This window comes from Haliotis rufescens, unplaced genomic scaffold (genome assembly GCF_023055435.1).
Source record: "Haliotis rufescens isolate VD_foot unplaced genomic scaffold, xgHalRufe1.0.p SCAF_15, whole genome shotgun sequence".
NCBI lineage: Eukaryota > Metazoa > Mollusca > Gastropoda > Lepetellida > Haliotidae > Haliotis > Haliotis rufescens.
Genome location: NW_025963835.1, coordinates 8790986 through 8924726, shown reverse-complemented (window position 1 = coordinate 8924726; position 133741 = coordinate 8790986). Strand labels below are relative to the sequence as shown.

General features: G+C 42.4%; 3 protein-coding genes across 5 annotated transcripts; 1 reads left to right on the top strand and 2 right to left on the bottom strand.

The window, feature by feature from the left end:
- Nucleotides 1-22086: 22086 nt before the first annotated feature.
- Nucleotides 22087-67623, bottom strand: LOC124147152 (NAD(+) hydrolase SARM1-like). Of its 2 annotated transcripts, XR_006862761.1 has the most exons (10): nt 67317-67623; nt 62917-64469; nt 60506-60682; nt 58192-58316; nt 55263-55498; nt 46027-46171; nt 44609-44798; nt 43807-43928; nt 42747-42836; nt 31452-31561 (listed from the first exon to the last, which is right to left on the bottom strand). XR_006862761.1 is itself a non-coding variant. In XM_046517761.2 (9 exons), exons 1-9 carry the CDS (start codon nt 67384-67386, stop codon nt 31306-31308), a joined length of 2874 nt encoding a protein of 957 aa, XP_046373717.1. In that variant the 5' UTR covers nt 67387-67623; the 3' UTR covers nt 22087-31305. The 2 variants fall into 2 exon arrangements, 1 of the variants encoding a protein (XP_046373717.1); XM_046517761.2 differs by lacking the exon at nt 42747-42836 and having other exon boundaries at nt 22087-31561.
- A 197-nt stretch (nt 67624-67820) lies between these two features.
- Nucleotides 67821-79445, top strand: LOC124121192 (leydig cell tumor 10 kDa protein homolog). 2 transcript variants are annotated; one of them, XM_046484175.2, is made up of 4 exons: nt 67821-67986; nt 78515-78573; nt 78903-78958; nt 79299-79445. In XM_046484175.2, exons 1-4 carry the CDS (start codon nt 67896-67898, stop codon nt 79411-79413), a joined length of 321 nt encoding a protein of 106 aa, XP_046340131.1. In that variant the 5' UTR covers nt 67821-67895; the 3' UTR covers nt 79414-79445. The 2 variants fall into 2 exon arrangements, with proteins under 2 accessions (XP_046340131.1, XP_046340132.1); XM_046484176.2 differs by lacking the exon at nt 78903-78958 and having other exon boundaries at nt 67830-67986.
- An 11255-nt stretch (nt 79446-90700) lies between these two features.
- On the bottom strand, nt 90701-94685 carry LOC124121191 (nicotinate-nucleotide pyrophosphorylase [carboxylating]-like). Its single transcript, XM_046484174.2, has 3 exons — nt 94021-94685; nt 93374-93505; nt 90701-91485 (listed from the first exon to the last, which is right to left on the bottom strand). Exons 1-3 carry the CDS (start codon nt 94594-94596, stop codon nt 91231-91233), a joined length of 963 nt encoding a protein of 320 aa, XP_046340130.1. The 5' UTR covers nt 94597-94685; the 3' UTR covers nt 90701-91230.
- Between the last annotated feature and the right edge of the window lie 39056 nt (nt 94686-133741).

The following is a 133741-nucleotide window of genomic DNA, read 5'->3' as shown; positions in this document are numbered from 1 at the left end:
CGTTTAAGGTGGACCTGGCGACATCAACGTTGGTGACGTGAACCAAGGCGGCCATACTGACTACTGAAGAGTCTGTAATTTTTCACTATAGAAGGTATCCCTTTTTATCCCCGGCATATAATGCGGGGGGATATAGCGATCAGCCAGTCGTCTGTCCGTCCGTCCGTCCGTCCGTCCGTCCGTAATCATTTCCTTTTCCGGGGCAGAACTCGAAAACAATTCAGAGTATTTGATCGAAACTTGGCATATCTATCAGTCACATACTGAAGTTGTGCCTTTTGCTACTTAGGAATTTTAGAAATGTTTATTTTTTACGTTTCCATGGTAACAAGTTGGACTTAGGTTCTATAAGGGTGGTGTTCGTTTCCGGAGCGTAACTCAAAAACCGTTAAATACTTTCTTACAAAACTTTGCATGTCTACCAGGCACATACTTAACTGGTGCCTTTTGCTATTTAGAATTATTATTTTTTTATGTTTCCATGGCAACCAATTGGACTTAGCTTCTTTAGGGTAGAGTTCGTTTCCGGAGCATAACTCAAAACCCATTCAAAACTTTCTAACAAAACTTTTCATGTCTATCAGACTCATAGTGAACTGGTTCCTTTTGCTATTTAGGAATTTTAGACATTTTTATTTTTTACGTTTACATGGCAACAAGTTGGACTTAGGTTCTATAAGGGTGGTGTTCGTTTCCGGAGCCTAACTCAAAAACGGTTAAATACTTTCTTACAAAACTTTGCATGTCTACCAGGCACATACTGAACGGGTGCCTTTTGCTATTTAGGAATTTTATAAAATTTTATTTTTTACGTTTCCATGGCAACTAGTTGGATTTAAGTTTTCATATAGGGTGGGTTCACTTATGGAGTATAACAAATAATCTATTAAATATTTCCTTGCCAAACATTGCATGTATATATATAAAGTACATACTGAACTGGTGCCATATTAAGGAGTTTTAGAAATGTTAATTTTAAAATTTCTATTGCAGCTATTTTGACATGGGCTAAGAGAAATGATGGGTCAGTTACCTGGTTTTGGACCATAACGTGTTAAAATGGGCGGGGGATATAAATGACTTCGTTGACTATACGCTTGTTTAGTTATTGTTTCTTGTAATTTGTCATTTGTTTGCATAAAAAAACCCACAGAAACACACGTTTTACTTTCCATTTCATATGGATGCGACCATGGTGGATCTTTTGTTGGTAAACAATGTATGCTTCTTAAAGAACATTCAACACATGACTCATTATACCCCCGTTTACGAAGTAAATCGGGGGTATATAGCGTTCCGTTCGTCCGTCCGCCCTTCCGTCCGAGCTTTTGTATGGCCCATAACATTTTAACCATGCACCCTAGCTTCACCAAACTTGCTACACACATTTACCACAATGAGTACTTGTGCCTTTTGCTAGTTTGAAGATTCTGAACTTTTAATTTTTGCCGTTTCCATGGAAACATTAAGAAACTTAAACTTTTAGGGTAGGTGTTTTGTACGGCCTATATCTTTTTAACAATGCACCCTAGCTTCACCAAACTTTCTACCCACATTAACCACAATGAGTACTTGCGCCTTTTGCTAGTTTGAAGATTCTGAATTTTTTAATTTTTGCCGTTTCCATGGAAACATTAGAAACTTAAACTTTTAGGGTGGGTGTTTTGTACGGCCTATATCTTTTTAACTATGCACCCTAGCTTCACCAAACTTTCTACACACATTAACCACAATGAGTACTTGTGCCTTTTGCTAGTTTGAAGATTCTGAATTTTTAGTTTTTGCCGTTTCCATGGAAACATTAGAAACTTAAACTTTTAGGGTGGGTGTTTTGTACGGCCTATATCTTTTTAACCATGCACCCTAGCTTCGCCAACCTTTCTACACACATTAACCACAATGAGTACTTGTGCCTTTTGCTAGTTTGAAGATTCTGAATTTTTTAATTTTTGCCGTTTCCATGGAAACATTAGGAACTTATACTTTTAGGGTGGGTGTTTTGTACGGCCTATATCTTTTTAACTATACACCCTAGGGGCAATTGTCACTGGAACTCAATCTTAGTTTTTAAAACATTGAAGTTAAAATCAGTTAGAAATATGTAATATTTCATTAATTAACAAACTATTTACTATTTGTTGTTGACCAGCGGGGATAACGGGGGAATGTGAGCTTCTCACTTCTTTCTTGTTACATACAGAATTGCACATTCACTTTGGTTACTTTACAGACAGCTGCCGGGGGGGTATGTCATCTTTCTGATGGCTCTTGTTGACGTACTGTGTTCCTTCGTAAACTTCTGTAACGCCAGTGTCACAACAACCTTCAGCTCTTAACCTGACTTGTTCCAAAAATTGAAAAAAATGTCAAACTAGAGTTTCTTTTTCCGTTCAGTATATGTTCAATACCCGGTGTTGATAAACTATACACCCAGCCACGTACATTCCTATTGACTGCATGGGTAGTCTGTAAGGGCGTCCTTGCTCAGTTTTGTGTTTCTTATCTCCAAGGGTTTCCCAGAGAGGAGAGGGCGGTCGCGGAAAGAAGAAATACAGAAGGGAAAAAAAGGTTCCTTAATGCAGAATACCTATTTAAGAGGGTCAAAACTTACAATGTGAGATGAAAAGGCTAATTACAATCTTAAGGCTTTGACTATCTAAACAAAAGTATTTGACAATTTAAACATGTCAGGTCGAACATTAACAGTGATGGAGTGAGTTGGGTTTAACGCCGCTTTTAACAGTATTCCAGTTATATCACTGCGTGTCAGCTTAATGTAGGAGGAAAGCCCGAAGTAATGCAGGTCTCAGGCGTGTACCACTTCGGTGAATCCCACGAGCACGGGTATGGTGCTGACAAACCTAGAAACATAATTCGAACCCACAATCATAGGTTTCTGGCGTGTCCAAGGGACGCAACTCTGCACATCTGCGGCGCCTTAGACGACTGGGCCACCCGTGCCCCCGAACATTAAGAGCAAGTTGAACCGGTTTCAAAATAATATACATTTTTGGGACAAATATATACTAAACCGCAAAAGAAACGTCACCCCAAGTAACATTGCATGAAAAGTTGTCATTTAAATATCTGGATAATTTTTGTCAAAGTTTCTAAAATTTAACATTACGTTGTGAAAATGAAATTTGATGATAAAAAAAACAAAGCAGATAACAATAAAATGGATCGCCTAAAAGCATCACGGCAACGGCCATGGAAACCCGATGCACGTGAGTTCCGTGCAAATTGAAATGCACATGCGTTCCCCCATTTTTTGCCCTATAAAAATCCACCAAGATCGGATAACATTCATTCGTTATTGAATTGCTACCACATGCCAAGATTGACAAGAAATCAGCGACACCAAGCCCTTGGACGATTGCAAGCTGGACAAACCGCCCGGCAAGTAGCCAATGCATTTCAAGTCCACGTAAGGGCTATATACAGGCTCCAGCAACGGTACCAGACTACCAACACTACAGATGACCGACCACGTAGTGGAAGACCAAGGGTCGCCACCCGACGTCAGGATCGTCAGATTGTGCGACATCATCTTCAAGATTGCTTTGTTACTGCTGTGGAAACTGCTCGACAGACCATGCGACACCAGCGATACATGAGTCCGGACACCTCCACTGTCACAGGCCACACCGAGGACTCATTCTGACACCACGTCATCGCCGGGACACAGCACCAGCAGTGGAGAAGAGTCCTCTTCTCAGACGAGAGCCGTTACTGTATCTCAACAGCAGATTGCAGAGGGTCTGTCGACGCCGTGGGGAACGTTATTCGGATGCCTGTGTTGTTGAGAGACTCGTGGGGTGGTCCGAGCATCATGGTGTCGGGTGGAATTGGTCTTGCACAGAGAGTCGGCCCTGTGGTCTTCCAGACCATCGTTCCAGGGAGAGGCAATGGTGTCAAAGCAGATCGGTACATTGATCAAGTCTTGAGACCACACGAGAGCAACCACGAGTTTCAGCATGATGACGCCCGTGCCCAAACTGCGAGAGCAACAAGAGACTTCCTTCAGCAGAATGGCATCAGAACCAGTCCCGATTTAAATCCCACTGAGCGAGATTCAAAGACGGCTGAATGACGTTAGACCAAGGCTGACAACTGCAGCTGAACTGTGTCAGGCATTCCTCAGCGTGTGGGCCCAAGTGCCTATGGCCTTCATCAACCGCCTTATCCATTCCATGTATCGACGTTGCACGGCAGTCATCAATGCACATGGCGGACACACGAGATACTGACGTGTGATGCCATTTTTTCAGAGAAAGTGTTGTGTTTCACTTTAAGAAATTTGACACTTTAATTTCAACCTTGATGATCAGTTTTGCCCAGTTTCATCTTTTTAATATGTCTCAAAGTATGTTTGCAGTGTTTGGACAAATAAGGTTTCTCATACATCTATCCAGTAAGGATGCCCTAACTTGGACACCTGACAAAAACGAAGAAGGCAGTGTGTAAAAGATGTTATTTTAAAACAAACTATCATAAACTACGTAGTGGTCGTTGTACTGATATCAGTACAAAATACATAACGTCACAGAATCGTTATTAAAAATAACATGTTGATAATCATAAAAAGGACAGGTTATTCCAAAATGTACCTCATCTTCATCAGAAAGGGGACATAAAGAGCGTATTCTTAGCAGGATTTGGGGGGATTTGTAACGGCCAGTACCTATTTTACCCCGGGTTAGTGAACCACGCTAGAACTGTGTGAGCATAGCATAGGGGTATAATTCTTACACTTCCTATTTGGATTTGTTTCTATTTTCTGTCGTGTGGTCGTCCCAGAATTGAAAAACCAGTTTTCATCATCATCACATCCTTCATAGTTGTATTTTGTGGTACAGACTGAATGGTAGGTAGAAGGTGTATAAGTTTTTTTCCACTCTTCTGCTCTAAGACTTCGCATGTCTCTTTGACCACACCTGAGTACAACGTATGTGATTCGCTCTTGGTTGAAGTGGCAGCCATCCCTTTTTCTTTGATTTGATTTGATGTGTGTTTCTACACTCCAAGAAAGAAGCGCCATGCCTTGTTTTGCGCCACATTCATCTCCTTCTGTTCCGAGCTTTTCCAGATGGCACACGTACATCATTATTGGTTGTGTAAAAGTTTTTTCAAATAATTTGGTTAACACGTCACAGGTCCAGAACTCTACTTGCTGATTTTGCAAGTTCCACATGTTCATAAAACCAGGAAACAAAGACATTATACGATTCAACATAGACCACGCTGATATTACCAAAGTTAAAACTGAATTCCGAGCATGGGAGGTTTTTGTCTCTGAATTTATTTTTTTCCATTCCTGACAACAGCTGTGTACACCAACAAGTAGGCTGCAAATATTCGGCGGTAGACGCGAGTAACACAATCTGCATAATAGAAGAATAGAAATGAAAGTATTATCCAGCGTAATTCCGCATTCTACTCTTTTTAGGACTTGAGTAAGATGAATTATGTATACATCCAGTTGTTGCAACTTACATTGAGTAGTCCAAAGACGCATATAGATGAGTGTACGTCTTTGAGTAGTCTTTACGAAAGTCGTCCTAACTATGTAATATCAACAGGGCATTATCCTATTTTATATACCATAATTTGTTAACCAATGGAATAATTTATTGAACACTACAAGATTGGCAACCAAACCTTCCACATTCAAAAACTACTCCAAACTCGCATAGGAGAAGACTACATTCGGGTTTGACATAAATTGTGAAGAAAAGAATTGTCAGTTTGTTCAGGTACGCCTTGGTGGCAGACAATCAGTAAAACCATACATCTTACCTAGCAGTGTCTGTGTGATTATCAAACAAAACATTCAGTATACTATTTCTTCACTTGTTCTTATATCCATAGTTAGGATCAACTACAAGTTTTTTGTGCAAAATTTTACGATTTGAACGTTGATATCATGGCAGTTTAGATTCCGGGGTAGAATAGGTCTTCAGCAACCCATGCTTGCCGTAAAAGGTGATTATGCTTGTCGTAAAAGGCGACTAACGGGATCGGGTGGTCAGGCTCGCTGACTTGGTTGATGCATGTCATCGATCCCAATTGCGTGGATCGATGCTCATGATGTTAATCACTGCATTGTCTGGTCCAGACTCGATTATTTACAGACCGCCGTCATATAGCTGGAATATTGCTGAGTGCGGCGTTAAACAACAAACCAACCAACTAACCAACCAAATCATGGCAGTTTAAGTAAAAGCCCTGAAAATACTAATATTGTATGCTATCCACTCTTTCATCACATCTTCTAAGAAGTTAAAATTGTCTCCTACGTTTCGAAATTCAGTAACACTTTTCAGAAAAGCACTTCTTCCCTATGATACAATACAGCTGTCACTTTTGTTATAATTTTGTTTAGTTCCTTGTTTTCCAGAGCGGGGTTATATGGGTATTAAGTATATTTACAAACACAGGTGACACAGGTCACTTGTACAATCGAGAAACGTGTTGAGTCACTTAAAGTCCACCACTGACATGACACAGGGGGCAATTTCTTCTGCTATAATTTCCATCTGCAATATATGTTGTCCTGTCTGTCACCCTTTACGACTTTAATTTCTCACCTTAGCCATTATCAGCGAGGAATAGAGACTGGCTTTCCTCCCCGCCAACATCTGTGAATCCAGAAGGAGTTTCTCACTTTCCTTGACCATGTGTCAGCATTTTATAACTTGTCTGCATGTCAACTAACAATCTTATTGTCATCACATGATTTTCGTCTTAATCCCAAACATAAAATATAGCTGCAAAAGCCTGTCTTCTTCTCCAACACATTCTCAAATATTCATTCTCTCCCCCCATGTTGGTTTGGTAGGGTAGCGTTACTAGAGTTTACTTGGCAACAACCCAGACGGCGGGAAAGTTTGATAGATTATTGTCTGTGCGTGTGACAACATTAAGATGGCACCCTGTGAAACCTCTATGTAGATTTAAAGTTTAAAACATGAACAACGTTAATGAGTAGTATCACTTAACGTAACACATCTCAATGGCTGTAATAGAACATTCATGGAAAGAATATACACTGATGGAATAAAATAAAGGATCGCATAGATGGCGCAGACATAAGAGTTTAATACAACACTTGATCAAATGAAAGCTACATACTCAGTTCTTCAGTATGACCTGTGACCACCACGAGCTCTCACAACAGCCTGACAACGTCTTGGCATACTCCGAATTAATGCCCGGATTGTAGCCCTTGGAACATTATGCAACTCTTGTCAAACAGTCAAACATCTCGTCCAGATTACGAGGTTGATTAAAGCGATCTCGCACCCGAGGACCAAGAACGTCCCATAAATGTTCTATCGGGTTAACGTCTGGACTTTTAGCCGGCCATGGAAGCACAGCGACCTGGTTCTGCCTAAAAAAATCGGCTGAAACACGAGCAGTATGTGGCCTTGCATTGTCCTGCTGAAACTCGAACAACCGCCCAACTCTGTTAGCGAACGGAAGCACCACTGGGCGTAACACTTCGTCACGGTAACGAACACCAGTTAGACGACCATCCACACGAATAAAATCTGTTCGGTTGTCGTAGGTGATTCCACTCCAGACCATCACTGATCCACCTCCGTATCTGTCATGCTGTTTGACAGTGCATGCTTGGTATCGTTCATTACGTCGTCTCCAAACACGTATCCGACCATCTGCATTGTCCATATTGAAACGAGACTCATCGCTGAACATGGTATATCGCCAACGACGCAGCTGTCTGGCTCCATGCTGCCTTGCCCACTGTAACCTTCGCCGTTTGTGTTCTTGAGTCATCCTGATTCCTACCACGGGACGGCGACTTTGTAGACCCGCTGAACGCAGCCTGTTACGTACTGTGCGATCACTTAACCGTAGATGTGTGACAGCTCTGAACTCGGTATTTACTTTTGGGGCAGGTTTAAAGTGATCCCTGAAACAAATCAGCCGAATCTGACGAGCTGTAGTTTTCTTTGGTGGCCCACGCCTACGTCTCATGACAACATCGCCGGTCTGCCTGCAGAGGTTCCACAGCCGTGGGAGGACACTGATGGACTTATGAAAGTGTCTTGCAACTTCTCGCAGTGACTGGCCTGACCTCACCATCCCGATTGCCTGCCATTTCTCCTTCAAACACATGTACTGTCTTGGCATGTTTCATGCAGTTGATGTCAATGAGATCGGTCTTACAGTAGAAGACTTTATACCCCATTGTGCCATGAAAAACTACTGAAACACGTGCACTGCATGTCTTTCTATAGGTGATACCCTGCGTTTTGGAGATGTTGACCATGTACTTCCGAAAAACGGCCACAAAAAAATAACAACATTCGGACTCATTGACCAAACACACTATGCGATCCCTTATTTATTTCCATCAGTATATCTTTACAAGTAAGATCCAAGGTGGCTCAGTATGATTCCTTGAAAACTCTACCCTCACTGAGAATTTGTTTATATCAACATACGTGCATGTATCTATCTCACGTAAGGCAGTTAGAGCTATTAATGTGTACTGATATTCATTGGGTTTGCCGGGTCAGTGGCAAGAAACACAATGTAGACGCTTCAGAGTATGGGATTATTCTTAGAGACAGGATATTCTTCCGGTCACTGCCTCAAAACACATATTGCCTTTCTGTGATTGGAGTAGCAAATTTTACAATTTACAGTTTACAATATTTTCACAAAATGTTATCCCTGCCCTATAAAATTCCTCCCCGAAAAAGCAACAACAGTACCGTGACAATTGCCTGATCCGTATTGGTAAAAACTCTGATTGGAGTGGAAGGATAAACGTCAGGCCAGGAGGGTAAGAGGTATGGGGAAATACATGCAATTCAAAGCCACAAGCGCATTCGCCTGAAACAGTGCAGAGCATACCTGAACAGAGCTTTTCTCAAAGTTTGCCTTCACTGATGTAGTTCTATGGCTTGGTATTGTCCACCGATACTCCGAACTTGTTAAAACAATTAATCCGGATTCTGCTGATATCCGGTCAAAAGGTCCCTGAATATGTGCAGTCGTGTCAGCTTTTGACCTGGTGTCAACATTCTGGGTGCCCATATTTCTCATGTAGGGTGTGTCGGTTAAGATAAAACTTTGTCAAGATTTTGCAAACACGAACTGCTCCTTGTAGTCGCAAATACAAGGGGTAGTGAACTGTTCTGTGTGATAGGTAGGGGGAATTTACTTTTAAAGTTTTTACATTTGTAATGGAATATATTTTTTCCCGCCAGACAACTACACAAAAAGTCTTCATTGTCTTCAGTGTTCGATTGACCTGGTGTACAGCTCGACGTCGCTGGAATCTGAGGATTTGGCGACGGATCCACTTGTCTGATGAAAGCAGATTCTTGCGGCACATCACAGATGGGCGAATGCTGGTTTTGAGACACAGACCCCTCGGAACATTGTACCAATCGTCCTGTATGGTGGAGGCTCCGTGGTGGCTCCGTTTGGGGAGCAATATCACATGACTTAAACTGGACATGGTGACAGTACCAGGACACCCTCAATCCTGTTTATTGTAGACAACGCTAGACCCCATCGTTCTCGTGCTGTGACTGCATTTCTGCAAGGACCACTTACGTTGGCCTGCTATGTGTCCAGATTTGAATCCATTGGAACATGCTTGGGACATTCTTGGACGTCGCAGGCAATGAATCCACCGGTACAAAATGCGGCAGCTTTAGAGGCTTCATTGCATTGGGAGCGGTAACAGTTACTTCTTCATCGTATCACATTGATTGATTGATTGAGTGAGTGTGGTTTTACGCCGCTTTTAGCAATATTCCAGCAATATCACGGCGGGGGACACCAGAAATGGGCTTCACACATTGTACCCATGTCAGGAATCGAACCCGTGCCTTCGGCGGGACGAGCGATCGCTTTTACCACTAGGCTACCCGACCGCTCCTGATCGTATCAGAAGACTCGCTGGAGGAATGAGGAGAAGGGTAAAATCTGTCATCCAGTCACAAGGTGGTTACACTCACTGGTGATTTTCAGGATTGTGATTATCTTTGTAAAAAACAATGAACGTTTTTGGACAGTAATGGTCGTTCATACCTGATCATTAAACTTCCAAGATCCATAGTTTTCCAGGTTATCATTTCCCCTCAATTACAGTACAATCGCAACTGTGTTATAAATGCAATTAAAATATTTAACATTTTCATTATTCTCTGTGTTTTTATTAGTCAAGAGTCTCATCTAACACAAGACATTTAATTCTTCACCACAGCTCAGGCGCAAATGGTACCTTGTGGGACAGATATGGTCGCAAAACCAGGGGGTGCTTAATTAATTTTGATGTGTATATAATAATCTATTTTACAGTTTTATTTACAATTTGACAAACTATACTCACACGCAAAAGAAACGCAAGTCGAGTATACAGTATACATGTTATTTATTTTCAACAGTAAAGACAAGAAATACTAATAGGGCAAGATTGACAAAAAATTGACTAAAGACAGTTTAATGGATTAAAAGGCAGATGACATAATTGGTTTTTTTCAAGTGTTAAGGGCTTACACAGTTTCGGGTCAATACCCAAAATGTCAGTCAATACCTGATGTGACCACAATTAGCATTGAGGCCATGGTAGCTCTGGCAACATGGAGACGAGCGTTGTCCTGCTGGAAAATGTGTTGTTGATGTTGTGCAAAAAATGGGGTCTGATCACTTGGTCGATATACCGCTGAGCAGTGACGCCGTGTCCCCGACCTTGATCAACATTCAAAAAGCACATGGGTCGAAGTCTCGCATTAAGTCCAATCCCTGGCCATATCATGACGATAGGTCCACCCCATGGATCCCTTTCCACAACGTTTCTGTCAGCGAAACGATCACCTCGACGCCCCTAAATTCTGACTCTTCCGTCTGCATGTGAGACACAAAAGCGACTTTCATCAGAGAAGATGACACGCCTCCACTCACGATGACGCCAATTGCGATGACCCTGTGCCCACTGAAGTCGTGCTTGTCGATGCCGTGGTTGGAGAACAGGACGACGTGCTGGTCGGCGACATCTGGGGTTGTTGGAACGGACACGTCGGATCACAGTGTCCCGGCTAATGTGTCGATTATGTGTTCCTATGGTCTGTCGAGCACTTTCACTTGCAGTTAGGAACTGATGTCGCTGGTGTTGACGGGTAATCTGCCGATCTTGTCGAGGTGTGGTGACCCTAGGACGACCGCTCCGAGGAAGGTCATCGGTGGTCTGTGTGGCATTGTATCGATGCAGGACACGGTAAATTGTGGTTATGTTAACGTTGAAATGACGGGCAACATCTTGGACAGACTCTCCAGCTTCCAAACGTCCGATAGCCTGGTTTCTCTGTATTTGACTTAGGCGTGGCATTATTGACAAAGGAGTGGTAGGTCCAAGATTCGGCCACAGTTTTATACCCACTACGGTTCGTGACAGTTCGTGCATTTTCGATTTCACGATTTCACGGGTGCATGATACCCACATATTCATTGAAATGGTGCGTTTTGGCGATTCGTTTTTTATGTTGCGTTTTTACTCGGGGCTTCCAAAATGCAACCAAAAATATTGATAACACCACCAGGCTTCACTACATGCTAAAACTCGTATCAATTTATGGTTCCGTGTTTGTTACCTATTTGCTTAAAACCACTTGCGTTTCTATTGTATTTGTCATAGAATCTATGAGATGGTTGAGAAAAAGAAAGGATTAAAAATCATAATAACAGCTTCTGTTGATTTTTTATTTTATCCCCCCCCCCCCCGCCACGAAGTAGGGCAGGGATTATATAACGGAGTTCGTCCGTCCGTCCGTCCGTCCTTCCTTCCGTCCGCCGTCCTTCCGCTTCTCAAAGGGGACAAATGTTCTCAAAAACTATAAGTTAGAGAAATGAAATTTTACACACTGATATTACTGGTCATCATCTTAAATGAGTTCGAAAATTGGTATCCTAAATTCATTTTTTACTGCGTTATGGCTCTTGCCCTGTGCTTTTCAGCTAACTGCATATGTCTGCAATGGGGACAGCTTTTCTCAGAAACTATTGACGTTACAAGAATGAAATTGTGCATGCTTATCTGTGGGAGCTAGCTTCGCCAGTCTGTCTGCTTTTCATTTCCATGAATATTTATGTGAGACGGGAGCCAACATAGCTCCGCCTGTTGCCCTTGGTCCGATAATTTTGTATGGTCGTATAGAATAGTTTTGACTGTGTTTGGTCTAGAGTTTGCGTCTATTAGGATGACATGCCTTAACTTCCGGTAGCTTCGGTATGAACTCATGATGAATTGCCTCCCAATTCAACAGTGAATACTGACTCACCATCAGGCAGGCGAACCGAATGTGCTTGGAGTTTGGAGCTGTGGATATGGATCCCGTAACCAGCACTGTTGTTGACAGGATTTTTGGATCCATCAGTGTATGTATGTGCCTAGCGGTCCCAGGTAGTCTGAATTTTAGTGATAGCTACTGATCATAGTCAGGTAGGGTTCTCTTTTTTGTGACTTAGGTCGAACATTAACTGTGAGTGAGTGAGCTGGGTTTAACTGTATTCCAGTTATATCACGGCGTGTCAGCTTAATGTTGGAGGAAAACCCGAAGTGATGCAGGTCTAAAATGTTTACATAATCGGGGCAAACCGGGATTCGAACTCACAATCATAGGTTTCTGGCATGCCCAAGGGACTCAACTCTGCACAGCGAATCGCGGCGCCTTATACGACTGGGCCACCCGTGCCCAAAGTTGCACCAAAGGGTTTCGTCCCCAGAACGATAATATTGCCTGCTCACTTCTTAGTTTCAGTGGGAGTTCTCCCGTTTCTACTTGTACATGTACTTCCATTTGCCCCTCAAAGCGATGATATTGCAATTGTGGTCATTATTTTGTTTACGAAAAGTAGAAGTTAGAAGAAAAGGAATGAATGTAACAAATAGAGATATGTTATTTTGCGATATTGAAAAGTAAGAAAATGTAATTGGAAGATTTACGTGAAAAAAGATACAAGGGTCTATTATTTGGTCCACAGTTAAATGCATTACTAGTTGAGAAATGTTCACGATACTATTGTAACTTAGAAAATAGAAGTGTCCTATATTGAAACTGAGGATGGCTCACTAGTGTACAAGACATCAGAGATTGCCTTTGAAGCAAAATATTTTTATCATATTTTTTTTTATCAAGAATAGAGCTATAGCAGCAAAAGCTTGTAAAGTATATGTACAACAGTGTTTGGAAGGATTGTATCACTTCTCTTCTTGCGTTTTCTCTTAAAATTGTGTATTCTACAATAGCAATATTTCTGTTGGAGGTGTTTTACTACATCTGGTTCGATAAGGGAATTAGTGGGAATATTGATTTTATGAATCAAGATGGAGATTATTTATCACTTGCATAATTCGAGGAAAGATTTAATATAAAAGAACATTTTGATAAATACTGTGGTATCATACAGGCTATTAAAATATTTCAAAACACTTTGGCACTGAGAAATCCAATACATTCTCACACTCTGATGATGACCCTGTTACTCTCCATTAAGAGAGTCAAATATTATTATCACATTTTAACGAACTTTGATGATGTTATTAAATCTGAACGTAAATGGGAAGATGTCATGTATAGTACTGGAAAATTATTGATGTCAAATCTTTTCAAACTACCCCAGATACCAAACTAAGGTTGTTTCAATTTAGAATACTCCATTATTTTATTGCAACTAATTCATACCTTATCAAAATTAAGGTTGCCGCCAAAAATGAATGTACTTTCTGCAGTAGTAAAGTTGAAACAATTCATCTATTTTGGGACTGTACTCATGTCCAAACTTTCGGGAAGTTATTTTAAGACATATTAAAAGAGAACTACACCCTTGTATGCAATTTAAACCTTAGCCGTGAGCTTGATAGTTTTGGTATGAAAGAGAAATGTGTTCCAGATGATCAGATGAAACATTTAACTTGATATTGTTAATGGCAAAGTTTGACATTTACAAAGGCAAAGTTTCCAACGCCACTCTGAGGTTGATACATTTTAAACGAGTTCTTCGGGATATATATTATATTGAGAAAAGGTATTGTGCAAATAGTCAACAAGTGAAGTTTTATCAGAAATGGGTGCTCTACCATTCTCTTTGTGAGTGACATACTTGGAAGGTATTATTTGCTTAAATTGAAATTGCTCTTCTTTGTCCATTGCTTGTATGATGTATCAACGGATCTGTTTCATCCACATATGCAGAGAGTGAATGTGTTGCCATTGTCCCTTTTTCTTGGAAAAAAAGAGAAAACAAGTCCTTTCTTACACCATTTATTTTTACATGGAGCTCCTGCTACCCTGGGTAGGAGCCTCTATTTGTCACAGGGATTTCTGAAATAAAAAGATAATTATATAAGAAATATTATTGAACAATACATTATATCATCAAATAATACATCACAGAACTTTTTGTATTTTCAGATTGATATTTGTCAAATGCCCGTTTTATGGCCCTCCAGTCCCAAATCTTTCATGTGTTTGGTCTTGCAACTGGTAGTGTCATATCTCCTCTGCTGACTGACTGAGTGACGCCCAATTACTCTCACCAGTGCTTTACACATCTTCCCGAGGCAAGGGAGTTAACTGACTTTGAAAGTCTTGTTTCCACTGGAATTTCTGGCCTCGATTGTAACGCCACCAGTGGGTATTACCAGTTACTGAGCAATCCCATTCCTCCTCTCATATCTCTTGCACTTGCTTTCAAACTACGTGACAGGGCCCAGTCAATACTGGTCATGGATAATAAAGATCTTTATTGTAATACAACATATTTTACCTCGTGAAGAGCATCAAATCACTTGAGTATTGGAAATATCTGTCGACGCCCAGTCTGCAACTCCTACAATCGAATGAATTCGGTACGGCGGACGCCATGTTGAATAACAACGGGATGTCGATTTCGTTACGGGATTTTGATTGTACTGTGCACAGACTCGTTAGTCCAGCCAAAATATAACTCAATTATTCCAGCCTAGTTCGACCAGGGTGGACACTGGACTCCAGTCAGTTAACTCCCTGGCCTCCGGAAGATGTGCTTTAATCATTGCCAGCCATTATGTTCAGACTACCTCAGATGAAAAGATTAACAAACAATGATGTTTTGTGGGATATAATGGGCAGAGTGTGGATGATGCAGTCTGGGGCGATAAGCAAGGTCCTACCGCGGACTAGAAATCGCATACAGACCCTATCGCGGGTCAAGTTGTCCCTCCACCGTGCTTGGCAGACAGGACCCACAGCAAAGATACTGTCACTCCCCCCGCGGAAACAGCGGGCAGAAGAATTTGGGCTCCCGCTGTAATTAGCAGGCAGCCAGAGTATCATACACCCACCAGCATGGTGTTAAACCAAATCCCCCGACTGCACCATGCCAAACAGCGGGGTGCAAAATGTATAAATACACTATGCACACCGCTGACATCCACACATTATATTAAATTTGGATTAAATTATGATGTGGAAGGGAGATGGGGAGTGGATAAGGGACTGGGAAGGAAAAGAAAATGATGCGCCTCCCCCCAAAGTGAAGTTATACATACTTACCCGAACGGTACCTTTACTCATCACTAAACAATGTCCTGCGTACATTTGATTTAAAATGGGCCATGCCCGACCGGTTTAAATGAACTCCCCGAGGAGTATAAAATGGAGCATCATGTTTGATCTGAGGGTGGGTACACCTTAGACCCCCCTCTTCCCTGATCACTCCCGCAATCCGCCTATTAAGCGATTTTCTTTTCAGTTCAATCCTTTTAACATGGCTGGCCCCTCGCCAGGTTTGTCGAGGCAACATGTCAGACCATACCAATTTGGTATTCGGGAGTTTAAGCTGAGCGTATGTTATGTCCAGATACATGTTGTCGTAAAGTTCCTTTGTCCCCTTTGTACACAGATCGTTTGATCCAAGGTGGATAACCAGAAACTTCGGCTGGGGATGGCGGGCAACAAGTGTATCCACTGCCTTGCGGAATTCCCCCCCCACTTCATTCCGCCCTTTGCATGCCAGCGGGTACCCGTCAGTAGGGAGTCCGATGTAGTGGCCAGATGGTCGTGGAATCGGACCATATAACTGGACCCGATACACCATACATCTGAAACTTAAAACACACTAGCAGCATCTTTGTTATAATAACATCTGCTTTAAACTTACCTATTAATTTATTGATGGTATTTATTTTATTCATTCATTCATTCATTCATTCATTCATTCATTTATTCATTTATTTATTTATATTATTAGAGTTAGTGAAAAAGTACGTATTATCCCGTTACCCCCGTGGAAACGCAACAGGCAGGAACGGGTGGTGAGTCTGTGTTTGTTTCTGCTAGGTATACTGTTAAGTGGTGAGTTGAGTAATGCGGATATATTTGCTGTAACAGTTTGATTTCCAACGCCCATATTCCTGAATCTGCTTGGAACTAACCCCATTAATTGCTGCTGTGGTAGCCGCTCCAATGCGAAAAGAGTGTGACGAAAACAAATGAAGATTGAGGTGTGGTAAGGAAAATGACAGGGCCTTTCTTATCATTGACTGAAATTGGAATCTAGTTAAAGGACGTCCATCAAAATGGACGAACATATGACCGTGCACTGGTGGTCTGATGAATAGAAACTGTTGCATTGCTCTGACAGGACACAGTCTAGAGTGAGGGATAGCTGTTATTTTTATTTGCACACCTCTGCCGCCCTGATCCGTTTTGGATGAGCGTAAACATATCGTTATCTGACTTATATCTGTTGCCACATGAATATCAGACAAAAGACACGCCCTATGCGAGAAATCCTTGGCTGACCCTGCCACCAGCTCACTGATTCTAAAAAATCCAAAAAATGCAAGCAGGTATGCAGCTGTGAAAAGAGACGTTTCGTAAGTTGAAGCACAAACTACCGGTAATGCTGTCACAATAACAGACAATAAGTCAACTGTAATTGGGAGTCGAGTGTCAGCCTTCTGTTTCTGTCTGACAAATCCAATCAAGGCTTTCTGAATAAGAAAAATGGGATGTTAGGTCATGCATACCATGTAACTTTTGCCATGTTGTTAATGCTGATATATACGACTTTGCCGTGCGAGGAGATTTTCCTGTTAAGGAGAGATGAGCGATAAAATGCATAAGGTGATCAACCGGGGCGGGCCAAATGTGTGGCAGGCTGAAAGAGATGCGGAAAACATTAAATGCCTTTTGTGCAGACTCATACAGGTTCCACGTGTTGAATGCTAGAGAAGACTGCACTAGACGTTGCACCTCTGTCGTCAGATCTGCCATATGTCCTGTGGTATGTGTGCTGGTATCTCGTCTGCCCGCGGTGCTGCTTCTTTGAACCTGGACCACTGAAATCTCGAAAGTGCATCAGCTATAACGTTTGCATGCGTAGGAATATACGATGCTTTGAACAAGATATTATGTTGTAAACAGAGGAGTATCAGGCGCCTAAGCAACGACATAACTCGTGGTGGTTTTGCTGTTTGTTTATTGATAATTGCTACCACTGCTTGGTTGTCACAAACAAACAACACTCGCTTGTTTCGTAGATGTCTACCCCACAGTCTTACTGCCAATTCAATTGGAAAAAGCTCTAGCATAGTGATGTCCTTAGTCCATCCATTCTGCACCCACTCGTTAGGCCATCTGCCATTGGCCCATCTACCCATGAAAAAGGCTCCGAAACCATGGTTACCTAACGCGTCGGTAAACAAATGTGTATCCGATGAATTGATCCACTCTGAATCTATAAATGCAGTAGTGCCATTGTGGTTTTGAAGAAATTGCCGCCATAAATTGAGGTCCTCGCGTATGCCTTGTGTTATCCTTATTCTGTGGTGAGGTTTTGACCCTCCGCGCTGTGCGTCAATGAGGCGTCTTAAAAAGGCGCGACCAATCGGAATTGCCCTACATACAAAGTTAAGTTTCCCCACCAAGGACTGCAAGTAGTGTAATGTTGATTTCTTCTTAAAAGGTGATAAAAGAGTATCTATTTCCTGAGTAAGCGGCACTACCTTATCCATCGGTATGCTAATTTGCGCTTTGACTGTGTCTATTGTGATACCCAGGAACGTCATGTTTGTTGTAGGTATAACCGTTTTGTCCTTTGCGACGGGAACGCCCATGTTTTGTAATAACTCCAGGGAGGACTCGAGAGTTTGTTGACACTTATTAGAGGCTAGTGCTGCCAATGCAAAATCATCCAAATAATGTTGTATGTTATCATTTTTGGTGTATTTCCTGAGTACCCACTGCAAAAATGTGCTAAATTTTTCAAATGTTGCACATGATATGGAACAGCCAAATGGAAGACATTTGTCAAAGTAGAAATTATGTTTGAATTGTATTCCCAGAAATTTAAAGTCATCTGGTCGTATAGGTATGAGGAGAAATGCAGACTTAATATCAAATTTTGCCATGTATGCACCCTTGCCTAATCCTTGTATCGCGGATAGCACCTGGTCAAAGCTAGTGTACTTGACTGTTGACACCTCGTGAGATATGTAGTCGTTTACAGACTCCCCCTCAGGGTATGACAGATGGTGAATAAGTCTGAACGTTTGCTGAACTTGTTGATTATTGTGATTTGACTTCTTCGGAACGAGACCGATTGGAGAAACTATCATATCTTGAAATGGTGGTGCTGTAAATGGACCTGCAATTCTACCTAGATCAACTTCTTTTTGTAGCATTGTTGCCACCATGTTTGGATGTTGTTGGGCGGATTTTAAATTGTAAGCCATTCTAGGACCCGGTGGACCCGTGTACTGTAGTGGAAAACCTTGAGAAAAACCTTCCGATAAAAACATAGCATCTGATGCGTAGAAGGGGGTGTAAATACTGAGCCAATGTGACAATACACGCATACTAATGGGTGTTGGTGCTAGGCCTTGAGTTGGTATTGTTTGCGTTGGGTTTTGTTTGAGTACGGGGGGTTGTAACGCCCCCTTTTTGACGAAAGCGTGTGTGTGCGCCGTGTGCAGTGCTGTCACATGTGATGCATTTGTGTGCATATCGGCAGAAAGACCTTGTACATCCGAATTTGTTAAAATCCAAGCAAAACTTTGGGATGCTACCGGTATTTTCGCTACCCGCGTTGAGATTGCTGCGGTTGGTGGTAGTGGTGTTGTTTGTGACGCGCGCGTGTGCCGCTTGTTGATTTGGAAGCATATGTTGTAACCATAAATGGCCATCCATTGCCCACCAGGAGCGAGACGGGTCGCGTTGCATCCTTTGTCTGAAACTACGGTCATATTGCAACCATGAATCTCCGCCGAACCTAATAGCAGCTCCCCTGATTGTTTCGATGTAGGTAAGCAGATCCTGTATCTTATCCGGGTGTTTTTCTATGTATACGCTCATGTAGACGTTAAACGCCGATGTCCATGCGCCAATGCCTAATGGACGCGTTTGTTGTTGTTTGGGTTTAAAAATAATCTGACCTGTGGCGTCGAGCGCCAATGTAAATGCCGACATCTCTTGGGGTGTCTGATTTTGGGCCGCTATTAGTTGTTTTAGCTCAATGAAGAGGTGAAATGCAAACCGCCGGACGCGTTGTGTTGTGTTGTTAGAATGACTTGACAGTTGGGGAGTAAAAGTAGTGACGTCACGAGACCACGTGTAGTGACGTCATGGGAGAAATGACGTATGTTGCCATGGGGAGTATTTTTGCGGGTCTTGTGAGAGGAGAATGTTTGTAAACAAATGGTGGAAAATGATAAATGGGAATAGTTACTAGTATTGGTTATGCGGAGCTGACCATAAACCGATTTAGCTAAATAATGCTAAATCATATTATAAATATAACCCAACTATGTCGAACTCCAACCCTTCTTGGAATGTTTAAATGTATTCCAATAACACTGATCACAGTTCCTGGGTAGAAAACGATTCAAACATTTTGATGAAGCCAGGAAAGGGAAACTATTAATCTGTTAAGCTCTTTGAACACCAAACCAAGTGGTATACTTGTCTATTTGCATATTTTACCAAAGGAACTGGTCTCAATGCAAGCTACCCAAAGTATTCTTGCACATTCATCCTCTTGCTTGTGATGTTCACCTTCCCTGCAGAGGGCACTGGACTCACCTACAGGGTTGAACCACAGTGTTCAGACTCTATCTGAAAGGACCCGAGATATTTTGGCTTCCAGTGTTAAGTGGGATAATTGCTGCACTTTGTCTATCAGAATGAGTATGTCAAGTGAAGAGAATATTTGCAGGACTGACTAGCCTCAGTGCGACGCTTGTGAAAGATCATGTCTTTGAGTAAATGTTGGTTCATTTTTCATAATTCATCTGACTATATATCAAACATTAGAGAGGAATATCGCTGAGCAGGTCATTGATTAATTAACGATAGGTTCTGTTGGTTAGGCCCAAAATATAATAAACAGTTATTATTTATGGATTAAAGTAAGTGAAAGAGATAAACTATTCGAGTAAATGTCAGCTCATTAATTACAAACATAATTGCTTTTTTGTTATGAATCCAATTATTGATCAAATGTTTATAAGAATTAGTCAGTGATAAACCTTAATCAATTGCAATATATTTTATTTGCATTGTAAATTTTAAATCCTAATTAATTGAGTTAGGGTTGTATCTCGTTACATATTTAAGGGTTATATCATTCACCTACTAAATACTTTACATTGCCATGGCTAATGCGCAAGTACATTTGGTTTTCATTGAGTCTGGACGTGGCAGTGGCAGCTTGGCCACAAGTACCGTGTTAGAAAGTAGAAGGCAGAGAAGGGAGAGATGACTTACTGGAGATGTTCCGGCCAATTTAGTCGCCATGGACAGAGACCTCTATTTTACAGGACAGGGTCATAACCATTTAGCCCTTCATGATGGAGGTTGACGTCGTCAAGTCCAAGTTTGTGCACCGTGCCAAGATTGAGATGACAACTGTACCCCAGATCTACAACGATGAACTGTCCAAATTGAGGAAGAATCACAAAGTTGTCCCCGACTCTTCTGGCTAAACTTCCTAATTTCCGACCTTCCGACCTTTGCTGCGGTCATCGCCACAAGACTGAGGTAAAGATGCAGTAATTAAAAGACCGCTCATGAGCTCCATCCTGCAGGAGAAGGTACAGCACACATTGACTCCAGTCTTCGTCATCCAGCTCCTCACCGATATCCACTGGGCTGATTCTACACTTGAACTTATGTGGTCTTGGAATATTGAGTGTCATATTTGTTAGGAAAATAAAAACCCATTTCTACATAAATATGACTAATGTCTTTGTTATGTAATGTTATGGTTGTAATTAACAAGTACCGATACGGAGAAAACTCGAACGCTTACGCAGAAGGCACTTACACAAAAGACTTTCACAGTAGCTTGGGAAAGATTTTCGCTGGATCGGTCATGAACCATTTGGGTAATATGACATGCGTGATGATGATTCATTATAAAGTTAATAATGCTATCCCAGTACAGCCTTGAAATTACTGTTTTGTCTGAAATCTGACTTTCATTGTGTACAATCTGTTAAAACGCATCCCTATCGAACTGTTTATAATTGGTATTATTTTCACTTACACTTGGTCAAATATCTCCATATTAGGTATCAGATTTTCTTATACTGGTTAAGTGTGTTATGTTTTGCCTTATGTTAGCTACATAAAGCATTAATTTGATAACTCCATTTCATTATACCTTTTTCATTTACAAAACCATATACTGTCTGTGAAAATTATGTTACATTAGTGTAACTTCCATTTAGAATTGTTCTTTGCTAAATCTTCTATGGAAAAATTCAGACATCTCTTAATAGTCTTTTTTCAAAATTCCTGTCCTGTAGATGCATCCAAATAATTGTAGCTAACTATCACCATTTGTCTCAGCACATGTCTTTGCTAAAGAGGAGGCATGAAAATCTCCCCCAAATGTTTAGCTTTCATTACTTTGTGGAGGGGTTTCTGCATAATCTTCACTAATGCTATAGTCTTTTCTAGTAGAGATTGATGGTTTCTTTCAAGTTGAGGGTTTTCCTGGCTTGAGAATAAAAATCTCTTCACAGTCTCAGCTAGAGGAGAAACACGAGCAATATCACTGTTATAGTTGATGTTTTTAATGGCTTTTGTTCAGGTCTCTGCAAATGCCTCAGTACAGTCTTTCCTAGTGGAGATGCACTAAAAACATCTCATCTTAAGTTGATATTCTTTTATGGGTTTGTGGAGAAGTCTTGGCAGAGTCGTAGAAAGTATCTTTAAAATGTCTTTGCAAGAGGAGATGCATCTACAAGGAGTTGCCATGGGATTTAATTACTTTACTACTGCTTTGTGACCAAGTCTTCACTATTCTCCAGAAATAATATTTAATCTTTCAAAATGTTATAAATAAGGGATAAAAGAAGGGACTTTAAACAAGCTTTCATTTGACACTCATCAAAATAATTTCTTCAAGAAGGAGCACTTTCCATGTTGACCCATTGACCTTGAACTTCATAGGTCATTGACCTCTGTCACCATTATTCAACGTCACTTGCGATGCAACGTTTCAGGAACTTTAAGGATCAGGCAATCCAAAAATACCAACCAAATACTAGGTCAATTCCAGCATTTAAATGGGAACAATCTCTTGGACTAGAAGTAAAAGAATAAACAGACAAAGAAATATATTGCACAGAATGAATTGCACTTGAACAATGTGGAGTCTTACTGAGCACACAAGACTTGCCAATACAAAAAATGATAGCTTGATGATGTTTCAATACAGGGGTCCAAACGAAAGTCACACCTCAAGTTTCTTTTCCCTTTGAGACAGCTGTGCATCTGTAACAGGGCACAACATGCGTCACACATTTCACCTTCACATGGAATAAAAACACAGACTATAAGGCAGAATGTTCAGCAGAATTTCATGTGTAGAAAACGTGCAATGGGACTAGCTCACCTAATGACTTCAAATTTCAAAAAATCATTTTCATAAATTTTCATAAATGAAGATATCAACATGGTGAACAATTCTTAAATTCTAAAATACCATGAAAAGCAGTTCTTATGTGTTGAGTCCAACTGTTAACCACACTGATACTACATTGTGATACACTTACAATAAAAATGGCTGAGTAATGTATACAATAGGATCCGAACCTCATATTCAGTTTTCACTATTAGTGGAAACAAGCATGTGAAATAATAGCTTCACTGGTTTTGGGGAGATGTATGGAAAAGGAATGCAACAGGAAAGAATTTAAGTCAAAGTGGAAAGCAGGGTCAAAATTATAAATATCACAAAGAAATGTCCCCTAATTCCCACGACTAACTGTGAGAACAAGCATGCAGAATTTCTGTTTCAATGGTCTAGTGGATTCTGAAGAGATGATTACACATGATGCCAAACACCAGACAAGCAGGCCAAGACGCCATAAGCTCACTTGACTCATCTGAGTTAAAATACAAAATCTTGCGGGTCGTCCCAATTAAGCACAGTACATGTATATAAAACCTGTAAAACAAAACAGATGACGTTTTTATATGTATGTGCTTCTAAAAATTTCAAAATGAAAAATAGGTACAGGATCACAATTTCTTTCGCCTTTTTGTAAAATTCTTAAAATGAACATGTTTCTTTAATGACACAATGACTTTAGCCTCCATAAACTCTTGATCGAGGTTCACATTGTTTAACACTATGAACAAAAAATGTAATACCATGATATTACTGCAGCAGTCATAACAAATGTAAAAAGAAATGGTTTTCATAATAAAACAACAAGCATCCTAAATTAAGGACTTATGTGACTATAAAGCATCAATACCAAAGTTTCATATTTGAAAACTCAACAATGTAATACAATATCCTATGTTGTATCAAAACTGGAATGCTCCAAAAATAACAAGAAAGTTCTAAAATACCAGTAGTAATAGTACAGAAACTTAACTATTAGATACTTAACTAACATCAGTAAAGTATATGTGCAGAAAGAAAGAACGCCTGACTAGTGCACTTAGGGATTACAAAAACAGTAGGATGATATAGTCCCTAATCAAGTCTTTTGAATACCCAAAAGCTTCTGGACACACCAGTTTCCAGACAATACAAAATATCAAATAATTATAACAAATATAACAGAGAGTTTTTTTTAGCTTAAGACAATCAGCCCCTATCATATACATTTGTCTATTTCTCACCTGCACAAATAATTCATGAGTAATGGACATGCAATTCATTGCAGTTATCAAGTGTAAGATATTTTCATCTTTTGATCAAGCAATAAATATATGCAGTAGTTTTCTGGCGTCAGGCAATTTAGCACTGACACAGGTTCTGGAAATTGTCTTTTAACCTTTGTTCTTTCAAATGTGCGTGTGTGTGAATGGGGGTGATTAAATGCCTCACAGTATGGCAGCGGCTTGTAAATAATGAGTCTGGACCAGACAAGGCAGTGATTGATATTAATAGCAACTTCCCATGCCGTCAGAGGAGGATGACATGCAATCAACAACTACAGACAATCAGAGTCCTTACAACCAGCAGAGGTTACAGGGGGTCCAACTGTTATCTCCAGGGTGGTTTACTTTGAAAACAATAGATGCAATGCATCTTACTGCAAAAGACATCTCATTCCAATGGAATAGTAGAGTATAATATTCTGTAGTTGCCTTCAAGTAGGCTGGAACAGCTGTATTGAGATAAGTGTTGGAATAATGTGCATGGGGAAACATTACCTTTATCATATTACAGCTGTTGTCAGTTAACCTAAGTCTTGAATACCTTGAAACAATCCACATTTCTAACATCTTGTGATATCCATGCATTACCTAGTAAAGAAAATGCACATTTTAAACAACAGCAAGCCATTATATTGTGACATCTTCTTCCTTGCCTTGCAAAAACAAATAACATGACATCTATTCTGACTTAATGTGGCACCAGGAGCATAACACAGACACATATTACACCTACTGAAAATAACAAGCAGATGGACAGGTGTAACAAAATACTCCTCCACAAAGAAGATGTACTCAAATCAGTGCTGGTATCATCAAATGATATACCATTGCAGAAGACTGGGTGGCCTGCCCTAATACCACTACAGTTGACTCAGAGGCCTGACTGTATACCACTACAGTTGACTCAGAGGCCTGACTGTATACCACTGCAGTTGACTCAGAGGCCTGACTGTATACCACTGCAGTTGACTCAGAGGCCTGCCCTAATACCACTACAGTTGACTCAGAGGCCTGACTGTATACCACTACAGTTGATTCAGAGGTCTGACTGTATACCACTACAGTTGACTCAGAGGCCTGACTGTATACCACTGCAGAAGACAGATTGGCCTGACTGTATACCACTTCAGTAGACAGAGTTGCCTGACTGTGTACCACTGCAGTAGACAGAGTGGCCTGACTGTGTACCACTGCAGTAGACAGAGTGGCCTGACTGTATACCACTTCAGTAGACAGAGTGGCCTGACTGTGTACCACTGCAGTAGACAGAGTGGCCTGACTGTATACCACTTCAGTAGACAGAGTGGCCTGACTGTATACCACTGCAGTAGACAGGTACCTGACTGTATACCATTGCAGTAGACAGGTACCTGACTGTATACCACTGCAGTAGACAGAGTGGCCTGACTGTATACCACTACAGTTGACTCAGAGGCCTGACTTGTATACCACTACAGTTGACTCAGAGGCCTGACGGTATACCACTGCAGTAGACAGGTACCTGACTGTATACCACTACAGTAGACAGGTACCTGACTGTATACCACTGCAGTAGACAGAGTGGCCTGACTGTATACCACTGCAGTAGACAGAGTGGCCTGACTGTATACCACTTCAGTAGACAGAGTTGCCTGACTGTGTACCACTGCAGTAGACAGAGTGGCCTGACTGTGTACCACTGCAGTAGACAGAGTGGCCTGACTGTATACCACTTCAGTAGACAGAGTGGCCTGACTGTGTACCACTGCAGTAGACAGAGTGGCCTGACTGTATACCACTTCAGTAGACAGAGTGGCCTGACTGTATACCACTGCAGTAGACAGGTACCTGACTGTATACCATTGCAGTAGACAGGTACCTGACTGTATACCACTGCAGTAGACAGAGTGGCCTGACTGTATACCGCTACAGTTGACTCAGAGGCCTGACTTGTATACCACTACAGTTGACTCAGAGGCCTGACGGTATACCACTGCAGTAGACAGGTACCTGACTGTATACCACTACAGTAGACAGGTACCTGACTGTATACCACTGCAGTAGACAGAGTGGCCTGACTGTATACCACTGCAGTAGACAGAGTGGCCTGACTGTATACCACTTCAGTAGACAGAGTGACCTGACTGTATACCACTGCAGTAGACAGAGTGGCCTGACTGTATACCACTGCAGTAGACAGAGTGGCCTGACTGTATACCACTGCAGTAGACAGGTACCTGACTGTATACCACGGCAGTAGAGTGCATGGCCTGACTGTATACCACTGCAGTAGACAGAGTAGCCTGACTGTATACCACTGCAGTAGACAGGTACCTGACTATATACCACTGCAGTAGACAGGTACCTGACTGTATACCACAGCAGTAGACAGAGTGGCCTGACTGTATACCACTGCAGTAGACAACGTGACCTGACTGTATACCACTGCAGTAGACGAAGTGGCCTGACTGTATACCACTGCTGTAGACAGCGTGACCTGACTGTATACCACTGCAGTAGACTGCATGGCCTGACTGTTTACCACTGCAGTAGACAGAGTGGCCTGACTGTATACCACTTCAGTAGACAGAGTGGCCTGACTGTATACCACTGCAGTAGACAGGTACCTGACTGTATACCACTGCAGTAGACATAGTGGCCTGACTGTATAACACTTCAGTAGACAGAGTGACCTGACTGTATACCACTGCAGTAGACAGAGTGGCCTGACTGTATACCACTGCAGTAGACAGAGTGGCCTGACTGTATACCACTGCAGTAGACAGGTACCTGACTGTATACCACGGCAGTAGAGTGCATGGCCTGACTGTATACCACTGCAGTAGACAGAGTAGCCTGACTGTATACCACTGCAGTAGACAGGTACCTGACTATATACCACTGCAGTAGACAGGTACCTGACTGTATACCACAGCAGTAGACAGAGTGGCCTGACTGTATACCACTGCAGTAGACAGCGTGACCTGACTGTATACCACTGCAGTAGACTAAGTGGCCTGACTGTATACCACTGCTGTAGACAGCGTGACCTGACTGTATACCACTGCAGTAGACTGCATGGCCTGACTGTTTACCACTGCAGTAGACAGAGTGGCCTGACTGTATACCACTTCAGTAGACAGAGTGGCCTGACTGTATACCACTGCAGTAGACAGCGTGACCTGACTGTATACCACTGCAGTAGACTAAGTGGCCTGACTGTATACCACTGCTGTAGACAGCGTGACCTGACTGTATACCACTGCAGTAGACTGCATGGCCTGACTGTTTACCACTGCAGTAGACAGAGTGGCCTGACTGTATACCACTTCAGTAGACAGAGTGGCCTGACTGTATACCACTGCAGTAGACAGGTACCTGACTGTATACCACTGCAGTAGACATAGTGGCCTGACTGTATAACACTTCAGTAGACAGAGTGACCTGACTGTATACCACAGCAGTAGACAGAGTGGCCTGACTGTATACCACTACAGTTGACTCAGAGGCCTGACTTGTATACCACTACAGTTGACTCAGAGGCCTGACTGTATACCACTGCAGTAGACAGCGTGACCTGACTGTATACCACTGCAGTAGACTAAGTGGCCTGACTGTATACCACTGCTGTAGACAGCGTGACCTGACTGTATACCACTGCAGTAGACTGCATGGCCTGACTGTTTACCACTGCAGTAGACAGAGTGGCCTGACTGTATACCACTTCAGTAGACAGAGTGGCCTGACTGTATACCACTGCAGTAGACAGGTACCTGACTGTATACCACTGCAGTAGACATAGTGGCCTGACTGTATAACACTTCAGTAGACAGAGTGACCTGACTGTATACCACTGCAGTAGACAGAGTGGCCTGACTGTATACCACTGCAGTAGACAGAGTGGCCTGACTGTATACCACTGCAGTAGACAGGTACCTGACTGTACACCACTGCAGTAGACAGAGTGGCCTGACTGTATACCACTGCAGTAAACAGAGTGGCCTGACTGTATACCACTGCAGTAGACAGAGTGGCCTGACTGTATACCACTGCAGTAGACGGAGTGGCCTGACTGTATACCACTGATACCACTACAGTAGGTTGACTATTCAACTGCAAGAGATTTTGACATGTACCATATATCGCTGTCTATAAAGCAACCCCACGTATAAGGCGACCCCCCTGTACAAGCCTTCAAAATCGATGCTAATCCATACATGTATACCCCGTCTATAAAGCGAATCGGAATGAAGCACTGCACCAGTGCCTACACAATCCCTAGATCTGCAATAAAAATGTGTTTCCCTTCAGCGACTTCAGAGAAACGAACGGATCATTACAATTAAACTTGGTCAATACAAATTTGAAATGTAAGATAAAACATCACTAGATATGATGATGTACCGATTAATTTGTATTTCCTGTTCTGATACGCAGAGATTAAGATTACCGTGTGTAGCAACAATCAGCTATGCAGTTAAAAATTACCCAATGACATAACTTAAAAGAATTTTGATACAATGATCGTATAAATTGTATGGGAAACTATTATTTTATCAGGAATAATTTTTCAATATCATGTTATTTTAGTTGCTGCTTCACTATATACATTTGAAATAAATTAATGAAATGAATTGTATCGGAAACAATTATTTTATCAGGAATAATTTATTCCAATATCATGTTATTTTAGTTGCAGCTTCACTATATACATTTGAAATAAATTAATAACCATAAGCATAGCACTCTGGTTCAGCTGATCACTATTGCCGAATATATTTTCATATGGAACAATTTGATCAGTCACCATCGCTGCTCCCGTGCTCCGAAAACTTTATGTTGACATATACTAGTCATACTACAACACTATGACTTTCAGCGAGTCAATGTATGGCATTTATGATATATATATACATCCATTCTCTATCCACTAAAGTTTGTTTCAAGGTGTCTGACCATGGTTGCTGTAAATAACGGTAAGTTGTGCAATCTCCCGATCACTTAACATACAATTTCGCGGATATTAATGTAAACAATATTGAATGAAATTTTGAATAAAATTAATTAAATAGATAACAAATCTAAGTCCAGATACAAAATGAACACTTTTTATAACTATACAGTGTAATTACGTGATTAGTTTGCCGACTTCAGTATGGATTTGTTGACTTGTTACATGCTCATGGTAATGTCTTTGTGTTGGTGGGAAAAAACCATCAAAACTCTTCAACCCTGTGCATAACACTTCCTCACTGCAAGTCATGTCTTGTGTTACCTTGTCTTTCTAACTTCATTGAGTCACGACACAAGCAGACCTATCCATCCACGGTAGAACGTTAGCTTTTCAGTTGAACATCAGTGTAAAATATTGAGAGTTGTGACAGTCATACCACCAAGATCCCTGGAGACACCTTGGAAAGATACTTGTGTCTATTGTGGGACTGGTAACTTAACAAATACAAAGCACATAACCAGATGTACTGAATCTAACAAACAAGAAAATAAAAGAGATTTGAACAGACCAATACATCAACACAGGTGACAAAAGAAACACAATAAAGAGGACAACTTAACTTCTAAAGGAACAGACCCCACATTGACAAGGTTGGCAGAGCATCCTCCCAGGCATCGGTGTGTTGCAGGCTCAGCTCTGCAGCTCACCTGAATAGTTCTTGATGTGCTGAAACCTTGCTCACTCACAAGTCCTTTGGATCATCAAATATAGAGTTCTCCTTAGTTTACAAGAGAGGGGTTGACATGAGATTACTGTTTCAGCTCTATCCCCATGCACTCGGCCTGCAGCACACTGATGCCTGGGAGGTTGCTCTGCACATCCTTGTGGAGGGTCTGTTCCCTTAGGAGTAGATTAATTATATTATCATTATCATCATCATTAAATGACTCAAACGTTGTTTGTGCATGCAAACAAAATAAAACTAGATGTGTGTGCAAGTACTTGCACAAACAGAAGCAGTCTCAGTGAGGTTTAATTTCTTTGTATTTTGATGTTAGCAACCTAGTAAAATCCTAGACATTTTTAATATTTGTATACTTATCCTGCATAACATTACATTAAATACATCACCTTTCTCAGTTATCAAGTAATCCAACAAGTCAGGTAAATTTAAAAGAAAGGTGTATGACATTTCATTATGGCTGTCCTGGTGGCTAAGCAGATTTGGACCAGATTCCTGTGAACATTTTCTAAACATACCATGGATATCATACAAATAATTACAGTTCCAAATGAAACTTTGAAAACAAATTTTTATCATTCACATTTGGGTGGACAATGTCGCATGACATAAGGTCACATTAACATTTGCTATACGTGAGCTTAGGTGAGCTAAACATAGCCATATGCATGTTCATAAAAAACATGGCAAAACTACTGAAGTTAAAATGTTAACATTGAAAAGCACCAATCCTGAGAATAACAACTGCAAAGACAACAGTCCAGGTTTAGATACATGACAAGATATGCAGACTGAGATAGGTTTGTATAAAATGCATCAGTTCTGTCTCAACTTAGAGTGGAAACATTAAAACCAAGAGCAGAACTATGTCCAAACAGAAAATCTCTCCAATTAGAAGTCAATCACCATTATTTAGCATAAAAGTCCCCCGCTGAGAGAACTACATGGATGATAACCTAGCAGCTGCTGTGATGCTTTGAAGATCAGCTAATGTGCACAGCAATGCAGCATAACATTATTTTAGCAGCAACAATCCCTGAATACATATTTCTGTGGGTGTGAGTATTGAAGGAGCATGCAGGATAAAGGTTGCTGTCACTCTCTGTACAACCGTGATATACGGCAATACTGAAGATATCTGAATAACAGCAGATACTTCAACACATTATGCATAATAACATCCACTGCAACATCACTGCTCACAAACGAACTTCCTAAACTGATGCAAACAGTTGTGCCTTATCAAAAGGGCACAGAACAGATCATCGCATCCAAACTTTCTACGATGCAAATTGAGATCTACTATCAATATGCAGATGACTATCATCTGTGCAGACACAAAACAGTTAAGAATACCACTGGCTGTCTCTTAACCAAAAGAGATTGTTGTACATGATTTGTCAACTGGTTTGTGGCAGTATTTAGGAGCTGTCTGGACTGGCCACTCTCTTGCCCGTGTCAAAGCTGTCTGCCCTCTCACTGCCAGGGCTGTTGGCTTCTCCCTTGTTGCTCTCATGACTGGAGCTCCAGTGGAATGAGGGCTGTACAGAAGCGCGCTCAAAGGATCCCTGACTACCCATGCTGACTAGCTGGCTTCGCTTGGTGATTGTGTTGACTTCTCCACGGAGGAACTGCTCCAGTTTGTCCACACAGGCATCCTGGTAGTCGTGGATCCACCTGAAGATAGACAGCTCTGTTAGTCAGTCTAACTACCACATGCATCACTAATGTGTACATCAAAAGATGAAAGGTTATGGTTGTGAGGCATTGTTATGTGCCTTTTTCAGCAATACCAGTTTAGGAGAGCATTAAATGCAACAAATAAGGCAGTGCCATCCCTGCATTTCCTGAAAGTTCACAAACTTCTGATATAGCAGCACTATGGTGGGCATATTGAAAATCGGATTGGAACCCCTCTTGAAAACTTCATGTGTCATCATTGGTGTGGAACAAGTATCTCATGTTTCAGCTTCATTCATTCAGTGATTTCTGACAATAGTATGTTTACAGAAATGCATTTTTAGAGAATTTACGAGAAATTCAAAGAAATATTGTGACAAATGATACATGTGTTGAGCCCCACTACCAACTACATAAATGCCTAGCTTTTAGTGAAATGGCAATGAGAAGGTCAAATCAAAGTCCACACGTCCCAAATTTCATTGCATTGTGAAAATGACTGAGTATGACCATATGAAGCTATTTCACTAGTGCGGTCGTATTGAAAATCTTGTGAACAAATAAAGGTGAAAATTTTGAATATTGCAAAACCCAGTACTAACTACACATGTAGTAACTTTGATGTCATTACTCCAAGGTGACCCCAAGGTGCTAGTCATAACTTGTCACCAATTGGATTGGGTGGTCAGGCTCAGTGACTTTGGGTTATCGTATCCCAACCGCATAGATGTTTGCTCACAATATCAATCACTGGATTGTCTGCTCCAGATTTGATTAGCCTATTTACAGGCAGCTGTCAACTATCTGGAATACTGTTAAGTGCAAAGTTAGATAACAAACAAATGTTACATTTTGACAAAACATAATGCCATGGCAATGTAGCTCACCCGGATATGTAGTCAACAGTTTATAATGTCGATAAGGGCAGCATCTTAGGGACAAGTTCAAAAGTTCAAAGTAGGAGATTAAACTAAATTCTTTACAACCCACCCTAAAAAAACCTTATTTCTGAAAATGTTGAATTGCTTGTAGTTTTCAAAACACACTGTCATGATGACGGCAATGGCAAAACCTTATCTCAATGTAAAGTTTCAACCTTGAGCCTTATATACTTTCTAAGGAGAATGCCATACAATTTCTCCAATTGTTTCACACAAAACTACACTAAAATCCTAACAATTTGAACAAAATATGAAGTCATCATAAGGAGACCTATACATGTCAAAGTTCCGCTTCCTAAGTCTGGCAATCTCCGAGAAGTTGTTTACAAAACTAAAAATTCATTTTGCCAGAATTTAAATGCATCACACTTCATCTTGAGCAGAAACGATTGAGCAGTGGGCATAAATATAGAACGAGTGAATAGCTCTGGTATTTGACGAGCGAAAGCGAGTCAGATACCAGAGCTATTCATTAATTTCATAAAATTGGTATTGCACGGGAGCAAGTTAAGTATCTTATGTATTACTTCCCATTCATAACTCTTTTATAGAATTTCCCTGTCGTGTATGACACCTACACAACCCACAACCTAATCCAATTGAGTTGACACATATTAATTTTAGTAAAATCTAAATATTTTTTACATTTGTATACTTGTATACTCCTGCATTACTCTGTATTGCATTTACTGCTGTCTTTTGACAGAGAGACGAACTGTGTGAGATCCAGCTGTTGAAGAAAAGTTGTCCCAACCAGTACAGGAAGCAGCGCCCTCTCACAGTCGGCACGTGACCCGGAAGTCATGGCGTCACATCAAAACACATAACTGCTTTAAATATAACATCTGAAACTTCGTGGGGAGGCAGCGTAGCGAAGGGAGGGCACTTATTCGTAACGCAGGATAAGTATACAAATGTAAAAAATATTTAGATTTTACTAAATTTTTTAACTTATCCTGCATTACTTCGTATTGCATCTTTATCAGAAGGCATGGCCGGTGGGCATACCTTCAGATGTGATCCATAATAAACCCTCGTCAAGGTCTGATGAATCCGCACCGCATACAAGTGATGACCAGAACATCTACGACCATTCCTGTCTTCAGGAAACAAGAGTCGATGCAAAAACGAAACACCCGAATAGGTAACCGAAATAGAATGAGGCGGGTAGCCAAAAACTAGAACTTACCTAAGAGCGAAAGCGAAACGCAGTAGAGTCCTCTAATATGAGGTGATAAACACCAGAGAGTTCAGCGGGCCCCGCTCGGGGTATCGAAGAATCAACGGCGTCGGTGGCAATATCTATGACCATTCCCAAGAGCGAATGTGAAACGCAGGAGTCCTCTAGCCTGGAGAATCAGCAGCGTTGGCGTCGGCCCCGGTGTCAACATCTACTACCATTCCTGTCGTCAGGTAACGAGAGTTGATGCAAAAAGTAAAACCCGGATATGTGACAAAAATAGAATGAGGCAGGTAGGCAAAAACTAAAACTGACCTAAGAGCGAATGCGGAACGCAAGAGGGACGTCTTGTCTGGGGTGATAAACACCAGAGAGGTCGACGGCCCCGCTAAGGGTATCGGAGAATCAGTGGCGTCGGTGATAGGTGACCTGTTGGGCTACAACCAGGGACCAAAACTGTGAACGCCGGCAACATCTTCCAAGGCTACATCACGGAGGTAGTGGTTGGTGAAGGCAGTGTCCGATCGCCAAGAACAGGCTTCCATGAGCGACTGGATGGAACAGTTATACTGTGAAGAGCCCTGGTAAATGCGATCACCCTGATCTCGTGTGGGTTGATAGCCTTGGGGGAGGGAGGCAGCTTCATAAGCTTTGAGGATGACCATTCTGGCTGACCAACGACTGCAACGAAGGGTGACCGGGAGAAAAAGGTGTTTCCTAGACTTGCGGCAGGCTTTAGATCGTCGTAGAAAACCTTCAGTGTCCTTACTGGGTATAATAACGCTCCTCATCATCCTCGGGACCCACAATGGATGATGGGGGGAGGGGAGAATGAATGATCTATCAGGCTGTCCTGGGGGTTGATTCTTTACAATGAAGTCCCAGCACGGTCCACGATGAACGGCGCCCTGAGTACCACATTCGAACCGGACACGGAAGACGTCGAGGGCGGGAGCTCATTGACCCAAGCGGCAGTAGCCAAAACCAGTAGCATCACCGTCTTCTTCCTCAGGTTGTAGAAGGAAGACAAGTGGAGTGGTTCGAAGGGAGCCGTCTGAAGGGCCTTTAAGACCACATTCAGATCCAACGCAGGTGGTCTGAACTTGGCCTTCTGGTCTTCAAGACGGAACGAGCGCAGCCAGGCCTGTAGTTCGGGAATTTTCGTCATTCTCCGATCGTCCGGGATGGCAAGAACGGAGTTGATGGCGACCAGGTATGTGGAGATGGTAGAGCCCTTCAACCGACGGGTGCTGCACAAGTACAGAAGGAACTGAGTCAGGAACTGCGGTGACGCTGTCATCGGATCCTGGTGTTTCTCTGAACAAAATGCCTGGAACGAGCATCATTTATCATCATACAGTCCCCATGTAGATGGACGGTGGGCTGAAGCAATAGCCTTGGCCGCTCGAGCCGAATAGCCCTTGGCTCATGGGGCTTTCTGCAGCTGTGCCAGGCGTGCAGACGGGTGTTAGGGTGTGGCAACCGACTGTGTGGATGGAGCAGAAGGTTGGACCACACCAGAAATTCCAGGGGTTGTGTCTGGCAATGTTTCTGAGGTCCATAACCAACTTCTGGCCGGCCACCAAGGCCACCAAAATCAGTGTCAGGTGCCGAGTGGCCTGGATCTTTGAAGAACCGTGGGAGGGAGAACCGGAGGCGGAAATGCGTACGAGTGTAATCCTTCCCAGGAACAACTGAAGGCGTCAAATGCCACAGTGGCTGGATCCGGCACCGGTGAAATGTAAGGCGAGAGCTGGCAGTTCAGAGATGTGGCGAACAGATCGATGTTTTGGTGTTGTCGACCATTTGACATAGTCTATCGAAGACCTCTGGGTGGAGCTTCTACTCGGTGGGAGCCACCTAGTTAGACCTGGACAGAGCCTGTGCCAGAACATGCTCTCATCCTGGTGAGTGCAAGACGAGCTCCTTTTTCTTAAAGTACAGGTCCAGGCTGACCACCAAGTCAAGGAACTCGAGGGTCTGGTTTAGCAGGGATGGAGAGTGGAGAGTACCATGGTTCCTCATACACCACACTATGGTGATGTTGTCAGTGGACATGATCAACAGGGCGTGACCAAGAATTCTCTGCCAGCAAGTGACGTCCTGGATAAGCGCTTTTATCTCGAGGCTGTTGCTGTGCCAATGGTGTTGATCTCCGGATCACAGTCGGTCACAACGTGGGCTGGTGTGGGCAATCCCAGAACACTATCCACTGACAAGGGGGAAGTGGCAGTGGAAGAGAGGGAAGTCATGGTATATGAGGTCGTCTACAAGACTGCAAAGTTGAAGAGTCAGAAACAGGGGTCTCCGATCGTGTACCGTTTGGACGATACGTGGAGAGGTGTACTCGCCTGTGAACCAAACCCCATGTAGATGAAATAACCCAGTTTCCCAGCTTCACAATTGACCACCAAGGCATCAACGTAACCGGGTAGTCGGAAGTCGAGGCAATATGTCCAGAAGGGAATGAGGAAATCTGTAAAACTGTGGTTCGGGATCGCACCTTACTGCACAAAGTAATGTGATCATTTCCATCCCCTGAGCATCTTATAAGCGCTCCTGTTCTTATATTGAGGTGATGATGAAGGACGACTACATGATACTAGGCAAGTTGTCAACAGGGGTCGATGGAACGGTCATGGGACGAAGTATAAACTCGACGCTGTGTCTGGTAGCCAAGGCTGAAGATATGAAGGTGTCGTAGTCTAAAAGATCAAACCGTACAAAGGAAGGCAATTTTTTCCATCCCTTGAATGCCGTATAGGCGCTATCATTCTTAAAGCAAGGGGGCGATGAAATGAGGTGCCTCGCGACAGCCGTGTTGGCAGTGGAGGTCTATCGTTTCCATCTTCTGTGCATGGATGGACTGCGGCAGGCGTCTGGTTGAGTGGTTGCACTCCCCTTGCACTTGGAGCTGGAAATGAGGTGCAAACTCCTCACACAGACAATCCTCAATGAACTAGTGTTGTACCCGAGTTTTGCGAAAAAACGCGGGAGCAGCGGGGGCGCCATGGAAAACCCAGGGAGCGCTGAGGAAGTCTCTTTGAGGAACGCTGGCGTTAGGGCAGGGTAGAGGAGCATTGGTGTCGGCGATGTTGACAAAGAAGACAGTGGATGTCGTTGTCGAATGGCGGGGCTGGTGTAGAGGGATATGATACACCGTGATATGCGAGTCAACTATGATCCCGAGAAGTGGGTACCCGGTAGCCTATGACGAAGAGTTCAAACAGGCTTAATGAGCCTGAACAGTGAAGATCTGCCAGTTCTGATACAGACACTGTCCACCAGAAGCTCTGTTTCGAAGGAAACCCACAGGTCATCTCTCTGAAAGCATGGCGCTTTAAACGACGGGGTTAAGGAGAAGTCGCCAGTGGGCAAGTTGATTCAGACCAAATGTCTATTGGTTGAAAAGATTCCACCCAGGAAGTTGAACGATAGTCACGATCCCGAAGACCTACGGGAGAGCAGCAACAGGAGTGACAATTGTTTCACCTTGCTTCTCTGTGTGACGATCTATGAGATGTCAGAAATAGAAGCTGATGTCAGTGGCGATTGCCGATGGCGCCCCTTATGCCGAAACAGAAGATAGGTTGAGATACTAAACTTGTTGATCTGAGCTTGTTAAAGCTTGTTGATATGGGTGCCGGGAATGCTGAGGCGCTGGAGAGCTTGAGATGCCGCGAGCACAAGGACCGCGGGAGAGCTTGAGGCGCCGGAGAGCTTAGGCACCGGGAGCGCCGGAGAGCTTTAGGTGCCGGAAGTGTTGCTTCTCGGGAGCGCCGGTGGTGTTGGTAGCGCCGGAGGCCTGGGAAGCTCAGCTGAGCGCGGCTGCTGTCAACATAGATGGCTGAGGAGACGGAAGACCCGTCCCGTTACGGGCGTCATCTGAAGGGGCGATGTTGTCGATAAAGGTGACGGCAGTAGAAAGACTGCAGTCTCCGAGTTGTAAGCCATATCAGGGGGTCGACGAGCACGTTGAGTGATGTGTCCTGGATACTCGTATCGAGCTGAAGGAGCACAGCGACGAAGGATTGCAACATCGGCACCGCCTTGTGAAAGTACAGGGCGTCGTACAATCACGGCAGAAGGGGCGGCCCCGACCAGATTTGTTCCCGTGGCAACAAGTGCAGCGAGGCAGAAAATCTGGAATTTAAGCAAAACATAACTATGTGGCAAAACCACAAAATGCGGGAAGCAACATATAACTCAAAAACTTTGTATTTTATTGAAGTTTATGAGAGGAAACAATTATGCTAAAAGGTAGCAAAAAGGCATAGCTTTAGCAAAAACATAACCATGTGGGAAAACCACAAAGTACAGGAGGCATAATGTAACTCAAAAACTTTGTATTTCATTGAAGTTTATGAGAGCAAACAGTTACGCTGAAAGGTAGCGAAAAGGCAAGGCTTTAAGCACCCCAAAAACAAAATACCAGTAAAATCCTAGATATTTTATATATTTGTATACTAAATGCATATTACTGCTTTTTTCTTGACAGAGAAAAGAGCTGTGTGAGGGTCTTTGCTTGAAGAAGTTGCTCCAACTAGCTGAGAGGCCAGCCCATCACGCAGCTCCCACGTGACCAAGGGAAGTGACATCACGGATCCTCACATTACTCTGTGGTCCGAAACATTGGAAGGCATCATGGGGAGGTAGATCTGCAATGGGCGGGTCCCTTTAGACGCAGTAATGCAGGATAAATATACAAATCTAAAAAATATCTAGGAATTTACTAGATTTTTTACTTATCCTGCATTACTTCTAAATGCATCTTTATCAGACGGAACTGGAGGTGGGCATACCTTCAGATGTGGACTTTCATCTGTTATTGCCAGACTCTGTTCCCTAGCCAATCCTTGGCTCTGTGGTCGGCATCGGGTGACCACTCCATGTGTGGGAACCTCCCATTCCCTCAGCCCGTCCTTGGCTGTGTGGTCGGCATCGGGTGACCACTCCTTGTATGGGAACCTCCCATTCCCTCAGCCCGTCCTTGGCTCTGTGGTCGGCATCGGGTGACCACTCCATGTGTGGGAACCTCCCATTCCCTCAGCCCGTCCTTGGCTCTGTGGTCGGCATCGGGTGACCACTCCATGTGTGGGAACCTCCCATTCCCTCAGCCCGTCCTTGGCTCTGTGGTCGGCATCGGGTGACCACTCCATGTATGGGAACCTCCAATTCCCTCAGCCCGTCCTCGGCTGTGTGGTCAGCATCGGGTGACCACTCCATGTATAGGAAACTCCGTTTCCATCAGCCCGTCTTCGGCTGTATGGTCGGCCTGGATGACCATTACATGGAAGGGAAGAGTCAGGTATGCATTGTGTCCTGGAACTGTGCACCCTGACAATAACGCTCGGTTAGGTCGAGACTGGAGCACCGAGCCTATGCAAATGAGGCATGAACCTTCTAGTCCAGGGCTTACGCCAGGGGAGGTCGAAAGGCCGAAAGGTCAATGACGTGTAGTAGTGGTGACCTGCCGAGCGGAGCAGTGCCTGTAGTTCCAGGATTTTCGTCATGCGTCGATCTTTCGGAACTGCCAGGACGGAGTTGAGCGCCACAAGGTAAGTCATGACGATACTGCCCTTGATACTTACGCTTGTGACGCAGATGGAGCATGAACTCGGCCAGGAATTGAGGCGATGCAGATGTGGGGTTTTGGTGCTTGCCCCTGCAAAAGCTCTCTAAGGATTGCCACTAGTCATATAGAGGCTCCTAGAGGTTGGGCAATGTGCCATCGTGATGGCCTTAGTAGCCAAGTAGCCCTTGCCGTTCAATGCTCTCTGTAAATGGACTAGACGTGAAGACATAACCTGTCTGTTCCTGGGTGTGGCTGTCTCCTATGAGGGTGGATCAGCAGATCTGGCCAATCTGGGAGTGGCAGTGGGTTGACGTCGGACAGCTCTCTGAGGTCGACGAACCAAGCCCTCGCTGGCCACCAGGGCGCGACCAAAGTCAGATCAAGGTTCCGTGTCGGTCTGATCTTCTGGACGACTTTGGGAAGGAGTGTGCACACCATCCCTGTAGGGACGCTTCTACGAAGAGGCGTAGAAAGGTTGTAAGCCCTGTCAAGGAGAAGCCGCCTAAGACATTCGATTCCACCGTCCACCACCGCAGATGCTGCTTGAGATAATCCGGGAGGAGGATGGATATGGAGGGGTCCTGGCGTCTGATGTAGGGTGCCAGGAACATCTGAACTGGGCGCAGTTGGAGACTTCCTCTGTAGGTCAAGTCCTGCGCTGAGGTTAGGAGGCCCAGGAGGACTTTCCATTAACGCAAAGTGTGTGGTAGGTGGAGAGCTGGAATCAGGTGTGCCTGCATGTGCTCCAACCAGTCTCTGGGTACAGAGATGAGGTCGAGGTCTGTCTGGAAGGGGCTTGGAAGGTGTCAACTCTGACTTCCTGAGGTTGATCTTCCACCCCAACTGGTGTAGGAGCCGAAGGGTGAAGTCCCTGTGGCGGAGTAGAGTGACAGGGTCATGATGGTCCAGTAGGCAGTCGTCTATGTACGCCTCGAACTAGATGTCCCGGCGATGGAGGTACGAGGCTATCGGCTTGGTAAGCCGTGTGAATAGCCATGGGTGCCGAAGGAATTCCAAATGGGAGGACCGCCCATTGATAATGGACTCCCATGAAGATGAAGCGGAGGAATTTCCGGTCATCCAGGCTGATGAGCGCCTCCTGTGCCTGGATCCGGAATCGCAGTAGTTTGAGCGTGGTCATCCTGAAATAAGGTAGACGCGCCAGGTGGCGTTGGTTGAAAGCAGCGAGGTTGTGGATCATCCTGTGTTTGTCCGAGTCCTTCTTGGGGACCAGGAAGACAGGTGAATAGAAGCCCGGTGTTATGGCTGGGGCATGTACCACCTCTAAGGCTTTCTTGTCTAGCAGCACCCTGATGTTTCGGCTCAGTAGCTGCTGTTGGGTGGGGGGTATGTGTACACTATGGGTGACGATGTCAATGGCGGGTCGTCTATAAGCGTCAGCTTGTACCCGTGTCAGATGATGTTGCTGACGTATGGGTCCCTCAGGATCTCCCAGTTCTGCCAGAAGTGAGTCAGTCTCCCACCTACTGGGGTGTCGACAACTTGGACGGCTGGGGGAGGGAGGTCCCAGTCGTGCCTGTCTGGCAGTTCACTGGAGGTCCCTGCGGTCGGCGTTACCCCCCTTGGGCTAGCCCCGACGGGACTGGTATGTGCCTGAGGACTTTCCTTTCCCCTTGCCTCTGCCTCGAGAGGTTGAGGTGGAGCCCCGCCCACGAGTCCGGAGGGTGTTGCGTCGTGGCTGGTAGGAGCTCGACTAGGACGCCTTAGCAAAGGCAGGCTGTGACACCCTGGCCAGGGCCTTGAGAGCCGTCTCATCACAGGCGAGGGCTGAGACCCGTGAGTGTGTCTTGGATATCTGTCCATTAAAAAGGTCAGAGCCGGACCAAGGTTGACGCAAAAGGTCTCTCTTGAACTCTGGATCCCAACTAGACAAGGCAAGGTACCCCAGGCGTCTAGTGGTAGAGAGTTCGATCAGAGCGGCGCGCATGTGGGAGCGCATCTGTTCCACTTGACGTTGGATACCACGGTAGTTAGATGATCAATCCTATGGGGGTTGTCCTCCGATTAAGTCCTGCAGTATAGCCCTGGAGAACGACGCCATCAGTGAGAGAGGTTTGAGCATATGGCAAATCTCGGTCTCCACGTAGGCGAGTTTGCTGTCGGAGACTCGGACTGAGGTGGAGTGGTCCGATCCCGTCATGCGGTGCATGTCCTCATCTAAGGAGTGAGCGTGGTCCGCAACTTGAAGAGAGTGGACAGGGAAGTCATCTCGTCTATAACGTGGGGCCCTGAAGGATGGAGTCAGTGACAGCTTACTGAAGTCCTCATCCAGAGCCGAGATCATGTCTCTGATCAGTGGGTCAGGAGGGATCGAGGTTGGGTCCGCACGGATGGCCGCCTTGCTATCTACCTCTAGGCCATGTCTTTACATCGGTGACCCTGGAGGCATTATGATGTACAATTAAGGCACAGGGGTTGGGGATCCCACGCCGACATATTACACCGGCACTTTGAGCAGGAGGGCATGATATCTGCAACGAAGAAGTGTAAAATCACAAAGCGTCCCTGCCCGATTAGGTATGCTATAATTTGTTTATCCCACTGTGTGGGTTTATGAAACAAATATTACGACAAACGTAAGACAACATACAACAAAACAAACAATACTTGCGAGGATACGCCAATCGTGGGGTACCAAGCAAAAGAATATAGAACGCAAACCAGTTCACAAACTGCTGGCTACGCAAAATATTCAAGATGGCTACTTGGAGCAACAAGACACCTGGCCTTATGTTTTCTTTTGAGAAAACGCCAATAAGGGTCTAATAACATTATGCACATGTTTATCAAACATAGAATGTACAATATACACACCGTAGGCACAACACAAAGACAAAACAACATTAACTCAGATAGCAAACACGTGAGGGTTTGAATCAGTTTTATGTTACAGCAAAAAAAAACAGGTCTTCTCTCATCAAGTGACAAGAGTAATGTGAGGATCCGTGATGTCACTTCCCTTGGTCACGTGGGAGCTGCGTGATGGGCTGGCCTCTCAGCTAGTTGGAGCAACTTCTTCAAGCAAAGACCCTCTCACACAGCTATTTTCTCTGTCAAGAAACAAGCAGTAATATGCATTAAGGAGTAATACAGGATAAGTAAAAAATCATAAATTTAATGTATTACCCAAGCCAAAGAAAGAATTCAAAACGCAGAACACAAAATTATGTGGCTACGTGGTGAATGGCAAAAATGGCGGGAAAGAAACAGAATGGTGGGAATTTCATTGCGCCCGTAAATTACTGTGACTTGAGCCACAAACAAGCGATAAACGTTACAAATTTTGAATGGGAAGACCCTAAGGTAACAGACCATAAACAGGTAACAATGTAGCAGCATACGATGAATGTAGAAACATGCAAAATATAGAAACAATAAGCTTTAATTTCAACAAGGGATACAAAGTACGTCCGTCCCAGGAGGTGACAAAGCAGTTATGTGTTTTGATGTGACGTCATGACTTACGGGTCATGTGTCGACTATGAGAGGGCGCTGCTTCCTGTACTTGTTGGGACCACTTTTCTTCAGCAGCTGGATCTCACACAGTTCATCTCTCTGTCAAAAGACAGCAGTAAATGCAATACAGAGTGATGCAGGATAAGGTAAAAAATTAATATCATACAACGGCCCACCTTAAGAATTCAGGTGTCCGTTCCAGAAAGTTATCGTAGCGCTAAGGTTATCGAAACTCACATACTTTAACAGAAACTTTACGACTGTCGTTGTGCTACAATCCGATCGCCTTGTGGAACGGGACCTGCACCACAAAGTTTACAATCACATCACAATACTCTATGACGTGATTTGTGGAATTTTGTTGCAAGATCCACCGGCGAAACAATGCCATGTGACATCAGCCTAGCAACAGGGTTGCTGGGGTCATTGAGTGTGCATAAGCTCCTCTCGTTGATCTATCATCTCCTCACGCAATGTCGTTGAATAGGCCAAGATATGTTGAAAGCTTTCAATGTTTGTTAGTTGACTTGTTCCCGCAGTACACAATGTGTAATACAGCATTATGTTTATTAAACAGGGGATCTCTTCATATTCAAGAAATAAACAGGTTTTCAAAATAGCCAGATGAAAATCATATTCTAACTTCTTGAACAAATTCAATTGTTAACAATAGTTGGAACAAACATGTGAAGTTCCAGTTTCATTGGTCAGGTTGTTTCTGAGGAGATGATGAGACAATGAGAGAAAATGAATTTAGAGAGAATTAGGAGCATAGTCAAAGTGCTAAATTCAAATAAAGGTCAAAATTCTAAATATCGTGAAAAAAGAGTGTGGCCATACTGAAAATAGAATTTGAGCCTCTCCTGAACAACTTCAGTCATCCTCCTTGGAGGGAACCAGCATGCAAAATTCCAGCTTCATTCGTCCATTCTGAGGAGAAGATGTCTTCAGGAGGTGCCACTGCCAACACTAGATCTCACAAACAGGCCATGACATGAGCTGAGTCAGGTGAGCTAAGTATGAAGCAGCTGCTGGCACAGTATCACAGACAGGCATGAACTGAGATTACCTGATTCCATTAAAGAAGCTGAGGTGTTTCATATCATCTGGCAGGAGGTCTGGCGATGGCCAGTCAAAGTTATCCATTACAGGGATAATGTTGCACTTGTTCTCTAATGCTGCAACAATCTCCTTAAAAGACAAAGAGGAAACATTCCCAGTTTCTTGTTGCACTAATACATCTTTGTTTATGAAAGGGTAAGTCAACTTTACTTTGGCATCTGATTTTTAAAAGTAAAAATATGATCATTTACTCTCTAACTCTTATCAAACATAGCTGTTTAATGGGTTGCAAAGTTTTGTAACATTTCTTTCCTACATTAACTTTAATCTGATGATTCAGGATACCTAATCAATGCTCCCCAACAAGCATAGCTGGGTGATGTCATCAATCCTGTATACATCATGACACTTTCTCAAAATTCATACGAGTATGTATGTATATTTTTCCAAAAAACATAAATGGAAATAGTTGAGTTTCCTTGATTTCTAATGGTACTGACTGTAGACCATGACCTACAAAATACTGGCTTGGGTACTGACCAACATAACTTATAATGCCTTTGATTTGGGGCTAAAAAACTTGCCTTGTATATAGTAGACTTCCTTACCATCCAAATTATTTAATTCAAAACTACTCAGGGTCACTATCATTCACAAGAAGCTGAGAAAGCAGAAACTCCTCATTCTCAGTTTCACACATGGCTCTAATGACAACATCTAGGCCTAGATGGAAAGCGCACCAGTAGAACTTGCATACCATTCCTTCAGACCATGAAGGTGAACTACACAAAGACACGGTGGAAACTTGCCTTGTGAACCCAGTCCTTCTGGTCCGCATCACCAAAACAGCGGTCCAGGGCATTGGAAGTTAGAATCAGGATGAAATTTTTCGCCATTTTAATGCTATACAGCAGGTTCTCATCAAATTTGCCTGCACGAAGCCGTTCAATGTCAATAAAGACAGAGAAGCCACGAAGCTGTAGATGGACCTTCAGCAGGCTGCAACAAAGTAGGTTTCATATCAAATTGTATAAAGCATGCACTGTGTTGGCATCTCTCACATGTACAATAGAGTTACATGATACTATAATATGTCAAGGACTGACTGGAAATGAGTCCCAAATATATCCTACATGTATGTATATGTTTTGCTGCTATAAGTAAAGCTGTTATGATAACCTCTTCAAAACACAGAAACATCGAAGGGAAATAAGAATAATAAATAATATTTCAAAAATATATATTCAATATATTCAATATATTTCAAATTACATCCACTGTATATTCATTATTTAACAATATTACATTCATAATAATTTTAAAAAACTGTGAAATTTAATTTTGCTTTTCATAAGAAATTTTACACAAATTTCAAATGTCTCATCATGTGTATTTCCTCATCACACTCAATTTTAAATTTAGAAGAAGGTGAGGAGAAATGGGGTTTACCATCGCATTCATGATTATTGCACTTATGTAGCGACGTGCATGCATGTGCTTGTATGTGTGTGGCAGCTTGTACTAGTCCGGACTGATGCCGATTGATAGTGCTAGCATCTCTGACACAAACGTCACCCAAAAGAAATATATATATATAGGCAGAGCTCAGTGATTTTACAACATTAATACATTGGGCATGGTAGACTTTACTCTGCGAGTGAAGGCATATTCAAAGTGAAACCCCTCCCTTCAAGAGTATAAACTATGATTAGCTGACTTGAGTTATCCAAAAGGACACGGTCATTACTAATCGCTTGCAGATGCCTTCGGTTTTATCATTCATTTGATTAGTGAAAACGTGTGTTCTCTCACATTTTGTTCAGCATGTGGTTGAGTGGGAAAAGTACTTTAGCTCTCGGCTCGATAGTTATGTGGTTCACTATCGCAATTCACGATATTTCTGCCGTTAAATCTGTTGTGCGTTCTATGTGTTGTTTGAAGTGTTGTTTCAAATCATACAGTTTAACAAAATATTAAGGCAATGTTAGAACGTAAAGCAGATTATTGACATGAAACAGATCCTGTCTTGCAAGCCATTTTGTCAAGTTTATTCAGGCACTACAATGAACTTAGCTACTCTCGATTCTAGCTTACAATATCTTTATAGCCTACAATCGCTTTGTGCAAGTGGATGTCGATTGTACCCAAAGCCTAAGATCACGATATTAATTATTTACAAAATTGTAGCGCTAAGATTTTCTTTGAAGCCTCACAAAGGTTTCTTCACCTGGCTAGCTGTGATCCGTTAGATCGACGGTAGCTGATGAAAGCATCAATGGTTTTCTCTGAACTGTTAAAAGCTCCATCAGTGATGTCTCTACAAATAAGCTGGGGACTTGTCAGCATGGTGGGGAGGCCTGCTTGTTCATATTCTGCAATGAGAACAAGTCGACTTACGAATGGAACTGCTATTTGGTCAGTTGACTAAGTTGATCTGTTGATAAAATACCCTGAACATTAACTACATTCCTTTTTGGACAAAGCTGTTTAGGGGAGTGGGACTACATCAAATTTCAAAACACAGTAGGTTTATCTCCATTCTACTATGACGGCAACAACGCTTTGAAAAGGGCACACTCTTGCAAAGCGTAACAACACAGGCACACAGGTCCGCAATCTTAGAACATTCCGAAAAGTGGTCACAGGTAGTTATATATGTAACAATTATTACTAAGGTTCAAGATTAAAAACACCATAGTCGTGAGTAGTTCATAATAAGTGTTCAAAACACATAGGTTTCCAAAGAAGCTGACAAATAACACTCCAAACTTAGTCCAAAGAGAGATGTTTTAATGTCTACCAAGCTGCTGTACACTGTTGAACACTGTGGACTGACTGTCATTTCACGGAATTTTGTGAGCGAGGTCATTTCTTGAAAATTTTTTACAAACCTGTAGAGGTTATGAGTTCTCTGATGAAATCCTCCTTGGGGCACTTATTGCATTTTCCTGGCTCAAGAAAATCTACATGACATAGTTGTAACCATTTTCCTTAATAAAAATGTTACCACACAAAAACTTCGTTTTTGTATGATATACGACCACCCTTACGGTGCCTCACCCTCCATGGCGCGTCACGCCAAGGGAAGCAACCCTCACCCAAATCACTTTCCATATGTCTAATGCTGACGGAATGAGGGGAGGTGGGTGGCCGTGGCCCAAGGAGGATTTCATCACAGAATTCATAACCTCTACAGGTTTGTAAAATTCTCTTTCAGATTAAATCCTACAGGTTTGTACCGCTCTAACCGAATGAGCCTTCAACCTGGTAGGGGGGTCCCTGCCTTGAAGTGTGTACGACGTACAGATAGTAGAGACTATCCACCTGGAGATAGTTTGTTTGCTCGCAGGTAAGCCAGCCTTCCTACCGCCATAACAGCAAAATAATTGGTTATCCTTACGGATACCCTTAGTTCTACTGATATAGGCCTTGAGGGTCCTGCGGACATCCAAGACATGAGCATGTCTTGCAGTGGTCCCCGATGAGGAAGGCTGTGAAAGAGCAGGTAGCTCAATAGGAGCCATCACGTGGAAGGCGTGTGTGACCTTAGGACGGTAAGAATCCGGCAACCGAATACTAACCCTGTCCCGGTGAAAGACAGTTAGGTCGGGATCGGCTGACATTGCGTGAATGTCGCCTACCCGTCTGCCGGACGTCACTGCCACAAGGAACGCCGTCTTCCAGCTCAACAGCTGAATAGAGAGAGACGACAGATCCCGAAAGGAAGGACCGGACAGCCAATCAAGAACGATTGACAAGTCCCAAGAGTCCCAGGCGGTCGGATCCTGTCCACACCTGCTAAAAAACGCTGTACTAATGGGTGCGCACCCAGAAGTGCCCCGTCGACAGGGATATGAAAAGCTGCAATAGCTGTAGAGTACCCCCGGACTGTTAATGCGGCCAGGCCATCATCTAGTCGCGACTGGAGGAACTCAAGCACTGCTACGAGATCTGCAGAAAAGGGATCTGCAATCCCTCTATCGACACACCAGCGCGCATAGCAGGCCCATCTATCCTCGTACTGAACGTTTGTCGAATCCCTCCGCGAAGCCAGTATTGTGTCTGCAACTCATGCAGGAATACCGCTCTTCTGGAGGCGATTTCTGACAGTGGCCAAGCCACCCACTGAATCCTGGGATTCGGGTGGAGGGCCTCGTTCTGGGATAGAAGGTCCGGTCAGAAAGGTAATAGAACAGGAGGCTGAGCCAGAAACCTGAGTATTACTGGAAACCAGCTCTGCGCCGACCAAAGAGGTGCCAGGAGCACAAGTAGTCGCGCAGGCTGAGTGGCTAGCTGAGATAGGACCTTGGGGATCAGAGATACTGGGGGGAATGCCCATAGTATTCTGTCCGTCCAATCTAGCTGGAAGGCCTCCGCTGCCACCGGGGACTTGGGAACAGAACGTTGGTGTCTGGTGATTCACCCCAGACGCAAACAGATCCACCTGGAACGACCCGTATAATTGGGAGATAATCCCGAATATCCCCGGGTCGAGCCTCCACTCGTGAGGAGCGAGGATCCGGTGAGACAGAGCGTCCGCACGGACGTTGTCCACCCCCAGGAGATAAACAGATATCACCCTCGGGGTGTATGGGTACGTGGAGATATGCGTCTTTTAGGTCTATTGACGTTAGCCATTCTCCTGTCTCGACCGCTGAGATCACTGAGCGCAGTGTCTCCATCCGGAAGGACGGTACCTCTATAAGATTGTTCAACCTTCTCAGATTGAGAATAGGTCTGACCCTCCGTCTTTTTTGGTGACTAGGAAATATGTCGAGTAGAATCCCTCGCTTTCCTGTCCCACGGGAACCGGTTCGATCGCCGCCTTCATAAGAAGTGCGTCGACCTCGGCACGGAGAAATTCCGCCTTCTCTCGGGTAGCAGGCACCGGAGTGTGCTTTATCCCGGAGAAGGTGGGCGGATGATGTTTCCACCGAGGCAAGTGGCCATCCCTTAGAGTGGACAGTGTCCAGGGATTTGAGGTGACTTTCTCCCATTCCCTCAGGAATAGAGTCAGTCGGCCGCCTACGGGGACATCCGGTTTTAGGCAGTGGACCCCTACTGTCTGCAGTTCGATAACTTGCGACTGTGGGTCCGCCCTGGGCGCTTCGTGCGCTAATGAGAACCCGATGGGTTCCCGGCCCCGCGAAAAGGCTGCTGGCCTCGACCAGCTGCCTTGCCCCGGCCCCTGCCTCGCTTGCTCTTCCCGGCGCCCTTACCTGAAGGAAGCGGCTGCTTCCAAGCAGGTGCGGACTTCTGAGCCAGCGCATCAGCGTGGGAGAAGTCAAGCGGAGAGGCCCGCTTACGCGGTTTGACGCTAGGTATCTCCAACAAGGCCTTAGAGTCCTTGATAGAAGCATACATTTGAGCGGCCTCTCTGACCACCTGCTGAGCTCCAGGGAAGAGGGTCGAACCCATCTTATAAGGCAAAGCTAGGAGATCCTGGCGTGTGGACGTCGAGTACTTAGATACTGACATCCACAGCCTGCGCATGCCCATGACTGCGCACATCATCTGCGAGGCCACTGGCACCTCAAAATCACCGTCCTCTGCTAACGGGTACCGCTTAATAAGTTCGGGTAGGTCGAACTTCCTGCGGGCACCCGAGAGCAGAGGGTCGATGACCTCGTGTGTCAGGGAGGACAAGATACGGAGCCGCACCTGGGGCGCCTTGCTAGGAGCAAAGGCGTCCCCCCGAAGGCAGAACTCAGTCGGATCCGACTCGGGCATAGGCGCAGCCACCTGAGGCAGTACCTGGACAATCTTCCTGAAGCCTCCGAGTCATCCCCTCCCTCATCCATCCACTCCTCATCTCTCGATTCCGAGAGTGAGCGGACGAGGTAGGAAAAGGATCCCCGAAGGCCTGGGCCTTCGCATCCCCGGGCTGCCCCCGGCCCGAAGCGGAGTCCCGGTCCCGAGGTGCCGGGGGTTCAAGAGAACCCACCTGGCTCTGGGCAATAATTCCGCTAGCGGGAGCCTCGGCCTCGGAGAAGGCGTATGACTCCGCTAGGGAGAAAGGTGCTGAGGTAGTGAACAAGCCAGCGCTCGCCACCCCTCCGCTGGGGAGCGACCTCGAGCCGGAGCCGAAGGCGGTCTCGGGTCGTCCCCGAGGTCAAGTAGCCTGCCTCGGCCGACGCCGGACATTCCACAAGACCTTGAAACCGCACCCGGCGCCGACGATGGGGAAGGCCCAGCCCGCATCTTCTCTCGGAGCCATCTGCGACTTAAACAGAGCAGATATATCTGCTAACGAAGGTGCAGAAGAGGGTGCAGTTAAGGGGACCTCAGGAACCCTAGAGCCTTCACCCCCGGCCCTCGTAGAGGGAGCGGAGGAGACCGTGGCGGAAGGCGTATTAGCCCTAGGTTTACTTTTACCCTTTTTAAAGGGGGGGGGGGGGGGGGAATGGCCTTCTTAGAGTGAAATTCACCCCCGCCTCGAGTAGACTTTTATAGCGTATCAGGTCGGCATGTCGCCTTTTCATTGTTTTGGGCGTGAAAGCCATGCATGTGGAGCATGTCTGATCATCATGCCTGTTCTCCACCAAGCACTTTAGGCAAAAAGCATGTTGGTCTTGGGGCGGAATATTTAGCCCGCATCCCGTACAAAGTTTGAAGGTCTGTAAAAAAGACTGTAAATATTGAGTTGGGTTGGGCGGGTATCAGTGCGATTAAAGATCGGAAAGATACGTGCTTTTAATAAATTGTGAAAACAGAAGCAAAGGCGTAATGTGTAATGCGATTGTAGCGCAATACTAATAGCCATTGTTCGTTGTATAATTTTTTTAAATACACCAAGTGGGCGTGTTACGCACTAAGGTGTAAAAACCCTTTTAAAAAAGGTATGTGTAGTTATAATCTAGTACATCACCTTGGGTTTTGTAAAGGAAAAAACGTGCAGTTGTAATCTGTATGATTAACCAAACCCCAAGCCATTTTGTTGGCCTTAGGTTTACATGTGTCAGACAGTGGAACCGCACCATGGACGCCATTACGGACATTTGAATTCACATGCGCCGTACACGTGGCGTTTCTTCTAAGAGAATTACAACGTTATAATTTTACAATGCGAGGTATTACGCCTTTGCAAGGTAATAAATGTACCATACATACAGTTTGGTCAGCCATGCTGTCTCAGGTCACGATCTTTCGTACTTAGAAACTTTTCTCAGAGTAGCCACACGTCTTGTCAGATGAATGACATAAAGGAAAGTGATTTGGGTGAGCATTGCTTCCCTTGGCGTGACGCGCCGTGGAGGGTGAGGCACCGTAAGGGTAGTCGTATATCATACAAAAACGAAGTTTTTGTGTGGTAACATTTTTATTAAGGAAAATGGTTACAACTATGTCATGTAGATTTTCTTGAGCCAGGAAAATGCAATAAGTGCCCCAAGGAGGATTTAATCTGAAAGAGAATGAACCTGCTATCATTTCTGTTTTAGGGGTGATGGGTTATAGAAAAAGGTTTTAAAATACTAAACGAATATATTTCTACAACAAACTTTATGAATTAACATTCTATTATACATTTAACATGTGTAAATGTTATTAGTTAGTTAGCAATTACCCCCAGTAAAGAATAAAAAAATCAAAATAAATGCCTCTCCACCCCAAACTTGGATGTGGCAGAACTTGACCTACATCAGGGTTACTCACACCTCACAGCTGTCAATGGTTGACAATCTTGTGTTTACATTCTCCGTAACGAGTTAGAGAATGAAGCAAGACGACAACCCCGATCTATGATGTAGTTCAACATTAACATGTAGATTATCTGGGATTGATAGTGCCTGCTGGTACATCCATATGATTACCAATGGAGCCAAGTTTGACTGAACAGCCGCTTTTTAAGCTGCAAACGAGCCGGATATTTTGAAACGAGGAATCTGCATGGTGTGACCTGTCAATTTCAAGAATTCACGAATCCAAAGCTAAATCGTGACAGAACTTAGACATTTGTGTCCCAGAAATAGTGGATCGTGTATGATTTTCTTAATTGAATTTCATCAAGTTTGATAAGCTGTCACTTCAGTTGGGACATTGTTTTCGTGGACTTTCGAAGGGTAGTGTTTTCTGATGGACTTTCAAATCCCCTCCTGCCAAATTGTAACGGTGGTGGTTGACGGAGATGGCAACGAATATCGATCAGAAAAAGGTTTGTAAAGAACATGTTGTCATGAATAAAAAAAAATCAAACAATTTTTATAATGTTATATTTTACTTTCATTCTCGGTTGTTTCAATGAAGAAATAGTTTAAATTGTTCCGATTCTGGTCACCATAGAGGGCACAGGTGGCCCAGTCGTCTAAGGCGCCGCGATTCGCTGTGCAGAGTTGCGTCCCTTGGGCACGCCAGAAACCTATGATTGTGGGTTCGAATCCGGGTTCGCCCCGATTATGTTTCTAGGTTTGTCAGCACCATACCCGTGCTCGTGGGTTTCACCGAAGTGGTAAACGTCGGAGACCTGCATCACTTCGGGCTTTCCTCCCACATTAAGCTGACTCGCCGTGATATAACTGGAATACTGTTAAAAGCGGTGTTAAACCCACTCACTCACTCACTCACTCTGGTCACCATAGAACATTTCTCTAACAGTTTCATAAACATTTCATTTGTATGCAAAAGATATGCCTTCGTTAAATCTTTTCATGTCATCATCGACGCTATGCCGTCTATTAATTTTGCAAGACCCCTTGACTTGGCGTGTATTAGAGACCTGGCTGGTATTAGAGGAAATAAAGATTCGTTTTACAGTTTATATGGGGGTGATCGATTGGCAGCCATTTTTTATGAATCGATATGTAGGCTTTCTATGTATTCATGCGCACATGTTTTTGTGAAAAGGCTTAATATATTTGAAAGGGGTTTCCGTAGCAAAAAGGAAACCTCTTTTCAACCAATCAGAATCAAGCATTCATCAATGTCATGGTAGAATTGCAAGTACTTGTAGAAAAAGGAGAATCCCTATCCCCACACACATTGACTTTCCACACCATCCAATCATATATGAGAACATTACATGTTGCAAACTTAGGTGTAATAATACATCAGAAATTTCAACAATTTACTGATAATACTTCCTGAAAGAAACTAATTAAATAAATGAATGACCTTCAAAGTGACCTTCACAGTTGATACAACCACAGGTATTGAGCTAGTTACTTTAGTCTCTCATAACTAATAGGAACATGCTTTCATTTTTCATTTATTAATCTGAAATGTCCTATATTTTCCCAGGGGTACATAGGACTGCCGGTAATATCAGGTATGAAACCAACTGCAGCAGACTCTCTTATAGCCACCACAGTTGGTGATACTCATCTTCTATTCTTCAATGATTAATCATAATCAGATATTCCCCAAAACATGTTTCTGTTCATACATGTTACAAAAAGTATGTAGCCTTTGTCTATAAACAATAAATCAAACAATAATTATCATTGTATATAATTCTAAGAATACTACCTCTATTACATCATAGACATAATTCCCGCAATTTGGCCATCACCAAACTAAAAACATCCCTAGAATTTCATCAGACGTCCACTTCACTGTCAGCCAGTCCAACCAGTTGTTAGGTTAACCATCCCTCATGCAAAAGCTTCTTTCCAATCACTACATGCAAAGGGTGAATGGCTACTGTGGTACTGTAGCCTGTGCAGCCATCAAAGGCTCCAAGGAATACAGATCCCCTAAATCTGGGTATATGTCATGAAAGTAACATGTGTTGGTAAATGTGTTTTGGAATCTCCACTGTCAGCTCACTACAACTTGTCTTCCCTAAACTAATCCCCAAGAAGCTAGCAAAGTAGATAAGACTTTGACCTAATGGGGCTACCAGTCCCTCCAGATAGGTGGGGAGAGCTCTGTATGTTGGTAACTTTCGGAAATTGTGTTGTTTAATCAACCTGCAACAGCAGCCTTGGAGATGTTTTTATCTACTGAGGGCTTTATACTGCATATAGACAAACATGTCGGAAGGGTTCACACTTCTGCCTAGAGCAGGGGTATTGTCTATGACCTAACAAATTGACAGGGCATCCACGCCGAGAGCCAGTGGGTCAGGTTCTGGACTGACATACACGCTTATATAGCACAAACAAGTCAATATGAGGAGTGTTCCCAAACCTTTATAATCCACAAGAAGTCTTGGGGATGTAGAGACCACTCCATTCAGACGATAATGTTCCTCCAGGTTAAGGGGCGGTCGGGTAGCCTAGTGGTTAAAGCGTTCGCTCATCATGCCGAAGATCCAGGTTCCATTCCTGACATGGGTACAATGTGTGAACCCCATTTCAGGTGTCCCCCCCTCGTGATATTGCTTCAATATTGTTAAAAGCGGCATAAAGCCATACTCACTCACTCCTTCAGGTTTAACAAGGGGCTAAAAAGTCCTGGGAATGTGATGTGCTTCCAATCTGCAGCTGATCGAGTCGAATAAACGCGTAATCACCTTTAACAAATGTTGTGACTTTGTTCCCCCTTTGTTGTAGGTATGCTACAACTAGCAACCAGTACCGACAATCAACAAGCAATGGTTGTATTTCTGACATATCTGAGACAACCGCCTCAATGTTGACAAATTTCCCTGACCCCTAGCTAATACAGCAATCTGGTCAGATTGATAGGTAAGTTGAATGTCTAGACAGCAACCTGTTCTGGTAGATCGGCAAGAGATTCTGATATGGATTCTAAATGATGATCCATTATCATTGAGTTGGATTTAGTTACCGATGCTGTGACTTGACCAATTTGATGGTGATGGAAGGAGCTGGGAACTGGTGTGGGATTGGTCGCCAATCCTAACACCATGCAACACCACCGGATCCTTCCTGCCGCGATGGGATAGAGGACAGGGTTACCTGACAACCCTGTCACCATGCGTCACAAGTCTGCACTGATTAGGTTTTGGTGGAGGACTTGGTACACGCCTTCCCTGATGTATTCTTCTAAGACAGGGATGTAGCAGCAACACATTCCCAGTGAAGTGAAAGTCTGGTGAAAATCTTGGGATTGGTTTGTTTGGAAGTCAGCATAAATTATGTTTCATTTCATCCGACACATGTTCGATGAGCGACAGATCTAGCGCAACAGTGGGCCAAGGAGTGCAGAGATGTTCTGTTGTCCAATGAAGTTTGTGACCCCACATGCAAAAAGTGGGGGTTCATTGTCTGCTGTCTGAAGGGTCAATGGGTGTGAAGGAATGGGAGTATGTGAGTACGGGTAACTTCACCACAGTAACATACACCTGTCAAATTGACATCCATGGCCACAAGAGGGGACCTGTGATGTGAAGTGTTGCCTGCCAAAACCATCAGGCTAACACTACCAAAAGTAGAACATGTAACATAGCATCGGGCATTGCAATTCCTGTTTAAATCATTCCAATTGCGTGCAAATAGTCATTGTAAGGCGTGGCATAACGTTTATGAGGCTTCACTTATTGGATGCCATTCCAGGTCTTACCTCTCACCCTCTGAAGCATCATCATGCGGTGCACACCATTGCTAATATTGCAGTCGGTTTGTAAGTGTTCCTCTGTCAGTAGAGCCAGCATCTTGCGATCTACCCCACAGTGCAGCATCTGGTATGTGTACTGGGACAACACTGGGGCCACCTCACTCAACCAATCGTCCAGCTTGCTGGGATCACATGATGTATAATCTGCTGATATCTTCAGATCACGCAACTCTCTTACAAATCTGAAATTTTACAAAATATATCACATGAAAAAAAACAAAAAGTATCAGTTACACCCTCTAAAGCAAGTGCACGTGGAGCAAACAAACGTGTAAAAAAAAAGTGTGAAACCTACAGGTCTGGTTAATTAAACATATACATAAAGACTTGGGACAATGTGGGTTAGTTAATGATGATGTATTTGTTCTCCTCTTTTTCTTGCTAAAATAATGTCATGGCACTGTAGCTTCTTACCTGGATATGTAGTCAGCACTTTGAAATAGTGACAGGCACCTAACAACAGCTGATGTCAGCATTGATATTCATACATGGTCTGCATAAATGCTGAGGACTAACATCAAAACCTGACATCAAAAATGTCATCCTGAGGAGAAACATACATGCTACAGCTCCCTTAGTCTGGCAATTTCAGAGAAGAAGTTCACAGGGGCAAATATGCATTTTGAGAGAACAAACGGAACATAACTAACCATGCACCAAATTTGATTACATTTTGAACAGACATGGTCTGTGGTCATAAGAAGTTCTGCTTGCAGTTCAGGCAAAGTGCAAAGGTCAAAAAGAGGTCAAAATTTAAATATTTGAATATACACTGACCCGCAAAAGAAATGTCACTTCATAAAAATATGTCATGAATGTTTCCCACTGAAATATCAATGCATTTTTTGGAGGTATCTCGTTTTTTTACATAAGTGTGTATCAAAATCTAATTTTAACGTCCAAAAGTGACACGATTTATGGACATAATGAGTCGCCAAAATGCAACTTAACAAACATCCATGGTACACACATGGATACAAGCTTAAGTCCTGAATGTTTCCATGAAAATAAAATATGCCCTTGTGTTTCCTAGTACTCTTTCTGATAAACGGCACCCCAATACGTGAATCCAAACTTCTTGTATCATTCAATCAGAAACGGGAGTGAATCCTGCTTTTCATGGAAAGCTCTTAGGACTTTGGACCATGAACCTTTGTACACTGACCATGCTGACCACGGACTAAAACACATCTCTGTAGTCATTGTTTAGTTTAGTCAATTATTTTCAGGAATGGACAGTTGGTTTCCATTTTTCATTATACATGTATTTCTAAATTAATTTACACTCTGAACAGACAGAACTATTATATTTGACACTCAGTGAATCATTTGAAACTTGCTGGAAAACGTGTGGGCAGCTGGAATTGTTCCTACATCCTATGATTGGAGAATGGGTATTAGTTTACATTGGGGGCCTCGGCTCCATTGTTAAGGAAGTAAGAGTTACTTGGACATTATCCTCTGCATAACAGGTTATGGGCAGACAAGCAGTTTCACAATAAGGATAAACCACAGATGAGCAAACCCAAATGACATACTAAGTCTAGTTTCAATCGTAAATCAGAAGTGTAGCAAACACATGTCTATCCAATATGGGCGATTAAGGAAATGATGACAAGTACTACAGAAGCATGCTTGGTGAGAGATGGCTGAAGGTAGTGCTGGCTTAAACAATCGATAATCAGAATTATCGTCAATGGGAAGATATATGTACGATAATCGATATAAAAATTGTGTCATCGATAATATCTTACATAAACAATTATGATGAAGAATATATTTATTGAAACAGACAGAAATCATGTCAATTGCCAAAGATGGAAGGAAACTGTTTTGGTTATAAAATAAATGTTCACAGAGTAATCCATGCATCAGAGCTCCAGATAAGCTGCGTATCTGTGTGAAATACGCATCAGAAATGCAGAAATACCCAGTAAAATATAATCCAAGCGTATCAAATATGCAACGAACATTACAGATACGCTACAAAAATAAAACTTGTGCGTATCATCAAAATGTTGTGAAGTAACCCTGCGTATTCGATTAGCAAATCAGCAACTTATTTTGAAATTATAAAGGGGCATTCCGTCAACCTTGCCAAACTCCACGATGACAGTTACATCATGATCATTTGCCATCACACTTTCTTGTGGAAGTATCGTGGTATTTATGAGTCCTATAAAGCTCTCGAACCCACACGACACCAGTTTGCAGGGACTAGATGAATAGTGTTTTTAAATATTTAACTTAAATACCCACATGTGTAAAAACTAGTGGGTAACAGAAATTTGAATACGCAGGTAGAATTACTGATACCCAATGATTTTAAAATGCATGGGTAAAATACCCACAACACCAAAAGCTTATCTGGAGCTCTGTGCATAAATGTGTATTTAGGGCGATGATTTCTTTTGGATTTTTTCCATATTTGCTTAAAGTTACTTCTCTGATATTTATCGATAACTGATCGATATTTAGTTAAAGATTATCGATGAGCACCAGACAGGGTAACAACAAGTACCATCTCTGTACGTCTTTTGGTATGACGCGGGTAGGGATCGAACCCCGGGCCTTCCGCTCTCTGGGTGGACACTCTAACACTAGACCACGAAGGCAAGAAGGAATATTGCATACTGTTGTGGTGGAATAAGCTACAAAATACTCATGTTAGCCCTTTGTTATAGTCACTGTTGTATCTTAATGTATTTATTTGGTACATATTTTGTCTGCCAGTATGAATCTATTACTTACGATCTAAGGTACCACAGCTAAATCCCCCTGACCTTTATTTACATACAAATCAGTGCAAATGTTTCCAGTCATTTACCCTAAATGTTACAACTGACTAAACATACCTGTTATACAGAAGACTCACCTCTTCCTAGCAATCCTGCAATCCATTCCCAAACTGCTGATTAGCTCGTCCTCCATAAGCTGCAGTAGAAGGTCACCATCTACGCAGCACTTCTCAAACATGCCAGCATAGCTCTCAAACCCCACCTGCAGAACCCCACCAGGACCATGGTACATCACACACAGTCAGTACAGTTAGTACACCTGTCAGAGATGTCTACAGATAGGTCGCAGTAAGGCAAAAGGAAAGTTAATTGTTTGGAATATATTTTGTACATGCATATTAACTGCACTACCTATTTGATGGTACATGTATGTTTACTGCACTACCTATTTGATGGTACATGTATGTTTACTGCACTACCTATTTGATGGTACATGCATGTTTACTGCACTACCTTTTTGATTGTATATGCATGTTTACCGCACTACCTATTTGATGGTACACGCATGTTTACCGCACTACCTATTTGATTGTACATGCATGGTTACGGCACTACCTATTTGACTGTACATGCATGTTTACTGCTCTACCTATTTGATGGTACACGCATGTTTACTGCACAACCTATTTGATGGTACATGTATGTTAACTGCACTACCTATTTGACTGTACATGCATGTTTACTGCACTACCTATTTGACTGTACATGCATGCTTACTGCACTATCTATTTGATGGTACATGTATGTTTACTGCTCTACCTATTTGACTGTACATGCATGTTTACTGCCCTACCTATTTGACTGTACATGCATGTTTACTGCTCTACCTATTTGACTGTACATGCATGTTTACTGCTCTACCTATTTGATGGTACACGCATGTTTACTGCACAACCTATTTGATGGTACATGTATGTTTACTGCACTACCTATTTGATTGTACATGCATGTTTACTGCTCTACCTATTTGATGGTCAATGCATGTTTACTGCTCTACCTATTTGACTGTACATGCATGTTTACTGCTCTACCTATTTGATGGTACACGCATGTTTACTGCACAACCTATTTGATGGTACATGTATGTTTACTGCACTACCTATTTGATTGTACATGCATGTTTACATCACTACCTATATGACTGTACATGCATGTTTACTGCTCTACCTATTTGACTGTACATGCATGTTTACTGCTCTACCTATTTGACTGTACATGCATGTTTACTGCACTACCTATTTGACTGTACATGCACGTTTACTGCACTACCTATTTGACTGTACATGCATGTTTACTGCCCTACCTATTTGACTGTACATGCATGTTTACTGCACTTACTATTTGACTGTACATGTATGTTTACTGCACTACCTATTTGACTGTACATGTATGTTTACTGCACTACCTATTTGACTGTACATGTATGTTTACTGCACTACCTATTTGACTGAACATGTATGTTTACTGCACTACCTATTTGACTGTACATGTATGTTTACTGCCCTACCTATTTGACTGTACATGTATGTTTATGGCACTACCTATTTGACTGTACATGTATGTTTACTGCACTACCTATTTGACTGTATATGTATGTTTACTGAACTACCTATTTGACTGTACATGCATGTTTATGGCACTACCTTTTTGACTGTACATGTATGTTTACTGCACTACCTATTTGACTGTACATGTATGTTTACTGCACTACCTATTTGACTGTACATGCATGTTTACTGCACTACCTATTTGACTGTACATGTGTGTTTACTGCACTACCCATTTGACTGTACATGTATGTTTACTGCACTACCTATTTGACTGTACATGTATGTTTACTGCCCTACCTATTTGACTGTACATGCATGTTTACTGCACTACCTATTTGACTGTACATGTATGTTTACTGCACTACCTATTTGACTGTACATGTATGTTTACTGCCCTACCTATTTGACTGTACATGCATGTTTACTGTACTACCTATTTGACTGTACATGTATGTTTACTGCACTACCTATTTGACTGTACATGTATGTTTACTGCACTACCTATTTGACTGTACATGTATGTTTACTGCACTACCTATTTGACTGTACATGTATGTTTACTGCACTACCTATTTGACTGTACATGTATGTTTACTGCCCTACCTATTTGACTGTACATGCATGTTTACTGCACTACCTATTTGACTGTACATGTATGTTTACTGCACTACCTATTTGACTGTACATGCATGTTTACTGCTCTACCTATTTGACTGTACATGCATGTTTACTGCACTACCTATTTGACTGTACATGTATGTTTACTGCACTACCTATTTGACTGTACATGCATGTTTACTGCACTACCTATTTGACTGAACATGCATGTTTACTGTCCTACCTGATTGACCCAATAGACCACATCCTCCACATTCCACAGAGGCACCTGTTGAGACAGCTTGCGGGGTATCTCTTCCCCAATTATCTTCAGTGCCTCTGCAGCCAGCTGTGATGCTGTTGAGTTTGGGGTGCTTGCCAATCGCTTTAGGGGTTCCACACAGCCAATTTCATACAGTTCCTACATCATACAATTCCAAAACATAAGAAAAATATGTCACCATAAACTGAAAGTCATGATGCAATATAGTAAGAGATACAAATACAAATACTACCTCTACTACATCAAAGCCATAAATTCCTCTTTCTGTTTTTCATCACACCAAAAGTCTGTAGATTAATAAACAGACGTCCTTTTCACTGCCAACTATCTAAATAGTTTTGAGGTTCTGCATCTGTGCATTCGCAAGGTGGGAAAACATCAACTTATGGCTATAATGTAATATGGGTAGGATATTCAAAGGAATTGTACCCCTACTAATTTATGTGTATTGACAAATACACCCCAGTGTTGTTGTGGAATCTGTGTAAATGTTGGTGTATTGTGGCCCATTTAATGTCAGTGGATTGACAACCAGAGAAGGGTTTTGGAGCTGAGACGTAAAATGGTGCCTACATCAAATAGAAAATCAACCAGTGCAACAAGACTGGAAGTGTGGTATAAGTAAGATTAATACTCATTTTTTTTTCTGTGGCATAAAAATCAGCCAATACACCTACAGTTTGACTGTTGGAACTTTCCACGTAGTAACAGATGATATTTCACAGTTTATATTATTAACCCACAAACAGAAAGTATGGGCATAACAAGTATGTTCCTAACCCAAGGTGAGGAAACATCTATCCATTTTATTTATCCAATGCATGTAAATTAACATGTCACAGTTGTCAAAAATTAACTGAAATCTACAGTTGGATTACATGTCAAGGCAGAAGCAGTCTCATCTGTACCTTTTCTTGAAATGAATGCCTCAAAACTTTATCATCAGAAACATATATCATGAACCATGTTAGCTTCACATGTAGACCATCTGTCATCACACAAGCCCACTGCAGTACAACTATGTCACAGAAAGTCTACTGCCTCCGCCTAACTCAGTAACAAAGCAATGAAACAAGCACTTCCAGTGTGGCAATAAACATGGCCACTGCAGTACCACTTTGAAACTGACCTTAGGTACCTTAATAACAAAGCACTTCCAGTTAAAAACATGACTTCTGATTTGGAAAAATACATGTCTAATGCAGTACAGCCTCCTTTACCCATAGCTACCTAAATAACAAAGTTATAACCACTTCAGACTTAATTATGTTCACCTTCAATCTTAGCTTAAAACTGCCCTGAGATAATAGTATATAATAGTTTCATAAGGTTTCAATTACAAATGCTCAAAATGTTGTGTACAAATTTTATTTAGCGACATCTACTTTACACCAAGTAACCTTGACCTTCAATGTCATGCAATCACATTCGAGAAAATTACTTTTTGCAAACTTAGGTGGTCTTACACATCTGAAGTCTCTATATCAACTGCCAAAACTTTGTGAAATGGACTATTTACAAGTCATTCAATACCATGACAGATACAGATACTGAGTTAATTATTGAGAGGCTGTTATAAATGATGGATGTTTTTTTGTAGATTTTCATGAATTAATCCAAAATTTTGTTAAATTTGATAAAAAGTTTTATAATTTGACCTCTAGTGACCTTGACCTAACATGAAGGCCATCTAAAAGTTGTAGCTAAGATCATATCTTAAATATCGTATAATAGATTTAGCAAACTTTGAATCATACAGACTCAAGTTAAGAGAGATAAGATATATGGATGAACAAATTCTTTATTACAATTATTACAATTAAGAGCAACCTTCGATGTAGGTTCTAACACTGTTATCTAGCAAGTGACGCATCTCAAAGAAGTCAACTAAGACTCAAGTTATCGTGTACACAAGCTTTTTTACACCTTGTTCATGCTGAGTGACAGTGAGCATCAGTGGAATCTTATCCTATGTCAGACAAATTCCCCAGCTATGTCTGGAGGTATGTCAGTTATTTGTCTGTGACATCTGTCAGAAGTGTGTAGTTGAGAAAACCAATTGCGGATGTGACAGAGCTCAAATTCGTGTAACCAAATGCAAGGGGGATTGCTTAAACATCAACACACAAAAATTCCTTAATGCATAAATAGTTTCCAAATGCCACTTCCATCACTTATCCAGAGAGGCAGAGAAGTCATGTCAGTTGACTGACAATAACAATTTTTATGTTCATATTCCAGGAGTAAGAATTTTCCGATCTATGAATCTTAATTCATGCAAGATATAAGTAAGTAATATATGCCAATAAACCCATGGTTAAAACAAAAATATAATGGCAAAAAGACCAGAAGTGTGATTGAATGGTAGTTACCTCCTTCTTGTTTTGCTCAGCCTTGATTCCTGCTTCCATGGCAAAGTGAAAGGCAGCTAGAGCTTGAGCCTCCTCCCTCTTGCTTGACAGGACTGGGACAAGACGACGAAGCCAGCCTAGTGACCGCCCTTGACGATGTGAAGTGTCCATCTGGGCAAACTCTGCTGGGTTATGGTTGGTAAGGAAAGGACTGACCAACCCTAGGGTACCAGATGCCTCTACTGCAGCTTCGATCTCTTTGTTTGCTACCAGCACCGTAATTGCTAGACAAGCATAGTATCTGACACTGTCATCATTAATAAAGGCTAAAGGAAACAACCATTCAGGGACCTTACGTTTGGTCATTTGATGTTGGTTTTCTGGGCCACCATACAAGGCCAAGTTGGCAAGAGCTATTGCACAATGTCTTAGGGTCAAGCGGTCATTACAGCGACACCAATGTAAAATAACATCCAGACCACCAAGCTTGATAACATTTGTACATGTTTCTTCAGATGTCTTAAAAAGGCTTTCTAGGATTCCTGTACTTGTACGAGCCAATTCACAATCACCTTTAGCTGTAATAGTCATCTTTACTACTGTCTCTAACCCAGCTTCAGCCACACGCTTTCTATTGCCTGTTGTGAGAACTTGTTCCAATAAAAATGCAGAAGCAGTTCGTAATTCCTTATTACTGGATGCACAGTTATTGACTATAATGTCCAGTGCACGTTCTGTCCTCAGGATATCACACAGACTATAAGCAAGGTCTCGACCATATATCTGCATTGACCATGCTTGAGCTATGAGTACATTCAATTCTTGCAAGGCATTTATCTGTTCTGGAACAGATCCCATCTGCAGCTGGCGAATGTTCTGTTTCAAGGAATGAGAGTATATCTGAAAACTAGATTTCATATTGGCTTTAAGTTTATTGGCCTGCTCACTAGGCTGACCTAGACTTGTCTTGACCACTTTCACTGATGAAGAAGAAGTCTTCTCTACACAAGTAGAAATTCTCCCTGAAATGTCATCCTCACTCGTGCTGCATCCAAGGCTTGACTTGCTGTCACTGGAGAGAGAATGCTGGCTATAAACATGACTCAGATCTCCTGTCTGGAGCTCTTCATCTTGCAAGATTGTTTCCAAAAATCGACCAGATGATACTCGTACCATTCTACCTTGACTCTCTCCGAGTTCCACCTTCTCAAATGCCTCAGCACGAGACAAATCAAGGTATACTTTGGAACACTCAGATATATTTGTGCCTCCATTGAAATTCTCTGCCATACTGACAAGGTTGGACAGCTTCGGCTGTGATTCATGAGGGGAGTGCAGGAGTGCTGCATCTGACTGGGACCTCTGCAGGGCTTTGTAAGGGTCATTCTTACAGAAGACACCATCCTCTTCCTGAGAGAAACCTGAAGCTGAGTGTAGACGACGTATACTTTGACCATCAGTGGTGACAACATCATCATGTTGATCAGACTCTGGCTTGTCCACGGAGGCCATTGTGTATGCTATGTGAGGCCGTGTGTTGAACTTTACAACACCCCTACCACATGGATCACAGCCTGAAACACATTATCATGATAAAGTATAGAAAAGAACAAGAAAGGTGTTTACAATACATGCCAAAATAGAAGCAGCCACATCCTCACCTGTGCATGAATGTCCCAGAAACGTGTCATGGACCATTTTGACTTTACCATGTTTTCCAAATCTGTGGACAGTTGACCTCACCAATATATAGCTATATTAATGTTAGATCCCAAATGTTGTTTAATGCAGTCCAATGACTGATACTACCCACTGCCAGGTCTAGTGGACAGACCTTCTAGCCGGGGGGCGGAAGGTCAGTGATTCAATTACCTGTCCATTCCTACCAAAAGATGGGAATCCCATTAGGCTAGCACTATAAAACCAGTTTGGGAAAACACATGCCCAATGCAGTACAACTTTGAAGCAGAAAGTCTCTTGCCTCCAGCTACCTTAATAGAGTTTTTTAATTACCAACTTGTGGACTGTGTACAATAGAACAAAGGATTACCTCCTGGCATTTGTTAAACGTTTGGAGACAGAGGCCAATAGAGAATGTGACCATGTGAAACTATCACATGCTCTGAAGGGATTAATGGAATCAGATGAATTTGATAATCAAGCAAAGTCTGGTAGAAATAAACCAGAATCGTCATACAACTCAGTGTATTATGAAGTATCCCAAGTTGCCTTGAAGACATGTGAAGATAAAGAATGTCATGAAAGTATTTCGTAAACATTACAGAGACTGGATAAAGTTGAGAATGCTGATTTTCCATGTTTACTTTTTAATAGTCCAAGCTAATCTGGAGAGGAAAGACTTTGCTGCTTCATGGATTGTGCTCTTGATGTCCAGGGCATGGTCATTTGGCAAAATATTGTACAAAGAATGGTCAAGTACTTTCCAGCTTACACTGTCTTCCTGTGAACAGAATCATGAGAAACAAATTCTCTGCCTTACCTACCAGTGCTTGTTAGGTGATGTTCCACCCTATTTACATGACCTTCTCTAGGGGTGTTGTGGGTGTGTGTGTAAATTGCTTTATCATCCAAAACTGGCTCTCACAGGAGATATCACTTGGGTGAGATCAAGCGATATCTACACTGTAGATATCGCTGCAATGAAATTGCATCACAATGCTTTGCAGACCATTGTGACATCATTGGTTACCATGACGTCACAATCAAATGACATCACTAATGGCTCTGCTACTGAAGCTGTTAGCAGTACTTTTTACACTTAAGACACTGCTTATTACTGCCTACAACCTGAAAAAGTTGGAAGAATGGTGTTGGATGATAAATAAAATCTCACCCGAGTTACTTTTGATATCAAATATATCAACACTCGTTGATAAAAGTGGAAAAAATGCTCGGCAAGCCTCGGAGTTTTCCCACTTTTATCAACTCGTGTTGATAGATTTGATATCAAAAGTAACTTGGGTGAGATTCTCTATATGACAAAGTTATCATTTATAACTACAGACTTCTCCGACAGCTGTTTATTAGTTGTAAAGAATATATTATGAATATATGGCCATGATGGCCATTGCAATAACATTGCACTAGTCTGTCCCACTCCTCTTGTAGCACCTGACCAAATTCAGCCAACGTGGTCAGCAGCCCATGACGTGAACACACACGTCTTCCTATCATGTCCCAAACAGGTTTAAATGGGGGAAAGGCCTGGGCACTTCTGCTTCTAATCGTCTGACCTGTAACTTGTACTCCAGTTTGCAGCACTCTGATTCATGGTTTCGCCGCCTGGTGTCAGATCAATCAATCCTGTAGTCTTGTTGTTGACCCGGGACAACAAGAACGCGGTTGATCATCAAACTTTTGGTTGTTGGTACCCGTTCCATAGACTGCTAATCACTAATCGTGAAACATTGAACATATTGGCCCTGGCACACTGACTTCTGCCAGTTTCCAGCATGCCAATAGCCCATAGACGCTCCGCGCATTGTGACGGACAACAATAGGAACTATAGGGAGCTATATTCTTGTACAGCACAAGGTGGACTTGGGCACCCACATAATGACTGACTGTTGGACATCTTGGAAGAACTATTTGCTGGCCTTTGTTACACCCACACAAATGTTGATCTTTCTGAGAACTTTAAAAGTATGAACATTATGTGACAAATAAATAACCAGTAATGGGTGTAATTAATGTTAAATCTAATTGCTAAGTATGTGTAATTCTAATTTTATTTTCTATAATTTTACTGATCCATACCACTGATGCCTGCACCAACCTAATATAAAGTGGTGCATAATATGGTGAACTATTTCCACTCATAACCATGGTGACCTTGCTTCAAATTTTCTCGCCAAGTCTGATTGGAAGGCAAAGCAAACTTATTGTGAAAACATTATACGTTTTAAGTACCTTCACTCACTCAATGTCAAGCTGAACCTGTATCTAAGGGGCCTAACATGGTGCTGTCATAATCACAATTATTCACAATGTCCATTTGATGTGTTGATTGCGAGAATATTGTCAGAACAGATATTGTAAACACGTGATGAAGATGACAACTAGAATACCATGTAAATAAACCATATATACTGCTACATAAATCGTTCTTATCGTTATTAAAAACAGAGGTGCCGTTTTCGCCTGAGAAATCGGTGGCGATTGGCTGAGGTGCCGTTTTAGCCTGCACGCAGGTGAGAGGGTGGGGGGGGGGGGGGGGGGGCATTATATTACGTAATGACTATAATATGACAATGTCAATGTCAACATTCATAGTAATTCTATGTGGTATTGTACTAGGCTGCATCATGAATTGGTACAAATGTCACGTTGAATACAAATACACCACAATATTATCAACTCATACACCAATTACTCTCTTTCAAATCTGTTCGACAGTTACCTTTCAGAACTATTATAACATGAGCGATCCACCTTCTAAAGGCATCTAGTGTGTTTCTACTGCACTTCATACCCCATGTCCACAGGTTTGTTTATGTTCATATGGACCATACCATCAGGAATCAAAGGTAGTCAATACTCATCTTGAAATATTCTCATATTGGTAAACTACTGTTAACCACTGTCACTATGTCCAAAGAAAATAGGTAAAATTAAAAAATATTACCAATAAATTATTCTACCATAGAGTAACTGTCTTACGGTTTCCTAAAAATAATGACATAGGCGAACGCCCCCTTACTTAAGTAGTTTCTTCCGTTGGATTGTTACAAAAAGAAGACATGGTAGACATGACGAGGACAAGAATTAATGCCGCCATGATTATTTCAGTCGCTTAAAATAGATTTGGACAACATAATTACTTTGTATTAAAAATAGGTCTAATCATCATTTTCAATGCTTGACAAGGTAAATTAGTCATTGCATTCTCGCATCATTGTTCCCGTTTATCTTTTGGCTCAAATATAACATACAGGTACTACTTCCGGTTCAATGGTACTTGGCTCAACTTCGTGTTGAAATGGCTCAAGGGATGAAAAAGTTCGCACAATCAGCACACAAAAGCAAGAAACACCACAGACTACCTGTTCGGAAAACAGGACCAAAGAAAGGTTTATATGACATATGTGAAACCTATCTTTTGTAACGAGAGAACGCACTATACTCTCGTGTTATCGGTTTTCGCGTATAGACATTATCGCACATGGATATTTACCCATTTAAAGGGGCACTGATCTAAAGCAATTCGCCGGGACTGGTTGTTGCCTTTGTTATTGTTTTTTCCCCTGAGTCCCCGGATGATATAGCAGAAACCTAGACTAGTTCGCGACCTGTGCTGCGCAATTCGTAAGCGCATTTGTCACTTTGATTGATGGTATATAAGGGCGTATCGTCACATCTATCAACAAAATGAAATACAGTTTTGGAAATAATAAGGAAATGTAGTCTATCTTTGTGGGTAGCATTGGTTATGGTGACGAACTTTTGATAAGTCACTTGCTTGGTAATTGTGCGATTTTCGTTTACACTATTTTGACTTGCAACTCAAAGTAAATATTTCTCCTGAGCATTGCTTATTTTATCGTGTTTATATTTTTTACAGTCAAAATGTGCAAAATTTTCACTTAGGATATTTATTAAAAGCCTGAATATTCAATTAGTTTACAAATTGACTGAAAAATATGTCCATCTGTATTATTATGATAACGAATTCCAAACATTTTTATGTTTAATATCATAATCAAGAGACTGAAAATGTCACGATGAAAAGTACATTTCTATATTGATTGACTTCTGATCCTACATAAGAATCTATTGTGATGTTTATAGGGGCCGTTTTGATTGCTTAATCAGTTAAAGAAATGGACAGATTTTTCAGTCAAAATGACTGAAATATTTACACATTTTATAAATTGCCTGAGAGAATCACATTTTACAAATAGGCTGTAATATATACACGCTTACAAAGGAAAAGACTTGTGAAAACAACGTCTATCGCGCATCAAAGAATTTCCCAACCAAGACGTAAACCTAGACATGTAAACACTCACTTTTGACATATCCACTGTGAATAATCAATCAATGTATTTTCTGTTAATCCTTTGATGACTAGGAACGATCCGTTGATTTACAAAAAAGTAAATCAACTGATCATTCATCTCTTGCTGGGTTGCCACGTGCATATTACATAACACACATTTCACCTCACTTGAAACCTGGATTTAGATTGAATAATTACCCCAGACACAATAAATGCCAAATGGGAACCTTTGTCAGGTATTCTGAGCGGTGCTACCCATAATTATACCTCTAATAAATTCATTAATTGAGCATCAAGTGAATGACGACAAATACACACAAGTGTAGGGTTATACCAGAAAACATGGATGACAACAAGGGAGTAGTAATCGTATTATCAACGCAATCCGAAATCCGAAAATGCTTTCACTGCATGGATACTGTTTTAGTATTAAACTATAACAATCATATAACTATTTCCAAATGACGACATTCGATGATCTTGTCTGTTTGTTTAAGCTGAAGAAATTAATTAACATGCACCCTTTGTCGAAATTTTTATAGATCACGGTTAACCAATCAGTGTTCAAAAATGAGTAAAACAATTATTGCCTCCAAGTTTATTCAGCTGTCCTTGCAGACGGTAGCCCAGTCTCTTGTCACGCTCAGTTGCGTTGCGTATCATCCGGGTACTCACGGGGAAAAAACAATAACAAAGGCAACCACCAGTCCCGGGGAATTGCTTCAGATCAGTGCCCCTTTAAAGTAGGATATTTGGCAACAATGCAGTTTACCGGATGTTTCATTTTATTTAGCGGTAATTAGCTCTAATTATTTAATGTCAGCTCGCTACAGTCAAAATACGAAATGAGCGGGTTTCTGGTCTCTTATTTGTATATCAACTTTTCAGTCACAAACTCATGGCACTGGCAATAATTATAAAAAAATCTCAGCAAAATACGAGGGTAATCGGCCACCATAGTTTGAATAGGATTTTTGAAGGGGGTGTTCTCGGCCGTGATGTAGGGTCATGTCTTGTGACTGTAGGACCTCATTGCGTCTGTCTTCTACACTTTATGAGTTTATAATCCTTAGGGTTAGTAGTGAGGTAGGGTATGGGCCAGCTATCTCTTTTAAGTAAATCTCATATAATTTAAGTCTGAATTTTTTATATCAAGTTTTCAATTTTGCAGAGAAAATGACTACTGTGCATGTGCATTAGGGTAAACAAATCTTGTGCCGATGACTTGATAAACAAGCACTAATGATAAGTGATAGGTCCAGCGGTAAGGTGTTGGCTTAATTAGCTTAGCTTCAAGCTGCCGAAATGTGTTCAGTCCTCCGCGTGGCCATAATTGAAATCTCCAAAAAGTGCACCCAGTAAAATCCACTGCTCCTGGATGTTTCACCACACAAAACGTTTTTCAGGATATCTTTTCAGAATGTGTTTTTATGACATTTACCACTAATTATAAGAGGATAAAGAAAGAAATATGGACTACCATGTTGTCTGACTGTAGATATGATTTGTGATCTTAACAATCACTGGGTGATGCTGACGGATATCATCAGCTTTCGCAAGATATACCAAAGCGTCAGGGAAAGGACAGTCCCAACAGGCCCGGAAACTCCGTCGCCACAAAATGTCTGACACCTCCGAGCCTGCCTCCACATGTACGGCCCGTCTCCACTTTTATGATAGCTGCATCCACTCCTGTCTACCGCCTCCATCATGGCCTCTTTAGAAGCACCGATGTCCACCCCCTCGCCTCTGTTATAATGACACCAGGCGTGGCGCCTACCAACCTGAGTGCATCTGTCCCACAAATATACCAGCTATCCTGGTGCCTCTACAGTTCCTTCAACCTTATCTCACGGTTCTACCTTACCAGGCGCCCTTTCTCAACACTTCTTTCGGGGTTAGGCATTGACAAAAAGGACACATACTGGTCAGATCCTACATCCATCCCACCTGATCCTATCATCAAAGACATGGTCGCCGGCCTACATGAGGACTTCACTAAGCTCTCTCTTACACCCTCATTCAAGGCACCAATGTATCCGAAGACGGACTTCCCTATCCACTCACTAGACCTTGCGGATCATGCCCAGTATCTAGATTAACACCTCCATCGCATGACAGGGTTGAACCATTCCACCACCATTTGCGTCTCCGACACCAAGTTGGCGTATGTGGAGACTGAACTTTGGCGCTTCTTAAAACCGTTCTCTGTCATGGCTTCCACCTCCAGAGTATTCATACAGGACCTCTTGGAGGATAATCCTAACCGCCTTGGACTCCCTGTCGTTCCCATTGTCGAGACCCCTATAGGTGGGAGATTCGGGGGATACTGGCAAAAAACTCCATCGTTGACATGCTGCTGGCCAAAGAGGCCATTGAGATTATCCACTCCCCAGCCTTAACACCAGGCTTCTATTCGCCAATATCCCTTGTCCCCAAGAAGGGCTCGGACCAATTCCGCATGATACACAATTTGGCCACATTCAACAAGCGCTACCTGGTACATCCACCGTACTTCCGGATGACCACACTCAGGCTGCTCAGGTCCAAGTTACAGGCTCACGACTTACTGATCAGCCTGGATATCAAGGACGCTTACTTACATACTGTCAATGGGCGGTGTTCCTGTTTGGAATTTCCTCGCCCCTGAGGCTATTTACTCGCATGGCCAAGCTTCCTACCTCCACCTGAGGAATGTGCTGTTATATAGAAGACTTCTGAACCACCAGGACCACCATGGCGCTTCATAGCACCTGCTTCTGGCGATCAGACACCGCGTCTTCGCCAGCTTCTACCTGCGACATGTTGCCTTAGAAGATGTGGAAGTGTACGCAGCTTTGGCCCTTTTGGTGATTGCCCAAAAGGTCACCACAACAAGACGCCACTGACGTTTCCACATGTCATGAACCGGCTTTGCAACCTCTTTGGTGCGTGTCCACCCAGATTAGTAGGCTACATGCATTAGGTTCGTTACGTCAGTTCTAGACTTTAACTTCATTTAACTTCTATTGCTGCATTGATACCTGGACTTCACAGATACCTAACTCTCTCCCTCCCTAGCAACAGGAATGGTCACTCGATGCCGGACATCGCCTTTGCTGATTGGCTGGAGCTTTTTGGAGAACTTTATTGAAGATCACTTCTGAAGGTATGCCCTCCAACGTTCTGTGGGATAAAGATGCATTAAGGAGTAATGCAGGATAAGTTAAAAAATCTTGCAAAATTCAAGATTTGTTTTATATTTGTATACTTATCCTGCATTACTACGTCTTAAGTGATCCGCCCATCGCAGAGCTGCCTCCCCACAATGCCTTCAGATGATCCGGTCTAGCAGTAATGTGATGACACGTGGCATCACCTGCTCCATGGTCACATGGGAGCTGTGTCATAGGGTTAGCCACTCAGCTAGTGAAGCAACTGCTTCTTCAGCAAGACATCACACAGCTCTTTCTCTCTGTCAAGAACAAGCAGTAAATGCATTCAGGAGTAAAGCAGGATAAGTAAATATCTAGGCTTCTAATAGGTTTGTCAACTGAAATAAAACTGTGATATAAATTATATGTTGTCTGTTTCATATCATCTTTATATTCAATGTGTGTCAGTTAGTGGTATTGTCCAAGTGTGGAAATGTCAGTGTGGGGAACTGTCCCTCACTCCCTCCCGAATAGAGGTTTGAACTAACCTCCCAAACTTTAGTGTCATCAGGACCCAATGAGGCCACGGGTGCTGTCATAAATAATCAGTGCTCAGCACACGATTGTCTAACTTATGAACTTCTGCAGTAGCCATTTTTTTCTGCAAAACTTTTACCATGGATGAAAATTGTACAGATTTTCCTCAGATTACATTGGATTAATTTATGAAAAGAGATGAGATAGCTGACCCTTACTCTAACTCACAGCTAACCCTGAGCATTGTAAAGGTGTTTTTTCAGAAATGGATAGCTAACCATAATGATAGAAAGAGGGATCCAAAGTCTCAGGATAGAGTTGGGGGTAACTTAACCCACCTAACCCACCTAACCCTAAGACACACGAAATCAGTGAAGTGAGAGCTGCAGTCGGAGCCTGTTTTGTAGTTCATTTTCCATTTCTACTGTATGTTAACATGTTGTTAACCTGTTATGGGCATCTGGTAGGAGTGTTCTGATTGGTTCAGAGTCAGGACAGGTAGCTGGTCACTGGCATGCATTTTCATAATGTGGGTCCTCCACACTCGGACAATACCACTAACTGACACACATTGAATATAAAGATGATATGAAACAGACAACATATAATTTATATCACAGTTTTATTTCAGTTGACAAACCTATTAGAAGCCTAGATATTTACTTATCCTGCTTTACTCCTTAATGCATTTACTGCTTGTTCTTGACAGAGAGAAAGTTTTAGGTGTATATTATTAGCTAGTATTCTGTCAGACTGCTGACTGGAGGCAAGTCTCAAGCCCCTGACCACAAAACTGCCTGGTACTTGTTCTAAGGAGTCCATGACACTGAATCAAAAACTGGTTTATAAGCTACTAGCTGAGCCATCTCAGTAGGATGGTGTTACTTAGCAGACATACATCACTGGGAGCAGCGCCTATCATTTGATACACTGGTGTTTTTCATTTGTTTCGATGCGCCCAAGCACCTCTCGGTGATCTGTCATCTCTGCACATAATGTTATTGAATAAGCCCAGCGATGTTTCGAGTTTTCAATATTAGGTGTCAAATTTAGCCTATGGCGGTGAACTTTATAGAAAGCTCCAGTTTTTGAAAAGGTTGTTATTTTCAACATTATTTTTTTGAGTTAATTCATGAGGCTAACAGTATTATTAGTAGCAAACTACAGTGATCGCTCGCTATTGCGCTACCAATGGGGTCCAAATAATTGGTGGGCGTTATAGACGATGAGCCGTTTAACCGAGGCCGAGGCGGGGGAGCGCGCTCGGCAAATCTCAAATCATCAATTGGCCTATGTGTTTATCTCACGTCACGTCAAAATAGTATATATTTTTATGGACCTAGATCTACCTGTAATATCATTCATTTATTAAATCTGTCATATTTCACAATGTCTGAAATACGTATTCCATTCTAATTTATCATTTTTTATCAATAAATTAAAAAAATTATTCACTATTTCCCGCGATGTTATTGAAATTAAAATTCTCGGACACACATTTCGACAACGGGTCCGCATCGAAAATGTCAAAGAGCAAAATAAAGACTATTTTAAGCAAATCTTTAAATATATTATACAAAGTGATAAATAAAATCAACAAAAATATATCTAAAAGCAATCAAACTTACATCTAAGTTATTATTTCCATCGTTTCGTGCGATCGCGTGTAATGTAAGTCAAATGACATCTCGGCTTTCGTCGCCTTGAATTCTCGGCTCGGACACAACGTTTAATGCAAAAATATATGCATGAAAAATCTTTGTCACAGCTCGTAACCTAGCACGATACATTCGCGAAGTTCCATATTTTTAATATATATCGTGATTTCCTGCTTAAAACGTTGAGAATAACACGATTTAACAAAAAATCTTTCGCTAACTTCTGAAATTTATCAAACACGAGCTTGGTATCACAGCTTGATTGGCTGCCTGAGGTCACGTGCTCAAAATTGACCAATCACGAAACTTGTAGCAGATTTCGGCAAGAAAGCGTCATTAGAAACAAATTTTAATCCAATGAAATCGCTTGAAAACTACGGGGAAAAAACAGGCGATGTTACGAAAGCGCGATTACGAAATGAATGACCGCCGTGTTGTGACAGCAACTACATGTGTGTGACAGTTTAGCCTTAAATTGGATTGCCCACTAATTAAGAATATAAACTTCGCTTGTGGTTCTCTTTTATTGCATGCATGCGCTTCTAAGATCAAAGGATGTATAGTGTGAAAAGTTAACTAGTTGAACAATCGTATTTCCGGGACTTGCCGCGGATGTTTTCAAACAGATTATTAGAACTCCATTCAGCGATAAACGGTTGATTATGCAATGAGAAGCGTTATGTGCAAATGAACAACGAACAACAATACAATTATGTCTGTGTAAAACTCTCAGTAATAAAAGTGTACATAAATTTTGGGAGCCATGCGTTACCGCGCGTAGTAACCGAGGTAGCGCTTTATCGAAGAGCGCAATAGCGAGCGATCACTGTAATATACATATAGTACATTTTTTAACTTATCCCGCATTACTCCTTAATGCATTTACTGCTGTTTCTGACAGAAAGACAATCTGTGATAGATTCTCATGCCTCGTCCTCTCCTGCTATATCCTGACGCAGCTCATTCTCGTTGCCGCTCACCCATACGTCATTGGGATCGTGACCATCGTTCGGATTCCCCAGAGGAAACCTTCTAAACTAAAAGACATCTTGGTCTGAATCAAGTTGGCAACTGGATGGCTGATCTCTTGGCGTCTGTTGCGCCATCTCTGGGCCCAGACATGGATAAGGGATCAAATCTGGTCCTTCCCAACGCCCTTACTTCCAGACCCTATGTAGTCCATTCTCATAATGGAACTGAACGAGGATTTTGCGAGGCTCTCCTTAACCCTGTCATTTAAAACTTCTCGCTTTAGGAGAGATGATCTCCTGGTTCACTCTGTGGCTGATGGAGAACTCTCTGACTGTAACTCCGACAGGAATTAGGTCAGCTAACCTACTGGGAGCCATGCAGTGTATTTTTACGGATTGGTTTGCATGCTTACTTGTACTTGATCCTGCAACCACTCGACCAGGCGCCTGTCGTAGTACATCAATAGGATTAAGTCACTAACGTCAGTAGACCTCTGATGCCAAGACGCGTAGTCGAGAGGCACCACGCTTCATCGTCACCTCGATATAAGAACGGGAATGCTTTTACAACGCTCAGGGGATGGAAACGATCACCTTACTTCGTACGGTACAATCTTTCAGCCCAAGAAATTATATCTATTCAGCTTTATCTACTAGATACAGCATCGATTCTATAATTCTTCCCATGATGGTATATTTCAACTACATGGGGTTTGGCATTAGTTCGCATACGAACACTTTTCCACGTCTTGTCAAGGAATGACACGATCGAAGACCCCCCTGATGTTGACTTTAATAGTTCACAGTCTTATAGACATCCTCATCTAACGTCTGCTACCTCTTCAACAGACGTTTACACTTTGTCAGTGGTAAGCAGAGCTACAGATAAGCTGCGTATTTCCATAAAATACTCCCCCAAAATATTTAAAACCCAATTACTTTCAATTATCATGCGTACAAAAACGAGTGCATTGAAGGAAAAACTCAAATGTACAGCACACATAAATACCCAATAAAGCTTTTTCGGCATGAGTACAACGGAGCTAATTTCCGAAACACAATTATGAGCTAATTTACATTCCGAAAAACCCAATTAAAATAGAAAACCCTATAGTAAAGACTCATTTGCTCAAAAAGTCATGCTCTCAGCTAACTCAGAATGGAAACTTCCTCATGAGGGTTTTTCATCTCATGTGGCAGCGCTTAGGTCATCCCGCCATGACCTTTGTTACCACTTGCCAGAACTCCCAGTTTGCACATTTTGTCTCCCCGGATCCCAGACCCGCAGACTTTGGAGGTGGATGCATTCAGGGGCCCGTAGTAAGGGCTAAGAGCATAAGCTTTTCCACTCCTTAGCAGAGTCCTTCAAAGACCTCTGACTTTGGTAAAGCCTTGGTGGCCTGCGAGGGGCTGGTTCGTGGATCTCAGGGACCACCTCAAGCTACCAGATTGGCCAAACCTGCTGATCCATCCTCACAGCAACTGGCCACACCTGTCTCCAGATGGATCACATCTTAACTCTTGTTTCATCTACGAAGAGCCCTCAGCGCCAAGGGTTACTAAGGAAGGGCAGTGGAGGCCCTCCCCTTGTCGCACAGACCTTCTACCTGGGGCCTTTATGATGCTAAGTGGCGCTCCTTTGAGGGTTTGCAATGAGAAACACCAGGACCCCACTTCTGCATTGTATGAGTTCTTGGGTGAATTCTTTTTTCTCTCTGCCACAATCGTTGTCTGAAGGGCAGCACCATCATGTCCGTCTTGACCGTTCCGGAAGATTGAAAGATGACCAAGATTCCTGAGCCCAGAGTGTTGTTAGGCTCTTTTTCGTCTAGTAGACCAGGAGATCATGTTCAGTCCATCGGCATGGGACCTTAAACTTGGCACTTACCCTGCTGAGAGGTGGCGTGGATGAGCAAGAAACATGTTCTGGACATCTCCTGTTTTAGATATGATCACGGAGCGCATGGAGCCATTCATCTTGGGCTGTCATGGGACTTCATAGCCAAGAATCAACCAAGATCCTTCACCTTCCCACCCCTCTCTTCTTTAGTTGGGGCTGAAGATGTACAGGTACTTGTATGTCCGGTGTGTGCACTGTGATACTTCATTCACACCATTCTGGAGGGCTGCTTCTTGCGCATGGACACCGTCCTCGCCCAGTTACGTGCTGCACGCATTAACTTGGTATGTCAGTTCTAGTTCTTTAACTTCACTTAAGTTGTATTACTGCAGTGATACCTGGACTTCCCACATACTTCACTCTCTCACTGCCTGCCGACAGGAATGGTCACTCGATGCCGGACATTGCTGTTGCTGATTGACTGCCCCCCCCCCTGCACAGAAAAGCGGTTCATAAGATGTTCATTTATTGATATTGCTGTCTGCACACATCTTAACACTGAATCAAGCAGTTTTGTAATGGCAAAGATGAATAAGATCTGTGTAGGGGTTCTAAGGGCATTGTACCCTCTTCTCGTGCATTATGAAGCATGGGAATGTGCGAATAAATGCTCTTGTCTTAACACGATCAATTTGTTTGGTGTTGAATATATTGGCGGAAGTAAAGAGTCATGGGACCCAAGCCTAATTCACTCATTACATTTGCTCAGATAAGATTACAAAGCCAACTCTCCCTCGTGGCATCAAAAGCGCCACATGTGCCTTCCTTGTTCCTAACTATGATTCACGTTATCGTTATTGCATTTCCTCCAACACTTATCTGCCACCAAATCACCAAACAAATGATTAAATACTCTGTCCTTCATGCATACTTGTGATTTCAAGTGACTGTTTTCAGTTCTTACCTTATTGACTCATTCTTTACTGTAACCCCCTTTAACTCTAACCTGTGCATGTCTACCATGCTCTTAAATATCTTCTCTGAATCTGCTTGACTAATGAAATTAAATTTCACATGCAAGTTCCTGCTTATGAGGGGGAACGCGACGTAAGCCCAATTTCACCTCACCTCACCTCTTATGAGGGAATCTATATAAACTTTTTAAAATCATTTTGTTGTTAAAAATAGTATATTAATCATATGTTACATATGTATTATAGTGTGATTTGCTTCCATCTGATTGCTTCATAATTATTTAAATATGCAGGTACATTATTATGAGCTGTCGTCTAAATTGTTAATTTTCAGAACTATCTTATCATGGTTTTTCCTGAAAGAATATTAATAGAATGAAGTATTTGTCCAAAGCCATCTGAATATGAATCAATATTTCATCTGGCCGAGACCTAATGTCTGTATGTACAGAATACAATTATGAAGTATTTTTATTACATTTCAGGCAGAATTGACATAGCACCAAAGAAGACAAAACTTCTTGAGGAAAAAAAGTGGAAAAAGGTATATAAAAACATTGTATGCCATCTTTTTGATGATGTTGATGATGATTGTGAAAAACAGCTTAAGTTTTTAGTTCACCTGACAAAGTCAAGTGAGCCTCTGTATTGACCTGTTTATTCCCACCAATGATGACACCAGGGAAGGGACATACTATTTGTGGCATAACTATTTATGAATATTTGACAGTTAAGAGGATTTTTATTGTATAATGATAGCCAAAATACAGGATTTAGGCAATGATGTAATAGGGGTAGTTCTTTGAATTGTTAATAATGATAACTATTGTCTGATTTTTCAGAAACCATAACAAATGTGTTTTGATTTTTAAGAACGTGACATTGATATCATACTGTCCTCTAACATCAAACAGACCCATTTCAGTCAGGTAATAGCCACTTGAAGGACTCCATCTCCTTTCTTGACACATGTAGATTTCAGTGTGTATATGCATTCATTGCACCCTGAATGAACCTGCTGACCATCCATGCCTTTGTGCAATTTTTTGCTTCTAATTTATCAGCATTAATAAAAAAAAATATAAAATAAAATAAATAAATAAGTTAAAGCTTTTTATCTTATTTTAGTGGCTCTCAGATGGTTGGGTTGAATCTGGAAACTGAGAAATAATAAATGAGTTGCCTTATAAGAAACAGACACAAAATATACATTTATTCTTACAATCACCCATACAACTAATAGTGACATGTTCATGGTGTATGTTTCAGTGCCTACAAAGGGACATTCAACACAATATTGAGCAAGAAATATCGAAGAAAGCCAGCGCTGTTGAACCCAAATCATTCACAATTTTCAAACCTGTTGATTCAGGGAGCTCTGTAAACAAAAAGAAGTTGAATAAATAATTCAGTTTATTTTTTGTGTGTTGACTTTTGCGCTGTTTTATGCTAGTTGTGTGTTGAACTGTCAGCTTCAGGTCAGACGTGTGGCCCTATGCAACAAGGATAACATACAACCTTCCCCCATCCCCCCACTCTGCAACTCACAAACCATCACATGAGGATGACATATGGTTACATCACAGCTGTAAAGGATTTAGTTGGACTGTGGTGTATTACAAGTCGTAACATCTTCAACGTATTGTCAACATTGTTTTGGTGATGTTGATAATTCCATAAGCAGCCTGTGAATTATTATTTGTGTATGTATTTAAATATTAAAACTGATTTCAATATGTTTGTGTTTATGGAGGTACAACCCTAAAACACTGCTTACTGGAAAGTGAGCACACAAGGTTCTATGTTTATCCCTCCATAAGTGCAAGAAATACTGAAGTCAGTTCCTTCTGCATTAAAGTAACAGAAAATAACAATCTTTCTCTACTTTGTTTAGGTTGTTTAACAGAATGTGGACACTATGAAAATCGTGATATGTCTGTGAATAATTGCACCAATACCCCTTGTTGTCATGGTAGCTACATAAACAGAATCTAGAGTTGAAACATTACATATCATAGAGTTAACTGATCTAGATGGCAACAATGTTGTACAGTAATACATTTATTGTTGAAGATTAAAACATATTTTTTTAATTTGATACTTGTTACATACGTCAAAACTTTCATTCTGAATATAAGCAGAATGTATTTGAATATCAATGTTCTGAAAGCAAATTTTGTGGCAGTCGTTGACATCTTAAAGTGTTGTCTACTTCTTTGTTGGCAACAGCACCACGGCACTATTTTGTTAAAAAAAACGCCAACATATAAACTTTAAAAAGTTAGCAATCTGACCATGCTAATGTCATCTGGATCTATATGTCACAGGTAGCCTAAGTGGTCCAGCTCAATCCTGGTGGAGATAATAATGATCATAAAGTGTCTTTTAGGCAAAATCATCTGCAGTCAACTTGACCATTTATGAAACTGTTGAAAACATAGAATTAATGAATATTGCATTGAGATCATGTTTTCGTCTCACATCAAACAGAGACACAGCCTAACAGCCACACTTTCCTTACTTGATGTCTTCCAACAAATGCTGATAGAACCAAGTGCACAATAAAACATCACAATACGTATTATGGTTAGGCCCCGAACAGTGGTGGCATGATGTTCCTTTACTCATCTTCCAAGGTTTCCGCTGATTTTCTTCAAAGTGCTTGCCCAGCCCAACTTTCTTAAACAGCTATTAACATGGAGTAGTGTGACAATGACACACATTTGACTGCAACATTTCCAGTGAAATTTCCCATCTGAGAAAACCATTATGTTTTAACATGTATACATCGAAATCAGGATGTCACACCTGTCAGAAACGAACCTTTACATGCCAGGGAATATAACTTAAGCCACTTTAAGCCACTGCGTCATTGTGCTGAGTCAAGATTCCACCTATGGCGTGAGCCAGTCACGGCCACATGAGCGTTAGTTGATGCTTGTGTTTTTTCAGCATGCGCCATTTGGCTGTGGAAGTGTAATGGTATGGGGCAATATTTATTTTTTATTGCATTTTGTTATTCAAGCCAATGAAAGTAGTCCATACACAAAATAGTGCATATGAGATCAACTTGATGAACACTGCAAACATGGCTGACCCGTGAAGGTCCGGGGTAGAATAGGTCTTCAGCAACCCATGCTTGCCATAAAAGGCGACTATGAATAGGTCTTCAGCAACCCATGCTTGCCGTAAAAGGCGACTATGTTTGTCGTAAGAGGCGACTAACGGGATCGGGTTGTCAGACTCGCTGACTTGGTTGATGCATGTCATAGATATCAATCACTGGATTGTCTGGTCCAGACTCGATTATTTACAGACCGCCGTCATATAGCTTGAATATTTCTTAGTGTGGTGTAAAACAACCAACCAACCAACCAAGCAAACATGGCATCTTTCAAATAACAAAAAATATTCCCAGTGAATAAGACCTCTCAAAAATATATCTTAATCCTTCTAACATAAATGGGCGATGGAGTAGCCAATAGTTAAAGCGTTCGCTCGTCACACCGAATTCAATTCCCCAACTTTGGTACAATGTGTGAAGCCCCTTTGTGGTGTCCCCTACCGTGATAGTGCTGGAATAAGGCTAAAAGTGGTGTAAAACAATACTCACTCACTCTCATCTTAATATTGGCTTCCAATCAACTTGTCCATGCCAATCACTGTATTGTTTTACTATCATGCCTTGTTAATCCTATTTATTCTAATATGTACTTCATCAGCCTTCATACTTCATCCTTCAATTGCATAAGCATCAATCTATCATCATTCAGACTTGTCTGAACATCTATCTATCATCATTCAGCCTTGTCTGAACATCTATCTATCATCATTCAACCTTGTGTGAACATCAATCTATCATCATTCAGCCTTGTATGAACATCAGTCTATCATCATTCAGCCTTGTGTGAACATCTATCTATCATCATTCAGCCTTGTGTGAACATCAATCTATCATCATTCTGCCTTGTATGAACATCTATCTATCATCATTCAGCCTTGTGTGAACATCTATCTATCATCATTCAGCCTTGTATGAACATCTATCATCATTCAGCCTTGTATGAACATCTATCTATCATCATTCAGCCTTGTATGAACATCTATCTATCATCATTCAGCCTTGTATGAACATCAATCTATCATCATTCAGCCTTGTATGAACATCTATCATCATTCAGCCTTGTGTGAACATCTATCTATCATCATTCAGCCTTGTGTGAACATCTATCTATCATCATTCAGCCTTGTATGAACATCTATCTATCATCATTCAGCCTTGTATGAACATCTATCATCATTCAGCCTTGTATGAACATCTATCTATCATCATTCAGCCTTGTCTGAACATCTATCTACCATCATTCAGCCTTGTATGAACATCTATCTATCATCATTCAGCCTTGTATGAACATCAATCTATCATCATTCAACCTTGTATGAACATCTACCTATCATCATTCAGCCTTGTATGAACATCAATCTATCATCATTCAGCCTTGTGTGAACATCAATCTATCATCATTCAGCCTTGTATGAACATCTATCTATCATCATTCAGCCTTGTGTGAACATCAATCTATCATCATTCAGCCTTGTGTAAACATCTATCTATCATCATTCAGCCTTGTATCAACATCAACCTATCATCATTCAGCCTTTTGTGAACATCTATCTATCATCATTCAGCCTTGAATGAACATCTATCTATCATTATTCAGCCTTGTATGAACATCAATCTATCATCATTCAGCCTTGTATGAACATCTATCTATCATCATTCAGCCTTGTATGAACATCAATCTATCATCATTCAGCCTTGTATGAACATCTATCTATCATCATTCAGCCTTGTATGAACATCTATCTACCATCATTCAGCCTTGTATGAACATCAATCTATCATCATTCAGCCTTGTATGAACATCAATCTATCATCATTCAGCCTTGTGTAAACATCTATCTATCATCATTCAGCCTTGTGTGAACATCTATCTATCATCATTCAGCCTTGTATCAACATCAACCTATCATCATTCAGCCTTTTGTGAACATCTATCTATCATCATTCAGCCTTGAATGAACATCTATCTATCATTATTCAGCCTTGTATGAACATCTATCTATCATCATTCAGCCTTCTGTGAACATCTATCTATCATCATTCAGCCTTGTATCAACATCAACCTATCATCATTCAGCCTTTTGTGAACATCTATCTATCATCATTCAGCCTTGAATGAACATCTATCTATCATTTTTTTAGCCTTGTATGAACATCAATCTATCATCATTCAGCCTTGTGTGAACATCTATCTATTACATTCAGCCTTGTATGAACATCAATCTATCATCATTCAGCCTTGTATGAACATCTATCTATCATCATTCAGCCTTGTATGAACATCAATCTATCATCATTCAACCTTGTATGAACATCTACCTATCATCATTCAGCCTTGTATGAACATCAATCTATCATCATTCAGCCTTGTGTGAACATCAATCTATCATCATTCAGCCTTGTATGAACATCTATCTATCATCATTCAGCCTTGTGTGAACATCAATCTATCATCATTCAGCCTTGTGTAAACATCTATCTATCATCATTCAGCCTTGTATCAACATCAACCTATCATCATTCAGCCTTTTGTGAACATCTATCTATCATCATTCAGCCTTGAATGAACATCTATCTATCATTATTCAGCCTTGTATGAACATCAATCTATCATCATTCAGCCTTGTATGAACATCTATCTATCATCATTCAGCCTTGTATGAACATCAATCTATCATCATTCAGCCTTGTATGAACATCTATCTATCATCATTCAGCCTTGTATGAACATCTATCTACCATCATTCAGCCTTGTATGAACATCAATCTATCATCATTCAGCCTTGTATGAACATCAATCTATCATCATTCAGCCTTGTGTAAACATCTATCTATCATCATTCAGCCTTGTGTGAACATCTATCTATCATCATTCAGCCTTGTATCAACATCAACCTATCATCATTCAGCCTTTTGTGAACATCTATCTATCATCATTCAGCCTTGAATGAACATCTATCTATCATTATTCAGCCTTGTATGAACATCAATCTATCATCATTCAGCCTTGTGTGAACATCTATCTTTCATCATTCAGCCTTGCATGAACATCAATCTATCATCATTCAGCCTTGTATGAACATCAATCTATTACATTCAGCCTTGTGTGAACATCAATCTATCATCATTCAGCCTTGTATGAACATCGATCTATCATCATTCAACCTTGTATGAACATCTATCTATCATCATTCAGCCTTGTATGAACATCTATCTATCATCATTCAGCCTTGTATGAACATCAATCTATCATCATTCAGCCTTGTGTGAACATCTATCTATCATCATTCAGCCTTGTATGAACATCAATCTATCATCATTCAGCCTTGTAGGAACATCAATCTATCATCATTCAGCCTTGTATGAACATCAATCTATCATCATTCAGCCTTGTGTGAACATCTATCTATCATCATTCAGGCTTGCATGAACATCAATCTATCATCATTCAGCCTTGTATGAACATCTATCTATTACATTCAGCCTTGTGTGAACATCAATCTATCATCATTCAGCCTTGTATGAACATCAATCTATCATCATTCAACCTTGTATGAACATCTATCTATCATCATTCAGCCTTGTATGAATCTCTATCTATCATCATTCAGCCTTGTATAAACATCAATCTATCATCATTCAGCCTTGTAGGAACATCAATCTATCATCATTCAGCCTTGTATGAACATCAATCTATCATCATTCAGCCTTGTAGGAACATCAATCTATCATCATTCAGCCTTGTATGAACATCAATCTATCATCATTCAGCCTTGTGTGAACATCTATCTATCATCATTCAGGCTTGCATGAACATCAATCTATCATCATTCAGCCTTGTATGAACATCTATCTATTACATTCAGCCTTGTGTGAACATCAATCTATCATCATTCAGCCTTGTATGAACATCAATCTATCATCATTCAACCTTGTATGAACATCTATCTATCATCATTCAGCCTTGTATGAACATCTATCTATCATCATTCAGCCTTGTATGAACATCAATCTATCATCATTCAGCCTTGTGTGAACATCTATCTTTCATCATTCAGCCTTGCATGAACATCTATCTATCATCATTCAGCCTTGTATGAACATCTATCTATTACATTCAGCCTTGTGTGAACATCAATCTATCATCATTCAGCCTTGTATGAACATCGATCTATCATCATTCAACCTTGTATGAACATCTATCTATCATCATTCAGCCTTGTATGAACATCTATCTATCATCATTCAGCCTTGTATGAACATCAATCTATCATCATTCAGCCTTGTGTGAACATCTATCTATCATCATTCAGCCTTGTATGAACATCAATCTATCATCATTCAGCCTTGTAGGAACATCAATCTATCATCATTCAGCCTTGTATGAACATCAATCTATCATCATTCAGCCTTGTGTGAACATCTATCTATCATCATTCAGGCTTGCATGAACATCAATCTATCATCATTCAGCCTTGTATGAACATCTATCTATTACATTCAGCCTTGTGTGAACATCAATCTATCATCATTCAGCCTTGTATGAACATCAATCTATCATCATTCAACCTTGTATGAACATCTATCTATCATCATTCAGCCTTGTATGAACATCTATCTATCATCATTCAGCCTTGTATAAACATCAATCTATCATCATTCAGCCTTGTAGGAACATCAATCTATCATCATTCAGCCTTGTATGAACATCAATCTATCATCATTCAGCCTTGTAGGAACATCAATCTATCATCATTCAGCCTTGTATGAACATCAATCTATCATCATTCAGCCTTGTGTGAACATCTATCTATCATCATTCAGGCTTGCATGAACATCAATCTATCATCATTCAGCCTTGTATGAACATCTATCTATTACATTCAGCCTTGTGTGAACATCAATCTATCATCATTCAGCCTTGTATGAACATCAATCTATCATCATTCAACCTTGTATGAACATCTATCTATCATCATTCAGCCTTGTATGAACATCTATCTATCATCATTCAGCCTTGTATGAACATCAATCTATCATCATTCAGCCTTGTAGGAACATCAATCTATCATCATTCAGCCTTGTATGAACATCAATCTATCATCATTCAGCCTTGTGTGAACATCTATCTATCATCATTCAGGCTTGCATGAACATCAATCTATCATCATTCAGCCTTGTATGAACATCTATCTATTACATTCAGCCTTGTGTGAACATCAATCTATCATCATTCAGCCTTGTATGAACATCAATCTATCATCATTCAACCTTGTATGAACATCTATCTATCATCATTCAGCCTTGTATGAACATCTATCTATCATCATTCAGCCTTGTATGAACATCAATCTATCATCATTCAGCCTTGTATGAACATCAATCTATCATCATTCAGCCTTGTGTGAACATCTATCTATCATCATTCAGCCTTGTATGAACATCTATCTATCATCATTCAGCCTTGTATGAACATCAATCTATCATCATTCAGCCTTATATGAACATCTATCTATTACATTCAGCCTTGTATGAACATCAATCTATCATCATTCAGCCTTGTATGAACATCAATCTATCATCATTCAACCTTGTATGAACATCTATCTATCATCATTCAGCCTTGTATGAACATCTATCTATCATCATTCAGCCTTGTAGGAACATCAATCTATCATCATTCAGCCTTGTATGAACATCAATCTCTCATCATTCAGCCTTCTGTGAACATCTATCTATCATCATTCAGCCTTGCATGAACATCTATCTATCATCATTCAGCCTTGTATGAACATCTATCTATCATCATTCAGCCTTGTGTGAACATCAATCTATCATCATTCAGCCTTGTATGAACATCTATCTATCATCATTCAGCCTTGTATGAACATCTATCTATCATCATTCAACCTTGTATGAACATCTATCTATCATCATTAAGCCTTGTGTGAACATCAATCTATCATCATTCAGCCTTGTATGAACATCTATCTATCATCATTCAGCCTTGTGTGAACATCAATCTATCATCATTCAGCCTTGTATGAACATCTATCTATCATCATTCAGCCTTGTGTGAACATCAATCTATCATCATTCAGCCTTGTACGAACATCTATCTATCATCATTCAGCCTTGTACATACATCAATTATCCACATGTTTATGAGCCTCCTACTTCACATTTCTGTACATCACTTGCTTGATAACAGTGTCTACACTGCACTAAACGCCACATTAATTTGTAATAAAGAAGTTGTATATCCATAGAACTATCTCTCTTGTACTATCATATATGTCTATTTCATATAGTTCAACAACATGTTACCGTTCTTGGAAGCTATAGCCTTCGACTAGCCTGATTTGATCTTTTAAATAATATTCTTTCATCTTGAAACTAGACTTGGCAATACAGGTACCACAAGTCAAGGAAGCTTTTCAGGCATTGAAGGAATCAGACACCACCTAAGGTTTGTATTCCCCAATCTTCCTGGACACCTTGGACATACGCATGATCATCCATCTTAAAATGCACAAGAAGAAACTACGGAACTAGGAGATTGGTTAATCCGTTTGGACGCACAGGACGCCAACTTGCACGTCCCCATCCACCCGTGTTGTTTGACATTACTTTCGTTTTGCAGTCAACGTTCAAAGGTTACTTCAACGTACAACAAACCATTCGGCATATCAATAGCTCCATGTTTGCATAAAGTGGAACCTGATCTCAGATGACAGGTGACACGTGTGACATTGTGGAACCTGATCTCAGATGGAGTGTATGAGTGGGTGACACGTGTCACATTGTGGAACCTGATCTCAGATGGAGTGTATGAGTGGGTGACACGTGTTACAATGTGGAATCTGATCTCAGGTTGAGTGTATGAGTGGGTGACACGTGTTAGAATGTGGAACCTGATCTCAGAAGGAGTATATGAGTGGGTGACACGTGTTACAATGTGGAATCTGATCTCAGGTTGTGTGTATGAGTGGGTGACACGTGTTACAATGTGGAATCTGATCTCAGGTTGAGTATATGAGTGGGTGACACGTGTTACAATGTGGAATCTGATCTCAGGTTGAGTGTATGAGTGGGTGACACGTGTTACAATGTGGAATCTGATCTCAGGTTGAGTGTATGAGTGGGTGACACGTGTCACAATGTGGAATCTGATCTCAGGTTGAGTGTATGAGTGGGTGACACGTGTTACAATGTGGAATCTGATCTCAGGTTGAGTGTATGAGTGGGTGACACGTGTCACAATGTGGAATCTGATCTCAGGTTGAGTGTATGAGTGGGTGACATGTGTTACAAAGTGGAATCTGATCTCAGGTTGAGTGTATGAGTGGGTGACACGTGTTACAATGTGGAATCTGATCTCAGGTTGGGTGTATGAGTGGGTGACACGTGTTACATTGTGGAATCTGATCTCAGGACGAGTGTATGAGTGGGTGACACGTGTTACAATGTGGAACCTGATCTCAGGTTGAGTGTATGAGTGGGTGACACGTGTTACATTGTGGAATCTGATCTCAGGTTGAGTGTATGAGTGGGTGACATGTGTTACAATGTGGAATCTGATCTCAGGTTGAGTGTATGAGTGGGTGACACGTGTTACATTGTGGAATCTGATCTCAGGTTGAGTGTATGAGTGGGTGACACGTGTTACAATGTGGAATCTGATCTCAGGTTGAGTGTATGAGTGGGTGACACGTGTTATAATGTGGAATCTGATCTCAGGTTGAGTGTATGAGTGGGTGACACGTGTTACAATGTGGAACCTGATCTCAGGTTGAGTGTATGAGTGGGTGACACGTGTTACAATGTGGAATCTGATCTCAGGTTGAGTGTATGAGTGGGTGACACGTGTTACAATGTGGAACCTGATCTCAGGTTGAGTGTATGAGTGGGTGACATGTGTTACAATGTGGAATCTGATCTCAGGTTGAGTGTATGAGTGGGTGACACGTGTTACAATGTGGAATCTGATCTCAGGTTGAGTGTATGAGTGGGTGACACGTGTTACAATGTGGAACCTGATCTCAGGTTGAGTGTATGAGTGGGTGACATGTGTTACAATGTGGAATCTGATCTCAGGTTGAGTGTATGAGTGGGTGACACGTGTTACAATGTGGAATCTGATCTCAGGTTGAGTGTATGAGTGGGTGACACGTGTTACATTGTGGAACCTGATCTCAGGTCGAGTGTATGAGTGGGTGACACGTGTTACATTGTGGAATCTGATCTCAGGTTGAGAGTATGAGTGGGTGACACGTGTTACAATGTGGAATCTGATCTCAGGTTGAGTGTATGAGCGGGTGACACGTGTTACATTGTGGAACCTGATCTCAGGTTGAGTGTATGAGTGGGTGACATGTGTTACAATGTGGAATCTGATCTCAGGTTGAGTGTATGAGTGGGTGACACGTGTTACATTGTGGAATCTGATCTCAGGTTGAGTGTATGAGTGGGTGACACGTGTTACATTGTGGAATCTGATCTCAGGTTGAGAGTATGAGTGGGTGACACGTGTTATAATGTGGAATCTGATCTCAGGTTGAGTGTATGAGTGGGTGACACGTGTTATAATGTGGAATCTGATCTCAGGTTGAGAGTATGAGTGGGTGACACGTGTTATAATGTGGAATCTGATCTCAGGTTGAGTGTATGAGTGGGTGACACGTGTTACAATGTGGAATCTGATCTCAGGTTGAGTGTATGAGTGGGCAACATGTGGCTCACTCCATGTCATTGCGATGAACGGCTCAAATTTTGTAATCGGCATTGTGTATGTTTACGGAGGAGTTAACGTCATGAACGTTACGTCCCTAACTGTGTACAGCAGACGAATCGATGTGGCTGTACCCATGATAATGCCTGTGCAAGTCTTGTGCACATTGGAGGTACTTGACTGGAGGCCGCTACAGAGACGCAGTGTCAGATTGCCATGTCATACTGTTTCTGAACGAGGAGGACTTTGCCATCAAAGAGAGTCCCGAAGGGTGTCAAAACATTCCGCAGACACTATGACGAATCTGATTGGTCTATGGGTAGATGTTGCTAGAATGTGCCAGACTGTGAACTATGTTCGTGGTGGACACACTGGTCTGGGGTAACTGTATTTGCTGTGATATGCAACTTGTATTTGAGTTTCCTTGATTTTACACATAACTCCTGAGTTTTTGGATCTTACATGCTTTGAATGTGACCCTCTCATATGCCAGGGTTGTGTACTATAACGGGATCGGGTGGTCAGGCTCTCTGACTTGGTTGATGCATGTCATCGTATCACAATTTCGATTATTTACAGACCGCCGTCATATAGCTGGAGTATTGCTGAGTGCGGCTTTAAATTACAAACAAACAAACAAACAAACAAACAAACAAACTGAAACATGCATTCTACAGTAGACAATACTCTATGCAATACCCTTTTTTCTCCTTGTGTCCGTTCTTTACAAATCAATAGTATTCTCATTATTCATCAGTGTCGTTTGTTGCAAATTGCAATACTTGCGTCTTGGGCCATGAAATAAGGAAAGTGCAGTTCTATATTTGCTGTTTATTCCGATCATCTGTATGATGTAGTCTGTTGGGTGTGTGAGAACGGGACGACATAAATACAATATTCATTAAAATTCAAGACACCATGTCCTAATAACAAACCTTGATGTCACCACATGTGGTACAACGGCTTCTGAGATTTATGATCTTTATCTTGCCAACACTATGGACAATGGCAAAACATTAGTGGAGGCTATGATAGCTTACAGAAGCTTCAAAAGGCACAGTAGATGAAAGGATCACACATACTTTACGAACCATTGCCATTGTAACGGGGATCTTATACGCCAGTGAGTACAAACGTCCCCCCAAGACGACATGTATGGAGTTTTGTCCACCTGCAGCCAGTGGGTGGAATGTGGTCTAATGTTATGATGTTAGAGTTCACTGGATTTACATTTAGTTATGAAAGCTGCAACTGCTTTAACGTCCGATCAGAACGACGTTACACAATACATGACACATATGTTTAAGTGATATTTTACACATTATATATATATTTAAGTTTATCATTTATGTCTCATTGACGTCTGCCGATGTAGCGTTCAAAGTCGGCTCAACCATGAGGTTCCTCGGATCCTTTCCGTCCTTGAAAATTTTCATTGAGAAGTCGGCCGTGGTGTAGCCCTGCACAAGTCCACTGACTGATATGACGTCCACGTTGACGTCGCAATAGCTACGCACACTTGTCTGAGTTATGCCCCCACTAGCTTCAAGGATCAACTCGGGGAATTCCTTCTTGAGGACCACAGCAGTTTGGGATAGAGCCTGCAATACAACACATTACACCATTGTTACAGAGTGTATTTCAAAGCGTATTTTACGACCTTTTAGTAAGTGTAATAAAAAGGTGTCTAACGCGTACGCGTGTAGTCATTTATTTACAATCCAAAACTGACTCCCACGGGAGATATTGCTTAGGTGAGATCAAGCGATATCCACATTGAAGATAGTGCTGCAATGAATTGCATCACAATGCTTTGCAGACCATTGTGACATCATTTGTAAACATGATGTCACAATCAAATGACATCACTAATGGCGCTGCTACTGAAGCTGTTAGCTGTACTTCTTACACGCAAGACACTGCTTATAACTAACTGTCTACAAACAGAAAACGTTTGAAGAATGATATTGGATGATAAATAAAATCTCACCCTCGTGTCTTTTAATATCAAATATATTAACACTCGTTGATAATACTCGTGTTGACATATTGATATTTAAAGACACTCGGGTGAGATTCTCTATTTAGCACCCAGTTAAACTTTGCGCATTATCGAAATCCATCGTTGAAAAAGACGTTGTTGGTATGACGGGGGCTTATGAATACAACATTTGTCGCTGATAACTTGACCATAGACAGTTCTCTCCTGGTAATGAAGTGAGCAGCTTTTTCCGAGATCAATAAACAATAAGATGCTACACATAACATGTTTTACACAAACATCACGTTCTTGAAACATCTGCGTTCGACGGAACATCTAGCTTGAAGCACGGTTTAGTGTAGGTAAAGCGAGCCCACGAGACGTCGATTCCCAGTGAGTACTTAAGGTGTACTAAACGTGTACTATTCGTGTACTAAAGGGAGAGTTATAAATGAACATGGAAAACATTCGGTAAACTGATCCATGCAATAAACAATGGAATGACGCCACAGATGTGTTTAAGACATTGTTACAGGAGAAAATGATGTTACGAATTCATCACTGTTTCTAATTTGCTTCCAAATAACATACACATGAGATAAACTAGAATCAAATGGGTCCCCCATCGATGATAGGATATAGATGATGTTATCAGTGCCTCATTGTTCCAGAGGTTAGGTGATGTTATAGTGCTAGCCCACTGAGATAACAAGAACCATCTTTATACGTCTTTTGGTGTGACGCGGCCGATTGAACCCCGGACTTTCCGCTCTCCGAGCGGACACTCGGAGGCGGTCTAATTATTCCAGACACGACTGTGGCTGAGGATAATATAGTAGTGTTGAGGTATTCCACGGAAATAACTACTGCTCGAAAATATCACTTATTTATCGTGTTATGGGGAACCTCTATGAATCGACATTTTAAGCCTCAGATCACTTCTAACCGCCTCAGATCGATTTGGTTCGCCATCAGCGTTGATATATGTTGAAACTGTCGGGGAAAAAGAAAGTATACACCTTTGTTTGATGGTGGCAAACATGAAACGAACAAGAAATAGTTTATTCGACGGCGATGTATTTGAAAACAGTATCCTAGTTTTGCTTTGGGCCTTACGTTTGCAGTGTTGCGGCGACAGTTTTCAGCCTGGCAACGTTTTGATAACATTTGTAATTATTTGGTCAAATCCAGTTTTCAAGTGTACATTTTCTTTTGCCTTGCAGTTTATACAAAATAAATTCAGTTCAAATACTTCAATATCCGTCTACTTTAATAATCTGACATTAGTTCGAGAAATAGTCTCCTGGACTTCAATCATTTTAACATGGAGTGACTTAGATAATTCTGTCATGTCTACTAAATAAATCAGGATTTGTTTTTCTGTCATCTGCAAACAAGATGAAAGAACATCTATTCATAGTCGTATGACTTTGACTTTAAGATTTATGATCCCAAATTGCGTGCTTCATACACACAAAGGTAACCCAGATGCTATCAATGTTTGGTACCTTTGGTGAGAAGTTGTCCAACATGACCACGTGACACCCTGCACGTGCAGCTTCTCTTGCCTCCTCCAGACTCCGACACTCGACTTCTATCTTTGAGGAGAAGCCACTTACAACGCGCACGTCCTTTACTGCCTGTAACACAGAACGAACAGCCAGACACAATCATGCACACCCTTTTTTAATGTCCCACAGCTGACCTTACAACTATCCGGCTGTTGGGGAACATGACCAATGAAAGGCAATCAACAGAAGGTTCTATGCCTGTAGCTACCTTAAACAGGTTTAATAACCCTTACCCCCATTTTCAGTCAACTACATTATTCATTATTTCTAGGTGAAAACATGGATATCAGCTCATGTCATACAAACACAGAGGGGGGGGGGGGGGGGGGGGGGGGGGGGGGGGTGATCAGAACACAGAGGTGGAGAACTACCCCAAGAATGACCATTCCTGTGATCTAGCTTGACCTGTAGAGAAAGTTGTTGAAAACCTTCAACTAAAACTCCAATGCCATATCCTAATTAGGATGATATGTACCAAATTCTATCCGACCATGTACAACAAACACTTCTTACGTTATTGTGGGCATACATGCTGACAAAACCTTACATGGAGGAGGTGGAGGTGGCTGCTTACTTAAGATTACCTGTTCTATACTGCCTGCTGTCCATATGTGGTTGTCCTTCAGCATCACCATCGACGACAAATCATATCTGTGTGTGGCCACACCTCCAACGAGCAGAGCATACTTCTCCACCATACGGAAGCCAGGAGTTGTCTTCCTTGTTCCCGCTAGCTCTCCTTTCCAAGCTACAGACTCAGTCAGCTGTTTCAATTTTCTAGCATTTGTAGCTATACCAGTGGCCCTTGAGAGGCAATTGAGGACCACTCTCTCTCCAAGTAGTAGATGTCGGACTTTGCCAATAACGTTCGCCACTGTGTGGATAGGCTCCAATAACTGTCCCTCGTCAACGAGCCATTCAACTGTACAGTCTAGTTCCCGAAACACAGCGTCAACAAACGGCTTACCCGCGAGGACCGCTCGGCTCTTCAGGAGCAACACCGCACGTTCCTCCTTCTCCCCGACGACGAAGCCTGCATAGTCAAAACTCGGCGTGTCTTCCTTCAGCCACTCCCGGGCAAGGTGCCGCAGATTGGTCGGGGAGAGGATGTGCGAGTATCTGTTACAATCTATGTTATCTAACGTAGTTCTCACGGACATGACACTGCGAGCACCTGGCCTCTACCCCGACAGGTTAGAAGTGGGACACTGGCTTGGGCCGAGTTGAGATCTTCTGCCTTGAGGCTCTACACGGGGAGGTCACAACTGATTGTCGTAGTATGTCCCTGTGACATTATTGGCAGTTGGTCTGAAACAGTAGTGCTCAGCTCAGACTTGAACTCGCATTGCCATCCGTCTTTGTACGGCGTGCGTCATCCGTCATGCGAAATCTATTGACAATCCAATTCGATTAATTTAAAAAATATGTGGAAATAAAGCATTTATAGCTCACCTGGTACGAAGTTCCGCGGTAAGCTTATGTCGTGGTGCTGCATCCGTCGTATGTCATCAACACTTACTTAAAAAAATATCTCCTCTTATCCTACCCGGTAAGTTTCAACCAAACTTGGCAGGAAGCTTCCACAAGGAGAGAGGAATCAAAACGCTGCAAATGGAGTGCCTGGGTGGGCCTAATAGAGTTCAATGACTACAATGTATTTAAATAACATTTCTTCTGATATATACTTTCTATTGTAATAATATTTGACACGGTGCTTGTGAAACCGACTGGGTGATTTTTTTTAAAACAAAGATCATTGCATTCGAATTCCTCTCGTTTTTAATATCATATGAATCTGGTGTGTCCGTAACTGTTATAAGCATCTGCTTGATGTGCATTTACACTCAATTGATAAACTAGTGAAATTCTCGGGTAAAAGTGCAGTATGTCTACAATATTGAGTGAAACTATGTCCATTTTAATTGAAATCTGACTTTGGGGATGGGTTGGTGTCGCTAGAGAAATTAGCTTTCAATATACCATTTGTTTTATTGTTAGGGATCAGTTTACCATAAAAGTCAGTGAATAACATACATCATTGAAAAGACTATGTAAAACGCTTTCATATGATATATTACATGACCATGTTGACGAACTATAACAAATTTTGATTTTGAAAACAGGTCAAAATGGCTGCCATCTTGAAATTCAAGATGGCCACCATAGATGATCATGGAAAAACTTGAAACATCATTTTTTTTATGATTTTATTATTTTGTATTTTTAAACATTGTTGCAATTATTCCACTCATCCACTTCATAAGCATAATCTACCATCATATATCAATAAGCAATTGTCGTAAAAATTGTTTTGGGGGGGGGGGCTGGGGTAACATTGTATACAATACCTAAGCCCCTTTAAAATATATTTTCATTTTGTTTTCTGTATAGGATAGCACAATGGTTAAGGCAGATTTTGATATGCAGCTATAGTGGTTTTATTGCCACAATTTAATGGAATTAGTGATTTACCTCTCACAAGATTTGAAAAAGAAGGAAAAAAAACATGATTTTTATCAATGTTTTCACTGAGAATTAGAATAACTGTTAAATGAAACGAATTGTTTGCCAAATTCATATAACCGAACATATTACATGTAATCAAAGGCTTAATTTGGATAGTTAATGACTTAAAAAATTACGCACTTTTCCTTCAATTTATGCAATTATGACCCCGTAAAAAGTCACGCACACACTTGCAAGTTTACTACCAAATGCAAATTGTGTACAGATACCTTCTTTATGCAATAGAAAATGTTTAAGGTATACAGGAAAATGTGGGAACGAAAATATAAACCGAGCCTCTTTTCCGCTGGTTGCCAACTGACTATTATCGTTGCTATGGTATTAGAGAGGCAATATAAAAATGAATAGTCATTTGCACATCTAGACAAAGTAACGATCAATGAAATCTTGCGAAGTTTTATGAATATCCGATCAGTATTATTTTATAGTGATAACTCTAAATGTAAAAATGATATTACCTGCATTAGTAATTTTTACATAAAGGGTTGTAACAAGAGTTAACCCGCAACCCTTAATGTAAAGTTTTTTTACATTAAGAGTACTTTTTACATTAAGGGTTAGTAACACAGCACTCCATTTCTTGCCGTAAGAGGCGTGATATCCGAAGATATTGAAATACAAGTGATTTACCTAATTCAAGATTCTATATTGCATACTTAATAATATATTTATGTTTAATAAATTGTACATTAAATAATACCCCACTGTTTAGATGACAATGTGGTAGAACGTGTATCACATACACTAGATTTTGACCAGATGACAATGATATTGTTATTTAGATAACTACGGCACGAGAATGGTTCTGAATTGTGTATAATATACACATGCACAAAAGTTAAGCGCCTCCTACCATATTTGTGAGCTGTTACTTTTGGCACTTAATGATGACTTTTATAACGAGATGTACAATTGTAATAAGCCGTATATGTAAACCTCATGTGATGCAAAAGTTGTCCCAAAGCAAGTTTATCTTGTGTTCCAAAAGAATATGAGCAGAAAGGAATTTTACCGATGACCAGAAATTGAAGGATCAGAAAAACATTGAAAAACTTTTTTGGTCATGTAACTGTCATGATATCAGCAGACCATATCAGGTGTCACATAGACACCCTAGGGAGTGCAGAGTCTATTGCAAGACAGAAACGTCAGTCACATGTGTATGATCCACGGACATTGACCACAGCTTCAACCCCACGCCTCATACTCATTACGAGTCGTTGAATGCTTCTCTGAGGCAAACGGATCCATTCTTCATGAAGTGCGGCTTCAAGTCCAGCGAGATTTTGAACTGGGGGATCACGATGTCTGATTTTCCGGCCAAGAATGTCCCAGAGATGCTCAATCGGATTAAGATCCGGACTACAGGCCGGCCAAGGAAGAGAGGCAATAGGTTCTTGACGCAAATAAGCCAAAGCTGCCCGAGATCTGTGTGGTCTAGCATTGTCGTCCATGTAAACAGGTCTTGTGTGAAGAGGATGGTAGTCAAAAAGAGGGACTACCACTACGAGTGTTACGTTGCCTCCAAACACGTATTCGACCATCAACAGTTCGTAGCAGCATTCGACACTCGTCAGACCAATGGATACTTCTCCAGTTGGCCAAGTTCCATCGACTACGGGCACGACACCATATCAGTCAGTTGAGGACGTTTTACTGGTCTTCTGGCGTTATAACCAGCCGCTCTGAGGCGACGCCTTACGGTCATCGTCAAGAGTCTCTGATGGGTAATCCACTGCAGTCTTAAATCTGTTGAAGTGGCAAATGGATTTCGTCTGATTATCCTGAACAGACGTCTATCCTCTCTGTTAGAGGTCTTTCTTGGCCTACCAGACCTATGCCTGTCATTGACATCATTGGTTTGACCATGTTTGACAATCAAACGAGTGATAACACTGTGATGACGACCCATTTGTCTTGCAATGGCCCTGCATGACATGTCAGCATTTTTCACGCCTATCACTTGCCATCTGTCAGTGTTCGTTAACTTTCTCCTCACCATGGCTGATTTTCAACCTCTATTGGAAGGGGAATCTCACACAGGAGCAAAATGCAACCACGTGTCTGAAACTTGAATTTCACTATTCATAGGGTAGGGGAACTGCAGGAACACGTAAAGCACGCTTTCCTTGTGGTATCTGGACAAATTTTGGTTCATGAAACTATGGAAGCCTAGTTCAGTCATACATCATCATATTTCGTATCTCTCATTCCCACACGTAAAATCAAGAGACTATGAATATGGTTGCGCTTAACTTTTGTGCATGTATATATTAGACTGAGACGTATTTTACGTCATTCTTGCTGTAATTGTGAACATTTACATTCGTTTTGTTTGTTGTTTAACGCCGCACCCAGCAATATTCCAGCTATATGGCAGCGGTCTGTAAATAATCGAGTCTGGACTAGATAATCCAGTAATTGACATCATGAGCATCGATCCACGCAACTGGAAAACGACGACATACATGAACCAATCAGCGAGCCTGACCACCGGATCCCGTTAGTCGCCTCTTACGGCAAGAATGGATTGCTGAAGACCTGTTCTACCCCACATTTACAGTCACGGCACTCAGGCGTTACTGGTGTATTTACATACACAGACTTGTTGATGACGTGTGTGTGATAAACAGCTCAAAGTTGATTGTTCATGACGTGCGTGATAAACAACTCAGAATTTATTCTTGATGACGTGTGTGATAAACAACTCCGAGTTTATTGTTGATGACATGTGTGATAAACAACTCCGAGTTTATTGTTGATGACATGTCGGGTAAACAACTCCGAGTTTTATGTGGATGACGCTGTGTGATAAACAACTCCGAGTTTATTGTTGATGACATGTCGGGTAAACAACTCCGAGATTTATCGTGATGACGCTGTGTGATAAACAACTCCGAGTTTATTGTTGATGACATGTCGGGTAAACAACTCCGAGATTTATCGTGATGACGCTGTGTGATAAACAACTCCGAGTTTATTGTTAACGACGTGTGGGATAAACAACTCTGAGTTTTATGTTGATGACGCTGTGTGATAAACAAATCCGAATTTATTGTTGATGACGTGTGGGGTAAACAACTCCGAGATTTATCGTGATGACGCTGTGTGATAAACAACTCCGAGTTTATTGTTGATGACGTGTGGGGTAAACAACTCTAAGTTTTATGTTGATGACGCGGTGTGATAAACAACTCCGAGTTAATTGTTGATGACGTGTGGGATAAACAACTCTAAGTTTTATGTTGATGACGCTGTGATAAACAACTCCGAGTTAATTGTTGATGACATGTCGGGTAAACAACTCTAAGTTTTATGTTGATGACGCTGTGTGATAAACAACTCCGAGTTTATTGTTGATGACATGTGGGATAAACAACTCTAAGTTTTATGTTGATGACGCGGTGTGATAAACAACTCCGAGTTTATTGTTGATGACATGTCGGGTAAACAACTCCAAGTTTATTGTTTACTCTGCCACTGGGCTTCGGAGCAGTCACATACAGTAGACCTGCATCTCTCCGGAGATTAGTCAACAGCAAAAGCAGTGGAAACATTTAATGTCATTGTTCCATCAGCTGGCAAGGTGATGGCTCTGGGTTTGGGGGATTCCAAACGAATCTTACTGGGGACGACGTACCGAAAGGTAAGACCATAAATGGGCAAGACTATCCTGATCAGCTTAGGCAACTGCGTGAGAATACCAAGGCTACCGTCGTGGAAAATTCACTAAAGGTTTGTTGTTCCACCAGGACAATGCAGCTGTGCACACGTCTGTTGTTACCATGGCTGCAATGCATGGTTGTGGCTTTGAACTCCCAGAACACCCTCCGTATTCACCAGGTTTGACACCGTCAGATTTCCACCGCTATCCAAATCTGAAGAAAGAACTGCCAAGCATTATAGAAATGATGATGACGACATTTCTAATGTGGATTACATTTTTCATCACCAGGAAAAAACCTTCTTCAGCAGTGGGACCCGCTGTTAGGCTGTTTACGTGTACTCCAGGAATCTCTCTGCCTACAATGGGCTACAACAACCGTGACGTGTTCTCCAGGAATCCCTCTGCCTACAATGGGCTACAACAACCGTTACGTGTTCTCCAGGAATCCCTCTGCCTCCAATGGGTTACAACAACCGTTACGTGTTCTCCAGGAATCTGTATGCCTCCAATGGTCTACAACAACCGTTACGTGTTATCCAGGAATGCTTCTGCTCTCCAGGGGCTACAACAACCGTTACGTGTTCTCCAGGAATCTGTATGCCTACAATGGTCTACAACAACCGTGACGTGTTCTCCAGGAATCCCTTTGCCTCCAATGGTCTACAACGACCGTTACGTGTTCTCCAGGAATCCCTATGCCTACAATGGTCTACAACAACCGTGACGTGTTCTCCAGGAATCCCTTTGCCTCCAATGGGGTACAACGACCGTTACGTGTTTTCCAAGAGTCGCTCTGCTTCCAATGGTCTACAACAACCGTTACGTGTTCTCCAGGAATCGCTCTGCTCTCCAATGGGGTACAACAACCGTTACGTGTTTTCAAGGAATCTCTCTGCTTCCAATGGTCTACAACAACCGTTACATGTTCTCCAAGATCCCTCTGCCTCCAATGGTCTACAACAACCGTTACGTGTTCTCCAGGATCCCTCTGCCTACAATTGTCTACAACAACCGTTACGTGTTCTCCAGGATCCCTCTGCCTACAATGGTCTACAACAACCGTTACGTGTTCTCCAGGAATCTCTCTGTTTCTAATGGTCTACAACAATCGTTACGTGTTCTCCAGGAATCTGTATGCCTCCAATGGTCTACAACAACCGTTACATGTTCTCCAGGAATCAATCTGCCTCCAATGGTCTACAACAACCGTTACGTGTTCTCCAGGAATCAATCTGCCTCCAATGGTCTACAACAACCGTTACGTGTTCTCCAGGAATCAATCTGCCTCCAATGGTCTACAACAACCGTTACGTGTTCTCCAGGAATCAATCTGCCTCCAATGGTCTACAACAACCGTTACGTGTTCTCCAGGAATCTCTCTGTTTCTAATGGTCTACAACAATCGTTACATGTTCTCCAGGAATCAATCTGCCTCCAATGGTCTACAACAACCGTTACGTGTTCTCCAGGAATCAATCTGCCTCCAATGGTCTACAACAACCGTTACGTGTTCTCCAGGAATCTCTCTGTTTCTAATGGTCTACAACAATCGTTACATGTTCTCCAGGAATCAATCTGCCTCCAATTGTCTACAACAACCGTTACGTGTTCTCCAGGAATCCCTCTGCCTCCAATGGTCTACAACAATCGTTACGTGTTCTCCAGGAATCAATCTGCCTCCAATGGTCTACAACAACCGTTACGTGTTCTCCAGGAATCCCTCTGCCTCCAATGGTCTACAACAACCGTTACGTGTTCTCCAGGAATCAATCTGCCTCCAATGGTCTACAACAATCGTTACGTGTTCTCCAGGATTCTGTCTGCCTCCAATGGTCTACAACAACCGTTACGTGTTCTCCAGGAATCGCTCTGCTCTCCAATGGTCTACAACAACCGTTACGTGTTTTCCAGGAATCCCTCTGCCTCCAATGGTCTACAACAACCGTTACGTGTTCTCCAGGAATCCCTCTGCCTCCAATGGTCTACAACAACCGTAAGGTGTTCTCTAGGAATCCCTCTGCCTCCAATGGTCTTCAAGAACCGTAAGGTGTTCTCCATGAATCCCTCTGCCTTCAATGGGGTACAACAACCGTGACGTGTTCTCCAGGAATCCCTCTGCCTCCAACGGGCTACAACAACCGTTACGCGTTCTCCAGGAATCTCTCTGCCTCCAATGGTCTACAAGAACCGTAACGTGTTCTCCAGAAATCCCTCTGCCTCCAATGGTCTACAACAACCGTAAGGTGTTCTCCAGAAATCCCTCTGCCTCCAATGGTCTATAAGAACCGTAAGGTGTTCTCCAGGAATCCCTCTGCCTCCAATGGTCTATAAGAACCGTAAGGTGTTCTCTAGGAATCCCTCTGCCTCCAACGGGCTACAACAACCGTTACGTGTTCTCCAGGAATCTCTCTGCCTCCAATAGGGTACAACAACCGTAACGTGTTCTCCAGGAACCCCTCTGTCTCCAATGGTCTACAAGAGCCGTAAGGTGTTCTCCAGGAATCCCTCTGCCTCCAATGGTCTACAACAACCGTAAGTTGTTGTCCAGGAATCCCTCTGCCTCCAATGGGCTACAACAACCGTAAGGTGTTCTCCGGGAATCTCTCTGCCTCCAATGGGCTACAACAACCGTTACATGTTCTCCAGGAATCTCTCTGCTCCCGATGGGCTACAACAACCGTTACGTGTTCTCCAGGAATCCCTCTGTCCTAATGGTCACATGCCAGTACAAAATCGCCATTGTCAATTGCAGACAAATATGTAGCCTGTTTTGTGACAGTGGCGGTGTTCACATCAAGTTGGTTATGCGTTAGGTGAATCCCTAATGTATGTCACGCATGAGTCTACACCCTGGAGGGCACAACACACACATCACAATATTAATCAAAACGATTGGACTACTAAAAGATAAATCATCTTCCAACTCCAGTGCACAGCTAACATTATCGTTAAGAGGGACACAACTCTTGATCGCTTCAAGCATACAGTTGAGTTGAAGCGGGCCGAAGTCGCCACCCCGGGACTTAACATTGGAAGGGACCTACCCAGGTAACGTTGGGCTGGGAGGGTGGAGGGGGAGAGGGGATGGGAGTTTAACGAAGAAAAAAATGTAATATAAACATAAATTCAGGCTCGAGGTTTAATTTTTAAAAATCAGGTTTTGTCGCTGTAACTGAAACGAATATCTAATCTTGATTCATCCCACACCCCTCACTTTTTACTGGCCATGCTTCATTGTTTGTGATGAAACATTGTTTACTTGCTTGCTGTCTAACAGCAATATTTACTGACCACCTTTCACTGTTCACCAGGTTGCAAATGTTTTCTAAACCATGGAGCAGTATTTACATGGTTCAGTATTCTTCACGTACCAGTGTTTACATGGTTCAGTATTCTTCACGTAGCAGTGTTTACATGGTTCAGTATTCTTCACGTAGCAGTGTTTACATGGTTCAGTGTTCTTCACGTAGCAGTGTTTACATAGTTCAGTGTGGTCACGTAGCAGTGTTTACATGGTTCAGTGTGGTCACGTAGCAGTGTTTACATGGTTCAGTGTGGTCACGTAGCAGTGTTTACATGGTTCAGTGTGGTCACGTAGCTATGTTTACATGGTTCAGTGTGGTCACGTAGCAGTGTTTACATGGTTCAGTGTTCTTCACGGAGCTGTGTTCACATAGTTCAGTGTGGTCACGTAGCTATGTTTACATGGTTCAGTGTGGTCACGTAGCAGTGTTTACATGGTTCAGTGTTCTTCACGTAGCTGTGTTCACATAGTTCATTGTGGTCACGTAGCAGTGTTTACATGGTTCAGTGTTCTTCACGTAGCAGTGTTTACATGGCTCAGTGTGGTCACGTACCAGTGTTTACATGGTTCAGTGTGGTCACGTAGCAGTGTTTACATAGTTCAGTGTGGTCACGTACCAGTGTTTACATGGTTCAGTTTTTTTCACGTAGCAGTGTTTACATGGTTCAGGGTGGTCACGTAGCAGTGTTTACATAGTTCAGTGTTCTTCACGTAGCTGTGTTTACATGGTTCAGTGTGGTCACGTAGCTATGTTTACATGGTTCAGTGTGGTCACGTAGCAGTGTTTACATGGTTCAGTGTTCTTCACGGAGCTGTGTTCACATAGTTCAGTGTGGTCACGTAGCTATGTTTACATGGTTCAGTGTGGTCACGTAGCAGTGTTTACATGGTTCAGTGTTCTTCACGTAGCTGTGTTCACATAGTTCATTGTGGTCACGTAGCAGTGTTTACATGGTTCAGTGTTCTTCACGTAGCAGTGTTTACATGGCTCAGTGTGGTCACGTACCAGTGTTTACATGGTTCAGTGTGGTCACGTAGCAGTGTTTACATAGTTCAGTGTGGTCACGTACCAGTGTTTACATGGTTCAGTTTTTTTCACGTAGCAGTGTTTACATGGTTCAGTGTGGTCACGTAGCAGTGTTTACATAGTTCAGTGTTCTTCACGTAGCTGTGTTTACATGGTTCAGTGTGGTCACGTAGCAGTGTTTACATGGTTCAGTGTGGTCACGTAGCTGTGTTTACATAGTTCAGTGTTCTTCACGTAGCTGTGTTTACATGGTTCAGTGTGGTCACGTACCAGTGTTTACATGGTTCAGTGTGGTCACGTAGCAGTGTTGACATGGTTCAGTGTTCTTCACATAGCAGTGTTTACATGATTCAGTGTTCTTCACGTAGCAGTGTTTACATGGTTCAGTGTGGTCACGTAGCAGTGTTTACATGGTTCAGTGTGGTCACGTAGCAGTATTTACGTGGTTCAGTATTCTTCACGTAGCAGTGTTTACATGGTTCAGTGTGGTCACGTAGCAGTGTTTAGCGGGTTCAGTGTTGTTCATGTGGCTGTGTTAACATGATTCAGTGTTCTTCATGTAGCTGTGTTTACATGGTTCAGTGTTCTTCTTGTAGCTGTGTTCACATAGTTCAGTGTGGTCACGTAGCTATGTTTACATGGTTCGGCGTTTTTTACGTAGCTGTGTTTACATAGTTCAGTGTGGTCACGTAGCTGTGTTTACATGGTTCAGTGTTCTTCATGTGGCAGTGTTTACATAGTTCAGTGTTCTTCGTGGAGGTGTGTTTACATGGTTCAGTGTGGTCCCGTAGCTGTGTTTACATGGTTCAGTGTTCTTCATGTGGCAGTGTTTACATAGTTCAGTGTTCTTCGTGTAGCTGTGTTTACATAGTTCAGTGTTCTTCGTGTAGCTGTGTTTACATAGTTCAGTGTGGTCCCGTAGCTGTGTTTACATGGTTTTCAGTGTTCTTCATGTAGCTGTCTTCACATGGTTCAGGGTTCTTCATGTACCTGTTTCTACATGGGTCAATATTCTTAATGTAGCTGTTTTTACATGGGTTAATATTCTTGATGTAGCTGTGTTTACATGGTTCAGTGTTCTTCATGTAGCTGTGTGTACATAGTTCAATGTTCTTCATGTAGCTGTGTTTACATGGTTCAGTGTTCTTCATGTAGCTGTGTGTACATAGTTCAATGTTCTTCATGTAGCTGTGTTTACATGGTTCAGTGTTCTTCATGTGGCAGTGTTTACGTGGTTCAGTGTTCTTCATGTAGCTGTGTTTACATAGTTAAGTCTTCTTCACGTAGCTGTGTTAACATAGTTCAGTGTGGTCCCGTAGCTGTGTTTACATGGTTCAGTGTTCTTCATGTAGATGTGTTTACCAGGTTCAGTGTTCTTCATGTGGTTGTGTTTACATGGTTCAGTGTTCTTCATGTAGCAGTGTTTAGCGGGTTCAGTGTTCTTCGTGTGGCTGTGTTTACATGGTTACATGTTTTCTTCATATAGTTGTGTTTACAAGGTTCAGTGTTCTTCATGTAGCTGTGTTTACATGGTTCCCGTATTCTTCATGTAGCTGTGTTTACATGATTCAGTGTTCTTCATGTAGCTGTGTTTACATGGGTCAGTGTTCTTCATGTAGCTGTTTTTACATGGGTTAATATTCTTCATGTAGCAGTGTTTACCTAGTATAATATGGTCCCGTAGCTGTGTTTACATGGTCCAGTGTTCTTCATGTGGCAGTGTTCACATAGTGCAGTGTTCTTCGTGTAGCTGTGTTTACATAGTTCAGTGTGGTCCCGTAGCTGTGTTTACATGGTTTTCAGTGTTCTTCATGTAGCTGTGTTTATATGGTTCAGTGTGGTCCCGTAGCTGTGTTTACATAGTTCAGTGTTGTCCCGTAGCTGTGTTTACATGGTTCAGTGTGGTCCCGTAGCTGTGTTTACATGGTTCAGTATGGTCCCGTAGCTGTGTTTACATGGTTCAGTGTTCTTCACGTAGCTGTGTTTACATGGTTCAGTGTTCTTCATGTGGCAGTGATTACATAGCTCAGTGTTCTTCGTGTAGTTGTGTTTACATAGTTCAGTGTGGTCACGTAGCAGTGTTTACATAGTTCAGTGTTCTTCACGTAGCTGTGTTTACATGGTTCAGTGTGGTCACGTAGCAGTGTTTACATGGTTCAGTGTGGTCCCGTAGCTGTGTTTACATAGTTCAGTGTTCTTCACGTAGCTGTGTTTACATGGTTCAGTGTGGTCACGTACCAGTGTTTACATGGTTCAGTGTGGTCACGTAGCAGTGTTGACATGGTTCAGTGTTCTTCACATAGCAGTGTTTACATGATTCAGTGTTCTTCACGTAGCAGTGTTTACATGGTTCAGTGTGGTCACGTAGCAGTGTTTACATGGTTCAGTGTGGTCACGTAGCAGTATTTACGTGGTTCAGTATTCTTCACGTAGCAGTGTTTACATGGTTCAGTGTGGTCACGTAGCAGTGTTTAGCGGGTTCAGTGTTGTTCATGTGGCTGTGTTAACATGATTCAGTGTTCTTCATGTAGCTGTGTTTGCATGGTTCAGTGTTCTTCTTGTAGCTGTGTTCACATAGTTCAGTGTGGTCACGTAGCTATGTTTACATGGTTCGGCGTTTTTTACGTAGCTGTGTTTACATAGTTCAGTGTGGTCACGTAGCTGTGTTTACATGGTTCAGTGTTCTTCATGTGGCAGTGTTTACATAGTTCAGTGTTCTTCGTGGAGGTGTGTTTACATGGTTCAGTGTGGTCCCGTAGCTGTGTTTACATGGTTCAGTGTTCTTCATGTGGCAGTGTTTACATAGTTCAGTGTTCTTCGTGGAGGTGTGTTTACATAGTTCAGTGTGGTCCCGTAGCTGTGTTTACATGGTTTTCAGTGTTCTTCATGTAGCTGTCTTCACATGGTTCAGGGTTCTTCATGTACCTGTTTCTACATGGGTCAATATTCTTAATGTAGCTGTTTTTACATGGGTTAATATTCTTGATGTAGCTGTGTTTACATGGTTCAGTGTTCTTCATGTAGCTGTGTGTACATAGTTCAATGTTCTTCATGTAGCTGTGTTTACATGGTTCAGTGTTCTTCATGTAGCTGTGTGTACATAGTTCAATGTTCTTCATGTAGCTGTGTTTACATGGTTCAGTGTTCTTCATGTGGCAGTGTTTACGTGGTTCAGTGTTCTTCATGTAGCTGTGTTTACATAGTTAAGTCTTCTTCACGTAGCTGTGTTAACATAGTTCAGTGTGGTCCCGTAGCTGTGTTTACATGGTTCAGTGTTCTTCATGTAGATGTGTTTACCAGGTTCAGTGTTCTTCATGTGGTTGTGTTTACATGGTTCAGTGTTCTTCATGTAGCAGTGTTTAGCGGGTTCAGTGTTCTTCGTGTGGCTGTGTTTACATGGTTACATGTTTTCTTCATATAGTTGTGTTTACAAGGTTCAGTGTTCTTCATGTAGCTGTGTTTACATGGTTCCCGTATTCTTCATGTAGCTGTGTTTACATGATTCAGTGTTCTTCATGTAGCTGTGTTTACATGGGTCAGTGTTCTTCATGTAGCTGTTTTTACATGGGTTAATATTCTTCATGTAGCAGTGTTTACCTAGTATAATATGGTCCCGTAGCTGTGTTTACATGGTCCAGTGTTCTTCATGTGGCAGTGTTCACATAGTGCAGTGTTCTTCGTGTAGCTGTGTTTACATAGTTCAGTGTGGTCCCGTAGCTGTGTTTACATGGTTTTCAGTGTTCTTCATGTAGCTGTGTTTATATGGTTCAGTGTGGTCCCGTAGCTGTGTTTACATAGTTCAGTGTTGTCCCGTAGCTGTGTTTACATGGTTCAGTGTGGTCCCGTAGCTGTGTTTACATGGTTCAGTATGGTCCCGTAGCTGTGTTTACATGGTTCAGTGTTCTTCACGTAACTGTGTTTACATGGTTCAGTGTTCTTCATGTGGCAGTGATTACATAGCTCAGTGTTCTTCGTGTAGTTGTGTTTACATAGTTCAGTGTGGTCCCGTAGCTGTGTTTACATGGTTCAGTATGGTCCCGTAGCTGTGTTTACATGGTTCAGTGTTCTTCATGTAGCTGTGTTTACATGGGTCAGTGTTCTTCATGTAGCTGTTTTTACATGGGTTAATATTCTTCATGTAGCAGTGTTTACCTAGTATAATATGGTCACGTAGCTGTCTTTACATGGTTCAGTGTTCTTCTTGTAGCTGTGTTTACATAGTTCAGTGTGGTCACGTAGCTGTGTTTACATAGTTCAGTGTGGTCACGTAGCTGTGTTCACATAGTTCAGTGTGGTCACGTAGCTGTGTTTACATAGTTCAGTTTGGTCACGTAGCTGTGTTTATATGGTTCAGTGTTCTTCTTGTAGCTGTGTTCACATAGTTCAGTGTGGTCACGTAGCTGTGTTTATATGGTTCAGTGTGGTCACGTAGCTGTGTTTATATGGTTCAGTGTTCTTCTTGTAGCTGTCTTTACATGGTTCAGTGTTCTTCGTGGAGGTGTGTTTACATAGTTCAGTGTGGTCCCGTAGCTGTGTTTACATGGTTTTCAGTGTTCTTCATATGGCAGTGTTTACATAGTTCAGTGTTCTTCGTGTAGCTGTGTTTACATAGTTCAGTGTGGTCCCGTATCTGTGTTTACATTGTTCAGTATAGTCCCGTAGCTGTGTTTACATAGTTCAGTGTTCTTCGTGTAGCTGTGTTTACATAGTTCAGTGTGGTCCCGTATCTGTGTTTACATGGTTCAATGTTCTTCACGTAGCTGTGTTTACATGGTTCAGTGTTCTTCACGTAGCTGTGTTTACATGGTTCAGTGTTCTTCATGTGGCAGTGATTACATAGCTCAGTGTTCTTCGTGTAGCTGTGTTTACATAGTTCAGTGTGGTCCCGTAGCTGTGTTTACATGGTTCAGTATTGTCCCGTAGCTGTGTTTACATGGTTTTCAGTGTTCTTCATGTAGCTGTGTTTATATGGTTCAGTGTGGTCCCGTAGCTGTGTTTACATAGTTCAGTGTTGTCCCGTAGCTGTGTTTACATGGTTCAGTGTGGTCCCGTAGCTGTGTTTACATGGTTCAGTATGGTCTCCATAGCTGTGTTTACATAGTTCAGTGTTCTTCACGTAGCTGTGTTTACATGGTTCAGTGTTCTTCATGTGGCAGTGTTTACATGGGTCAGTGTTCTTCATGTAGCTGTTTTTACATGGGTTAATATTCTTCATGTAGTAGTGTTTACCTAGTATAATATGGTCACGTAGCTGTGTTTATATGGTTCAGTGTTCTTCATGTAGCTGTCTTTACATGGTTCAGTGTTTTTCATGTAGCTGTGTTTACATGGTTCAGTGTTCTTCATGTGGCAGTGTTTACATAGTTCAGTGTTCTTTGTGTAGCTGTGTTTACATAGTTCAGTGTGGTCCCGTAGCTGTGTTTACATGGTTCAGTATGGTCCCGTAGCTGTGTTTACATAGTTCAGTTTGGTCACGTAGCTGTGTTTACATGGTTCAGTGTTCTTCATGTGGCAGTGTTTACATAGTGCAGTGTTCTTCGTGTAGCTGTGTTTACATAGTTCAGTGTGGTCCCGTAGCTGTGTTTACATGGTTTTCAGTGTTCTTCATGTAGCTGTGTTTATATGGTTCAGTGTGGTCCCGTAGCTGTGTTTACATAGTTCAGTGTTGTCACGTAGCTGTGTTTACATGGTTCAGTGTGGTCCCGTAGCTGTGTTTACATAGTTAAGTCTTCTTCACGTAGCTGTGTTAACATAGTTCAGTGTGGTCCCGTATCTGTGTTTACATGGTTCAGTGTTCTTCATGTAGATGTGTTTACCAGGTTCAGTGTTCTTCATGTGGTTGTGTTTACATGGTTCAGTGTTCTTCATGTAGCAGTGTTTAGCGGGTTCAGTGTTCTTCGTGTGGCTGTGTTTACATGGTTACATGTTTTCTTCATATAGTTGTGTTTACATAGTTCAGTGTTCTTCATGTAGCTGTGTTTACATGGTTCCCGTATTCTTCATGTAGCTGTGTTTACATGATTCAGTGTTCTTCATGTAGCTGTGTTTACATGGGTCAGTGTTCTTCATGTAGCTGTTTTTACATGGGTTAATATTCTTCATGTAGCAGTGTTTACCTAGTATAATATGGTCCCGTAGCTGTGTTTACATGGTCCAGTGTTCTTCATGTGGCAGTGTTTACATAGTGCAGTGTTCTTCGTGTAGCTGTGTTTACATAGTTCAGTGTGGTCCCGTAGCTGTGTTTACATGGTTTTCAGTGTTCTTCATGTAGCTGTGTTTATATGGTTCAGTGTGGTCCCGTAGCTGTGTTTACATAGTTCAGTGTTGTCCCGTAGCTGTGTTTACATGGTTCAGTGTGGTCCCGTAGTTGTGTTTACATGGTTCAGTATGGTCCCGTAGCTGTGTTTACATGGTTCAGTGTTCTTCACGTAGCTGTGTTTACATGGTTCAGTGTTCTTCATGTGGCAGTGATTACATAGCTCAGTGTTCTTCGTGTAGTTGTGTTTACATAGTTCAGTGTGGTCCCGTAGCTGTGTTTACATGGTTCAGTATGGTCCCGTAGCTGTGTTTACATGGTTCAGTGTTCTTCATGTAGCTGTGTTTACATGGGTCAGTGTTCTTCATGTAGCTGTTTTTACATGGGTTAATATTCTTCATGTAGCAGTGTTTACCTAGTATAATATGGTCACGTAGCTGTGTTTACATGGTTCAGTGTTCTTCATGTAGCTGTCTTTACATGGTTCAGTGTTCTTCTTGTAGCTGTGTTTACATAGTTCAGTGTGGTCACGTAGCTGTGTTTACATAGTTCAGTGTGGTCACGTAGCTGTGTTCACATAGTTCAGTGTGGTCACGTAGCTGTGTTTACATATTTCAGTGTGGTCACGTAGCTGTGTTTATATGGTTCAGTGTTCTTCTTGTAGCTGTGTTCACATAGTTCAGTGTGGTCACGTAGCTGTGTTTATATGGTTCAGTGTTCTTCTTGTAGCTGTGTTCACATAGTTCAGTGTGGTCACGTAGCTGTGTTTACATAGTTCAGTGTGGTCACGTAGCTGTGTTCACATAGTTCAGTGTGGTCACGTAGCTGTGTTTACATAGTTCAGTGTGGTCACGTAGCTGTGTTTATATGGTTCAGTGTTCTTCTTGTAGCTGTGTTCACATAGTTCAGTGTGGTCACGTAGCTGTGTTTATATGGTTCAGTGTGGTCACGTAGCTGTGTTTATATGGTTCAGTGTTCTTCTTGTAGCTGTCTTTACATGGTTCAGTGTTCTTCGTGGAGGTGTGTTTACATAGTTCAGTGTGGTCACGTAGCTGTGTTTACATGGTTTTCAGTGTTCTTCATGTAGCTGTGTTTATATGGTTCAGTGTGGTCCCGTAGCTGTGTTTACATAGTTCAGTGTTGTCCCGTAGCTGTGTTTACATGGTTCAGTGTGGTCCCGTAGCTGTGTTTACATGGTTCAGTATGGTCCCGTAGCTGTGTTTACATGGTTCAGTATGGTCCCGTAGCTGTGTTTACATGGTTCAGTGTTCTTCACGTAGCTGTGTTTACATGGTTCAGTGTTCTTCATGTGGCAGTGATTACATAGCTCAGTGTTCTTCGTGTAGCTGTGTTTACATAGTTCAGTGTGGTCCCGTAGCTGTGTTTACATGGTTCAGTATTGTCCCGTAGCTGTGTTTACATGGTTTTCAGTGTTCTTCATGTAGCTGTGTTTATATGGTTCAGTGTGGTCCCGTAGCTGTGTTTACATAGTTCAGTGTTGTCCCGTAGCTGTGTTTACATGGTTCAGTGTGGTCCCGTAGCTGTGTTTACATGGTTCAGTATGGTCTCCATAGCTGTGTTTACATAGTTCAGTATACTTCACGTAGCTGTGTTTACATGGTTCAGTGTTCTTCATGTAGCTGTTTTTACATGGGTTAATATTCTTCATGTAGCAGTGTTTACCTAGTATAATATGGTCAGTATGGTCTCCATAGCTGTGTTTACATAGTTCAGTATACTTCACGTAGCTGTGTTTATATGGTTCAGTGTTCTTCATGTAGCTGTCTTTACATGGTTCAGTGTTTTTCATGTAGCTGTGTTTACATGGTTCAGTGTTCTTCATGTGGCAGTGTTTACATAGTTCAGTGTTCTTTGTGTAGCTGTGTTTACATAGTTCAGTGTGGTCCCGTAGCTGTGTTTACATGTTTCAGTATGGTCCCGTAGCTGTGTTTACATAGTTCAGTTTGGTCACGTAGCAGTGTTTACATGGTTCAGTGTTCTTCATGTGGCAGTGTTTACATAGTGCAGTGTTCTTCGTGTAGCTGTGTTTACATAGTTCAGTGTGGTCCCGTAGCTGTGTTTACATGGTTTTCAGTGTTCTTCATGTAGCTGTGTTTATATGGTTCAGTGTGGTCCCGTAGCTGTGTTTACATAGTTCAGTGTTGTCACGTAGCTGTGTTTACATGGTTCAGTGTGGTCCCGTAGCTGTGTTTACATAGTTAAGTCTTCTTCACGTAGCTGTGTTAACATAGTTCAGTGTGGTCCCGTATCTGTGTTTACATGGTTCAGTGTTCTTCATGTAGATGTGTTTACCAGGTTCAGTGTTCTTCATGTGGTTGTGTTTACATGGTTCAGTGTTCTTCATGTAGCAGTGTTTAGCGGGTTCAGTGTTCTTCGTGTGGCTGTGTTTACATGGTTACATGTTTTCTTCATATAGTTGTGTTTACATAGTTCAGTGTTCTTCATGTAGCTGTGTTTACATGGTTCCCGTATTCTTCATGTAGCTGTGTTTACATGATTCAGTGTTCTTCATGTAGCTGTGTTTACATGGGTCAGTGTTCTTCATGTAGCTGTTTTTACATGGGTTAATATTCTTCATGTAGCAGTGTTTACCTAGTATAATATGGTCCCGTAGCTGTGTTTACATGGTCCAGTGTTCTTCATGTGGCAGTGTTTACATAGTGCAGTGTTCTTCGTGTAGCTGTGTTTACATAGTTCAGTGTGGTCCCGTAGCTGTGTTTACATGGTTTTCAGTGTTCTTCATGTAGCTGTGTTTATATGGTTCAGTGTGGTCCCGTAGCTGTGTTTACATAGTTCAGTGTTGTCCCGTAGCTGTGTTTACATGGTTCAGTGTTCTTCATGTGGCAGTGATTACATGGCTCAGTGTTCTTCGTGTAGTTGTGTTTACATAGTTCAGTGTGGTCCCGTAGCTGTGTTTACATGGTTCAGTATGGTCCCGTAGCTGTGTTTACATGGTTCAGTGTTCTTCATGTAGCTGTGTTTACATGGGTCAGTGTTCTTCATGTAGCTGTTTTTACATGGGTTAATATTCTTCATGTAGCAGTGTTTACCTAGTATAATATGGTCACGTAGCTGTGTTTACATGGTTCAGTGTTCTTCATGTAGCTGTCTTTACATGGTTCAGTGTTCTTCTTGTAGCTGTGTTTACATAGTTCAGTGTGGTCACGTAGCTGTGTTTACATAGTTCAGTGTGGTCACGTAGCTGTGTTCACATAGTTCAGTGTGGTCACGTAGCTGTGTTTACATATTTCAGTGTGGTCACGTAGCTGTGTTTATATGGTTCAGTGTTCTTCTTGTAGCTGTGTTCACATAGTTCAGTGTGGTCACGTAGCTGTGTTTATATGGTTCAGTGTTCTTCTTGTAGCTGTGTTCACATAGTTCAGTGTGGTCACGTAGCTGTGTTTACATGGTTCAGTGTGGTCACGTAGCTGTGTTCACATAGTTCAGTGTGGTCAACGTAGCTGTGTTTATATGGTTCAGTGGTCTTCTTGTAGCTGTGTTCACATAGTTCAGTGTGGTCACGTAGCTGTGTTTATATGGTTCAGTGTGGTCACGTAGCTGTGTTCACATAGTTCAGTGTGGTCACGTAGCTGTGTTTATATGGTTCAGTGTGGTCACGTAGCTGTGTTTATATGGTTCAGTGTGGTCACGTAGCTGTGTTCACATAGTTCAGTGTGGTCCCGTAGCTGTGCTTACATGGTTCAGTATGGTCACGTAGCTGTGTTTATATGGTTCAGTGTTCTTCTTGTAGCTGTCTTTACATGGTTCAGTGTTCTTCTTGTAGCTGTGTTCACATAGTTCAGTGTGGTCACGTAGCTGTGTTTATATGGTTCAGTGTTCTTCTTGTAGCTGTGTTCACATAGTTCAGTGTGGTCACGTAGCTGTGTTTACATAGTTCAGTGTGGTCACGTAGCTGTGTTCACATAGTTCAGTGTGGTCACGTAGCTGTGTTCACATAGTTCAGTGTGGTCACGTAGCTGTGTTTATATGGTTCAGTGTGGTCACGTAGCTGTGTTTATATGGTTCAGTGTGGTCACGTAGCTGTGTTCACATAGTTCAGTGTGGTCCCGTAGCTGTGTTTACATGGTTCAGTATGGTCACGTAGCTGTGTTTATATGGTTCAGTATGGTCACGTAGCTGTGTTTATATGGTTTAGTGTTCTTCTTGTAGCTGTCTTTACATGGTTCAGTGTTCTTCGTGGAGGTGTGTTTACATAGTTCAGTGTGGTCCCGTAGCTGTGTTTACATGGTTTTCAGTGTTCTTCATATGGCAGTGTTTACATAGTTCAGTGTTCTTCGTGTAGCTGTGTTTACATAGTTCAGTGTGGTCCCGTATCTGTGTTTACATTGTTCAGTATAGTCCCGTAGCTGTGTTTACATAGTTCAGTGTTCTTCGTGTAGTTGTGTTTACATAGTTCAGTGTGGTCCCGTATCTGTGTTTACATGGTTCAGTATGGTCCCGTAGCTAAGTTTACATGGTTCAGCGTTCTTCACGTAGCTGTGTTTCCATGGTTCAGTGTTCTTCACGTACCTATTTTTACATGGTTCAATGTGGTCCCGTAACTATGTTTACATGGTTCAGTGTTCTTCATGTGGCAGTGTTTACATAGTGCAGTGTTCTTCGTGTAGCTGTGTTTACATAGTTCAGTGTGTTCCCGTAGCTGTGTTTACATGGTTTTCAGTGTTCTTCATGTAGCTGTGTTTATATGGTTCAGTGTGGTCCCGTAGCTGTGTTTACATAGTTCAGTGTTGTCCCGTAGCTGTGTTTACATGGTTCAGTGTGGTCCGTAGCTGTGTTTACATGGTTCAGTATGGTCCCGTAGCTGTGTTTACATGGTTCAGTATGGTCCCGTAGCTGTGTTTACATGGTTCAGTGTTCTTCACGTAGCTGTGTTTACATGGTTCAGTGTTCTTCATGTGGCAGTGATTACATAGCTCAGTGTTCTTCGTGTAGCTGTGTTTACATAGTTCAGTGTGGTCCCGTAGCTGTGTTTACATGGTTCAGTATTGTCCCGTAGCTGTGTTTACATGGTTTTCAGTGTTCTTCATGTAGCTGTGTTTATATGGTTCAGTGTGGTCCCGTAGCTGTGTTTACATAGTTCAGTGTTGTCCCGTAGCTGTGTTTACATGGTTCAGTGTGGTCCAGTAGCTGTGTTTACATGGTTCAGTATGGTCTCCATAGCTGTGTTTACATAGTTCAGTGTTCTTCACGTAGCTGTGTTTACATGGTTCAGTGTTCTTCATGTGGCAGTGTTTACATGGGTCAGTGTTCTTCATGTAGCTGTTTTTACATGGGTTAATATTCTTCATGTAGCAGTGTTTACCTAGTATAATATGGTCACGTAGCTGTGTTTATATGGTTCAGTGTTCTTCATGTAGCTGTCTTTACATGGTTCAGTGTTTTTCTTGTAGCTGTGTTTACATAGTTCAGTGTTCTTTGTGTAGCTGTGTTTACATAGTTCAGTGTGGTCCCGTAGCTGTGTTTACATGGTTCAGTATGGTCCCGTAGCTGTGTTTACATAGTTCAGTTTGGTCACGTAGCTGTGTTTACATGGTTCAGTGTTCTTCATGTGGCAGTGTTTACATAGTTCAGTGTTCTTCGTGTAGCTGTGTTTACATAGTTCAGTGTGGTCCCGTAGCTGTGTTTACATGGTTTTCAGTGTTCTTCATGTAGCTGTGTTTACATGGTTCAGTGTTCTTCATGTAGCTGTCTTTACATGGTTCAGGGTTCTTCATGTAGCTGTTTCTACATGGGTCAATATTCTTCATGTAGCTGTTTTTACATGGGTTAATATTCTTCATGTAGCAGTGTTTACATAGTATAATATGGTCACGTAGCTGTGTTTATATGGTTCAATGTTCTTCATGTAGCAGTGTTTACTGACCATGCTTGACCGTCAGCTATTTATTGAGCTGCAGCCTACACTGACTGCACATTGTGCTACAGCCTACACCGACTGTGCACAGAGCTACAGCCTGCATCAGCTGTACATTGAACTTTAGCCTACAAAAGCTGTACATTGAGCTACAGCTTTGTCCATCACCTGCATATTGAGCTACAGCCTACATATTGAGCTGCAGCCTACACCGACTGTACATTGAGCTATTGCCTACACCAGTTGTACATTAAGCTACAACCTACACTGGCTGTACATTGAGCTACAGCCTATACCGACTGTACGTTGAGGTACATCACACAGCAGCTGTACACTGAGCTACAGTCCAGAGCAACTGAACACTGAGCTACAGCCCACATCAGCTGTACATGGAGCTACAGCCTACACCGGCTGTACGTTGATGTACATCACACAGCAGCTGTACACTGAGCTACAGTCCAGAGCAACTGAACACTGAGCTACAGCCCACATCAGCTGTACACGGAGCTACAGCCCACTTTAGCTGTACACTGAGCTACAGCCTACATCAGCTGTACACTGAGCTACAGCCCACATCAGCTGTACACGGAGCTACAGCCCACATCAGCTGTAACTGAGCTATAGCCTACACCGACTGTTCGTTGGGGCTACAGCCTACACAGGCTGTACACTGAGCTACAGCACACATCATCTGTACACTGAGCTTTAGCCTACATCAGCTGTACACTGAGCTACAGCCCACATCAGCTGTACACTGAGCTACAGCCCACATCAGTTGTACACGGAGCTACAACCCCCATCAGCTGTACACTGAGTTACAGCCCACATCAGCTGTACACGGAGCTACAGCCCACATCAGCTGTACACGGAGCTACAGCCCACATCAGTTGTACACCGAGCTACGGCCTACACCGACTGTACGTTGGGCTACAGCCTATACATGCGGTACACTGAGCTACAGCCCACATCAGCTGTACACTGAGCTACAGCCCACATCAGCTGTACACTGAGCTACAGCACACATCAGCTGTACCCTGAGCTACAGCCCACATCAGCTGTACACGGAGCTACAGCCTACATCAGCTGTACACGGAGCTACAGCCCACATCAGTTGTACACGGAGCTACGGCCTACACCGACTGTACGTTGGGCTACAGCCTATACATGCGGTACACTGAGCTACAGCCCACATCAGCTGTACACTGAGCTACAGCACACATCAGCTGTACCCTGAGCTACAGCCCCCATCAGCTGTACACGAAGCTACAGCACACATCAGCTGTACACTGAGCTACAGCACACATCATCTGTACACTGAGCTACAGCACACATCATCTGTACACTGAGCTATAGCCTACATCAGCTGTAACTGAGCTATAGCCTACACCGGCTGTACATTGAGCTATCAACTGTTGACAATAAGCTGTATATTGAGCTATAGCCTAGGTATTGAGCTGCCGGCTTAAACGCCTGTACCACTTTAGTGAAGACGCTCTGTTCTGAAACTCTCTGCTTACACTCTAGGCTGGCACTATATTGATACTCAATGCTGGCTCTCTATTATGACAGTATGCCAACACTCTATGATGACACACTGCTGGCGCTCTATGAAGCTACTATGTTGGCACTCTATGATGGCACACTGCTGGCGCTCTATGAAGCCACTATGTTGGTTCTATATGATGGCACAAATGCTGGCGCAATATGATGCCTCTGTGTTGGCTCTCTATGATGGCACTATGCTAGCGCTCTATGATGCCACTATGTTGGCTCTCTATGATGGCTCTATGCTGGTGCTCTATGATCGCACTATGATGGCTCTTTATGATGGCTCTATGTTGGCTCTCTATGATGGCACTATGCTGGCGCTCTAAAAAGCCACTATGTTGGGTCTCTATGATGGCACTATGCTGGCGCTCTATGATGCCACTTTGTTGGCTCTCTATGATGCCACTATGTTGGCTCTCTATGATGGCACTATGCTGGCGCTCTATGATGCCACTATGTTGGCTCTCTATGATGCCACTATGCTGGCGCTCTATGATGCCACTTTGTTGGCTCTATGATGGCTCTCTATGATGCCACTATGTTGGCGCTCTATGATGCCACTATGTTTGCTCTCTATGATGGCATTATGCTGGCGCTCTATGATGCCACGATGTTGGCAATCAATGATGCCACTATGTTGGCTCCCTATGATGCCACTATGCTGGCGCTCTATGAAGCCACTATGTTGGCTCTCTATGATGGCACTATGCTGGCGCTCTATGATGCCACTATGTTGGCTCTCTATGATGCCAATATGTTGGCTCTCTATGATGGCACTATGCTGGCGCTCTATGATGCCACTATGTTGGCTCTCTATGATGCCACTATGCTGGCGCTCTATGATGCCACTTTGTTGGCTCTATGATGGCTCTCTATGATGCCACTATGTTGGCGCTCTATGATGCCACTATGTTTGCTCTCTATGATGGCATTATGCTGGCGCTCCATGATGCCACGATGTTGACAATCAATGATGCCACTATGTTGGCTCCCTATGATGCCACTATGCTGGCGCTCTATGAAGCCACTATGTTGGCTCTCTATGATGCGATATGCTGGCGCTCTATGATGCCACTATCTTGGCTCTCTATGATGCCACTATGATGGCACTATGATGGCGCTCTATGATACCACTATGTTGGCACTATTCTGGCGCTCTATGATGCCACTATGTTGGCTCTATGTTGGCTGTCTATGATGCCACTATGTTGGCTCTCTATGATGCCACTATGCTGGCGCTCTATGATGCCACTATGTTGGCTCCCTATGATGCCACTATGTTGGCTCTCTATGATGGCACTATGCTGGCGCTCTATGATGCCACTATGTTGGCTCTCTATGATGCCAATATGTTGGCTCTCTATGATGGCACTATGCTGGCGCTCTATGATGCCACTATGTTGGCTCTCTATGATGCCACTATGCTGGCGCTCTATGATGCCACTTTGTTGGCTCTATGATGGCTCTCTATGATGCCACTATGTTGGCGCTCTATGATGCCACTATGTTTGCTCTCTATGATGGCATTATGCTGGCGCTCCATGATGCCACGATGTTGACAATCAATGATGCCACTATGTTGGCTCCCTATGATGCCACTATGCTGGCGCTCTATGAAGCCACTATGTTGGCTCTCTATGATGGCACTATGCTGGCGCTCTATGATGCCACTATGTTGGCTCTCTATGATGCCACTATGATGGCACTATGATGGCGCTCTATGATACCACTATGTTGGCACTATTCTGGCGCTCTATGATGCCACTATGTTGGCTCTATGTTGGCTGTCTATGATGCCACTATGTTGGCTCTCTATGATGCCACTATGCTGGCGCTCTATGATGCCACTATGTTGGCTCCCTATGATGCCACTATGTTGGCTCCCTATGATGGCACTATGCTGACGATCTATCATGGCACTATGTTGGCTCTCTATGATGGCACTATGCTGGCTCTCTATGATGGCACTATGCTGGCGCTCTATGATGCCACAATGTTGGCTCTCTATGATGACACTATGTTGGCTCTCTATGATGGCACTATGCTGGCGCTCTATGATGCCACTATGTTGGCTCTATGTTGGCTCCCTATGATGCCACTATGTTGGCTCTCTATGATGGCTCTATTCTGGCGCTCTATCATGACACTATGTTGGCTCTATGTTGGCTCTATGATGGCGCTCTATGATGCCACTATGTTGGCTCCCTATGATGCCACTATGTTAGCTCTCTATGATGGCACTATCCTCGCGCTCAATGATGCCACTATGTTGGCTCTATGATTGCTCTCTATGATGCCACTATGTTGGCTCTCTATGATCCCACTATGTTTGCTCTCTATGATGGCACTATGCTGACGCTCTATGATGCCACGATGTTGGCAATCAATGATGCCACTATGTTGGCTCCATATGATGCCACTATGTTCGCCATCTATGATGCCACTATGTTGGCTCCATATGATGCCACTATGTTGGCTCTATATGATGGCTCTATTCTGGCGATCTATCATGGCACTTTGTTGGCTCTATATTGGGTTTGTGATGGCGCTCTATGGTGCCGCTATGTTGGCTCTCTATGATGGCACTATGCTGGCGCTCTATGATGCCACTATGTTGGCACTATGCTGGCGCTCTATGATGCCACTATGTTGGCTCTCTATGATGCCACTATGCTGGCGCTCTATGAAGCCACTATGTTGGCTCTCTATGATGGCACTATGCTGGCGCTCTATGATGCCACTATGTTTCCTCTCTATGTTGGCTCTCTATGATGCCACTATGTTGGCTCTCTATGATGCCACTATGTTGGCTCTCTATGATGCCACTATGTTAGCTCTCTATGATGCCACTATGTTGGCACTATGCGGGCGCTCTTTGATGCCATTATGTTGGCACTATGCTTGCGCTCTATGATGCCACTATTTTGGCTCTCTATGATGGCACTTTGCTGGCTCTCTATGATGGCACTATGCTGGCGCTCTATGATGCCACTATGTTGGCTCTATGTTGGCTCTCTATGATGCCACTATGTTGGCTCTCTATGATGCCACTATGTTGGCTCTCTATGATGCCACTATGTTAGCTCTCTATGATGCCACTATGTTGGCACTATGCGGGCGCTCTTTGATGCCATTATGTTGGCACTATGCTGGCGCTCTATGATGCCACTATGTTGGCACTATGCTGGCGCTCTATGATGCCACTATTTTGGCTCTCTATGATGGCACTTTGCTGGCTCTCTATGATGGCACTATGCTGACGCTCTATGATGCCACTATGTTGGCTGTCTATGATGCCACTATGTTGGCTCCCTATGATGCCACTATGTTAGCTCTCTATGATGCCACTATGTTGGCACTATGCGGGCGCTCTATGATGCCATTATGTTGGCACTATGCTGGCGCTCTATGATGCCATTATGTTGGCACTATTTTGGCTCTCTATGATAGCACTTTGCTGGCTCTCTATGATGGCACTTTGCTGGCTCTCTATGATGGCACTATGCTGGCGCTCTATGATGCCACTATGTTGGCTTTATGATGGCTCTCTATGATGCCACTATGTTGGCTCGCTATGATGGCTCTATTCTGGCGCTCTATCATGACACTATGTTGGCTCTATGTTGGCTCTGTGATGGCGCTCTATGATGCCACTATGTTGGCTCCCTATGATGCCACTATGTTGGCTCTCTATGATGGCACTATCCTCGCGCTCAATGATGCCACTATGTTGGCTCTATGATGGCTCTCTATGATGCCACTATGTTGGCTCTCTATGATGCCACTATGTTTGCTCTCTATGATGGCACTATGCTGACGCTCTATGATGCCACGATGTTGACCCTCTATGATGCCACTATGCTGGCGCTCTATGATGCCACTATGTTGGCTCCCTATGATGCCACTATGTTGTCTCCCTATGATGGCACTATGCTGACGCTCTATCATGGCACTATGTTGGCTCTCTATGATGGCACTATGCTGGCTCTCTATGATGGCACTATGCTGGCGCTCTATGATGCCACAATGTTAGCTCTCTATGATGGCACTATGTTGGCTCTCTATGATGGCACTATGCTGGCGCTCTATGATGCCACTATGTTGGCTCTATGATGGCTCTCTATGATGCCACTATGTTGGCTCCCTATGATGCCACTATGTTGGCTCTCTATGATGGCTCTATTCTGGCGCTCTATCATGACACTATGTTGGCTCTATGTTGGCTCTGTGATAGCGCTCTATGATGCCACTATGTTGGCTCCCTATGATGCCACTATGTTGGCTCTCTATGATGGCACTATCCTCGCGCTCAATGATGCCACTATGTTGGCTCTATGATGGCTCTCTATGATGCCACTATGTTGGCTCTCTATGATGCCACTATGCTGACGCTCTATGATGCCACGATGTTGGCAATCAATGATGCCACTATGTTGGCTCCATATGATGCCACTATGTTCGACATCTATGATGCCACTATGTTGGCTCCCTATGATGCCACTATGTTGGCTCTCTATGATGGCTCTATTCTGGCGCTCTATCATTGCACTATGTTGGCTCTATATTGGGTTTGTGATGGCGCTCTATGGTGCCACTATGTTGGCTCCCTATGATGCCACTATGTTGGCTCTCTATGATGGCACTATGCTGGCGCTCTTTGATGCCACTATGTTGGCATAGCTGGCGCTCTATGATGGCACTATGTTGGCTCTCTATGATGCCACTATGCTGGCTCTCTGTGATGGCACTATGCTGGCGCTCTATGATGCCACTATGTTGACTCTCTATGATGGCACTATGCTGGCGCTCTATGAAGCCACTATGTTGGCTCTCTATGATGGCACTATGCTGGCTCTCTATGATGCCACTATGTTGGCTCTCTATGATGCCACTATGTTGGCTCTCTATGATGCCACTGTGTTAGCTCTCTATGATGCCACTATGTTGGCACTATGCGGGCGCTCTATGATGCCATTATGTTGGCACTATGATGGCGCTCTATGATGCCACTATGTTGGCACTATGCTGGCGCTCTATGATGCCACTATTTTGGCTCTCTATGATGGCACTTTGCTGGCTCTCTATGATGGCACTATGCTGACGCTCTATGATGCCACTATGTTGGCTGTCTATGATGGCACTATGTTGGCTCTCTATGATGGCACTATGCTGGCGCTCTATGATGCCACTATGTTGGCTCTATGATGGCTCTCTATGCTGCCACTACGTTGGCTCTCTATTATGGCACTATGCTGGCGCTCTTTGATGCCACTATGTTGGCCCTCTATGATGCCACTATGCTGGCTCTCTATGATGGCACTATGCTGACGCTCTATGATGCCACTATGTTTCCTATCTATGATGGCACTATGCTGACGATCTATGATGCCACTATGCTGGCGCTCTATGATGCCACTATGTTGGCTCTCTATGATGGCACTATGTTGGCTCTCTATGATGCCACTATGATGCCGATCTATGATGCCACTATGTTGGCTCCCTATGATGCCACTATGTTGGCTCTCTATGATGCCACTATGTTGGCTCCCTATGATGCCACTATGCTGGCGCTCTATGATGCCACTATGTTGGCTCTATGGTGGCTCTCTATGATGCCACTATGCTGGCTCTCTATGATGCCACTATGTTGGCACTATTCTGGCGCTCTATGATGCCACTATGTTAGCTCTATGTTGGCTCTCTATGATGCCACTATGTTGGCTCTCTATGATACCACTATGCTGGCGCTCTATAATGGCACTATGTTGGCACTATTCTGGCGCTCTATGATGTCACTATGTTGGCACTATGCTGGCGCTCTATGATGCCACTATGTTGGCACTATGCTGGCGCTGTATGATGCCACTATGTTAGCACTATGCTGGCGCTCTATGATGCCACTATGTTGGCACTATGCTGGCGCTCTATGATGCCACTATGTTGGCTCTCTATGATCGCACTATGCTGGCTCTCTATGATGGCACTATGCGGGCGCTCTATGATGCCACTATGTTGGCTCTCTTTGATGGCACTATGCTGGCTCTCTATGATGGCACGGTGCTGGTGCTCTATGATGCCACTATGTTGGCACTATGATGGCTCTCTATGATGCCACTATGTTGGCTCTCTATGATGGCACTATGCTGGCGCTCTATGATGCCACTATCATGACCCTCTATGATGCCACTATGCTGGCGCTCTATGATGCCACTATGTTGGCTCCCTATGATGCCACTATGTTGGCTCCCTATGATGGCACTATGCTGACGATCTATCATGGCACTATGTTGGCTCTCTATTATGGCACTATGCTGGCTCTCTATGATGGCACTATGCTGGCGCTCTATGATGCCACTATGTTGGCTCTCTATGATGGCACTATGTTGGCTCTCTATGATGGCACTATGCTGGCGCTCTATGATGCCACTATGTTGGCTCCCTATGATGCCACTATGTTGGCTCTCTATGATGGCTCTATTCTGGCGCTCTATCATGGCACTATGTTGGCTCTATGTTGGCTCTGTGATAGCGCTCTATGATGCCACTATGTTGGCTCCCTATGATGCCACTATGTTGGCTCTCTATGATGGCACTATCCTCGCGCTCTATGATGCCACTATGTTGGCTCTATGATGGCTCTCTATGATGCCACTATGTTGGCTCTCTATGATGCCACTATGTTTGCTCTCTATGATGGCACTATGCTGGCGCTCTATGATGCAAGATGTTGGCAATCAATGATGCCACTATGTTGGCTCCCTATGATGCCACTATGTTCGCCATCTATGATGCCACTATGTTGGCTCCCTATGATGCCACTATGTTGGCTCTCTATGATGGCTCTATTCTGGCGCTCTATCATGGCACTATGTTGGCTCTATGTTGGCTCTCTATGATGGCACTATGCTGGCGCTCTATGATGCCACTATGTTGGCACTATGCTGGCGCTCTATGATGCCACTATGTTGGCTCTCTGTTGGCTCTCTATGATGCCACTATGTTGGCACTATGCTGGCGCTCTATGATGGCACTATGCTGGCGCTCTATGAAGCCACTATGTTGGCTCTCTATGATGGCACTATGCTGGCGCTCTATGATGCCACTATGTTGGCTCTATGTTGGCTCTCTATGATGCCACTATGTTGGCACTATGCTGGCGCTCTATGATGCCACTATGTTGGCACTATACGGGCGCTCTATGATGCCATTATGTTGGCACTATGCTGGCTCTCTATGATGGCACTATGCTGGCGCTCTATGATGCCACTATGTTTCCTCTCTATGATGGCACTATGCTGACGCTCTATCATGGCACTATGTTGGCTCTATGATGCCACTATGCTGACGATCTATGATGCCACTATGCTGGCGCTCTATGATGCCACTATGTTGGCTCTCTATGATGCCACTATGTTGGCTCCTATGATGCCATTATGCCGGCACTCTATGATATCACTGCCCCGTGGGGACCTGGGGTAGAATGTGTCCCGAGCACCCCATTGCTTCCCGAATTGGGCAACCCGTTTGCTGCGGGTTGGGCCCCAACCACGGTTGAGGAGGGGATTCTGGTGGTTGAGGGCACTGGAGCCAGGAGCCGGTGTTCCATTTTCCCAACACACCACTTTGACCCTAACTTCACCTAGACGGGTGGTAGAGTGGGCCCAGTTTTGTCAATCGCTTTGTCGCGCCATGCCCTGTGCATGGTCACCCTTAATTTTGAATATATTCCACACAGTACTTACGGTATATTACCACATTCTGAATATATTACAACTTTGCCTAGTGTCCTATGCCAGAAAGCGGAGGCTCATGGGCCAAGCTGGCATTATTGCCCTCCAGGTTCTAATTGCCTTCAGATAGCTGTATAGGGCAGAACCAACCTTTTCGGTTTGACATTCTCATCTTCCAGTGTTGGTATTGCTTGAGTATAGCACCCCTATAACCCCAGTGTTTGTAGTCTGTTTCCACTGCAAAACTGTACATCAATGACTGCACATGGGATTAGTTACCACACACGGACACCAATGACTGCACTTGGAGATTACCTACTACACATGGACATCAATGACTGCACTTGGAGATTAGTTACTACACATGAACATCAATGACTGCACTTGGAGATAAGTGACTACACATGGACATCAATGACTACATTTGGAGATTACTTACTACACATGGACATCAATGACTGCACTTGGAGATTAGTTACTACACATGGACATCAATGACTGCACTCGGAGATAAGTTACCAAACATGAACATCAATGGCTGCACTTGGAGATTACTTACTACACATAGACACCAATGACTGCACTTGGGGATTAGTTACTACACATGGACACCAATGACTGCACTTGGAGATTACTTACTACACACGGACATCAATGACTGCACTCGGAGATTAGTTACCACACAAGGACGTCATTGACTACACTTGGAGGTTACTTACTACACACGGACATCAATGACTGCATTTGGAGATTACTTACTACACACGGACATCAATGACTGCACTCGGAGATTACTTACTACACACGGACATCAATGACTGCACTTGGAGATTAGTTACTACACATTGACACCAATGACTGCACTTGGATATTTGTTACTACACATGGACATCAATGACTGCACTTGGAGATTAGTTACTACACATGGATATCAATGACTGCACTTGGAGATTAGTCACTACACATGGACATCAATGACTGCACTCGGAGATTAGTTACCACACAAGGACGTCATTGACTACACTTGGAGATTACTGACTACACATGGACATCAATGACTGCACTCGGAGATTAGTTACCACACATGGACATCAATGACTGCACTTGGAGATTAGTTACTACACATGGATATCAATGACTGCACTTGGAGATTAGTCACTACACATGGACATCAATGACTGCACTCGGAGATTAGTTACCACACAAGGACGTCATTGACTACACTTGGAGATTACTGACTACACATGGACATCAATGACTGCACTCGGAGATTAGTTACCACACAAGGACGTCATTGACTACACTTGGAGATTACTGACTACACATGGACATCAATGACTGCACTCGGAGATTAGTTACCACACATGGACATCAATGACTGCACTCGGAGATTAGTTACCACGCATGAACATCAACGACTGCACTTGGAGATTAGTTACTACACATGGACATCAATGACTGCACTTGGAGATTACTTACTACACATGGACATCAATAACTGCAATTGGAGATTAGTTACTACACATGAACATCAATGACAGCACTTGGAGATTAGTTACTACACATGGACATCAATGACTGCACTTGGAGATTAGTTACTACACATGGACTCAATGACTGCATTTTGAGATTACTGACTACACATGGACATCAATGACTGCACTTGGAGATTAGTTACTACACATGTACATCAATGACTGCACTTGGAGATTACTTACTACACATGGACATCAATGACTGCATTTGGAGATTACTTACTACACACGGACATCAATGACTGCACTCGGAGATTAGTTACCACACAAGGACGTCATTGACTGCATTTGGAGATTACTTACTACACACGGACATCAATGACTGCACTCGGAGATTAGTTACCACACAAGGACGTCATTGACTACACTTGGAGATTACTGACTACACATGAACATCAACGACTGCACTCGGAGATTAGTTACCACACATGGACATCAATGACTGCACTCGGAGATTAGTTACCACGCATGAACATCGAAGACTGCACTTGGAGATTAGTTACTACACATGGACATCAATGACTGCACTTGGAGATTAGTTACCACACATGGACACCAATGACTGCACGTGGAGATTAGTTACTAAACATGGACATCAATGACTTCACTTGGAGATTAGTTACTACACATGGACACCAATGACTGCATTTGGAGATTAGTTACTACACATGGGCATCAACGACTGCACTCGGAGATTAGTTACCACACATGGACATCAATGACTGCACTCGGAGATTAGCTACCACGCATGAACATCAAAGACTGCACTTGGAGATTAGTTACTACACATGGACATCAATGACTGCACTTGGAGATTACTTACTACACATGGACACCAATGACTGCACTTGGAGATTAGTTACTACACATGGACACCAATGACTGCATTTGGAGATTAGTTACTACACATGGACATCAATGACTTCACTTGGAGATTAGTTACTACACCCGGACACCAATGACTGCCCTTGGAGATTAGTTACTACACACGGACATCAATGACTGCACTTGGAGATTAGTTACTACACACGGACATCAATGATTGCACTTGGAGATTAGTTACTACACATGGACACCAATGATTGCATTTGGAGATTAGTTACTACACATGGACATCAATGACTACACTTGGAAATTAGTTACTACACATGGACACCAATGACTGCACTTGGAGATTAGTCACTACACATGGACATCAATGACTGCACTTGGAGATTAGTTACTACACATGGACACCAATGACTGCATTTGGAGATTAGTTACTACACATGGGCATCAATGACTGCATTTGGAGATTACTTACTACACACGGACATCAATGCCTGCACTTGGAGATTAGTTACTACACATGGACATCAATGACTGCATTTGGAGATTACTTACTACACACGGACATCAATGACTGCACTTGGAGATTAGTTACTACACAGTGACACCAATGACTGCACTTGGATATTCGTTACTACACATGGACATCAATGACTGCACTTGAAGATTAGTTACTACACATGGACATCAATGTCTGCACTTGGAGATTAGTTACTACACATGGACACCAATGACGGCATTTGGAGATTAGTTACTACACATGGACATCAATGACTGCACTTGGAGATTAGTTACTACACATGGGCATCAACGACTGCACTCGGAGATTAGTTACCACACATGGACATCAATGACTGCACTCGGAGATTAGCTACCACGCATGAACATCAAAGACTGCACTTGGAGATTAGTTACTACACATGGACATCAATGACTGCACTTGGAGATTAGTTACTACACATGGACACCAATGACTGCATTTGGAGATTAGTTACTACACATGGACACCAATGACTGCATTTGGAGATTAGTTACTACACATGGACATCAATGACTTCACTTGGAGATTAGTTACTACACCCGGACACCAATGACTGCCCTTGGAGATTAGTTACTACACACGGACATCAATGACTGCACTTGGAGATTAGTTACTACACACGGACATCAATGATTGCACTTGGAGATTAGTTACTACACATGGACACCAATGATTGCATTTGGAGATTAGTTACTACACATGGACATCAATGACTACACTTGGAAATTAGTTACTACACATGGACACCAATGACTGCACTTGGAGATTAGTCACTACACATGGACATCAATGACTGCATTTGGAGATTACTTACTACACACGGACATCAATGCCTGCACTTGGAGATTAGTTACTACACATGGACATCAATGACTGCATTTGGAGATTACTTACTACACACGGACATCAATGACTGCACTTGGAGATTAGTTACTACACAGTGACACCAATGACTGCACTTGGATATTCGTTACTACACATGGACATCAATGACTGCACTTGAAGATTAGTTACTACACATGGACATCAATGTCTGCACTTGGAGATTAGTTACTACACATGGACACCAATGACGGCATTTGGAGATTAGTTACTACACATGGACATCAATGACTGCACTTGGAGATTAGTTACTACACATGGACATCAATGACTGCACTTGGAGATTAGTTACTACACATGAACATCAATGACTGCATTTGGAGATTACTTACTACACACGGACATCAATGACTGCACATTGGGATTAGTCACTACACATGGACATCAATGACTGCACTTGGAGATTAGTTACTACACACGGACATCAATGACTGCACTTGGAGATTAGTGACTACACATGGACATCAATGATTACACTCGGAGATTACTTACTACACATGGACATCAATGATTGCACTTGGAGATTAGTCACTACACATGGACATCAATGACTGCACTTGGAGATTAGTTACTACACATGAACATCAATGACTGCATTTGGAGATTACTTACTACACATGAACATCAATGACTGCACTCGGAGATTAGTTACTACACATGGACACCAATGACTGCACTCGGAGATTAGTTACTACACATGGACATCAACGACTGCACTCGGAGATTAGTTACCACACATGGACATCAATGACTGCACTCGGAGATTACTTACCACGCATGAACATCAAAGACTGCACTTGGAGATTAGTTACTACACATGGACATCAATGACTGCACTTGGAGATTAGTTACCACACATGGACACCAATGACTGCACGTGGAGATTAGTTACTAAACATGGACATCAATGACTGCACTTGGAGATTACTTACTACACATGGACACCAATGACTGCATTTGGAGATTAGTTACTACACATGGGCATCAACGACTGCACTCGGAGATTAGTTACCACACATGGACACCAATGACTGCACTTGGAGATTAGTTACTACACATGGACATCAATGACTGCACTTGGAGATTAGTTACTACACATGGACACAAATGACTGCATTTGGAGATTAGTTACTACACATGGACATCAATGACTTCACTTGGAGATTAGTTACTACACATGAACATCAATGACTGCACTCGGAGATTAGTTACTACACATGGACACCAATGACTGCACTCGGAGATTAGTTACTACACATGGACATCAACGACTGCACTCGGAGATTAGTTACCACACATGGACATCAATGACTGCACTCGGAGATTACTTACCACGCATGAACATCAAAGACTGCACTTGGAGATTAGTTACTACACATGGACATCAATGACTGCACTTGGAGATTAGTTACCACACATGGACACCAATGACTGCACGTGGAGATTAGTTACTAAACATGGACATCAATGACTGCACTTGGAGATTACTTACTACACATGGACACCAATGACTGCATTTGGAGATTAGTTACTACACATGGGCATCAACGACTGCACTCGGAGATTAGTTACCACACTTGGACACCAATGACTGCACTTGGAGATTAGTTACTACACATGGACATCAATGACTGCACTTGGAGATTAGTTACTACACATGGACACAAATGACTGCATTTGGAGATTAGTTACTACACATGGACATCAATGACTTCACTTGGAGATTAGTTACTACACATGAACATCAATGACTGCACTCGGAGATTAGTTACTACACATGGACACCAATGACTGCACTCGGAGATTAGTTACTACACATGGACATCAACGACTGCACTCGGAGATTAGTTACCACACATGGACAACAATGACTGCACTTGGAGATTACTTACCACGCATGAACATCAAAGACTGCACTTGGAGATTAGTTACTACACATGAACATCAATGACTGCATTTGGAGATTACTTACTACACACGGACATCAATGACTGCACATTGGGATTAGTCACTACACATGGACATCAATGACTGCACTTGGAGATTAGTTACTACACACGGACATCAATGACTGCACTTGGAGATTAGTGACTACACATGGACATCAATGATTACACTCGGAGATTACTTACTACACATGGACATCAATGATTGCACTTGGAGATTAGTCACTACACATGGACATCAATGACTGCACTTGGAGATTAGTTACTACACATGGACATCAACGACTGCACTCGGAGATTAGTTACCACACATGGACATCAATGACTGCACTCGGAGATTACTTACCACGCATGAACATCAAAGACTGCACTTGGAGATTAGTTACTACACATGGACATCAATGACTGCACTTGGAGATTAGTTACCACACATGGACACCAATGACTGCACGTGGAGATTAGTTACTAAACATGGACATCAATGACTTCACTTGGAGATTACTTACTACACATGGACACCAATGACTGCATTTGGAGATTAGTTACTACACATGGGCATCAACGACTGCACTCGGAGATTAGTTACCACACATGGACACCAATGACTGCACTTGGAGATTAGTTACTACACATGGACATCAATGACTGCACTTGGAGATTAGTTACTACACATGGACACAAATGACTGCATTTGGAGATTAGTTACTACACATGGACATCAATGACTTCACTTGGAGATTAGTTACTACACATGAACATCAATGACTGCACTTGGAGATTTGTTACTACACATGGACACCAATGACTGCACTCGGAGATTAGTTACTACACATGGACATCAACGACTGCACTCGGAGATTAGTTACCACACATGGACATCAATGACTGCACTCGGAGATTACTTACCACGCATGAACATCAAAGACTGCACTTGGAGATTAGTTACTACACATGGACATCAATGACTGCACTTGGAGATTAGTTACCACACATGGACACCAATGACTGCACGTGGAGATTAGTTACTAAACATGGACATCGATGACTGCACTTGGAGATTACTTACTACACATGGACACCAATGACTGCATTTGGAGATTAGTTACTACACATGGGCATCAACGACTGCACTCGGAGATTAGTTACCACACATGGACACCAATGACTGCACTTGGAGATTAGTTACTACACATGGACATCAATGACTGCACTTGGAGATTAGTTACTACACATGGACACAAATGACTGCATTTGGAGATTAGTTACTACACATGGACATCAATGACTTCACTTGGAGATTAGTTACTACACATGGACACCAATGACTGCCCTTGGAGATCAGTTACTACACACGGACATCAATGACTGCACGTGGAGATAAGTTACTACACACGGACATCAATGACTGCACTTGAAGATTAGTTACTACACATGGACATCAATGACTGCACTTGGAGATTAGTTACTACACATGGACATCAATGACTGCACTTGGAGATTAGTTACTACACATAGACACCAATGACTGCACTTGGAGATAAGTCACTACACATGGACATCAATGACTGCACTTGGAGATTAGTTACTACACATGGACACCAATGACTGCATTTGGAGATTAGTTACTACACATGGGCATCAATGACTGCATTTGGAGATTACTTACTACACACGGACATCAATGCCTGCACTTGGAGATTAGTTACTACACATGGACATCAATGACTGCATTTGGAGATTACTTACTACACACGGACATCACTGACTGCACTTGGAGATTAGTTACTACACAGTGACACCAATGACTGCACTCGGATATTCGTTACTACACATGGACATCAATGACTGCACTTGAAGATTAGTTATTACACATGGACATCAATGACTGCACTTGGAGATTAGTCACTACACATGGACATCAATGACTGCACTTGGAGATTAGTTACTACACATGGACATCAATGACTGCATTTGGAGATTAGTTACTACACATGGACATCAATGACTGCACTTGGAGATTAGTTACTACACATGGACACCAATGACTGCACTTGGAGATTAGTTACTACACATGGACACCAATGAATGCACTTGGAGATAAGTCACTACACATGGACATCAATGACTGCACTTGGAGATTAGTCACTACACATGGACATCAATGACTGCACTTGGAGATTAGTTACTACACATGGACACCAATGACTGCCCTTGGAGATTAGTTACTACACACGGACATCAATGACTACACGTGGAGATAAGTTACTACACACGGACATCAATGACTGCACTTGAAGATTAGTTACTACACATGGACATCAATGACTGCACTCGGAGATTAGTTACCACACAAGGACGTCATTGACTGCACTTGAAGATTAGTTACTACACACGGACATCAATGACTGCACTCGGAGATTAGTTACCACACAAGGACGTCATTGACTGCATTTGGAGATTACTTACTACACACGGACATCAATGACTGCACTCGGAGATTAGTTACTACACATGGACACCAATGACTGCACTCGGAGATTAGTTACTACACATGGACATCAACGACTGCACTCGGAGATTAGTTACCACACATGGACATCAATGACTGCACTCGGAGAT

Excerpts from the sequence above, each read along its gene's own strand:
- LOC124147152 (XM_046517761.2), bottom strand. The coding sequence starts at position 67,386 with ATGAAGTGCAGTAGAAACACACTAGATGCCTTTAGAAGGTGGATCGCT. Across the intron at positions 60,683-62,916 it reads CTGAGCAAAACAAGAAGGAG|GAACTGTATGAAATTGGCTG; the intron begins GTAACTACCATT and ends TGTATGATGTAG. Across the intron at positions 58,317-60,505 it reads TGGTCTATTGGGTCAATCAG|GTGGGGTTTGAGAGCTATGC; the intron begins GTAGGACAGTAA and ends GGGGTTCTGCAG.
- LOC124121192 (XM_046484175.2), top strand. The coding sequence starts at position 67,896 with ATGGCTCAAGGGATGAAAAAGTTCGCACAATCAGCACACAAAAGCAAG. Across the intron at positions 67,987-78,514 it reads GAAAACAGGACCAAAGAAAG|GCAGAATTGACATAGCACCA; the intron begins GTTTATATGACA and ends ATTACATTTCAG. Across the intron at positions 78,574-78,902 it reads AGGAAAAAAAGTGGAAAAAG|AACGTGACATTGATATCATA; the intron begins GTATATAAAAAC and ends TTGATTTTTAAG.
- LOC124121191 (XM_046484174.2), bottom strand. The coding sequence starts at position 94,596 with ATGTCCGTGAGAACTACGTTAGATAACATAGATTGTAACAGATACTCG. Across the intron at positions 93,506-94,020 it reads CAGCAGGCAGTATAGAACAG|GCAGTAAAGGACGTGCGCGT; the intron begins GTAATCTTAAGT and ends TCTGTGTTACAG. Across the intron at positions 91,486-93,373 it reads TGGACAACTTCTCACCAAAG|GCTCTATCCCAAACTGCTGT; the intron begins GTACCAAACATT and ends GTTGTATTGCAG.